This window comes from Silene latifolia, chromosome 7, assembly GCF_048544455.1.
Source record: "Silene latifolia isolate original U9 population chromosome 7, ASM4854445v1, whole genome shotgun sequence".
Lineage (NCBI taxonomy): Eukaryota > Viridiplantae > Streptophyta > Magnoliopsida > Caryophyllales > Caryophyllaceae > Silene > Silene latifolia.
In genome coordinates, this window is record NC_133532.1 from 12,111,090 (window position 1) to 12,230,882 (window position 119,793).

The 119,793-nt window shown below is 36.8% G+C and overlaps 6 protein-coding genes across 9 annotated transcripts; 1 reads left to right on the forward strand and 5 right to left on the reverse strand.

Annotated features, from left to right (window-relative positions):
• The first annotated feature begins 24,730 nt into the window (after nucleotides 1-24,730).
• LOC141589731 (uncharacterized) lies at nucleotides 24,731-30,936 on the forward strand. The gene is made up of 8 exons (XM_074410356.1): nucleotides 24,731-25,636; nucleotides 25,757-26,002; nucleotides 26,045-26,866; nucleotides 29,553-29,675; nucleotides 29,758-29,814; nucleotides 30,181-30,255; nucleotides 30,530-30,569; nucleotides 30,629-30,936. The coding sequence occupies exons 1-8, from the start codon at nucleotides 24,731-24,733 to the stop codon at nucleotides 30,934-30,936; spliced, it is 2,577 nt and encodes an 858-aa protein (XP_074266457.1).
• Nucleotides 30,937-34,830: 3,894 nt separating this feature from the next.
• LOC141591753 (beta-amyrin synthase-like) lies at nucleotides 34,831-69,021 on the reverse strand. 3 transcript variants are annotated; one of them, XM_074412196.1, is made up of 18 exons: nucleotides 68,821-69,021; nucleotides 68,501-68,686; nucleotides 68,317-68,406; nucleotides 67,925-68,122; nucleotides 67,748-67,832; nucleotides 67,457-67,623; nucleotides 67,094-67,285; nucleotides 66,800-66,913; nucleotides 66,509-66,631; nucleotides 65,922-66,044; nucleotides 65,534-65,632; nucleotides 49,886-49,942; nucleotides 48,523-48,569; nucleotides 48,165-48,308; nucleotides 46,219-46,396; nucleotides 44,272-44,346; nucleotides 35,099-35,182; nucleotides 34,831-34,991 (listed from the first exon to the last, which is right to left on the reverse strand). In XM_074412196.1, the coding sequence occupies exons 1-18, from the start codon at nucleotides 69,019-69,021 to the stop codon at nucleotides 34,884-34,886; spliced, it is 2,271 nt and encodes a 756-aa protein (XP_074268297.1). In that variant the 3' UTR covers nucleotides 34,831-34,883. The 3 variants fall into 3 exon arrangements, with proteins under 3 accessions (XP_074268297.1, XP_074268298.1, XP_074268299.1); XM_074412197.1 differs by lacking the exon at nucleotides 65,534-65,632; XM_074412198.1 differs by lacking the exons at nucleotides 34,831-34,991; nucleotides 46,219-46,396.
• Nucleotides 69,022-71,672: 2,651 nt separating this feature from the next.
• On the reverse strand, nucleotides 71,673-78,617 carry LOC141591752 (beta-amyrin synthase-like). Its single transcript, XM_074412195.1, has 17 exons — nucleotides 78,189-78,617; nucleotides 75,583-75,768; nucleotides 75,403-75,492; nucleotides 74,890-75,087; nucleotides 74,700-74,784; nucleotides 74,431-74,597; nucleotides 74,147-74,338; nucleotides 73,950-74,063; nucleotides 73,739-73,861; nucleotides 73,529-73,651; nucleotides 73,332-73,430; nucleotides 73,194-73,250; nucleotides 72,847-72,893; nucleotides 72,434-72,755; nucleotides 72,252-72,329; nucleotides 72,065-72,148; nucleotides 71,673-71,966 (listed from the first exon to the last, which is right to left on the reverse strand). Exons 1-17 carry the CDS (start codon nucleotides 78,387-78,389, stop codon nucleotides 71,850-71,852), a joined length of 2,283 nt encoding a protein of 760 aa, XP_074268296.1. The 5' UTR covers nucleotides 78,390-78,617; the 3' UTR covers nucleotides 71,673-71,849.
• Nucleotides 78,618-81,429: 2,812 nt separating this feature from the next.
• Nucleotides 81,430-88,094, reverse strand: LOC141591755 (protein STRUBBELIG-RECEPTOR FAMILY 5). Of its 2 annotated transcripts, none has more exons than XM_074412200.1 (17): nucleotides 88,009-88,094; nucleotides 87,256-87,388; nucleotides 87,091-87,162; nucleotides 86,660-86,725; nucleotides 86,451-86,522; nucleotides 86,280-86,351; nucleotides 85,958-86,029; nucleotides 85,797-85,862; nucleotides 84,565-84,630; nucleotides 84,176-84,453; nucleotides 83,755-83,999; nucleotides 83,310-83,581; nucleotides 82,980-83,100; nucleotides 82,419-82,555; nucleotides 82,183-82,339; nucleotides 81,829-82,018; nucleotides 81,430-81,548 (listed from the first exon to the last, which is right to left on the reverse strand). In XM_074412200.1, the coding sequence occupies exons 2-16, from the start codon at nucleotides 87,369-87,371 to the stop codon at nucleotides 81,947-81,949; spliced, it is 1,884 nt and encodes a 627-aa protein (XP_074268301.1). In that variant the 5' UTR covers nucleotides 87,372-87,388; nucleotides 88,009-88,094; the 3' UTR covers nucleotides 81,430-81,548; nucleotides 81,829-81,946. The 2 variants fall into 2 exon arrangements, with proteins under 2 accessions (XP_074268301.1, XP_074268300.1); XM_074412199.1 differs by having other exon boundaries at nucleotides 87,605-88,028.
• Nucleotides 88,095-88,695: 601 nt separating this feature from the next.
• LOC141591756 (organic cation/carnitine transporter 7) lies at nucleotides 88,696-94,700 on the reverse strand. The gene is made up of 6 exons (XM_074412201.1): nucleotides 94,401-94,700; nucleotides 92,435-92,703; nucleotides 91,967-92,204; nucleotides 91,039-91,570; nucleotides 90,743-90,945; nucleotides 88,696-89,348 (listed from the first exon to the last, which is right to left on the reverse strand). The coding sequence occupies exons 2-6, from the start codon at nucleotides 92,701-92,703 to the stop codon at nucleotides 89,100-89,102; spliced, it is 1,491 nt and encodes a 496-aa protein (XP_074268302.1). The 5' UTR covers nucleotides 94,401-94,700; the 3' UTR covers nucleotides 88,696-89,099.
• A 1,267-nt stretch (nucleotides 94,701-95,967) lies between these two features.
• LOC141591757 (beta-amyrin 28-monooxygenase-like) lies at nucleotides 95,968-101,286 on the reverse strand. The gene is made up of 4 exons (XM_074412203.1): nucleotides 100,847-101,286; nucleotides 99,340-99,848; nucleotides 98,320-98,507; nucleotides 95,968-96,279 (listed from the first exon to the last, which is right to left on the reverse strand). The coding sequence occupies exons 1-4, from the start codon at nucleotides 101,284-101,286 to the stop codon at nucleotides 95,968-95,970; spliced, it is 1,449 nt and encodes a 482-aa protein (XP_074268304.1).
• Nucleotides 101,287-119,793: the final 18,507 nt, after the last annotated feature.

The window sequence follows — 119,793 nt, forward strand, 5'->3', positions numbered from 1 at the left end:
CGTGACCTCCAACCACACTAGGGGTTATTGGTTTTTGTTCTCAACATTCACTCTCTTTATGCATGTTAAAGATTCACATGCATTCTTCTCTCTATCTTCTTCATCTTTCTCTAAAAACTTAAGAAATTTTGATTCAAATTGTTCATAAAAGATTACTAAAATTATTAATGTAATATATGAGTGTTAGTAATCAATTTTAAGGTAAACTACTAAACTAATATCTAGCTAATATTATTTAGTGGGGATAAGGGATAATCTTGGGTGCAATCAAGAGGAGAATCTCTACTTTGGGATTTTGCAGGATCATCCTTATATTCATGGAAATCTCAAGAACTAACAAGAAAAAGATCTTGTTGATGCCCAATATGACCGAAAATTTGTTGGTGAGAAAACGATTTTCTCATCTTTTATCATTAAGTTTGCATGCATAAGATTTAATTAATTTTATGACTAAATTAATTTTGAAACATATATGAATATGTTGTATAATGAGATATAGATTTCTAACAAGCGGTATCTAGAGCCTTTGGTTGTTTGCATGCAAATCGGTTATAGTTTTTCCGAGTTATACGATTAACATATAAAACTCATAAATTTGTGTTATTATGATATATCACGAAATAAATTATGCATGTTAAAGTTTCTGATCCTAAAATGTATTTAGGATATTTTGGTTAATTTATGGATTTTATTGTTCATCCTATATAATAATGGCATTAAAAATGTGATTTTATGATTAAAATGTCATTTTCGGACTAAAATTAGCTAAACTTCGAATTTTCCAGTGGTTTTTGGATATGTTATCACGTGTTTTATTTTTAGATGACCTGTAAATTTTCAGAATTTTTGGACTTCTTATGCTCGAAATATGGATTTTTCATGATAAAAATCGAATTTAAATGAAAAATGGGTTAATATGAGATAAATTTCGAATAAGATTTATTTTCGTAATAAAATGCTTTGTTAACTAAAATTGTTTATTGTTTGTGAAACAATAGAGATGAGAATGAATGGTTGATTATAATTACAAGATGTTGTGAATTATAATTAAATGAGCCATTTTATTTTTGTGATCAAGTATTACTAGTCAATTTGTTGTATGTAATTTAAATAATTCATAAAATGATATTTATGTGATAAATATGCATTAAATTACTTAATAACATGTATCATACTACATGTGACATATTGTGTGATAAGTGAAAAATTTACAAAAATAAAATGGTAGTCCATTTTATATATGGACCGAAATATAGGTTGTGGTAGTGGATTGTGGTTGATTTATTTTATGAGATAAAATGCTTGTAATGATGCCTAGTCTAACTAGTCATCATACCTACACATTTAGATAAGAACAAAAGTAAAAGGGAAGGACCATATATTGGTCCTCCTAACTCCCCATAACCGTGACCTCCAACCACACTAGGGGTTATTGGTTTTTGTTCTCAACATTCACTCTCTTTATGCATGTTAAAGATTCACATGCATTCTTCTGTCTATCTTCTTCATCTTTCTCTAAAAACTTAAGAAATTTTGATTCAAATTGTTCATAAAAGATTACTAAAATTATTAATGTAATATATGAGTGTTAGTAATCAATTTTAAGGTAAACTACTAAACTAATATCTAGCTAATATTATTTAGTGGGGATAAGGGATAATCTTGGGTGCAATCAAGAGGAGAATCTCTACTTTGGGATTTTGCAGGATCATCCTTATATTCATGGAAATCTCAAGAACTAACAAGAAAAAGATCTTGTTGATGCCCAATATGACCGAAAATTTGTTGGTGAGAAAACGATTTTCTCATCTTTTATCATTAAGTTTGCATGCATAAGATTTAATTAATTTTATGACTAAATTAATTTTGAAACATATATGAATATGTTGTATAATGAGATATAGATTTCTAACAAGCGGTATCTAGAGCCTTTGGTTGTTTGCATGCAAATCGGTTATAGTTTTTCCGAGTTATACGATTAACATATAAAACTCATAAATTTGTGTTATTATGATATATCACGAAATAAATTATGCATGTTAAAGTTTCTGATCCTAAAATGTATTTAGGATATTTTGGTTAATTTATGGATTTTATTGTTCATCCTATATAATAATGGCATTAAAAATGTGATTTTATGATTAAAATGTCATTTTCGGACTAAAATTAGCTAAACTTCGAATTTTCCAGTGGTTTTTGGATATGTTATCACGTGTTTTATTTTTAGATGACCTGTAAATTTTCAGAATTTTTGGACTTCTTATGCTCGAAATATGGATTTTTCAAGATAAAAATCGAATTTAAATGAAAAATGGGTTAATATGAGATAAATTTCGAATCTGGTCATAGAAATTTAGTATGTTGTCACATGCAATTTTACAAGATGTGTGTAAAATAATAGGCTATAATGAAGTCTTCATGCATGATTTATTATTTTTGATGAAAAATAGCATAAATAGTGACTTAATTAGTGAATAATTGCTAAATTATACTTCATGACTAAGGAAAAACGTCACATGTTGCATTTTATTATCTTTTTCAGATCTAAAATTTAAAAGTTGATTAATATAATTTTTATCATATTTTTATGATTATAATTGAACATTATGAGTGTCATGGTATTTTTACAGAATGTTCATGAGTTTAAATTTCAAATTTTGAATTTATTTAGAATTTTTGTGATTTATTTGAAGTTTATAGCATTTTATTGTAATTTTGAGTCCACTAATGAACAATTTTGAGAAATATAAGTTAATTATAGTCAAATAGTTAGTGGAGACTAATTTTGAGTCCTAAGATGGTTAGGGTAATTAACTTGTGCATAAATATGATTTTATGTAATTTATTGTGATTTTAAAAGGTTGAATCACGCAAATCTGTAAAAACCGTTTTATATACGATATTGGCTCCTTAAAGGCGATTTAGCATAAAATTGGGCATGTTCATACATATTATAATGCTGCATTTTATTTATGATTGTCATAATTTTATTTTATGTAATTTTTGAATTATGTAATTTTTACTTAGTATGGCCTTAGTTTTTAATTGGTATTACCCGAAATGTATGGGAATATCGATTCGGTTGTAATTTATTGTGATCTCGTATCACCGTTTTGTAATTTAATAGATTTATTTTATTTTAATTACAAATGTATAATAGGAAATTATGTAATTGATTAATTCCGGATAACCTTGAAGACGGTGTCACTCAAGAAGGCGATACATATAGACGGTGTTACCTCGAGATGCGTGCCAAAACCGAAGTTCAAGGGACCAATGGAGTTGGTTTTCGAATATGTAATAGTTAATTAGATTTACTATTTTTAGAAAGGCCATACTAGGATTTAATTTATGCTTTGCATTTTATTTATATGTTGCATGCATCGCTAAATCGTCATAACTAAAACATGCATTTTCATTTAATCGAGTATATCGACCGTGTCAATTACAATTATCGTAGTTCATCGCTTTAGTTCACTTCAAACGTGATAGATAATAAATTGACATGACCTCTCGCAAAATAATCAATTGAGACACAGCCTTACCAAAAAGTAGAAACCATGAAAACCTATTTCGTGAGGGAGTGCACTCGGCTTTACCGGGGTACAAACCTTGTTACGTAGGGGAAGTGGGTGATAAATGTCTACCTACCGAATTTATAAAGATGAGGGTTGTTTTCGGCTTTACCGATGCCCAAGTTAATGTAAATTTGGATCATGGACACATTTATTCGAAATTTGGGTTGAACTCAACGAAAGTATTCTCGACGGTTGCCGGATGTGTTTCGGGCTAAAGATAAATTTTAATGTAAATTTATCGACCAAGAGTTGTAAAAGTAGAATCGATTAAAAAGTTAATCCACCGAGTTATATTGATAAGGGTTGTTTTCGGCTTTACCGATGCCTAAGTTAATATGAATTTGGGTCTTGGAATCATTTATCATAGTTAGGTAGAGGTCACTATGTAAATGCTTTACTTGTTATTATATTTACAAGTATTATTAATAAAACGATAAATGTTAAGTTTTCCACTATTCCGCTATCATATTGTTCTATTTCTTTACCACAATTCATATACGATATCATTTCGATTTTTTATTCAAATCTCCATTAAAACATTATAACTAAAGACAAATATGAATTTGCATCTAAAAACCTCAAATGAACCATTGCTAAGGATCTCTTGTAAAGAGTATAGATTAAAGTTATTCATTATCAAACAGGTTTTTGATTCTTGACTAACACATCTACTTACAATGGATTGTTTTTTCATATACTTAATTGAATTAAGTACCTTGAAGCGATAAATTATTTTGATAATTAGATTTGTCAGAATTCGTAATTGACCAAAATAACGCAACCACTTCAATGAAAGTTTTAAGACTAAAACGATTGAATTGAAGAGTAGTCTTCATAATATTCAACTTTGTTTCTCTAAGTAAAGATTCTTTGAAATGAGTGGGAGCATTCTCTTAAAACGTTAAGAAAAGGACGAGGTTCAAGAAGTAAAATTAGAATGGAATTGATACAAGGTAATGTTAAAAGTAAAGTTATTGAGAATAACGATACTAAACTTATCAATTCCGACCGATAAAGTTTCCATTGTCTTAAATGTTGGACACTAGAAAGGAAACTACCCCAAATTATTGAAGAATCAACAAGTTAGTTGTGGGACATCTAATGAGACCTTCTTCTTTAAATGTTTATTTGATTAACATAAATTTTGCTAGTACTACTTCGTCAATATTAGAAACCATTGGTGGTTTTCATCATTGTACTTGATACATAAGATGATTATAATATGACGACTAGCATCAAATAATGTCGAGAGATAGAGCCATTGTGCACTCAATCTAGTTTTTGGGTTTAGAGTTGTACTTAATTGTGACTATTAAGTGCATAAACTCTAAATAAGAATATAAACTTGTTAAGATACAAAGGAAGTTTCACTTTTGTGACCCTATACACCATAATTTGATGTATGGCTAGCCCATTATCAAGGTGATTATATTCTAAACCAAACTAGAATGATATATCATGGAGATGATGCAAGACTCAAATTGGTAACCTAAAGATTCTGGAATGATTAACGCAAAGAGTTATCGAGTACTCTTGAAACCATTAGATCTTATGGTATATGCGCACCTTGTATTCAAAGCAAGATATCTCGTGCCTTTTGGTTGAAAAGGAGATCGAGGTTGTAAATCATTGATCCAAAACAGGTTGATCATTTTCTTTTACCAAATATTTAAGTTGACACTAATGTGTTCACTTAATAAGGTAAATAGAGAAATCTTTGAAGAAGTTCAAAGTGTTCAAGGAATCACGATTTAGTCGTGATGGGATTATCAAAGTGAAGACTTTGATATAAGCCAAATGAAATGTGATATTATATCACAAGTTAATCTCTCTTAACACACATTATGGGATAATGTGTGGTTGGATAAAGAATTCAAACGCTATTCGATATGGTTTGGACTTCAATCAAGTTACTTTGAGTTACTTGATCCTTTTGGGGAATTTATCATTTTTGTCTAGATTAATTTTCCACTAAATCTAAAACGTATCATATGAGATATGAAATGGTAGGGTACCATGCTTGTAAGTTTTCACAATAAACAAATGCTCATTTTTCCTTATTATAATCAGGAGTACAACGGGTTTGTGGCTCGTGAAGCTGTCTTTCTAAAAATACAAGTTTATTTCTAGAAGATAGAGTGGGAGAAATTATTCAAAGAGCCACAAAGAATGTTATGTCACAAGAAACTGGTCTTTCTTGGCTACATGAGACGTTTTGTGTAAGACATTATTTCTTCAAAACCTAGGAGGTTAAAGTCATCACTTGTTGAAGATGATGAATTAGTGTTACTTTTAGAAAGTTAAAATTACAAAGAAATTGTTTGATTAAAGTTGATTACTTCTGGAAAGTAATGAACATATGACTTACATGAGAGTGTTTAAGTCACAACTCAATACAAGGCTTAGAGCAATGAAAATCCGAAATAAAAGGCTTGATTAGTGACAAAGGGTTTTGCACTAATGAAGAGAGATTTCAAAGCTTGAATGGTGGCAAAGTGTTTTGCACTAGTTGAAATGCTTAAGTCTATTTGGATTTTCTTAGGGATTGTGTTTCATTATGATGATATACATATAGCAAGTGAATCTAAAACCCACTTCTTCAATTAGAAGGAATATATTCAATACATGTCTTGAGTTTTGTAGATTCTTGCAATCCTAAGATAATGTGGAACTTAAGAGAGAGTCTTAAGTAGGACATCAATGAGTTGGAATCAATGTTTTGATCATGTTATAAAACTTTTCTCGATAAGTGGAGAAGTTGTGTTTATACATGGAGTTTAGTGGGAGTTACGGAAATTTTAATTAGTCTTATATGTGGATGACATATTGATTATTAGGAATGATTTAAGACTAGGAGTAATATAATACATCTTTAATATCCAGATTTATGAAGATAAATCTACATGATATTAGTGTCAAATAAGAAGTCTTATGTTGATAAGATTCATGACTAAGTTCAATCAAGTTGAACATATTTGATTGATTCCATTTGCTTCCGCTGCCGAATCAATTAAATAGGAAATGATGTATAACACTTCATATACTTTGAGTATGATGAATTGTTTCAAATCGAATTTAAGTAATAGTTACCAAGTAGCCATATTGATTACCCTTAACTGCTTGCAGAAGCATTAAGGATATAATACAAAGTGTTTTTGATGCAATTTTGTGTAAGGGTGTTACACAAGTGACAATTGACAATTGAGATTGCGCATGGTTTTCGACAAAACCATAATCAAAACACATTAGGATGGTTAAGATACCATTGTGTCTATGTTATTTAAGAAATAGATTTTCTAGAATCGTTCTAGGCAATAAAGAACAATGAGAAATATTTACAACGGAAATTGAGTACACTTGCAATCATGAGATGTGCAAGAAGGATGCGTCCTGCATTAATCGTGAAAACAGTGGGAACTATTCTAAGGCTAGAGGGCCTATGTCTTGATTGGATCTCGACACGTACTCAGAAAGTTTTGTAATGCAAATGTATACATTACAAAGGAAAACGAGTATGTAGTAAGGTTGAGTAAGGTTCAAGAAGTTGATAAAACCTACTAACCAAAGCCTTCTTATAGGCTTAACATGATGAGTCATGTCATTCAATTGGATTGAGATTAATAACTACATAAAAGATCAAATTAGATTATAGAATATGAAATAGTAATCAGGTATTGACTATTCATATATGATAATCACATTTGTCGTTCGAGTTTTTAAGCTGAAAAACTCCTTTTATACTTTGTTACATCCAAACGGGTTGTAGAGACAACATTGAACCCCGTTAAAGTGAACCCGGATTAACATAGTATTCGCCCATAGTCACTTGTATGAGGTGACGTCTCGAAGGAACTCTTTGTCGGGCAGTGACCGCTTATAGAGTTCAGGCAAATTTATAAAGCCTGGTCGTGACGGGAGCTACTATAGTATTCTAATGAGTCGATTCTTTTGACTAAAGACTGTTCGCATAAGATGGCACAGTTTCAGATTAGCTTTGATTTATGTTACTACGACCTTCGTAAATGGGGTCAAATGAGCATATTTTGGGTTATGATGGCTGTGGCTAGTCGAAGGGAATAAGTGCGATAGGAATTGTCCACCCCTTTGTCAGGGTTAAAAAAATATCTCAGGGCCACTCGAGGAGTAATAAACTGGAAATGCGTGGCCACGCTCGGATGGTATCTATGGTAGATAACTCCAGTCAATCAGTTATTCTCTAGACCGAGGAAACCACTCTCGATATTATCACTTGCAAGTACGACCCGAAAGACACCTTGCATTGAGTGGGAGATAGTAATAGGACAAGAGAATTGGTGACGCACACTTGTCGAGGACAAGTGGGAGATTGTTGGAGTAAGTGTCCCCGACAATAATGCGATCACAATTGTCGATCATATTGATCACATATTTAAATCTCATACCAAGAATACGTAAGGGATGATTCATTTTATAGTCAACTGATCAACATTAATCGGTAACGATTGGCTTGCTAGAGTTTGACGTTACTGTCGTGGGACGGTGGGGGTCAGTTGATCCCTTATGGTCACACCTAAAGGATGATGCCCTTATCCGTAAAGTTGATTAATTGTTTGACGATACAAGTTAATCAATTCCTTAAAATTGAACAAACTCAATTTGCGAGAGAGAATATTGATATCTTATTATAATGGGATTAAATAAGATTTATTTTAGTAATAAAATGCTTTGTTAACTAAAATTGTTTATTGTTTGTGAAAAATTAGAGATGAGAATGAATGGTTGATTATAATTACAAGATGTTGTGAATTATAATTAAATGACCCATTTTATTTTTGTGATCAAGTATTACTAGTCAATTTGTTGTATGTAATTTAATTAATTCATAAAATGATATTTATGTGATAAATATGCATTAAATTAATTAATAACATGTATCATACTACATGTGACATATTGTGTGACAAGTGACAAATTGACAAAAATAAAATGGTAGTCCATTTTATATATGGACCGAAATATAGGTTGTGGTAGTGGATTGTGGTTGATTTATTTTATGAGATAAAATGCTTGTAATGATGCCTAGTCTAACTAGCCATCATACCTACACATTTAGATAAGAACAAAAGTAAAAGGGAAGGACCATATATTGGTCCTCCTAACTCCCCATAACCGTGACCTCCAACCACACTAGGGGTTATTGGTTTTTGTTCTCAACATTCACTCTCTTTATGCATGTTAAAGATTCACATGCATTCTTCTCTCTATCTTCTTCATCTTTCTCTAAAAACTTGAGAAATTTTGATTCAAATTGTTCATAAAAGATTACTAAAACTATTAATGTAATATATGAGTGTTAGTAATCAATTTTAAGGTAAACTACTAAACTAATATCTAGCTAATATTATTTAGTGGGGATAAGGGATAATCTTGGGTGCAATCAAGACGAGAATCTCTACTTTGGGATTTTGGAGGATCATCCTTATATTCATGGAAAGCTCAAGAACTAACAAGAAGGAGATCTTGTTGGTGCCCAATCTGACCGAAAATTTGTTGGTGAGAAAACGATTTTCTCATCTTTTATTATTAAGTTTGCATGCATAAGATTTAATTAATTTTATGACTAAATTAATTTTGAAACATATATGAATATGTTGTATAATGAGATATAGATTTCTAACACTTATATGCTAGGGAAGGTCTTAATAAGGCTCCTTGGTATATTGGGGTGTTACAATAACATGTCCTTGAAAAGGTTTGGGAAGGCTTTTGGTTTGACATACATTGATACTGACACGCCTGTCGCAACCTTATCAAAAATAAACCAACCGGCTCAACTAATATAGTAGAGGTAAGTCGGGTATCGTACTCCACAGGGAGTCTATTATATCTACTAGTTATCCTAGCCCGTCACGGTAACAATTGGGGTGTTTTGATTTGTTTTCTAACTTCTAAAAGAAATTAAGGCAGAGAGAAAAAGAGCAATAAAGGCAGTAAAGAGAAATAAAGGATGTGATCAAATAAAGAGAAGAATGCTAGGAAGTCGGTTCACCATGGTAATTAGTCAATTCTGTCATAATGAGATCAGTCGGTCTGATGTGAGAAAGGTAAAGGAAAGGTCCTCTCGGCCGCTATCCACCCTAAAATACTACTAACTTAGCTCTCGCCCTCATTAGTGTAGTCTACTGTTTATAACGGGTCTGTTCATTCCAATCTCTCGATCTAGGTCTAAATTTAACCAGATTAACTAGTTTAGAAGCGTGCACTCAACTAAACGATTACATTTAAATTGTCATGAAATAGTTCTCACATGTAAACCATCTAATGTAATTACAACATCATTGTTTCACTATCATGCCTCCCCTAATCCTAACATAAAAGGAATTAGCTACTCGTGTTTATGATGAAACAAACAACAATAATGGATGAAATAGCAAGAGACATGATATAACGATGATGAAGATGAAATAACATAAACTTAACAATAACAATAATTAAAACAGTAATCTAGCACAAGAATTAAAGATGCAAAAGAAGATTAAATCGAATTAAGAGAGTAAGAATGATTACAAAGTTTTGGACCCGGCAAAAAGAACGAACGTAACGTCGAAACAACAGAAGAAGGAAAGTGTCTGCTAACTGAATGCTTAAGTGTAATTCAGAGTTGATTAAGAGAGTAAAAAATAATTAAATCTAAGTACGTCTTCTCCTTATATAGGGAAGATATTTGTTAAACATACTTAACAAAATAAATAGCCCTCGCGAAATAAATCTCGCGTAAAATATATAAGTGCTCAATCGAGTGATTTCAGACTCCTCGATCGAACACTATTCCAGCAGATCCCCTCGATCGAACAGTAAACGCACTCGATCGAGGACCTTCAAAATGCCACCTTTCGATCGAGTACAGCAGGGACTCGATCGAGCATTGTTGACCACCATATTCACTCGATTGAACAGAAAGGGCTTCGATCGAGAACTTAGCCACTGAACAAGCTTGCTTTCTTCGTTGGTTAGCTTCCGATACCACTTCACGCTTCCCGAGGCATAGTAATTCCGCTTCAAATCTTCCATCTCCATAAACTCATGCTAAGGGGACTGAAAAAGGCACGATTCCGCTACTTTTGGGTCCGTTATCACAAATAAGGCAAACCAAATCAAAGTAGCTTATTCAGAGCACTTCGCAATACAAAACTACGAGAATTACATGAAAATGCGTGCATAAGAGGCCAAAAAGGACTATGTAAAATGCACGTATCAAATCTCCCCAAACCGAACCTTTACTCATCCTCGAGTAAACTAAATGCAAACTAATGGAACGGAATAGAAAACTCAGAGCTAGCTACAAGTTGTCCACTTAAACCGGTTTAATACAAACAAAACTGACTCTTATAGCAAAACAATCAAGTGCAAACGAGTTGTATGATGTTTATAAATAAGCTGAACTGTCGACCTTGCAAGACCTTTAAAAATGGACTCTCACGGGTCACTCTTCTCTCGTGAAGCAAAGGGTAAGCATATGAGTGCAAGAGAGGAAGAAAAATAGTCGCTCACCTAAACTACGACCCACATAGACATGCATCCAGCTAATATGATAGACAATTCTAACTACCACACATACATTCAAACCAAACAGGGTCCGTCACAGCCGAGGGCTTACATAAGATATGGGAAAGTGAGGCGATGGGAAAAGAAAAGGCAAAACATTTTGGAAATGTGAGGCAACCGGGTCATTTTGGAAATTCTAAGGGGACTGAAAAAGGCACGATTCCGCTACTTTCGGGTCTGTTCCTGTAAATAAGGCAAACCAAACAAAAGTAGCATATTCGAGGCACTTCGCAATACAAAACTACGAGAATTACATGGAAATGCGTACATAAGAGGCCAAAAAGGACTATGTAAAATGCACGTATCAGATACGTAAAAAGCGCCCACTGAATTTCATCATTCGAGGGTTTGGGAGGCCATCTCCGGGAAACCCGGGGCTACATCGGGCAAGATGGTAAATGACCTGGTTTCCTCGAAGCTTGATTAGTAGCCAGTTGAGCTATTTGGGATTAAAGTGACTTAATGGAAGCATCTTTCTATTGGTCACTTTTCTGCAATTGGATGGTCAATGATTGCACCATCAATTTTAACTCAGCTATTTCACTTATGCCACTAGAAGAGGCACTTTGTTGCGGCGGTCAGAAAGATGGAGGCTTTTGAAAGCCTTGTTGTTGAGCTTTTGAGGCGGCACATAGGCTTGTTGATGATGTGGAGGTGTTGGATTTAATACATTTTGACTAGTCCATCTCATGTTAGGATGGACTCCACCTTGATTATTGTAATATGAGCTTCCTTGCCTAAATTGTGGAAAGGCATAAACCTGCTCCTTCTCAGCTAAACAATCAATGGCAGTATGACCATCATTACTACCACATCTCTCACATGAGACGGTTTCTTGTCTAGACAACAAGTGAACCGTCTGTTGATTCCCCGCAACCTGCAACTCAAACTTATCAAATCTGGCATTCATGGCTTCCAGCTGAGCCAAAAGTGCACTATCAACAGTAGAAACCGATCTAATACCACCTCTAGGATTCTCATATTCAGCACAATGGGTTGCCATCTCCTCAATAATTCCCCAACCTTTATCATCGTCAATGTTCTTCTGGAACCGACCGTTGGCTGCATCGTCCAAAATAGCACGGTGGTCATCATTCAACCCATTGTAGAATTGGTTGCACAAAAACCACTGGTTGAATCCGTGATGAGGGACGGACCGGACCAGTTTCTTAAACCGACCCCACGCTTCGTATAAATTCTCATCTAGAGTTTGTTTAAAACTCATAATCTTCCCTCTGAATGCATTGGTTCTTTGTGGAGGAACGTATCTTTTGTAGAAAGCGAGAGCCAAGGTCTCCCAATTGGTAATTCCAGCTGCAACTCTATCCAAATCAGTAAGCCACTCTTGGGCTCCATCAGTCAGAGAAAAAGGAAAAAGGACTTCCTTTATCTTATCTTGGGTCACTCCCTTAGTAGCGGGAATGGTAGAACAGTAATCTGTAAAGACCTCCATGTGCTTTCGCAGATCCTCACCGGCTACTCCACGATTAAGATTCCTCTCAACTAGATTGATGTAAGACGGCCGAATATCAAATGTATTCCAATCTTTCGTTGCAAGATTGAAACCCTTGGGAATGGAAGCAGCTGTTGGCTCAGAATGACTCACAATATTAGGCATCTTCACAGATTTGGATAAAGCAGCAGAAATAGAAGTGTCTTCCTCTAAAGAGTGATCTTCTGCAAATGTAAATTGTTCAAGAACAGGTTCAAGAGTACTCAAGGCTTCCTCTTGACGATTCTTTCTCAATAAGTTCTGTCTACGGCGAAAAGTGCGCTCCGGTTCATGATCAGCTGGTACTAATTCTGACCTGTTAGACCTGAGCATAAACAAAACTAGAGAAAATAAATAAGAACTGTCTCATGGAATTAGAAATCCCTTGAGACTAAGACAGACCGAAAATAAAACAAGTAAATAGGCTAATTGCCTCCCCGGCAACGGCGCCAAAATTTGACACGGCTGTCGCAACCCTATCAAAAATAAACCAACCGGCTCAACTAATATAGTAGAGGTTAGTCGAGTATCGTACTCTACAGGGAGGCTATTATATCTACTTGTTATCCTAGTCTGTCACGGTAAAAAATTGGGGTGTTTTGATTTGTTTTCTAACTTCTAAAAGAGATTAAGGCAGAGAGAAAAAGACCAATAAAGGCAGTAAAGAGAAATAAAGGATGTGATCAAATAAAGAGAAGACTGCTAGGAAGTCGGTTCGCCATGGTAATTAGCCAATTCTGTCATAATGAGATCAGTCGGTCTGATGTGAGAAGGGTACAAGAAAGGTTCTCTCGGTCCGCTATCCACCCTAAAATACTACTAACTTAGCTCTCGCCCTCATTAGTGTAGTCTACTATTCATAACAGGTCTGTTCATTCCAATCTCTCAATCTAGGTCTGAATTTAACCGGAATAACTAGTTTAGAAACGTGCACTCAACTAAACAATTAAAATTAAATTGTCATGAAACAGTTCTCACATGTAAAGCATCTAATCTAATTACAACATCATTGTTTCACTAGCATGGCTCCCCTAATCCTAACATAAAAGGAATTAGCTACTCATGTTTATGATGAAACAAACAACAATAATGGATGAAATATCAAGAGACATGATATAATGATGATGAAGATGAAATAACATAAACTTAAAAATAACAATAATTAAAACAGTAATCTAGAACAAGGATTAAAGATGCAAAAGAAGATTAAATCGAATTAAGAGAGTAAGAATGATTACAAAGTTTTGAACCCGGCAAAAAGAACGAAAGTAACGTCGAAGCAACAGAAGAAGGAAAGTGTCTGCTAACTGAATGCTTAAGAGTAATTCAAATTTGATTAAGAGAGTAAAAGATAATTAAACCTAATTACGTCTTCTACTTATATAGGGAAGATATTTATTAAACATACTTAACAAAATAAATAGCCCTCGCGGAATAAAATCTCGCGTAAAATAGCAAAGTGCTCGATCGAGTGATTTGAGACTCCTCGATCGAACACTATTCCAGCAGATTCCCTCGATCGAATAGTAAACGTACTCGATCGAGGACCTTCAAAATGCCACCTTTCGATCGAGTACAGCAGGGACTCGATCGAGCATTGTTGACCACCATATTCACTCGATCAAACAGAAAAGGCTTCGATCGAGTACTTAGCCACAGAACCAGCTTGCTTTCTTAGTTGGTTAGCTTCCGATACCACTTCACGCTTCCCGAGGCATAGTAATTCCGCTTCAAATTTTCCATCTCCATAAACTCATGCTAAGGGGACTGAAAAAGGCACGATTCCGCTACTTTTGGGTCCGTTCCTACAAATAAGGCAAACCAAATCAAAGTAGCCTATTCAGAGCACTTCGCAATACAAAACTACGAGAATTACATGGAAATGCGTGCATAAGAGGCCAAAAAGGACTATGTAAAATGCACGTATCAAATCTCCCCAAACCGAACCTTTACTCGTCGTCGAGTAAACTAAATGCAAACTAATGGAACGGAATAGAATACTCAAGGCTAGCCACAAGTTTTCCACTTAAACCGGTTTAATTCATACAAAACTGACTCTTATAGCAAAACAATCAAGTGCAAATGAGTTGTATGATGTTTATAAATAAGCTGAACTGTCGACCTTGCAAGACCTTTAAAAATGGAATCTCACGGGTCACTCTTCTCTCGTGAAGCAAAGGGTAAGCATATGAGTGCAAGAGACGAATAAAAATAGTCGCTCACCTAAACTACGACCCACATAGACATGCATCCAGCTAATATGATAGACAATTCTAACTACCACACATACATTCAAACTAAACAAGGTCCGTCAGAGCCGAGGGCTTACATAAGATATGGGAAAGTGAGGCGATGGGAAAAGAAAAGGCAAAACATTTTGGAAATGTGAGGCAACCGGGTCATTTTGGAAATTCTAAGGGGACTGAAAAAGGCACGATTCCGCTACTTTCGGGTCCGTTCCTGTAAATAAGGCAAACCAAACAAAAGTAGCCTATTCGAGGCACTTCGCAATACAAAACTACGAGAATTACATGGAAATGCATACATAAGAGGCCAAAAAGGACTATGTAAAATGCATGTATCAGATACGTAAAAAGCGCCCACTGAATTTCATCATTCGAGGGTTTGGGAGGCCATCTCCGGGAAACCCGAGGCTACATCGGGCAAGATGAATGCCAATTCCATCCATTTCCCCGCTATTTGAGTTTGGCATCAATTTATGGGTTGGACAATTTTGTCAAGGAGTGAACCGTGGACCGTTAGGACGGATGAACTTAATATCCTTGGCTCTTATCTTTTTCAAAAAGCCAAGCCATTTAAAATAACATTTCCCATCATTTTGTGCTTCACCTTCAGAAATTGGCAAATTTTTCGGACCAAAATGTGGGAATATTTGTGGGTGGCATGATCACACAATTAGCTAAGGATTTGGAGGATTCGATGAATCTTTATACAACCTCGTTCAAGAACCAAATCTCCTCTCAAAGTTTTACATGACACACGCCTTGGATTGTTTTAAGCTAAACTCGGCCGATAATCGTGAGTATTGGCAAATTGATGAAAAGCATTCCATTGTCCTCCCGAATACAACCCTTACAAAAATCAAGCAAATCAAAGCAAGTTATCTCCTTCGGGTCCGGGCGCGCGACCATACCCAAGGATCATATCAAACGTTTTCCGGGCGAGAGCGCCATGGACCACCTCCGGAGTCCTAACCATCCACTTCCACCAGCATACCACAACAATTTAAAATTTCATCAATGCCTTCAACATCCCAACAACCTAACTACCAATAATACCCTCCCCTTGACCCGACTTTGGTGGGTTACTTTGACAACTTGAACTTGGGATTGGGTGAATTGAAAAGTGAAATGAACACAAGGTTTGACGGGGTGAACCAAAGGCTTGATCATCTTTAATAGAACCAAGGGTTAAGTAGCTTCCCGGTGTATGACGACTATGCCTGCCGTGGGTATGTCAATCCCGACGGGCCGCGTCCGGATTTCTATTCGTGGCCTCCCGAAGGGTACACCGGACCTACCATCCATGGAGGGATACACATGAAATTAGATTACTTTAGCAATCTGGCCTTCCATACTCCAGTGGTTCACCAAGAGAGTGGTGCGTGGTATAGTGGCGTTATACCTACGTTTCACGGTGATGCGGGGGCATCGGGATCCGGAGGAGGATGGGGTATGAGTACCGATGATGATGTTATTCGTGATGAGGGCAATGATGATTTCAATATTGAAGATGAGATAGATTTTGATAGATGAGTTGGTGGAGTAGAGAGGGTACTTTCAAATGCGAGCTATTGGCAATGGTGGCTTCCTATGCATCTCGTTCCTTGACTCGTTGTAAGTATTTCACCTCACTACTTTTTGTTTATTCAAATTTGAGTTGGTTGGATGAGTCGAGACGACTCTTTGAGGATTGCTTGCCTTGCACCATCAAGAGGTCAATGTTCCCACTTGAAAAATCCAAAATGACAAGAATCTCCCTCTTTTTGAGCGAGTTTCCCCGCCGTATCCAAATTTAGATCGCTTTAGTTAATTAGTTTGTTCACATGTTTAGTTCATAAGTTTAATTTTCCCGCAAGTAGTTAGTTACTTATTGCATTCTTATTTAGGGCATTTAGGTATACTACATTAGTTTAGATTACATTAGAATAGTTTATGTTTAAATTATGCACTATTATTTAATTGTTTTCTTAAAATATAAAACCAAAGAAAAAAATTGAAAAACAACAAAAAAAATCCAAAAATATGTTATTTCCTTTCTAAATATTTGCCTCCCACCCACACTTCATTCGTTACGGAATGTTGTAAATATCAAGTGTGGGGAGGAGGCCAAAAAAAAAAACAAAAACAAGTTTTGAATTTTAAGAAAATTTCAAAAACTACAAAACATGTGTTTTATTTTTCCTATTTCCTCCCTATATTTCGTTCCATCGAGGATGATGTCCATTTTAAGTGTGGGGACGGAAATATCCATTTTGTATATATTTGTAAATAATATTTGAAAATAATTGTAAATACTTATATATACTTGTAAATTTGAGAAAATTTCAAAAATGCCTAAAAATTGAAAAATTCCAAAAATTCCAAAAATGTTGCATTATATATTTATATGTTTTGTCTAACAAGTGGCACATGAACATTTGAAGCAAAAGGAGACTAAAGACGCTTGGTAAAACCGTTCCTATCTCTTTCTCCTTTTCTACCCTCTTCCTTTATTTTGTTAAACATATGGAGGAGGACGGGATTTTTTGCTTTGGATTTTCCCTTTGGGAACTTGTGGTTTCTGGTATTATTGTGCTGCTAGGATTTACACAATTGTATTGCACGTTTCAATTCCATGTCATTTACATTTCCGCACGCATTAGTAACATGTAAATATGTGTAGTATTTCCTTATGTTTTGCATTGAGTTTGTATATAAATGTTTGGCTAAAATGTGGTATAGGGAGGGAATATGATACCCCTATGATGAGATACGTCCCAATTGTGCCTTCCCCTCCCCGTGGCTCACACTCGTATCCATATGGTTAGTATTTGGGAAAAATGACATGTCTAACAAGTCTTGGCCACCTTGTGAGATCGAGAGGACTGTAGGCTAGACTTAGACTTCGACCTAGCTACTTATAAGTGAGGAATAGAGCCTCCTTTAGGGTCGGCTCATCCATACCCGACCCTCGTTTAGGATTGTGAGTAGGTCTCCTCGCATGACGTGTCATGTCAATACGCATAAATGTGTCATTCATTCCTTAGACCGTGAGTTGTCCTATTTTTGTGCACATTTTATGTAACAAACTCGTTGCATATATTTTTAGCCTCATATTGCCAAATTGCCTTTGTTTCGGCCCTTTAAACTAGCTCCACTTTTGTTTATCCCTTTTAATTTGAGCCTTAGCCTTTCATTTGGCATACCTCTACTATACTAACTACAACCCAAAAATAACCGACCTTAATCAAGAAAGTTGTCTATGAGTTTGTGGTAGTATGAAAAAGGGGATTTGAGTGTTGGTTTAAATGGATGTGCACGATCCATTTGTGTTGAAATTTTGGTTTCTAATTTGGCATATTACTTGAATAAGAGGTTTTTGAAAAAGAAAAGAAAAGAAAAATAAAAAAGAAGAAAAATGTGAAAAGAAAAAGGATTTTACTTAACATGTATTTAAATTATGTTTGATAAGAAAAAGTCGAGCAACACTCCTTACGCATCATTAAAGGAGTAGAAAAGGGCGTTTCAAAATAAAGTGGACATTTGATGTTCTTCCTAAGTGAGTCTGGTTTACACAATTTTTGCTTGATTTTGGGAAACCAAATTCTTGTTAGTAGGGCAGAGTACGGAACGAGTATTCGATCCAAAGTGCTAGTTCGGATCGGATATCCATATTAGAAATCTTGAAGTTAAATATCCAATATCCAAACTAAATGTTACGGATATCCAATGTTCGGGTATCCAAAGTAATCGAATCGGATGCGGATATCCTTCGGATATCCGTATTTTTAAATTACTTTAAAGTTAAGTTTGAAACACGATTATATTCATAGTCTTACATGATGATTTTCTTTAGTATTCTTACTCAAATGTTCTTGACGAAAAATTTACGTACCACTTAGATATTTCTTTAATATTTTAAACACTAATTAAGTTGTTGTATCGAATAAAATAAATTTTTCTCGATATTATACTAGAAAACTATAGTTTCGGATCGGATTGGATATCCAAATGTTTTAATTCTAATATTCATATCCAAACCAAAACCAAAGATTTCGAATCAGATATCCAAACTAAACTTAACTTTCGGATTGGATATCCAAAAATTCGGATCAGGTTCGGATCGGATATTAGATCAATTTGGATAATCGGATTTTTTTGCTCAGCCCTAGTTGTTAGGGGTAGACGTTACTCATTTGTTGCAATAAAGGGAGTATTTCATAATTTTCCAAAGTGAGTCGGGTTTACACAATTTTTGCTTAAATTTGGGAAACCAAATTTTTGTTAGGGTGTAGACGTTACTCATTTGTTGCAATAAAGTCAGGAAGAAGGAATTTTGACAACTCCTTGATATGAACGTCCCATTATCCAAATGGTGCTTGCACCAATCCCGATCTGACCAATCCCTACGCCCCGTTACAACCTTTTGTTTCATTTTATGTGCATTCTCCCTTTTTACATCTCACATGATCGTAGGATAGGATTACACATTAGATTGCGGGCACGGTTCACGAGTCGTAGTAGGAGAGTGCTTTTGTTAAATTTTGCACAAGAAAACACCCGTTCGTCAAATGTGTCACGAGTGAATACTGTGAGGAAGTCCGTAGTCTAGGTCCCCTTACTCATGGGTCTTTCTTGGTTGAATCTTGAGTCGTGTCATGTAATTCTTGTAGGACGAGCCTTGCTTCCCCTATCTCGCCTTAGAATGTGTTTCTTTGGCTTATGTGGTCACATTTAGGTTTCTTAGGCCATCCTTAGGAGGTTGGCACGCACCTCGTTGGAATTTTGAGACGGTATCTCCCGACCTAGGCCTTTAATTTTTCAAACAAAACGGCCGTTTAGATGAGGAAAGCGGATTGGCTTTTTGTGATTCATCTTATATGTTGATTTGTGCTTGAATGTTGGATGTGTCAAAAAATTTCTGCAAGCCCCCACTTGCCTTGTAAGGGAGCACATACCTCATTGTGTTTTATTGTGAATTGAAGGGACGGAGAGGGCCCGTTAATTGCCTATCATCGGATATTATTCGCTTATCTAGGAAAAGGTTGAATAAGAATCTTAGGTGTTTGCTCACTTACTCGAGGACAAACAAGATCTTAGTGTGGGGAGATTTGATGAACGAATATAAAACGCCAAATACTCTTCTTCCCGCTAGACTTTTAGATGCTTTTGGACGAGATCATGAGTCTATTTCTTTCTTTTTGTGCTCTTTTCCCACTACTACCGTCTCATACCTTGAATTGTAGGTAAACGAGCTTAGGAAGGGGAATCAAGGAAGTAACAAGACATATAGGGAAGCTAGCAAGGAAGAAGAGAGGAAAGAAGCTGAAGAAGCCCCTGAGCCGGCAAGCCGGCGGCCGGTCCACCGGCCAGGGGTCATCCATGAAATTTAAAGCTTCAAAATTAAGATGCCTCGGCGCCGGAAGGGTTAGCGGCGGCCGGCCGGCCGGCTGGTTGTCACTGCTATCCGTGTTTGTCTTAAAACCCTCTTTTAGAAACCTAAGTGTTGGAATACTATAAATACTCTCTTTTAAGTTGTATTAGACACAATACCCTAAACCTCAATTGATTTCAATCTCCAAGTTAAGAACTTTGTTAATCTTTCCTTAATCCTTTTATAATTAACCTTTAGTTAGTTTTAGATCTAGAATTTGGGTTGTTAGAGACTTGAAGATTCCTCCATTCTTATTTTAATCCAAGTTTTCTTCTTTTGCAATTAAGTTGGTATAATTCTTTCCTTTAGGCTCATTTGTTTACATTTACTGCCACTTAGTTTATTTGGATTTTTTGTGTTTGGATTTCTCTCATTTATTGGTAGAATAGAATTTTCTCTCTCAAGTTCATCTTTTTCATGTTGTTGAGAATGATTGCTCTAGTAAAGTTGGAATCTTTGGTTAGTTGTGACAAAGTTTACTCCTTTTCACATTCACCCATCTTAATCTAGGTTTAATTAGTTAATATTCTCTTTTCACATAATTAATTGCATGCTTAGTTGATAAAATCAAATTATTGCCATGTTTGTGTCAAAGCACTCACCTTTGTTAATTGTTTAGTCTTAATTAATATGAATTGTGAGTAGTCTTTTAAATAGGGTGTGATTAGGCACTAACACAAGTAATTAACATGATTGGTTCCATTTAAGTTAGTTGTTAAGGGGTAGTTAATGGGGTTCTTCAAAGGATTTATCATTGTTAGTGTTGTATTTGGGATTTTGGTTGATTGATAACCCATGTCCACCAATGGGAATTGGTTAGGTCCTAAGTTAACTACCTATTCCCTTCTTTTGCCTATTCGGGTTGAACCTGGGAGGGAGAGCCTAATAGGGTTGCCTTTGCGAACCGGGTTGACCTCCATCTTTGGGAAAAAGGGTTGGAAAATCCGGAAATTTATCGTAAACTCAATGTCCTTGAGTGATACTTGAGTGTCTAGAGAATATCGCGTGTTCTTTTTGCATTAAAGTGTTGAGTTGGGGAAACCTAGTCAAGAACACGGGAGGGAGGTGAATCGGGATGTCTAGTGTCCTATTATGAGCCCGGGAGGGAGTTAATAGGCGAATTAGAGGTGTTTTCCCTTACTATATTACCCCTAGATGACTAATTGGCGGAATTAGCATGGTAATCATGAATGTTTGTAGTCTAATCGTTCCCTAGGTCTTTTATCAATCGATTAAAACCATATCAATTGCTTGCTTCTTTATTTTAGAATCTACTTTGGTTTATTTATTTCATGTTCTTTAGTCTAGCTCTTAGATAATCACCAAACTTGTTTTATTAGACTTAGCTAAACGATTGAACATAACAATTGGTAGTCTCATTCTCTCCTTGTGTTTGACCCTCTATTGTGCAACGATAACGTGCATTTGAGAAGTTAAAACTTAGACCATCAACAACTCAACTAAGGTCTATGTCATCTACCATAGGGCTATGCAACTGGACTCCAAGTATCCGATGCGCGACCCAAATCCCGATCATCACCAAATCTAAACCCATACCCAAATTGCTCCCCATATGACCGAAAATATCATATGGCTTATCACAGGCCCCCTCAATTAAAGAAGGCGACAGTTACACAAAACCAATACACGTCAGTTCGATAATACAAACACTCACAAGATAACATGTGAATATGAATATGAAATGCAATGATGAAACACATATGGCACAAGTCTCTATCCACCACAACTTCACATCCACATAACCCAGTGACGGCATCGCAACACCGCCACCAAACAGTCGGACCGTAGCTCGTAAAAACAGGTACTCGAGGCACGCCCGTGGTACTGAGCCCGGACGCTAGACGGACCCCTGCCAGACATCGTGACACCACACGAGTCCCTCCGTACTCAAGTCATTAACGTGCACATCCCTCTTAGAGGGGGGAACTCCAAGAGGCGACCCAAGCGTAAGACGGTCTCCTGAACCGTCTTACGTCTCCTCAACAACAACTCAACTCATCAAAATATCATCTCCGCCAACCATCCACCAACATCCACCTATCATCACATATATCACAATATGCAACACAGTATGCCAAATATGCAATCGTCACATGAAATATGAATCTCAACATGCCAAGAACACATGTACCAATAATCACTCATTCTCATGTTATAATTCACTTCCACCAATAATGTGAGACTAACCATAATTACCCATTATTATGCTATACTGTAAATCTATCAACAATATGAGACTAACAACAATTCCCCTTTTTCATGCTATAATGCAAATTCAATAATTACCACAATCCTTTGAGACACAATTGCCCAACAACATGTTAATATGCAATTACTACAACAATCATGTGAGACTAACCACAACAATAATGACTTACATCCATATTATTGAAACTGAGTAGGGAAACCCTACCTTTTAGCAATCCTCCAAATATCACAAGCAAGCACAAGAATCCTCCTCTAAGAAGTTTCATCCTACAATTGATCAAGTAACATCTATCAAGATCATGTCCTACAATTATATAATACTCATAAACCCTTAATTAAACCATCTAATTAACAGATACACTAATTAAATCCCCATAAGATAAAACCCCCAAAAATTTAGGGTTACTACTAATAATACGAAGATCAAAGGATGAATAACAACTTACAAAGGTAAACAAATGAGAAAGTGGGGAGCTTGAGCACAAAATCTCACAAGACAAGGCGAATCTTCAATGGATAAGGTTGTAGGAATGTTTGAGAGAATTTTGGGTGGTTGAGAGAGTGTAGAGAGTGTTTTTAGGGTTTCAAAATGAAAAAGAAGAGATATATATATATATATATATATATATATATATATATATATATATATATATATATATATATATATATATATATATATATAAAGGCCCAATACAGAGCCCAACACGCGGAAATTGTGTCTGAACCTCGTACACTCAGTCGAGTGCTAGGTGGCACTCAGTCAAGTGCACCACACTCGGTTGAGTGAAACAGCCACTCGGCCGAGTGGCATACAATCAGAAGGTTTCATCCCAGAAGGCGCTCGGTCACTCTACTCGGTCGAGTGAAGTACCACACTCGGTCAAGTACTCTACTCTACTCGACCGAGTGCACAACTTAGAAAATCAGGGGTATTACAAATTTATTTTACAGTTTTAGCCTTTGTTACTTTCAATATGTTTAATGTTGTGATTAGAGTAGTGATTATTGTGTTTAATGTTAGATTAGTCATGATCAGTGAGTAGTTTTCTCATTATAGTGTGATTAATCCCTAATATGTCAAGTTTACTTGATTGGATTCCAAAATTAACTAGTTGTTGGATAATTAGTTGGGGTTAATTAAGGGACTTAACTTATATATGTTCTATTTGAGATTGTTGTTGACTCTAGACCCTTGACCATCAATGAAAATTGATTATGTTGGGAGTGGACTCACCCCACCTAAATTATTAGCCAACTCGAGTTGAACCCGGGAGGGAGAACTTGGGAATGGTACCTTTAATTGTCGGTTTTAACTCTACCTTTGAGAAAAGGATTGGGATAGTGTGTTGACCTTAGCTTAGGATAGGGGGATTCCAACTCACGAATCCTAGAGGGAGATAATTGGGATGACTATCGTCCTAACGCGAACCCGGGATGGAGGCATTAGGCGACTTAGAGGCGTTTTCCCCCTAAACCATTACCCAATGACTTGTTAACGGGATTTATGGTCGTAAACAAGGTGTGTTGGTGGAGAAAATCGGACCCTAAGCCTTTCTTTTTTTTGGTGAAATGTAAGAATGATATTAATCACGAGAAAAAAAAAAGTCACAAATACATGGATCCAAGCCACTCATTAGAACGGACAAGGACCCGAAACCAAAACTCAGCCCAAAAAGCCTACAAAAATCAAAAGGACAATGAAAACAAATAGGAGATCAGAAAAATTCAACAAAACTTAATATCTCTCTCTCTCCTTCGATTCTTCGTCTTCATCTTCTTCCGTTTATCACATCTAAATTTCCCGATCAACAAAATGCTCCAGCCAACTATGAGCTGTACAGTTAGTTAGAGAAGTTAACTAACTTACCATGAATTAAGGAAATTAGTTAAAAGTAGTTGTTGGTTGTTATGCTCAACCGACTTATCTTCCTATATAAGATAATCAGCTTGTAACAAATCATTTACAACACTATGAAATACAATTTACAAATTTACAATCTAATCTCTCTCTTTTCCTATACTTCATATTCATTATAAACATAATCATCTTCTTTAGTTCATATTCATATTCATCAAATATGAATTAGTTTCATATGGTATCATCCGCTTTGGTTACGATCTTACACTTCCGCCATTAACAAACTCAAAAACCTTCATTTTTTTCTTCTTTTTCTCTTCTTTGATTCACATAATGTCAGAAAATTCCGAAAATAACAGTCTTTACTCTCCTTTCGATGATCCGCTGTTCTTTTCTCCTACTGATCAGCCTGGTCTGGTCTTGTCCTCTTTCTTGTTCGATGGTAGCAGCTTTCTACAATGGCAACGAGAGGTTGTTGCTGCTCTGCTATCCAAGAACAAGAGTGGATTTCTTACTGGAGAATGTTCACTTCCTGAGAAAACTGATAAGAAACACAATCAGTGGATCAGGTGTGATCTGTTGGTCAAACGATGGATTCTCAGTTCTATCATTCCTGTTTTGCGTGAGAATTTACAGTTTGCAATTTCATCGAAAGCTTTATGGACTGACATAGTTGAGCAATATGGGCAGCCTAATATTCTTGAGGTGTATGAATTAAAAAAGGATCTTGGCAAAATTACTCAAGATAATTCATCCCTTATTGAATACTATGGTAAACTCAAGAACATTTGGGAAAATTTGGATCATATGCATCCTCTTCCTTACTGCACTTGTGGTGCTATGAATCAGTGTTCTTGTAGTATGTTCAAGCGTTTGGTTGAAAGAGAAACTCAAGCCAAATTGTTGCAGCTGTTAATGGGATTGAATTCAGGTTATGAGCATGCACAGACAAATTTGCTCTCTATGGAGCCACTGCCTCCCATCAACAAAGCCTTGGGTATGTTACAAAAGGTTGAGAGGCAGAAGCACATTAATGATACTGTTGCTGAGGTTTCTGTTGAGACAGCTGCTTTTGCTTCCAAGAAGAGGGGTTTTCAGAATGCTGCACATGAAGCTGGTAATACTAGCAAGCGTCCCAGAGATGATTCTGATCCAGACTATAAAGTTTGCTCTCACTGCAAAAAGGAGGGTTATCTCATTGAGGAATATCATAGGTTGATGACCTGTACATTCTGCAAAGTTAAGGGGCACATTTAGGAACGCTGTTACAAGTATAAGGCTTTCTTGAAAGGAAAAGGGAAAGTTGGAGCCAGTTCTTGTTCTAAAGCTGCTAATGTTGATATGCTTCCTTCTGAACAGGATTTTGGTTATCAAGAAGTCTCTCCTCTTGACCCTGCACCTGATACTGCACAAGTTGCTCAGCTTTCTCAATATCAGTCCTATATTTCTCCTCATGTCAATCCAGATTTTTTTCAAGGAATTATTCAGTCAGTTACAAAATCTGTATTGCAGCAAGTTTTTCAGGGCATTTCTGAGCTTCCATCTGCTGATTCTTCTGACTTGAAATCCTCGATTCATTTTGCTGGTATGACTCCTACTTCTCATGTTTTTACTGCTAGTTTACATGGTTTTAATGGCCATGACTAGATAGTAGATACTGGGGCTTCTGTTCATATTACCTCTAACATTCTTTTGCTGCATCATGTTAAAGTTCTTGCTAAGCCAGTATATGTGGGTTTACCAGATGGCACTATTAAACTTGTGCACAAAACTGGTCAGGTTTATTTGAATGAGCACATAACCTTGCATGATGTTCTTCTTATACCAGATTTTAAACAAAATCTGTTATTTGTAGCTAGATTGATCACTGCTACTGGTTTAACTGTTTCCTTCTTAAAAAATAAATGTGTTTTTCAGGACCCTACAAGTAGGACAGTTGCTGATGCACAGAGGATTGGGAATCTCTATAGATTAAGAGTGGTGTTTAGAAATGTTGTTAAGCCAAAAGTTTCTGTTTTTAATAAAACTAGTTGTCCAAGTCATTGTAATGTCAATGCTGTTGGTGTGTCTGATGTAGCTACAATTCATTCTCGTTTTGGCCATAGTTCTTTAGAGAAATTACAGGATGTACATGGACTAAATTTGAAAGGAACAAAGAATTTTCATTGTGAAATCTGTGTTTATGCTAAACATCATGTTTTGCCTTTTCCTAGAAGTGTATCTTATGCTGCTACATGTTTTGCTTTGATACATGTTGATGTTTGGGGACCTTATAAGGTTCCATCAATTTCTGGAGCCAAGTCCTTTCTTACTATTCTAGATGATCACTCGAGGAACACCTGGACCTTTTTGATTCAGAATAAGACTCAAGTTCCTGGCCTAATAAAAGGTTTTGTTGCTTATGTTGAAAATCAATTTGATGCTAAAATTAAGACCATCAGATCTGATAATGGTTCAGAATTTTGTCAAGTACAATGTAAAGATTTTTTTAAAGCAAAGGGAATTATACATCAAACACTACAAGAAAAAGGCTGATTTGCAACGGACTAATTGCAACGAACTGTATAAGCCGTTGCTAAGTATTACTTGCAACAGATATTATTATATTTGCAACGGATATTAAATTATGCAACGGCTAAATGGAAATTTGCAACGGATATTAAATTATGTAACGGCTTAATGAAAATTTGCAACGGATATGCGTCATATCTATTTACCCGCCTAATAAATTTAAAGCTGGTTAATTTATGCAACGGATTTTGTAATGCCTATCCGTTGCATATTGGTTAAACTCCTACAATTCCCAATAAACCATCATGCGCGGGTTTTATTTCCATTTTCCCTCTTTATTAAAAACTCATCTTTTATACTATTTAGACAAGTCAAAATTCACAACCCCAACTCCTCCTCCTGATCGTGTGTGACGATTCCTTTTCCAAAAAAAAAAAAAAAAAAGCTACGCGACCGCCGTTCAATCTCGTCCACAGCGGACCACCGTAGTCTCCACCAGTACCACCGGCCGCAGCCTCCTTCCTCGCCCTCGACGGTATGTGTCGTCCCCTTCTCTTCTGCAATTTTTTTTAATTTTAAATTAGGGTTTAATTTGTATATGTATATTATTGATTATTGATTTTTGATGTTTTTGGATGTTTGATTGTTGAATTTCGATATTTGTTGAGTTGAAATTGGATGTTTGATTGTTTAGTTGAAATTGGATGTTAATCTATCTATCTATATCTATATCTTTATATAATAGAAGAACCACTAATGACTATGATATACACGTGTCACCTTCTCAGAGAAAAAATTCCCGCTCAACTCTTACCTAAAACCCTAATTGATACGGAGCCTTTTCTATTTTATTTACCAGGATGTTCTGACTTTCTCCTTTCTTCTCTCGCACAGCGTTCCTTCTTTCTCTTCAATATTTCCCCCTTCATCCTCTCGACTCCTATAAACTCTATTTATTTCACCAGAATCTGTTTCTTGATGAAGAAATAATAAGTAACAGATTCAATATGTTCCTGTTGATTCGAAATTACGATAAAAAAAAGGTACGCAGTTTCCTGTTGATTCGAAATTACGATAAAAAAAGGTACGCAGTTTCCCCAATTTTTTAGGGTTGATATATTTTCAATTACATAGGAGTAACCGAGTAATTTGTAGTAGTAATTTGCTGATATTTATACAAGCCTTTTTTTCTCTGAGATTTTGTGGGAGTGTTCATACAACTTCTTCTCAAGTAAATTTATTCTTTTTTCATGTACACTAACAACTATGCCCAATTTAACGAAAGTTTGAGACGAACTTGCATATTCACATAATCATTCTATGTTATTTTTAGGATATATAAATATCTCAACGTAGTCCTTCAATCTTTATTGTGCAATTCGAATCAATCTTTGGCATTATCATTCTATTTTATTTTTACGTCTATTGATCTCTACTATTTTCAATGGGACTGCATTTAACAGATGAACAATTGAATGTGGTCTCTAAATTACTGATGAATTTGGAAAAAACTCCATGTAAGGGATGAAGAAGGAATTGGGGTTTTTTTTTTTGAGATAATCCTTAGCTATTCACTTTTCTAACTTTATGGCTGGTATTTTCTTATGCTATTGATACATGGTATATTTATTATGATGAAGTCTTAAGATTATGTATGGTGTAATGGAGATTTTGCTATATTATTGACAACTTGGCAAAGAAATTAGCATGGTGCTAAATTGCGGACTTGGGGTAGGGCATATTCAAACTTATCAATGAAGAAACGGTGATGCTATTTGCTGTAAAATGGTTAAGCAATCAATTTTGATTTTTTAGCATGGTGGATTGATGGGTTCAATCCTAAGCAAAATGTGTTTACATAAACATATATATGCCTCTTAATATGAAACTGGTAAAATGATCTCATTTGTGAAGCGTATGGATCACTATTATCTCAACCACATACATATCCTTCAAAAGGTTACACAATTATTAAGTAAACTATTATAGGAATTAGGAGTCCTTTTTTTTATCAGGATGTTATAGGGAGAGTTGACATTAGCTTAAACCTTGTGAGAGGAACAAGTTGGTATATAGTACTTTAAATATATAAGATGTTGTATTCAAAATAATACTTTTCTGTAAATATAGTAAGTTAAAACTAATTTATATATTTTAACTATACACGTCCGTGCAATTTTGCACGGGTCCTAAGCTAGTAAGTTAATAAATTAGGATGAAAATCATATCAGAATATTGAATCAAGCAGATAGATATACTCACATTTGCAGCAAACCGTTAACACATCAGATGAGAAACACAGACTTACTGAAAATGGCACTTAGCAAGGTTGAATAGCAAATATATGATCAACATTCAGCACATAAATATAAAATAAATGGAACAATTCAGTTCTCTGAAATTTTATGATTATCTACAATAAGGTAGGTTATGTTGTCGAAAGGGCATTAGATGATCCTTCGTCCTGGTTAGGTAGTCTGTCTTGGGATAATGATGTTACATGTTTCAAATTGTTCTATTGTGAATAGAAGGTTTAATGGTTAATACATTGAGGCATTTGAGGATTGAACTATTGAACGTTGTTTGTGGATGAATGTATGGTCATTGACTCAAACTCATTTGATTTCTATCATGTTTCTCACAGGTGGTCGAGGTTTCTACATCCAAGACTGGTAAGCACGGTCATGCCAAGTGTCACTTTGTTGCTATTGACATTTTCACTGGAAAAAAGCTGGAAGATATTGTGCCTTCATCCCACAATTGTGATGTATGAAACCTTCTTACGACTTCTCATTGGTATCCAATCTACAGTTTCAAGTCCCCCGTTGACAATTTTTCTATTAATGCAGGTTCCACATGTCAACTGTGTCGACTACCAGCTGCTTGATATAACTGAAGATGGTTTTGTAAGTTGTTTCCTTGACTGCTGATTACTTAACCCCTTAGTGCCATTTACATTGTCCTGATTTGATTTGGGGTTGTCATATGATGGGCTTGCCAAAAAATAGCTACCATGACTGATATTTTCTCACAATACTGTACAATAGCGACATTCTTTTTCTTTTGTATCAGACTTTTCAAATTCATTAACGTATATCTGCATCTATTTGGAGAGATGCATGGTATATTAGTTGCCGACAAATTAAAATTGGGCTGATATGTTTGCCTGGTTGGTTGGAGGATCAGTAGTTAATACTATACCTAGGCCATTGTGTATCCAAGCTAGATAGTTCTGAACTTCTGACCATATGATCTTCAATCTCTGAATGCAGGTGAGTTTGCTGACGGATAATGGTGACACTAAGGATGATCTGAAGCTTCCTACCGATGACGCCCTGGCCAAGACGGTATGCTCTCTTTCCCACCCGTTTACTCTAGCCTCCCACATATTTAACTCCACTGATTAACCAAACAAAATGACACTAAATAGTAAATCCTTAAAAATAAATATCACACCTCAACATTAGTACTGCGTAGGCTATCACGAAGAAATGGTTTGATGCCCTCCCCATGATTAGTGTTCATTAAACCTAGAGCATATAGAGCCCCGCCTTCAGAATAAGGACTGGACATGATGAGGTTGGATTGTCTTAACTGATTCAGTTATCCGTTATGTTCCAGGTATCTATTGAGGCAGAAATTAGTGCCCTTCAATCTCAAGGTGAAACGAATATCAATAAAGATAAAATCTACCTTGAAAAATGCGGCTTTAATAAGAAGGGGTTAGTTTTTGCATCGGAGCCGCACGCGAGCATTACTTTGAACGCTCGGCTACTGGAAGTAGAGAGTCCAACAATATCGACCAGGATTATTCGCCCGGAATACTACCTCGACTTGTGAGCAAGAATGTTGAAACTGAGCTCCGCAACAAAGTGCTCGAAGACAAAGTACAAAGAATGGAGGCGTTTCTACAAGCAAAGTTTGGGTCTGACTTTGACCCAAATTGTGATAGCAACCAGTTCCAAAATCGAGACGACTTCAATGATGATGGTGGAAGTGGCAACTCGACATCAATCCCAACTAATTAGCTAGATTACTTCATAATAGCTAGACAACGAAATTGCTTAGCAAATTACGTATGGATTTTTTTTGAGGATGTTTTCAATGTATGTACTCTTTTAAATTTGCTAAATGAACAATTCCAAGTTTCTATATTGTTGGCTTCTTTAAAGTTTATTGTTTAATTGTTTGATATCGTAACGAAATGGAGAAAAATGGATGCAGGAATGCTTGAATCTCCCATTTGTGTTTGCAACGGAAATTACAGGTTTTGTGACATGACTATCCATTAATTAAAAAAGTCAATGCATTTGTGTTTGCAACGGAAATTACAGGTTTTGTGACGGCTATCCATTAATTTAAAAAGTCAATTTGTTGACTTTTCCCTCTACTATGCAACGGAAAACATTTTTTTTGCAACGGAAATCCGTCTCATAATTGACCAAACAGGTGCCACGTTGACCTCATTTAAGCAACGGATCATTCGTTGCAAATAATATACGTCCGTTGCATAAACATTAGCAACGCCGATCCGTTGCATATTTTTTCATTTGCAACGCCATATAAGCAACGCACCAGTTTGCAACGGATATACGTTGCAAACTGTATATAAGCAACGGATTAGGGTTATTTCGCAACGGATTGGTCCGTTGCAAATAGGCCTTTTTCTTGTAGTGAAAGGAGTATTGTGGGTAGGCCTCAACAAAATGGTATAGTTGAGAGGAACACATACACTTATTGGAGGTTGCTAGGGCACTTAGGTTTCAATCTAACATTCCTATAAAATTCTAGGGTGAATGCCTTCTTACAGCAACTTACCTCATCAACAAGATGCCTGCAAAGATTTTAAATTGGAAAACTCCCTATGAATTATTGCACAAGGAGTTGCCAACTTATGATGAGCTCAGGGTGTTTGGTACACTTTGTTATGCAACCATGCCACCCACGTCTACTGATAAGTTTTCTAAAAGGGCAAGAAGATGTCTCTTTATTGGGTATCCTTGTCATCATAAGGGATATAATCTATATGACCTGGACAAACACATTGTCTTTACCAATAGAGATGTGGTTTTTAAGGAGGACACTTACCCATACCATACTACTCAAGGTTCTCAGCAGATTCAGAAGTGTGGTTTAGAAGATTTTTTGGTTTTGCAAGATGATTTTATTACATCCAACTTTCAGACACCTGCACCTTCAACAGCTCCAGTTGGTGAGTCTGCAGTTCAAACTAATAATGGACAAACTGTTAGTATTTCTTCTGACAGGACAACAGTTTCACCTGCTGCAGTTACAGTTGATCAGCCAGTGGTAAATAATCCAGCTGATCAGTGTCTCAGAAAGTCAGATAGGCCAAGGAAGCCATTTGTTCTCTTGTCTGATTATGTCTTAGCCAAATCCAAGAGGAGTCATAGTGCTTTGCATATTCAGACTCTGAATGATCTCATTACCTATGACAAGGAGTTTGTTCTTTCCCTCTGTAATGTAGTGGAAAAACATGAGCCACATACTTATGCTCAAGCTTGTACTGATGAGAGATGGGTTGTTGCCATGAATCAAGAACTTAAAGCTCTTGAGGATAATAATACCTGGGATATAACCACTCTTCCACCAAATAAGAAGGCTATTGGAAGTAAGTGGGTTTTCAAGATTAAACATAAGGCTGATGGGACAGTAGAAAGGTTCAAGGCACGTCTAGTTGCTAAGGGGTATAACCAGGTGAAGGATAAAGATTACAAGTTTACTTTTTCACCTGTTGCAAAGTTTGCCACTGTTAGAACTCTTCTAGATGTTGCAGCAGTTAAGCATTGGTCCTTGTATCAGTTGGACATCAACAATGCATTTCTCCATGGCTTCTTAGATGAAGAGGTATATATGAAGCCTCCCTTGGGATATGTTTCAGCAAAGAAGGGTCAAGTTTGTAAGTTGAAAAGGTCCTTATATGAATTGAAACAAGCTTCAAGACAATGGAATTTGGAATTAACCAAAAATTTGCTAAGTTTGGGATTTAAACAGTCTAGGAATGATTATTCTTTATTCACTAGAGTAAATCCACAGACTCAAAAGCTGTTGATTGCCCTCATCTATGTTGATGATGTTCTTCTTAGTGGTGATGATGAGCCAGGGATTCACACATTAAAGGAGTCCTTGCACAGCAAGTTCACCATTAAAGATTTAGGGCCAAAGAGGTATTTTCTAGGCTTAGAAGTTGCTAGAAATGCAAATGGGATTGTGGTAAACCAGAGGAAGTACACTCTGGACATTATAAAGGATGCAGGATTTGAGAATTGGAAGACTGCTAAGTTTCCAATGCAGAAGGGCTTGAAGTTGTCCACTGATGTTGGTCAATTGATGCAGGAACCTGAGAAATTCTGGAGATTGATAGGCAGGCTTTTATATCTCAACATGACCAGACCTGACATTTCTTACAGTGTGCAACACTTAAGTCAGTTTCTGAGTCAACCCAGGGAACCCCATTACTTAGCAGCACAACATATTATAAGATATCTTAAGGGAACAGTGAATACATGTTTATTTTATCCTGCATCATCAGCACTGACACTAACTTCCTATTTTGATGCTGATTGGGCATCCTGCAATTTTAGCTCCAGGTCGTTAAGTGGGTTCTGTGTTTTCCTAGGGAAGTCTTTGATCACTTGGAAAACTAAGAAACAAAAGACAGTCAGTAAAAGTTCGACTGAAGCTGAGTACAGGAGCATGTCCTACACCACAGCAGAGTTAGTCTGGTTGGTTAATATGTTAGCACATCTGAATGTGAAAATTCCTCTGCCTGTAAGTTTGCATTGTGACAATACAGGTGCTGAACATATTGCCCAACACCCCATCTTTCATGAAAGGACAAAGCACTTGGATGTGGACTGTCATTATGTGCGTGATAAGCTACAGGAAGGGTTTCTTCAAACCAAACATGTCAAGAGCACTCTCCAGTTAGCTGACATTTTGACTACGGCACTGGGTGCTAATGAGCATAGGTTTCTTTCCTCCAAGCTAGGATTGTAGTTCCCTCCTTCTGCAGATCCAGCTTGAGGGGGGATATGAGTTGTACAGTTAGTTAGAGAAGTTAACTAACTTCCAATGAATTAAGGAATTAGTTAAAAGTAGTTGTTGGTTGTTATGCTCAACCGATTTATCTTCCTATATAAGATAATCAGCTTGTAACAAATCACTATGAAATACAATTCACAAATTTACAATCTAATCTCTCTCTTTTCCTATACTTCATATTCATCAGAAACATAATCATCTTCTTTAGTTCATATTCATATTCATAAAATATGAATTAGTTTCATACCAACCTCTATCTCCATCCTAAGCCTTTCTTTATTGTTTAGATCTTTATTTTAGTTGCGTGTTTACTTAGTTTAGTAGTCTTACTTAATTTAACTTAGTTGTTTAGCTTAATATCAACTTATTACTTGATTTGCGTAGCTAGCTTATAATTTAAGATGGACTAGTATTCAATACTTGGTCTCCTTGTGGTTCGACCTCGACTAGCCTACTACATTAGTTGGAATTTATTTGATTAGGGGAGTGCGACAAACCCTACTATCAATGTGCACCTTTGGGTCCATTATTTATTCTCACTAAAGTCCAAAATCACAATGTCTTATTCCTAAATCGTGGGCGGAATCTCTTATAAGTTTCTCATGATCTCCTTGTTCTATCCATGTAGGAAAACTTTCCTCAATTTTCATGTGGTATTACAATAACGTACCAAATTTACGTAGATTTCGGGTGAATGCCGATTGCACTCAATTGAATTCCGTGATTCGCGTAATCACCATTTATCTCGACTCCCGATAAATTTGTAAAATTAAGATATAGTGAAACTTCTCTCTATCCATAAAGATTGTGAAACCAAGAATAGTATATAATCTAATGTATGAATGTATGATGTACAATTGATTTGTCATTCCAAAGTCCGTATAAAAATAAAGTGTGTAAAATATAGAAGCTATTTAAGTACGTGCTTCCTGTATTCGGCTATTGCCCACATTGGAAAAATATTCCTGTACATTGGATAGTGTAATGTGCAGTTCTTCTTGAATATTCCCATTGATTCCTATTAAGCTCAATTAATTAGTTATTATAACATTAGCATGCATTAAAATTTTAAAATATAATAAAATTAACAAATATGAAAAGACTTGAAGCTACTTCTTTTTTTACCTGTTGAGGAAAATCACCATTTTCAAGTTGTGAATTGATCAAAAGTTTTACTGCGCGCTGCAGTGGATCACCATCCCTCTCAAACTAATAATAATAAAAATAATAATGATAATAACTTAGAAATGTATAATGTTTTATGCAAAGTTTAACATGTGAATTATTTTTGAAATAAAATAAAATATAAGTTGTTTAGTCCATTTTATCTGATAGTTTATGTTTATTTTACAAATGGGATTAACATTGAGTTTAACCAGTAAACCCACCGTCATCCATATCTCAAACATTGTCACGAGTCAGGACATTATAGACATGTCCTTCAAAGCGGGAAAAAAAAAACCCCAATTCAACAACTCTAATCTAGTTCTCGCTGCTCCGCCGCCTCCACCATCCTAACTTGCCCTCCTTCTGCTTCCCCTACCTAATCGTCGGAGATAGGTTGGGTCCTTAGCCTATCTCCGGCGATTCGTCACATCTCATACCCCAAAACCCCCTTTGTTTTTTTTTTTTGTTAACCCGCATCTCCCGTTCTTTCGTCGCTGCTTTGTCGCCGGGGTCGGGTCTGTCCTGGCCTTTCTCCGTTGACGGCCTGCTTTGCGTTCTCTTCTGCTTCTTACCGGTTCTTTGGCCATCCTTGCTCCGTCTTGAAGTTTTGACCCGTCTCTTCCTTGTTGTTTGTTTGACCCGTCTTTTGTTGACATTTGGTTGGCTCGTTCCGATGGTTTTTTCGTATGTCATTGGTCTCGTCTGGTGACCGCCTGATTTTCTTGCTTTTTAAGATGCCCTCTCATCGTCGTTTGGTTTCTCCGACGGTCATGTTTGCTGCTCCTTATATGGCGGCAGTTTTGCCTCTGGTTTCGATCGTGTCTCGGCTGGTTTTCCTTTTTGTTTGAAGGTTTAACCCTCCTTGTTGATCGGGTTGTTGCGGATTTGTCGGCCTCCTTGCTTGCTTCATGGTGGAGTTGGGTTATGTTGTTGATGTTGACTATTTTAAGTGAGATATGGTCTTGTCTGTTGTTGTTTTTGATTTTAAAAGTAATGGTGTTTTTAAAAAGTGAGACGTTCTGTTTGGTAATCATCTTCAAAGGTGGTTGTGCCACGGTCATGGTTTTTGATTAAGAGTGTTACCTTGTCCTGTCACCGCCGCTTTTTGTGTTCAATCCAGGGGTGATCCCCCCACTCCCCCCACTCCTGGTTTGTCTGTCCTATTGATGATGTTTTCTCTGTTGTTGGTTATGTTGCTCTCCTAAGCGGCTGTCTTTTGGGTTTGATAAGGTGATCCCCCCATTTCCCCCACCTTTCGTTCCCTTTTCTGTTTGTTTTGGCGGTGGTCCTGGGAGGTGTCCTCTGGTGTTTCGGGTGTCCTTGTGGTGTCTTGGTACACCTTGTTGTCTTGTTGGTGGGTCTTCATCTTCCGATCCTTCTCCTGATGCTTGCAAGTGTGTCCTTGTTGTTTCTGTGTCTGTTGTTTTTTGAGTCTTCAAAACTGGGTTGTTTGGCCGTTTTGGTGTGTGTGGATGCTGATGGGCTTTGGTTTCTTTGCTGATTATCATGGTGGTTGTCGGGCCCTTTCTCCTTTTCTGTCGGAATGATTTGTCTGCGTTTAGTGGCTCTTGGGTGCCCGAGTGGTCTTGTTTTGGGTGCTTCGGTTGGTTGGATGGTTCGAAGATGGTGTTTCTGCTTGAGTCTGTTTACGGGTGTTTACGGCTGTTGGGGTTTTCGTTTGAGATGTGCTTGGTAGAGTGAAGTCGGGGTGTGGCAATGTTGTTGGGTGGCTAGGATGCGGTGGTCTTAACCTCATTGATCCCCATGAAAGGTTTGGCTTGGAATTGTAGGGGTCTTAAGGACTCGTTTGCCCCTATTATTCCTAAAATTAGAGCTATATGTAGGTCTTTTCATAACAATTTAGATTTCGTCTTCCTTTCTGAAACTAAGTGTGATGTACTTTCAATTGATGTTCTTCTACGACCTATGGGTTTCCTTCAGTCTGCTGGGTGTGATGCTAATGGCTTAAGGGGGGGACTCTGGGTTGGCTGGAAAAGTAGTTGTAAATTAGAATGTGTCTTTATCAGTTGTAATCTTATTATCCTCTTGGTGAATCAGTGTAAGGGTAGCATGTGGTATTTGTGTTGTGTTTATAGTGAACCCGATCATTCTAAGAGGGGTCCTGTTTGGGAAAATTTTACTCATCATCTTAATCCCCTTGAGAAACCCTTCTTGCTTATAGGTGATTTCAACCAAGTTGAGTTCTCTTCTGATAAATTAGGTGGCAGTGATAAATTGATTAGAGGAGCAAACTTATTCTCATACTGGAAGAATTTTCATTGTCTGATGGATATTCCTTTTAAGGGACCTAGATTCACTTGGTGCAATAATAGGGATGGTCCACATCGAATATACGAAAGAATTGATAAGGGATTTGCTTCAAATGACTGACTTTCTCTTTTCCCAAATACTTTCATTAAACACTTACCTATTCAAATATCGGATCACGCGCCTATCATCCTTGATACAAATATGGTTCTGAATACCAAGAAGAAAGTGTATAGGTTAGAGACTTGGTGTTTTGATCATGCCGAATGCTGTGGTCTGGTTAAAGAAAGCTTGGAAAGAAACAATACGGGTGATGCTTCTCATGTTCTTTTGGCAAAACTTCGTCGTGTTAATAATGCTTTCAGAGTTTGGGCTTGTAATAAAAAGGACGAATGGGGACTAAAGTGGAGTGAATTTGATCAGGATCTTGAGTCCTATCTTTTGGATATTGAGAATGGTGGTGATTTTGTTAATTAAGAATCATGCCACAAAAAGCTTATGGTATTCTCTCTTACTGCTGGCGCTTATTGGCGTCAACGTACCAAATTGAAATGGAATTGTGAGGGTGACACGTGCACGAAGTATTTTTTTCAATTGGGTTAAAGGACGTTCTGGTGTTAATCTTATCTTAGGTATTAAGAAGGAGTCTAATGAATGGACTTTTGATATGGAGGAGATTAGTGGTTTGTTTCATAAATATTTTTCCACTATCTTTAATTCTGATTCTGAACCCGAGTGTTTTGAAGATTACTTAAATAAGTTTGGTTACTTATTTGATAATCTTAAGCACAAAGTGGGTATGGAGGAGAGAGCCAAATTGGGTCGTGTATTTTTGAAAAAGGAAGTCCGTGAGGCTGTGTTCCAATTGGGACCTCTAAAATCATCGGGTCCTGACGGTATCCCGGTGCTTTTTACCAAAAGTATTGGGCCATTGTTAAGAATGATGTTATTAATGGAGCTCTCAATATCCTTAATTCTGGTACTGTGCTTAAGGATTTCAATAAAACTTTTATTGTTCTTATTCCGAAAAATGATTGCCCGAAGAGAGTTGGGGATTTTCGACCGATTAGCCTCTGTAATGTTATTATGAAAGTTGTCACAAAGTGTATTGCTAATAGATTAAAAGGGGTTATGGATGATCTTGTTAGTCCTTTTCAAAGCGCTTTTGTCCCTAATAGAAGTATTGCAAATAATATTGTCATTGCCCAAGAAATTCTTCACGCCATAAATCATAGGAGTTATGGTAAGATGGGTATGATGGCTTTAAAGGCTGATATGAGCAAAGCCTATGATAGATTAAACTGGAATTTCATAAGAGGGGTGCTCTCTTACTTAAATTTGTCGGGCTCTTTGGTTCAGCTTATTATGAGTACTATTGAATCTGTTTCTTACGAAGTTCTGATAAATGGTACTCCTATGGAAAGAGTTGAACCCGGCTGTGGGATTAGGCAAGGTGATCCTTTATCTCCTTATATTTTCGCACTTTGCACGGAAGTCCTATCTCAAATGATTCGTTATGCCCAGGATAGCAATCTTATTAAGGGTATCAAAATCTGCAAGAACGGGCCGGAAATCTCCCATTTATTGTTTGCGGACGATTAAATCTTCTTTATCAGTGGTGACTTTGGGAATTTGGATTTTCTTATGAATATTATCGATGAATACTGTGCTGCCTCTGGGCAATGCCTTAATAAGGATAAGTCCTCTATTCTTTTCAGTCCAAATTGCTCTCTTATGACGGTCAAGAAGTGCCTGACTGAGTTTAAAATTTCCCCTAAGAATGACCTTGGCAACTATCTCGGCCTTCCTACGAGTATTAGGTCTTCTAAAAGGGACTTATTTAAATTTCTTGTCGACAAGACTAAGCGGAAGCTATCCTCCTGGAATAACATTCTTCTCTCTTCGGCCGGTAAATTGACTCTTATTCGTTCTGTTATATCTTCACTATCTCTTTTCTCTCTATCGGTATTTCGTATACCGGTAAGTGTAATATCAAAACTTCAGTCCTTGATGGTGCATTTTTGGTGGAGTGGAACTAGAAATAAAAAGTCTATTCATTGGTGTAGTAAAGATTTCCTTAGTAGGCCTGTCGGTGAAGGGGGTCTTGGACTTCGAAATATTGGTTGCTTTAACCAAGCTCTTCTCGCCAAATCTGCTTGGAGGATCTTATGTGTTCCAGGAAGTCTTATTAGTAAAGTTATTGGTCCCAAACTCGGTGTTCAAGATGATTTTTTATTCCAGGCCCGTTGGAAGGCTCCCCAAGCGTCGTTTTGGGCTCTCAAAAGCCTTGTTTGGGGATCTGATCTTATCTACAATAATGTTGCTTGGACTATTGGATCTTCTTCTCGTCTTAATGCTTAGAAGAGCAAATGGATAGAGGGTTATAGTCTTCATGATCTTTGTGGGGATTTTTTTGATGCTCCTATTGATTCCGCGTTACTGGTTGGTGACCTTCATGATAGTCATAGGAGATGGGATCTCTCTTCTCTTGGTTTCGATCCGGGTGAGGAAGTTACAAAGAAAATCCTCGCAACTTATATTTCGTGTCAACCCTCGAATGACTCCTTCTATTGGAAATTCTCTAAACATGGTGCTTTCACTGTCAAGTCGGGATACAATGTTGCTGCTATGGCCTTAATTAATGGACCTACCTCAACTGCTGATCTTTCTAGAATGTCTGCAACAATTGTGGATTTTTGCAGATCTAAGCTCTGGAAGTTGCCTATCTCTAACAAACTTAAGGTGTTTTTATGGAAATTTATGGCTAATGCCCTACCAGTGGGCTCTGAATTCCTCAAACGAAAAATGAATTGGCGCTCCCTCTGTACTCTTTGTGATGGCTCATCTCCTTGCGTGGAATCTATTTCTCATCTGTTCAGAGATTGTAGTTTTGCAAAGGCTCTATGGTTTGGTTGTCCTTTAGGACTTAGAATCCCGGGAGGGGTGGACATTGATGTTAGGGTTTGGGTCATTAACTGGGTAAGCTATTTCCTAATTGGCCCAGATCCTAACTCCCTCCTTTTCCCCCTTATCGCTACCCTCTGGAGAATTTGGTGTTGCAGAAATGAGATGGTCTTCAAGAATCGCCGCCCTTGGCCTATGAGTGCTTTACATTATATTCTTAGTGACATTATGTGTATGAAGGAGGTTGTGTGCAATAAGGATGCTAGACTCCTCCCCTGATTTTGGTTTAGCTAAGAGGGTTAGAAACTCCTTCCCCTTTTGGATCGTTGGTGGACCTGGATGCGGAAATATTTGTACTGTCAAGTGTGATGCTGCTTGGAGGGCTGATAGAAGCGCTGACATAGGGTGGTGCTTATTGGATGATAATGGGACCTTAAGGAATTCTGCTCACACTCGCTCGTTTGCCTCTTCTGTCCTGCATGCCGAAGGACATGCAGCTTTCATGGCGCTCAGATGGGCCTTGGACGAAGGGTACCTTCATGTTAGAGTTGTTACAGATTGTCTTAACATGGTTTTGCAGGCTGCGGGAGCGGAGAAGCCGATTGCATCTATCAAGTGCATTATTCAAGATATTAAGTCTATTGCGTCTCTTTTTCATTGTTGCTCTCTTACTTTCTGTCCTAGGGGAGTGAATAGGATAGCTCATAATCTTGCTCAGGGAGTTCTTGTGTAAGCTATGCTATTTGTTGCTGTCAAAAAAAAAAAAAAAAAAAAAAAAAATAATAGACATGTCCTTCCTTACTTAATAGTCATTCTCCAAACTTCAATAGTGTAGACTCAAGGCCTATGATTTTGATGATGATAAGTGTGCATGTAATAGTTTGTTTGTCTAGCATTGTGCTTAATGTAGGTATTGGAAACATGGAGTGTCGAAGGCTCGAAGCACAAGGATAAAGTTAAGAATGACAAGTCAAGGCAATTGTGATGAAGGACACAGTGAATTATCAAACATGAAGATCAACATTTTAGAAGATAAAATGTTGATACAAGAAAAGACAAAAGTTTGGTGTAACTAAAGAAGAATTTCATCTGATCAAGCACGTTTATACAGTCTCATGAATTGTATAACTGGGCTTTGGTCAGATGGATGTGTTAAGATGCCCCATTGGTCTCCCTTGTAACGGGTTACCATTTGTGACGGATATTTTGTGAGATAAAATGGTAACAAAATGGATGTGTTAAGATGCCAGAGTATCGTTTATACAGTCCCATGATTTTGTTTATACAGTCTGACTGTACAATGACAGTTTCTCAATGATGATGTGTTTTTTTTTTTTGGAAATCGTGAAGTATTTTATTTCATAAATCGTTTTTGGAAAATCTCGCTCTAAGAAACTCAATAGAAGGAAAATTATATTATGATTTTGGAAAAATATTTTATAGGGATATATTTTAACTAAAATATGTTTTAGTTAAGTTATTATACTCATGTTAGATTTATGAACAGACTGGGATATTTTGTCTTGACGGCTAAGGCAAGTTGTGAGTTGGATTAATTTCCTTATTTGTATGGCGTACCTTACCTGTGTTTTAATAGGACACTCTATTAAGAAAATTATATCTAGATTATTTTCTTAATGTCTTAGTTACCTAAAGTCAAGAAAAGATTTAGTTTCCTTATTATATCACATAGAGGTTAATTATTACTTTAATTCACTTTAATAAAAACCCGTAATTAATTTTCGAGTACGTTTTTTACCCATTTCAGTACTTTTTACCCTATACTTTCCATTTGATACCCCTTACTCCCTAACACTGAGAAAAGGCACAAAATCAAAATCTCTCCTTCCTAACCAACTAAACTTCTCAAATTAATCTATTTCTCAATTATAGATGAAAAATTTGAACATAGAAAAGATATCTAATTTATTAACCGTAAATAATAATTGAAAGGATTGATTGTTTAAGTAATTTGTGAATTTTATGTACTACTATGGTTTTGGGGTTTGTTAGGTTTTGAGGTTGGTGGTGGTTGGACGCGGCAGTGGGGGTGAGTGAAGGGGCGGTCGGTGATAGGAGGCCGAGAGTAGGGAGAGGGTCGCGGTGGGTAGGGTGTGGCGTAGTTTACAGTGGCTGGGGTGGAGAATTGCTGAAGGGTTGAGCATAAGTTGGTGGTCGGAGGGGCAGTGGTCAGGGCGTCAGGCACTCAGGCGGAAGAGGCAACGGGTAGGGTGTGGGGTAGTGGGGTGGCCGGCGAGTTCTGGTGGTCGTGCTGGTCTTGGTCGCCGGTGTTGTGGTGGTGTATATTTTTTTATTTTTTTTCAGTGTAGTACGAGTACGGTCGATGGGCATGTGAAATTAGAGGGATAGTTTAGAGAGAAGTTAGAGAGGGAAGATGGGAGGGGGAATAAGAAGGGTATAATTGTCAATAATGTACTACAATGAGTAAAATGTGTACTGTGAAAATCAGGACCCTAAAAACCAATATGTCTCGCGTGATTCTCCCTAACGAATTCACATTAGTTCGAGGTGTAGGGTATGGATCGAGAGACCTACTTGACATGTTTCTAGCCGTATGGTTATTAGAGCAAATTTAATGGTTTGACTTACAGACTTATTTACAATTTTAAGATTTTACAAGCTAGTGGTTAAACTATTGGACAAGTCCATGTAGGATAGTTTAAACCAAACAACTAGCTTCATTAAACTAGTAGCTTAAATGACCCTAGCACAAAAATACAACTAGTCGAAATTAGTTTGATTTATTAACATGTGGGTCAAGCTACTTAAAAATTTAAACTAAACCATTGAAATGAATTGGTAGCTCAAAATAAAATTAGTTTAAATGTGACGTGACAATGGTAAACTAGTTGTAATTAGCTTACCATTGAATTTGCTCTTATGGCTATGGCTGTTCACTCAGTAGTCCGGACCAAAAACCAGATCGGACCGGACCATTTGGTCCGGACCAGACCAAACCGAATTTTGTTTGGTCCGGTCCACGGTCCACCTATTTACTCTACTTTGGTCTTCGGTCCGGTCCTAGACCAACCCGAATGGACCGCGAACCGGACCATGGACCGAAGTTATGTAATAAAAGAATTTTTAAATTTGTAATATTATTGATTTTATTTTCTACTTTGTTTAAACGTATTATAAGATGTGTAATTATGTATTTAAATCTCGTAAGAAAATAATGTTGTTTATTTTGATCATTACGAACTTCTTGAGTTCTAGTTTTATACGGTAAAACATGTCAATGACAATAATATTTGGTCCACTTTGGTCCATTTGGTCCGGTCCGGTCCGGTCCGGTCCACGTGTTTTTGTGGTCCAGACCGGACCGGACCAATATTAATATGGTCCGGTTCTCGGTCCACCTCTTAACCCTTATTTGGTCTTCGGTCCAGAGAGTTTGGTCCGGTCCGGTCCGGTCCCGGACCAATGAACACCCATACTTATGGCATACAACAAAATAAAAAAAAATAAAAAAAATCAGTATTATTGTGTGTGACGTCATATTATTCGTCTGATAAAAAGTAACTATTTTATGATAAATAGTGATTATTTTATTTTAAAAAGTGTAGTCTCCGGAAATAAGTGGTCATTTTTTAATATAAAATGATCACTTTTTATTCAAAAGTAGTCAGTTTTACGCGGTCGCGCCATATAACAGTAGTCTTGTACTCCCTCCCATTCACAATAAACCTCCCATTTCATTTTGGCACAAATATTAAGGAAACACACTACCCCACCATATAATTAAATTTCAACCACACAAATACACTACCCCACCATACAATTAAATTTGAACCACACAAACACTTACCAAAAAAGAAAATAGGGAGATTATTGTGAATAAACGGAAAAGGAAATAGGAAAGTTTATTTTAACTGGGAGGGAGTATAATTTATGAAAGAAGATATACCGAGATATATATACATCACTTATTACAATACCTGTCTTGCATAAATGAGACTCATCAACACCAATGCTGTCTGCGATATATTGGATCGTGTGAGTGGAACAAATTCCTGTGTTAATAAATCACGATTTAATCCAAGTGGATTTGTCAGCAACAATAAAATACACTTTTTATCTGTGTTTGGGTGGATATAAAACACAAAAATTCTTGTGGAAAACAAGTTTTTACATGTATCAAAGTATTATTGCACATTCAAGTATATTACCTCTGTTTGTTTATATGTTACTAGTATAGATCCCGCGTGAATGCACGGTTTTAGATAGAAATATTGAATAATGTAACAATTATACTACTGTTATTTAACTTCATTTGAAATTTAATTATATGAAATTTACTATTAGTAATGTTTTGTGATAAGAGGTAGAAAAAAGAAGTTTAAACACTTTTATCCCGAATAAGATTAGCGGTTTTACTTAATCTATTTTGTTAGCTTTGTTTTGAAAAATATTGTTATTGTATCCACTAAAGGCGTGATATAAATATAAAGTAAAGAACTGATAATACAATAAAATAAGATGCATGTTGTAATAAATATAATTATGTATATGTATATGTTAAATTAAATGTTTTAAAAAAGTAACCAAAATTAATTAGAAAGTGTGTGCAAAATAGTGTTTGTGACCATCATGTTTAGTTTTAAAAATAATAATAGTATCTCTCACCCCATAAAATAATAATAGTAACAAATAATGCAAATTTATTTAGGTAACAAATAATGTGTCTATGCAATGAGAAAAATAATATACCCTTTTTAAATGGAATAGAATCATCTATTGAATGGATTAGAATGGGCCAGTTGTAGATATGATATAATTGGTTTTGATATATACAACCCATTGGGCTGTATTTAAGCATTTAATATCTTCCATATTTGGTATTAAGTTAAGAATTTAAGATTAAATTATACATTATCCAATGCAATTAATGCATATACTAAGAATTTCTTTCCGTATTTAGTTACTTAAATACAACTCATTGGGTTGTATATATCAAAACCCATATTGATATACTTTGTATTTCGAATAAATATTTTGTTGTCGTTCCAAGTGATGTAAACTAAAATGCATGTACAAAATAAAGACTTATAGAATAAATTAAGCTAAGGCGGAAAAAAAAACAGAGTACAAAAAGAAATTATCGAAGTAAAGATGACCCATCATTGAATTAATTTCAGCATAAGTATATTGAAAAAGCATATTATAAATGATATATTTTATTAGAAGGTTTGAGAAACATATTTTGTTTAGCAGAATAAGTTAAGTGTTTAATAATTAATAGATTAAGAATTAACAGATTGTTAATTAGTTTCTTTTGTAAAATAGTGTAGATTTTCCTACTTTAGAACATGCTAACTAATATGGTAGGATAAACATCATGTTGTAAAACAACATATTGCCAAAGTCTTGAATATTGTAAAAATCCACCAATATGTCGTGTTTACAAAACATCCCTAACATGTTATCGAAATATAGATAGGCCATGTTTTGTACGCAGCAGATTATTATTAGCAGAAGCAAATTGGTCAAGCAGATTATAACGACAGATGACATTGACAGGTTTGACTAGTATATTTCAATTCGAAGGTTAATGACAGATGTCATTGACAGGTTTGACTAGTATATTTCAATTTGTAGAAGTGTTTAGTAATTAGCGGATTAAGATTAATAGATTGTTGTATATGTGTTTAAATGGTTGACAGATTCATTTTTCTACTAAAGAGAATATATATGTTGGACAAAGTAGCATATTGTAAAACAGTAGATTGCACAATCTACTATTTTAATATGCTAAATGTTGATGAGTCAATATACCCTAAGCAACATATTGACGAGTTGAACATACTAAATGTCCTCAATATGCTTAAAATTCATTAACTGCTGTTTATCAAACACCCTCATAGTAAAGTTTCATGTAATAGTACCTTCTTGGCACCAGAAAGACAACTCTCTCCCCACCCGCCATCCTCTTTCTGAGACGTGAGTAGAAAATGTACTGCTTTCCTAATAGCAACACAGTTTGAATAAGTTTTCCCAGCTGCTGTTAGCCCTTTTATTGCATAATATGTACCATATGTGAAGCAAACTCCCCAATCTCCGTACCTACGTAAAAATACGTATAAATGATTATTTAGTTTTATGTTCATAACTAAATGATTATATGTTATACACTTATACACTTATACGTGAAACTCTTTTAGCTGCCTTTCAGCCAATTATAGGCTTGCCCTCAAATATGTTAATAGTTACTCACTTATTAGGAAAAGAAATTCGTAACTTTCTACGTGCTATCCGAGAAAAAAGCATTCATTGCCATTATAAAAAGTTAATTTTTTTCTAATGTTTACATTGTAAATCTATTTGTTTTATTACTGCTACTCAAAAACATATATTATTACTAGTTTTATACCCATGTAAAAAATGCACGGGTAGATACATGAACATATAATTGAACGTGATTAAGTGTTCAATACTGTGACAATATAATTATATATGGAGATTCGAATATTTGATAAATATTAGATTTGAATATCAAATAATATACAACCGTATTTGATTAGAATTATATTAAAGGTATATTACATGTTAGACCTGTTGAATGTATGTAAATTGTGACATTTTAACTTATGTCTTAACATAAGTTACTAAAATAAGAATATGAGATGTCTCCCTTTTGGTGAGATCCGTTTGTCTGTCTCCAATTTCGGTGTTTTTTCTGTCCTTTATATCATTTTAGGGTTTTGTTTTATTGGAAATATAGATAAGAGCGGCTTGTTGATGATTTGTTATACGATTCTACAATTGATATGCGTTATTCGCCGACGATCTATGGTGCTGATAAAAGGTAAATTTTCTCCATCAATGAATCAAACGAAGGATCCCCTTAAAAACTACGTGAAGAGAGTGATACAAGGACGATCTGAATTGTCATATCATGTTTTGAGATCTCTAGTTTTACGAGAGGAATTTGTCCTTTGGCTTCTATTAGATTTGTTGTTTTCGATTATACCTATCTCTTGTAAGTGTCGTTTGGCGATTTATGAATGAATTGATCTTTTCCTTCAAAAAAAAAATAGTAATATGAGATAGGAATAAGAATTGCAGACGGATCTTACAGTCTGAAATAAGAATTTGTGTAAGAATTAGGTTGATGAAAGAGGGTAATTAAATAGATTAGGAAACATGGCAGGGTTCACATATAGAAACTTAGTAGTTAATGAGAAACCAAGAAAAGACTTGACTTTTATATTATTTAGATATTTATTGTTATTTTTGAAACTTTAACTTGTTATTGCATGTAATTTCTATCCTTAATTTCTTTGTTTAAGACTTTAATCTAAAAGACAAATTAACGGATAATATTCTATCTTCTTAATTTTTGGATATCAAATCATGCACCTACATGGAACGTTATTTTCAATCTAAGTTTTTTTGGCGACGCAATATGCTATTTGGTTATGGATTATAATGGAATAAATCAAAATGGCTGCGCTTCTTTCTTTTGTGAATTAGCGGTCCTTCAATGCAGTTCTCGACGCAATTTTCATCTTGGGTCATTCGGAAACAGCCTCTTTGTGTTGCTAACACAAGGGTAAGGCTGCGTACATCCGACCGACCCCCCCTACCCCGCAATTTGCGGGAGCCATTGAAGCATTGGGGTAATGTTGTTGTTGTTGTTGTTGTTGTTGTTGTTGCAGTATGCTCTTGTTGCTCGATAGAGTCACTGGTTCAAACCTTCTAAATATGCCATTTATAATTAATTTTACAGTATGTTTAATCCGCTAATTACGCTAATTACCAAATAAGACCTCTATTCATATTCGATCAATATTTTGTTCTTTGTTTCTAAAAAGAGATGAGAAAAATATACCATAAACCATTAGGATGTTGAGCGTCTTCGAGGAATTTGGATGCCTTCCCGATGAAATCTTCGATATCTTTTTTCCTATACCCAGGGTATAATTCTTTGAACAACACCAAAGCATGAATTATCGTGCCAGTACATTCCACATGCCTAAGTCCAAATTTAATTTAAGGGAAATATAAAACAAAAAAAAAAAAAAAAATTATTAATGAAAAATATAAGAACTTAAGACCACAACAAATACGCGTTAAACTGTTAATCAATTGCTTATCTTTTTTATTCATTTTGAATAATATTATAATCAAAAGTAAATAAATAAATGATTGGAAAAGGGTGTACTCCAAATGCGTTTAAAATTACTTACTCGTGCTCGGTGACAATGTCTTCCAAAAACTCGGTCGGATTAAGAAGCTAAATATTGCATTAGAAGGAGAACAAATAAGTCAATTTCATGTATAGAATCAACTAAAGTTATGTGTTCTATTAATTCATATAAAAATACAAAAATACAAAGTAATCGAGTTAACCCCAAGTTAAGGACCCGAACTATCAGAATTTTTCCAGTTAAGGACCCGAAGTATATAACTTTACAGGTAAGGACCTCATTGTTTACTGCCGTTAACTTGTGCATTCTGCCGTTAGTTTGAGGAGATTGGCTATCAACTTCATTTGGCTTGTTAAATGCAAATATGGATTGGTTTAATTACATATTTCTTAAATGTTATCATTTCCTCCTGTAAGTTTTGATATTTTAGATGATTAGTGATACTTGATAAGTGAAATTTACTATCCTAAAAATTAACCACCCAAAACCAACTCAATTAAAACCGTTTTTGACACGACATCGATACGGCCCAATAATTAGTGACCCGCACTCGAAATTAGCCCGACCCGATATATACCCGCTTAGATTGATCCGCTTTGATTGATGACCGGACAATTATTAAGCCTATTATTGATCAACATGAACGTGATTTAGTGTTTAGAATGATAAATCTGACTTAATAATAAGGTAACTAAACCAAATAATGATCGAAAATTAATGTTAATGGTTAAAGATTCAGGTAATGCGCTAACGTAACTAACAAGATAATGACCCAACCCAAACACCACCCGGAGCTGATAAATCAATTGACCCGAAATGTCCCGGTCTTATAATGAACTGACCCAAACTTAACTCAATCCGAAAGCGGTAGGCTGAGTGAATATCACCAAACCCGATATAACTAGACCTTACTTGACCTGACCTAAACCCAATCCGATTGCCGCCGTTAGTTTCAGGTGAAATTACAAAGTAAAATGTGTAAGAAAAGAAAGAAGAGAAAACTACCTATGCAACATATTGATTGAGACAACTGACAACCCATAATGAAATGGGTACAAATTTGATCAATTTTCCAAAATAAAATTATGAGAAATCTGTTAATTACTATGGGGTGATAAAATCATATTAAAAAAATAATAACCAATGAAAGTGGATAGCCAAATCCCAGGCAGTGCTGCAGTAGGCAATTAGGCATGCATTGATTAACGGCAGTTAGCAATAGTTCCTTAACTGTAAAATTATATAGTTTAGGTCCTTAACGGAAAAGAATTCGATAGTTTGGGTCCTTGTCTTTGGGTTAACTCCAAAGGAATCGTACTTTGAAATGAAAAAAGAAAAATTAAGTTATCTTCTCAAATGAAGAAGAAAAATAATTGGTACGAAGTTGTTAGTTAGTTAATACCTCCAACCATGCATGCCCGCTAGCTGGCTCCCAGGCAGTTACTCCTCCATTTTTACTCTGCATTTTTTTATACATAATTATGGCAATTAAACTTGCGATGAATAACTTTAACTATATATTTAAAACTATATTTATTTTGTATATGTATTCCTTCAGTCTCAACTCTCAATCATTTTTTTTTTGGCCCTGTTCTTTTAGATATAATTTCAGCTTATTTCACTTCAATCCAGCTAAGTTCTTCTCTTCACAAATTAACTCGCCCTGTTCTCTTTGGACTTATTTCAGCTCATTTCAATTCAGTTTCGTTCAGCTTCATTAAGTTTAATTTAGTTTAGTTTAGTTCAGCTCATCTCATCTCTTTACAAATTAACTCTTATTTCAGTCCAGTTCAGTTATTAAGTTTAGTTCATAAAGGAAGATAATGCTTGATTATTATTGATGAGTTAATCACGTATAAATACAAAGTATAGACGAGATATGCAAACCTAATTAAATGGGATATACCTAAATTACAGAATACAGAATCATAAATAAATAATACTTATTTACATAATATATTCTATGCTATTCTAACACACCCCTGCAGTCGAAACCGGAGGTTCACGAACATTGAGACTGGCTCTGAAATCGTCAAAAAGGACGAGTGGTAAACCCTTAGTGAAAATGTCAGCTATTTCGGAACGGGAGGGAACATGATGAACGCGAACATCGCCCCAAGCTACTTTCACACGCACAAAGTGAATGTCGAGTTCGATGTGCTCACAGACAACATTAGCGCCCCCCTATACTAGGCTTCATCACTTGACCGAGACAAAGTGGGTTGACGTTTCGAAGCCCAGAAAACGAGAGTGTCACCCAAAAAGACACTATAACCACTAGTAGAGCGGCTTGTGTCGGGACATCCAGCCCAATCTGCATCAGTGTACGAAGTGAGGGAGTCTACTTTGGAAGACCCGAGCCAAAGACCAAAGCGCATAGTACCTTTGATATATCGTAAGATATGCTTAAGCGAATTCATAGGCGATTCCATAGTGAAGAGACCCAATTTGATTAAGCTAGTGTTGATGATGCCTTAAGATAAATTAATCTTATTGTTATTTAATTGTGTGCCTCTTAAGTTTAACCATGTAGCATAAAGCTCTAATTGTCAATTCAAGGTTATCAAGAATGTCATCATGAAGATCAAAGATGAAGATTGTCATTAGTGCTAAAGTCATGTGTTGTAAGGTGATCGTTAAACACGAATTTACGTTTAGGTGCAAAAACAACAGTTCAGTCAACAGTTAATTAAGGCTCGTCTTTGAAAGAAATATTTCGAAAATATTTGAATCTTTGTTAAAATGCTTTCAATGTTCATAAATGTTTTCTGGAAATATTTTGAAGTGTTTTAAAGAATATAGAGCTTTCAATGACTTGCTAAGGAGTTTGCTTGCACAATAAGACACTTACTATAAATGAGTTGTTTGCTTTTACATTTATGGAAATGTTTATGGTTCCCATAAACACAACCATTTATGCTTGTTTCTTGTTGAAAAACCCAACCTATTTTTGTGTGTGTGCACAACCTGATTTCTTGCAATCTTAGGCACCGATTTCTTGAGGAAGAATACTCGGTTTGTTGGTGAAGATTTCGGTTGGCTTTGCATGTTGCCCAAGCAAACTACTTACATTATTTTTAATCACTTGTGCTTATGAGTGTAAGATATTTTAATGTAAAGTATACTACTTGAACATTATAAATAGCTTGCTTAATTCATTTTTACAAGTGTGCAACAAACGAGTTTTAAACTGAAAAAGACTTAAGCTTTCAATCGAGTAAATTAACTTTGCAAAACCGTTTTTCATTTCAAAATCTTTGAATCCTTTTGCAAGTTTGTTTATTTATCTTTTGAGTCTTTTACTTGAATTTATTGTTGCACCTAGTCGTTTTAGTCGTGTTCAAGGATCCCGTGTTTTGTACTTAAACTTTATCTCCTCCGTTCAATTGAGTGAACAACATTGAGATAAGTGGAGTCTTGTAACAAACGGGTAGAACTGAGCAAAGTCTTAGGATAGAGTTATCCTTAAGCATGAAGTCTTAGAAGCGGAGTAGCTTTTGAGCACGGAGTCTTTCGGCGGAGTAGCCCAAAGCAAAAGCCTTATTGCGGAGTAGCTTTAAGCACGAAGTCTTTTGGCGGAGTAGCCCAAAGCAAAAGTCTTGGAAGCGGAGTAGCTTTTAACACTACTACAAAACTCGCTATGGACATCAGTTGATGGACATCTGATTATTTAGAAAACTGATGTACAAATTATACACATCAGTTGTTTGCAAAAAACTGATGTACTTATAATTATATGTACATCAGTTGAGTTACAAAACTGATGTCCATTATTTCTGATTTTAATGGACATGGGATTTTAAGAAAGCCCATGTCTTTATGATAATCAAGTACATCGTACATAAAAGTTAACCGATGTACATATATGTTGAAATTATAAGCGCGCAAAAAATTTGCCTCACCGCCCTTTCACTTATATAATTTCATGTTTAATTAAAAAAAAAAACAATTTTTAATAAACCTAATCCCTCTTTGTGTCAGTATACACAATTCATACCTTCATCCTCCCTCATATCAATTTACAATTCAATATCCTCACATCAAATTCATCAAATTCATTCAACCACCAGGCGCACGTCAACCACCAGGCGCTCATCGTCAACCACCCTGTGCTGTTATCTCGCGCTGTCACCCCTCACCATAATTAGGTATTTTTCGATCTTTTTTACTTAAGGCTTAATTTTTTGTTAATTTGATCAATTTACTGCATGCATGTTTGGATTTTGCCATTTGTGTGATATGTTTTCAATTTTAATTGAAGAATAAATTATGGGTTTATAATAAAATTGGGGTTTATGCTTAAAAAAATGACGTTTGGATAATCAAATTGGGGGTTTATGCTGATACCTATTAATTATTTCAAATTGGGGGTTTATGCTTTGGTGAGATGTTACCGTATGCAATTTTGATCAATTTACTGCATGCATGCCTGATTAATCGATTGTTAGAAGTGTTAGAAGTGTTAGAAGTGTTTTTGTTAGGCGAAGTGTTAGAAGTGTATGCAATTTTGATCAATTTATGCTTTGGGTGAGATGTTAGAAGTGTTAGGGGAAGTGTTAGAAGAGTGCAATTTTGACGCACTTAGTAGTCATTCATCAATAAAACTGATAGACAAGCTATTTAGACTGCGGCAGTAGTATGGATTAAGAAAATCACCAGTTTAGCTGTTCATTCATCCTCCCCATGCCAATTTTGATGCACTTAGTAGCTGTTCAGTCAATAGCGTTGACGATTCATCGCAATTGCCTCTGATCGCAATACCCTCTCTTGTCATGCTTTCGATCAGAAAGCGTGATTTTGATGTGCATCAAATTATCAGTTAAGTGTTAGAAGCTAAGTGTTAGAAGTGTGCAATAATTATCAGTGGATTGTTAATTATGGAGTTGATGTTAAGTATTTAGCTGATTAATGCCTGAGTTTTGAATTATTCGTCCTGAACTTTTCAATAATAACCTTTTAACCTTATAAACTATCGCAGTGGATCTTGAATATATACGGAGATTGGGAATATGGATCGGATTTGGATGTTTGTTGACCGTTTGGACCCTATATATAGGAAAGGGGTTGAACATTTTGTTAGAGTTGCTATTAATAATGCGGAGAATGTTGAAGAAATTTATTGTCCATGTGTTAAATGTGGGAATAATGTGTATCTTGATTCTGAAGAATTGAAAAGTCACCTCTTATGTAATGGTATTGACAAAAGTTATACAAGGTGGATTTGGCATGGGGAGGATGTGTTGCCTACCTTGAGTAGTAATTTAGAGGATGATAGCGACATTGAGGGAGATGGTTTTGATGAAAATTTTGATCGAGTAGACGACCTGATTAATGATTTAAAACAATCCACTGAAGACCCCACACAAGTAGAGATGTTTGATAGGCTAGCTGGTGATGCAATTAAACCCCTATACCCAGGTTCAAGTTTGACACGCCTATCTGCAACTTTAAAATTGTATAGTTTAAAGGCGAAAAATGGATGGAGTGATAAAAGTTTCACAAGTTTGCTTCAATTGTTGAGTGAGATTTTACCAGATGGCAATGAACTCCCTAAGCGTACCTATGATGCTAAGAAAATTTTGTGTCCAATGGGAGTTGATTATGTAAAGATACATGCATGTCCTAATGATTGCATTTTGTATCGAAAAGATTATAAAGATTTAAGCGAATGTCCAAAGTGTGGGGCTTCACGTTACAAGTTGCCGAAAAAAAATTCCAAAAAAAATATTGGGGTCCCAGCTAAAGTCTTGTGGTATCTTCCCATTATCCCAAGATTTAAAAGAATTTTTGCAAATGTAAAAGATGCAAAAAATTTAATTTGGCACGCTGAAGGTAGAATTTCAGATGACAAAATTCGTCATCCAGCTGATTCAACACAGTGGAAAACAATAGATCATTTGTTTCCTGAATTTGGATCCGAGGCTAGAAATTTAAGGCTTGGACTTTGTACTGATGGTATGAATCCGTTTGGTAGTCTAAGTAGTCAGTGGAGCACATGGCCGGTTTTGCTAACAATTTATAATCTCCCTCCTTGGTTATGCATGAAGCGTAAATATCTTATGTTGTCACTACTGATTGCGGGGCCTAAGCAACCTGGAAATGATATAGATGTTTACCTAGAACCCTTGATTGATGATTTGAAGTTATTATGGGATGAAGGGGTAGAGGTATATGATGCTTATCATGGTGAGACTTTTAACTTACGTGCCATGATATTTTGCACCATTAATGATTTCCCGGCTTACGGCAACCTCTCTAGTTATACTGTGAAAGGGGCTAAAGCGTGTCCAATTTGTGAGGAGGATACAATTTCTGACCGTTTAGTTCATGGGGGAAAGAATGTGTACCTTTGTAATCGAAGATTGCTCCGCTGTTCACACCCTTATAGAAAAAAAATGAAGCCTTTTAATGGGAAACAAGAACTTAGAAACCCTCCAAATATTTTAAGTGGGAGAGAGGTTTATGAAAAAGTGAAAAACATTGAAAATAATTTTGGAAAACCATATAAGAAGCCAAGTAATGGGACCTTATACAAAAAGAAGTCCATATTTTGGGATTTACTATATTGGAAGCATTTGTCCGTGAGACATTGTATTGATGTCATGCACGTGGAGAAAAATGTGTGTGATAGCCTCATTGGTACACTTCTCAACATCCCTGGTAAAAGTAAGGATGGTGTCAAAGCTAGAGAAGATATGGTCGCACAAAAGATACGACCAGAATTAGCACCACAAATTAGAGGTTCAAGAACCTATTTTACTGACTTGTTTTACTTTGTCACGAAAGGAGAAAAAAAGTGTGTGTGAATGTTTACATGGGGTGAAGGTTCCGCAAGGTTATTCATCGAACATTAGAAATCTTGTGTCTTTGAAAGAGTTAAAACTGGTAGGATTGAAATCACATGATTGTCACACTTTAATGCAACAATTACTTCCAGTAGCTCTTCGTGGAGTTCTGCCTAATCATGTTCGAGGAGCTATTACTAGACTTTGCTATTTTTTCAATGCAATATTTAGCAAAGTTGTTGACTCAGATACCTTGAATACATTACAACGAGATGTTGTTATAACTATGTGTGAACTTGAGATGTTTTTTCCTCCTTCCTTTTTCGATATAATGCAGCATTTAGTAGTACATTTGGTGAGAGAAATTAAAATTTGTGGACCAGTATTTTTAAGAAATATGTATCCATTTGAGCGATATATGAAACCCTTAGGCGGCTACGTAAGAAACCAAAATAGGCCAGAAGGGTGCATGATTCAGGGGTATGTGGCAGAAGAGGCGCTAGAGTTTGTAACTGACTACCTGTCAGATGTTGAACCTATTGGCCTTCCGACATCTCGACACGAAGGAAGAATAGAGGGACAAGGTACGCTGGGAAAAGCCGTAGTCACTATTAACCGAGATACCCTTGACCAGGCACACTTCTATATTCTCCAACACATGGTCGATGTACATCCGTATTTAGAGAAGCATCAAACCCTTCTAAGTGAACAAAATCCTTCTAAGGGAGAAAGGTGGTTAGCAATGGAGCATAATCGATCATTTCTTAAATGGTTTACTAATGAAGTAGATATTGAGCTGGAAAATGACCGTGAGAAAGTATCCGAGGAAGTAAGGTGGTTAGCCCATGGACCTGGTTTGAACGTGTTATCTTATCAAGGTTATGACATCAATGGGTATTCATTCTACACTAAGGCTCAAGATGATAGAAGTACTATGCAAAATAGTGGAATAGCTTTGATGGCTATGTCAATGAGTGTTCCTAGTGCTAAAGATAATACACCTGCTTATGATGCTCAGCCATATTTTGGGGTCATTAATGAAATTTGGGAGCTGGACTATGCTCAGTTTAGGATACCTGTTTTTCGTTGTATGTGGGTTGATCGTAATAAGGGTGTTCGAGTAGATGAGATGGGATTCACATTGGTAGATTTAGCACGTGAAGCATACAAATCGGAGCCATTCATTATGGCTAGTCAGGCCAAACAAATATTTTATATTAAAGATCCAGCGGATGAAAAGTGGTCGATTGTTCTTCATGGTAAGAAGAAGTTTGTGGGTAAAGAAGTCATGGATGAAGTGGATGACGAATTGCCTCCTTTTTCTTCTGGATTGCCGTCTTCTACCACTACTGAAGATGTAGATGATTTTTATCTACGAGATGATCATGACGAAGGGTTATGAGAATAATAGACCTGCTTACGTAAAAGATGATTTTTATCTAGTTACCTTTTCACAGTCTGTTTTGTAAAAAGGCAGACCTGCTTATGTTTTTTTTTTTTTTTTTTGCACCCTCATATGTTTTGCTTGTTCCATTGTCTTTAGCAAGGACACATTGAAGTTAATTTATCGAATGCTCTTTCCCTCATAGTTTCCTCCATCATTTTAACATTACTTTATTTTTATACAAGTATAATTCTATCAAACCAAGTATCCTGCATTGTTTAACAATATTCTGCCATTTCTTGATGCAGGTCAGGATGTCTTCTTCCGCAACTGCCAGTACTACTGCCCCTAAAAGAAAGAGCAAAAGCGTAGTACTTATGAAGAAATTGACAGCATTACGTGATAAAGGGATAAAACATGATGTTCAATTTGATGAAGCTGGTGAGCCAATTGATAAAATTGGTGCTAAGTATACGAGTTACGCTGGTCTAATGGGACGCGCAAAAGTGCCGATTGATATTCCTACATGGAAGCATGTAGGTGAGGATCTTAAGCTGAAGATTTGGGAAGAGGTTTTGGTAAGAACCCACTTCATCTTAAGACCTTTTTATTAACACATACACATACTGAAAGAGAAAGAAAAAGGCAACTGACTGAACCCACTGCATCTTATAACCTGCCATTTGCTTTTTGTAGACAATTTTTGGGAAGAGGTTTTGGTAAGAACTGACTGTTACAACCTGCCATTTAGTTTTTGCAGACAATTTTCAACGTTCCAGATACGAAGAAGAAACAAGTTATCAGCATTGCCAATACTACATGGACAAACTTTAAGTCAAAGTTGACTTCGTTGTATGTGTACAGAAAACCTCCTAAAAAAAGAAAGCTGCCTGTTGAGACTGATCCGACAAAGCAGTATCCTTACATTACATCCGAGGTATGGAAAAGGTTTAAAGAGAAGCGTATGACGGCAGAATTTCAAGTGAGTAGTTAACATGTATATTTTTTAATTTTTTAGTTAGCAATAATATTATCATATTTGATAAGTAATTAAAAATTTTTCAGGCTATAAGTAAGATTGGTGCTGAGAGGCAGTTGAAGAACAAATACCCCCACAGGATGTCTCGTGGAGGATATAGGAACACAAGGCGGAAATTGGAAAAAAAACTGAAAGAGAAAGAAAAAGGAGAAAGTGGTGATGAGGTCGACGGCTCAGGGGAAAGTAGTCAATCCCAAACTACTTTAAAAAGAGGTGACCTATGGATAGAGGGAAGAGTAGACAAAGATGGTGAATGTTTAAATTCTGAGACAAAAAACAAATAGAAGACCTTGTGAGTATTTTGTTTACAGCAAATTTCTTTTTTTTTTTTTTTGTTTTAAGGAATTTTTACAACTAATTTCTTTTGTTTTTTCTGCTAATAATGATATTGTATTTGCAGAAAATGGTGAATGAAATGGTCAAGAAAGGGGAGTTTGTACCTAGTGGAAAAGTTGATGAATTAACAAAAGCACTTGGAACTAATGAGCATTATGGTCGTGTAAGAGGTGTTGGGGGTCGAGTGGGGCATAAGCAATATTTTGGCAAATGCAAAAGGAATCGAAGTGAGGGAGTTATGTCAAAGGAGTTTGTGGAGAAGCTTACTCAACAGATCACAGAGCAAGTCACGGAGCAAGTGAGGGCAGAAATGTATAAAGATATAGAAGTGATGGTGGAGCAACGGACAAATGGGAATGTTAGTTATTCGGTTGAAAAAGACAAAGGCAGAGATGCTGAGGTTGAGATGAATTGCAAAAGTGGGAATGGTAGTCATGATAATGTTAACCATGACCCTGACCCATTTGCTGACATACCTGAGAAGGTAAAATAATTCGATTCTTTGTTATGCAATTCTGAAGTTGATTTCAAGTGTATTAATTAAGCTTAGGAGACCTTAGCTTGTTTTTTTATCTTGTTGTGATGTTGTTCCTCGGGGAGTAGAATGCGAGCTAGTTTGTGAAAGATACGCAGATTGAAGAAGGTCGCACTTGGACGAGTATTCAAGGCCCCAACTCAGGCATCAACATGTCACGGTCGAGCCTTTGGAGCAGATGAGTTAAGGGTATGCATTGACGTTGTTATGGAATATATGGAGGACACACCATTACCTCTACCAACTGAAGAACATTTTACTATTGGTGAGGCAATTGGTTCATTTGTTCAATGGCCGAGAAACTTAGTCAGTTTGCGCTACTTAGAGGTATGGATGTCATTTTAAAGTTGAAGTTACATTATATGGCTAGCCTTATCTTACCCCGTCTTCAACACATAAAAGTTGGTTCTGATTGAACCATGCTGAAAATTACATTGTCAGTGAGTAATCAGTTTGCGTCTTTTTCTTTCCAGGAATCTCAGAAAAACCATGAAGTACAAGCAGGAGAAAAGTCAGTGATGAGTAAGACTAAATGCAAAAAGCGGAAGAGAGTTGATGAGAGTACTAATTCCAAAAAAGTAGAAAGTGCTAAAAGTAAAACAAATGATCCAGTGGCTGGTTCAAACAATACTTTGAAAGCACTTTTGGAACAAAAATATGATTCTAGACGATTCTTGTCCAAGGTAGTTAGTATGATGGGTGAAACTCAAGTAACGGATGTGCAATTGAGCGAGGATGTTGTAGGACGTGAGCGAAGGCTGCGACTCGCCAAGGAGGACATTACTGCATTGTTGAACATGGAAAAGATCTCCCTTCCAGTCATTCAGACTTTTGTTGGGTATGTATTGACTCCGAATTTAAAGTTAGCATCTCATAGCTAGTTTTACATTGGAGCAGATGATGATTTGAAGTACATGCTGGTTATACTTCTACATATATTGTTACAGGTACTTGTCTAGCGTTTGTGACATGAAAACATATGGATTCTTATGTCCAGAAATAACTTCACAACTAGGCAGCCTTGAATCAGAGGGAGCAGTAACATATATTTCAAACTGGATGAAAAAGAAGAAAAGCCATATTTACATTGCCCCATATTACAAAGAGTAAGTACTCACCCTTATGTAAAACAAAAGTGTCAACAGTTTGATTATTTTGATTACTTGACTGATTATTTATAGGGATCACTGGATGCTTGCTGTAATTGACATCGTTGAGCATAATCAAGTATATTGGTTCGATTCAATCGGGAATTATGTGCCTTCAATGTTGAGAACTTTAATTAATACGTAAGTTCGACTTAGTAGTTATTCTTGATATGCAAGATGTTCATTGAAAGAACACTTTTCAACTTGGCTGATAATTTTTTGTTGGAAATTTTATATTAGGTCTGTAAGAGCATACGGCTACACGGGTGGGTCAAGGAAGAGTTATCAAGCACCGCAATGGGTGAACGTTGATGTAAGTTGTTGATATGCAATAGTAGACTCATTTATATTACGTTTAATTTACAAAGTGTGTTGGTTTAATTCGTCGTCATGTTGTTTTATTAGTGTGCTCGTCAGCCAAGTGCTATAGAATGCGGTTACTACATCATGAGGTATATGCTGGAAATTGTCACTCGTCCTAATCCGATGGCAACTATCAACGAGGTCAGATTATCTCACTCGCCTCTATATTGTCATACAAATCTGTGATGCCTTGAAAATTTTTCCCCATACCCATTATTATAGCTAGAATTGAACTCTCCAGCTAGCTCAAGCCGATTATGTGTGTTATTATCTAATTAGAACCTTTATGTGCATGATTTACAGCCTTTTCAAGACAAAATGGCTTATTCAGAAGAAGAAATCAATGAGGTTCGGGACTTATGAGCGAACTATTTTCTTAATATCTAGTGATATAGTAATGTGTTAGCTAGATTTTGCACATTATGTCTTGGACCTTTGTAGGTTGTTGAATTTGGACGGCATTTGTATAAACTATGTTTTGGTAAGGTCGTTGTAAGAAACTATGACGAACGACCTTTCTTGGTTGTTGAATTTGGATGGCGTTGTATATATGAATCTATGTTTTGGTCGTTGTATGAAAGTATGACGAACGACCTTTGTTGGTTAGTTGTTGAATTGTGGATGCAAGTGTTTTTTGTTATGAAATGGCCTAAGTTTTCATATGCAGATGAAATGGCTTGATTTAGATTAGCCATTCCAATTTTTTTTTAAAAAAATTATCAAGGAAAAGGACATCGGTTTTATTAGTAGAGGATGTAATATCATTTATAATGCACATGAGGTTTAGGTAAAAAACTGATGAATATAGGTACATAAAGACATCAGAGTTCTATGTAAATTGATGTACATGACAGAAACAGACATCGGATTACTACTACAACTGTTGTACATAATACTAAAGGACATCGGATTATAAATATAAACCGATGTATATTAAAAGGTATGGACATCGGTTTTTTATAGAAATCCGTTGTGCAAATATTAATGGACATCGGTTTAAAAACCGATGTGCATTAGTCCACAATGGACATGACCAAACTCTACATCGGGCGTTAATCCGATGTCCATATACAAAAACGTCCGATGTGCATAACAGGTTTTGTAGTAGTGTAAGCATTAGCAACCGGAGTAGGTTGGGGAGTTGTTTTATTATTCGGGGTGGTCTTAGTTTGTATGAGTTTACTTCTGAGACGTTTAATAAAATAGCGCTAGACGTAGGTCGCGGAGTAGTGACCGAACCAGTTTTAAAAACATCGTTAGTCGTGTCTATTTCGTTTTATTTCCGCTGCACACTCTACTCACGCTTTTATCTACATAATCAACAGTTGAGTACACTGTAACTTCTGCTTGCTGAATCGTTGTTGAATACTTCTAACTCTATAGTTCTAAGTATCGACTTCTCCTTTCATCTAAGCATTGTTTAAAGTGTTTAAGAGTTTTAAAAGAAGCTTTCATTAAGCTTAAATTTTAAATAGACACCTAATTCACCCCCTCCCCCTCTTAGGTGCTCTCGCCCGTGACTCTTCACATAGGATTGTGCATAAAAAGGCATACCTGCTGAACAACATAAGAAATGTCTGGTTGGGTAAATGTAAGGTACTGAAGCGCACCAGCGAGACTGCTGTACAATTGAGGGTCCGAGCATGGAGTGGAAGGAGCTGAACTAAGCTTAGACTTGGTATCAATAGGAGTCAAAGTGGACTTACACATGGACATACCAGCACGGTCAAGCACCTCAGCTGCATATTTAGACTAAGAAAGAAACATAACAGTGGGTAGTCGGCGAACAACAATACCAAGAAAATAGCTCAGGGGTCCAAGATCCTTCATAGAAAACTCGGAGTTAAGACGACTCATAATAGAAAGATGCAAGGAATCCGAGGAAGCTGTGAGAACAATGTCGTCCACATAAAGAAGAAGAAAAGTAATATTATTCCCGTCTTTGTAGATAAACAAGGAGTGATCACACTTGCTATGTGACAATCCTATTGTTGTGACATAATTAGCAAACCGTGTGTACCTGGCACGAGGCGCTTATTTCAGCCCATAAAGTGACTTACAAAGGAGACACACATGGTATGGAAAATGAGGATCACGATAGCCTAATGGCTGATGCATATTAACGGTTTCATGAAGATCGCCGTGGAAAAACGCATTTTTCACATCTAATTGATTAATTGGTCAGCCGTGTGAAAGAGCAGGGCTAACTAAAACCGTCCGAATAGTATCTGGCTTAACCACCGGACTAAATGTATCCCCACAATCCTGTTCTGTCTTACCATCACTTACAAGACGAGCTTTATACCTTTCAAACGAACCATCTGAATTAAATGTATGACCAAAAATCCACATAGACCGAATAACATTCACATGAGAAGGCGAGGTACAAAGCTCCACGTCTTATTATCAATTAGAGCACGATAATCATCGTCCATGGCCATTTTCCAATTAGGGTCCTTAAGTGCAGACACGGGATTATGAGGTAATGGAGATATGGATACGGTAGTATTTAAGTCAAAAACTTGCTTGGATTTACGTATACCATGATCTCCGAGTGTTGTGGATTTAGAGACCGGAGGAATGTTAGGAATGGAGGAAGGTACTGGTTGTTAATGGATTGGATCAGAGGTCGTAAGAGGAGGGCTCGGTGAAGGGGAATAAAAAGGTGTAGTGACATGTTGGCTGGGAGGTGGGGAAGCACGGGGGTCCGGGGCTGGTGAGAGGCCAACGTGGGGTCAGGAGAAGCATTGCGAAGGATAATAGGGTGAATGACATCATCAAGAGGTGCATAGTCAGACAAGGGAAACAAGGTTCATTCAGCAAAAGGAAAACAAGACTCATCGAAAATAACATGACGACTAAGTTGAATTTCTTGTTTTGATATCGTAACATTTATGCCCACGATGATTACCGGAAATCCGAGAAAGACAGAAAGAGCGGACCGAGGTTGTAAATTGTGAATTTTTGTAGACGAAATGAGAGGATAGTATAAGCAACCAAAGACACGGATATTGGTATAGGACGGTTGTTTCAAAGAAAAAGCGCAAAGTGGTGTTTGAAACTCTAATTGCTTGTTTGGAAGAATATTCAACAAATACGTAGCCATTTGAAACACATGATGCCACATAGTTGATGGGACAGAAGCACGAAGAAGTAAGGTTCTAACCATGTTAATAATAGTGCGAATTTTGTGTTCCGCTTTGCCATTTTGAGATGAGGTGTTTGGGCAAGATAACCGAAATGTCGTGCCATGAGCTATACACCATGCCCAAAATGGAGCGTTGTCAAACTCCTTATCATTGTCACATTGGATAGTTTTTACATTTCGTTCAAATTGAGTTTTAATATATTTTCGGAAATTGACAAAAATTGTATAGACTTGTGACTTGTTAGGCAAAGGAAAAATCCATATGAAATTTGTAAAATTGTCTAATAAAACCAAATAATAGCGATGCCCAGACGAACTAGCAACAAGTGATGTTCAAATATCACAATGAATAATATCAAACGGTAACAATGTATTTGTAGAAGAAGCAATAAATGGTTGTTTCACAATTTTTCCAATAGAGCAAGTAGAACAAACGGAAGACAATTTATTTCAATTACAGGGGATCAAATTTTGAATACGTAGAGAATTAAAAATAGAAGCCCCTAGGTGTCCTAATTTTTCATGCCAAAGAGACGGAGCAAGAGCAGTAAAAGCAGCAGAAGATGGCGAAATGGTCTGAGTAATGGGATATAGCTCGCCCCGACTATTACGGCTCATGAGACGCGTCCCCGTCTTGCATTGTAGTCCATCACACAAAACCCAACGGGGTCAAATTCTACGGTGACCGAATTATCAGTTGTGAATTTTCGGACAAAAACTAAGTTTTTGACTATTTGGGGTACATGGATTACATTTTTAAGACGGATAGGTGGGTGTGGTTTACAGAGTGTCGTTTTACCATAACCGCTAATTGGAATCGTTTGACCATTACCAACAATTATACCATTATTAATGGTCGAATTAACATAAGACGAGAGTTTACCTGCGTCCGACGCCATGTGAGATGTTGCCCCTATATCTATGAACCATCGCGGATCAAGTGGAGTCATGCCAAACCTATACATGGCCTGCTCAATATCCGTCTGAGAAGGCGTATTTTCTGCCGAGAAAGCTTCAGCCCAAGGAGGTGATTGCTGACGAGGACCTGGTGCCCGCGATCAACCACCAAAGCTAGGAGCAGTGGGGTAGGGGCACAGGGGATACGACCAAGTAGACGGTCCCCATGGCAAGCCACCATAGCCTTGCCACATGGTACGGGAAGAAAGGGAAGGTTGTTGTATCGAAGGCTGCTGCCCAGAACTTGCATCACTCTGTTTCCCACCCTTGTTACCCTTATACCCACCATTATTTGTCTTATTACCATTCTTGTTGGCAGGAGCAGGAGGGCGACTAAGAATCGTTGCGCAGATGAACCAGAGCCATCATCGTTTTTATTCACATATAGGGCAGTGGAGGTGGCTTTAGCAAAACCGGTCTCCTCAAGAGGGAGCATGGAGCGCGCATGATAGAACTAAGTTAGAGGATCGCTCTGGCGAATAAGGGTACCAACAAGAGTCACAACTCGACTGTACTGGTTATCTTGAAAGATGTCCGTTTCCAGCATGCTTTGGCGGTAGAGTCATCTTCAACAATAGTTTCCAGAAGATCCGTCGTGACTGTCGCATAAATCCATTGAAGGACCGTGGCATCAAGCGTCACCCACAATTCCTTCTCTTCAGCCGTGACAGGTGCATCAGGTTTGCCGGACTTGGGGTCGATGAGGTGATGAAGCACACAAGTGAATTTCGCGTGATTCATGAAAAGTGCAACCCAAAGTGGATATTGGTCATTGTCCATTAGAAGGGTAATGGTGACATGGTTTCTGATGTTAGTGACGGCGAGAGCGAGATGAAACTTGGTCGACATGGCTGTGATATGTGGCGTCAGGTCGGATTTGTGACGTCAGGTCAAGAGAGAGGGAGAGATCGGCCGTCGAGATGGAAGCGTTAGGGTAGTAGGTGTCATTTGGTTATATTGTATTCCGTTCTATTATATTGAATTGCTATTCTAGCAGTTCAGTTTAGCTCTTTTCGGCCAAAAAGAACAAAAAGAACATGCAATTTTGATTATATTGAATTCGGTTATATTCATTTGTTGGAGATTGTTAAATCAACTCTTATAATATCTGAAATAATAAACTTATAGGGTGGTGGGGGTCATTTGGTTATATTGTATTCCGTTCTATTTGAGTTTGAGATTGTTTCAATTGGGTTTCATGTTAGATTCAGGTCAACAATTCAGATACTTTCAATCGATTATTTGGGTTGAGATTTATTTTTTTTAGGTCTAAATACTTGTTCTGAGATTGAATTTCCAACTCCAATTCACATACAAATAGGAGTGAAAAGAAAGGTAATCGAAGGAATGCATACCTGAAGAGAAAGCAAGAGATTGACAGAATCATAGAGGCGCTCGGGATTCATCATTTGTCCAACAATTTCTGGGTTCATAGTTGATAAGATCAAGCAACACTTCACAAATAACAAATTAGGGCACAAGTTATCATGTATATATCACACCTAATTACATACATAGTAATTGATAATTACTCCGTGTAATAATATAAGGAAAATGATAAATAGAACCTTAATACCCTTTCAAATTTGGTATTAATTTAGAAATTAGAGAATAAATTACACATGAATCAATGCAATTAATGGATATATTAAGTATTATTTTCTTTTTTAGTTCCTTAAATACAACCTACTCGGTTGTATTTATCATTTCTCATAATATAATTAGCGATGCTATATGTTTTACCTTAAGTCCTTCTGCAGTGCAATCAGACACTTGCCATCCATGATCTTGATCGGAGAAAGTCCATGCTCCTTTTGATATGTGGCGATGCATGCTCTGAAAATCACCCGATGGATTGTCTTTCACCTATATTATTCACATTATTAACCATATAACAATTCCATTATTATTATATCGTTTTAATCGTTCAAATTGAAAATCGAAAAAAACCATTTTTATTTAAATAGAGGTAAATATTTTCTGCTATTAAACTTCGAGATATACTTCAATAATACTAGGTATTAAACTAGAGCCACCGGATGATACTAAGTTTCAGTATCACCGAGAAGATACAAACGAACGATTATCAATAATACGACAATTACTATTATGCAATTCTCCGTCTACGATTTCTAAAATAAGTCTTTTATAGGTCACCAATAATCTTTGTATATATTTGTATATTCCGTGTACCTACTTGTAGTGAATAATATTATAGCGTATACTCGGTAGTTTATATTGCGTCTTGTTACAAGAGATACAACGACAACGTTGTCGACAATTAGCAAACACAACGATTAATCGCTTTCGTATTAAGATAAGACTAAAACCTGTGATTCTTTAATGAAGAAGTGGGCTTTCTTAAGAGCAGGTCCAATGTCATCAAGACTTAGATTTGAAGCTATTAAAGCTTGCACAGCAAAGGTGGTGTCCCATATCTGACTCCCAAAACTCTGCATTGCATATTCATAGAATTATCAGATAAGACTATGAACTTATTACTCTCTACTATTTAATTTCTAAGGGTATTATAATAACATATCGGATTGGAATAATATTATTCCAATCCGATAATATACCATATCTCTCACAATTATTTTTGCATTTAACTTAGTTATTACCTGCATTTTAAGCCCATCCTCGGCAATCCAAATATAATCCGGAACTCTGGCTAAATGTTTTTTAAAACAAATGCCATTTGGGTCTTCGACCCAACAAGCTAACATACACAATACCTGCCACCATGGACTTTATTAGTAAGTGAAGCAATTTGTCGATCTTATTAATTAGTTCGCGTCAAGTTTAATCTGTTATAACCGCGATATAGAATCTAGGAGATGACCCCGGTTTTGAAGATTGTGGATGAACTAGCTAACATTTGTGATGTGTGCATATAAGTATGAAAAATAGATTACCTTCTCAACACATCCGAGGGTTATGTATCGACTGTTCTCATCTTCATAATGTATGTGATTCATTGTTACTTGTAACGCCCTCTCTCGAACCAATTTGTTAAATGGCCAACGCGTTAGAAGAGGTTCAGTACAGATGTAAAGAGTATCCCACATTACATTTTGAATTAATGGGTGAGGGTAATAAAGATCCTCCTGCATCAATATACAACAATAACATCAGAGCCTTAATTCCAAAATGATTTGGGATTGGCTGACATGAATCATCCTTTAGATCCGTCCATGGGTGAACGCACACCTCAAAAATGCAAAAAAAAAAAGAAAGAAAAGAAACCTTAAATGTTAAAATTGATTGGTTTAACTTACAGGGGCACATAAATGACGAACATTTTTCCACTTGATTTGCTCAAATGGTTCATCAAAGAGTTCCTCTCTAAGTTGCATAATGAGAGGTGTTATTGGACCAACGAACCTTTTTCCGTATAAATATGACATTGGCATGTAAACCAATCGACAATAACACCACATTTTCGCTGCACATTTTCATCATTAAACTTAAAACCTTTGACGAGAATAATATCCGCTCCAACTGAGGTGGGTGCATATAATACTGACTTTGCTCCCAAAAAAAAGGGAGAATTGTTGGTGGTAGTGTACCTGGGTGCATTGGCATGAAAGAAGGAAGTAACCAAAACTCGGGCGGCATTGGGTTACTTCCGGCCCAATCAAACAAACCAAGTACCTACAAAGTAAAAACATAAAAATTCATAAGCAGTCAAACAATTTGAAATAAGGCTACTTGTTGGAACATAGAAAAACATATGCATTACTTACGCAAAGCCAAGTCTTTCCCCAAGAGGGTATGTGAGTGACGGTACCATGGTCAAGGATCCATTTACGAGCCCTAGGACACGCATTGTCGTCTCCCTCATCTGGACCGACTCCTAGGATTCGCAAACATATGTAGTTGAGTGCCGTACAGAACATAGTGCTATGTCCTTCTATGTGCAGTCCCCACCCTCCGTCCTCGTTCTGTTTTACGTCCCAAATTAGACAATCTTAAACGATGTAGTTACGTTGTCAACTTAGTTTACTGTATTACTAAAATAAGTGCATTTGACCAAATGAGTCAACTGATATCTGTATAAGAACTTTTTTATTTTACAGCCGGCAAAAAAAAAAAATTAAAAAAAATTCAAGTCAAATGCCATCTGTATAATATGAACCTGATGATAGTAAATGCTTCGAAGAATTTCTTGACGGTGGTGTATCGAAAAAACAGAGTTGAGATGCCCTGTAATGTACAAGCAAAAAACCTGCATAGCTTGTATACATTTCATATCAAAACTACAAAAAACCGTAGTTATTATTATGACTTGATTAGGTGTTCAACTGAAGACTAAAACGTACCAAGGGAGGGAGGAAAAACTGAACGCCTGCAATTTCGCCGGGCCAGTGACCGTCATCAGCCTGCAAGGCAGTTAAGTAATGCACGGCTCTCTTTATTGTCTTCGTGGCGGTTTCATAGGTTATCTTCTCCCCGTCACCCACCTTCACTTGAGGTACTGTTTGTTCGAAATTTTTCTCTCTTAGGAACTGCGTGCACTTAACCAATTAATAATTATTCTTTCCTTATTATTTTGTATTTTTTGTTCCTCGTGTTCTTTTTTTTTTTTTCGTAGAACCAATAAATGTGTACGTACATAAGTGACGAGCAAATAAACACAAACCTGAAGACGCCATAGAAGATCACCACAAGGCTTAACCTCGAACCGGTTTCGATAAAAGTTAAGACGAGCTTCTTCAACTTGTTGTATAGCTTCAGGAGTACCATAATCAGGATCAAACACCCATGTTTGTCGTCCTACAAAGTTATTAGTACTCGTTAAATATGGATCATTAGCCCCTTCTCCTATTTTTAACCTCCACATTGTTATTATTATATTTTTTTTGTTATTATTTTTTTTTTCAACCAGAACTTTTATTTAGATCAAAACAATTATTATTATTATTTTAAGGGACTTATTATTATTACTATTTTTATTGTTTATTTAATTTATTATACTATAAATTCAAATACATACAGCAGAAGCTTTAATTTTTAGACTAAATTGGAAGAGTAGTGATGAGAAGAACACAAACGACTTATATACAACGAGTATATGTAGGATTCAGTGAACGGTCAACGTTAGCCAGCGCAACTTAATGATTCTCGTACTAGTGTAATTCAACGTAGTAGTACAGTTTGTTACATTCATAAACCGGTTTTACCCTTTTATGGAAGTAAATGGCCATTATACCTCTTTTATTTTAATGACTTCATTTCCTTCCAACTCAATTATTTGTTTCAATTTTCTCACTCTGACTACCACCACCCGTCAGTGACCATCCACCACCGTACCCTCACCACCGCCTCCTCTGCACCACCGGTCGGTTTTAACGACCTCCTCAGACCGGCCAGCAGACAATCTCACAAATCCGCCTCCCACCCCATACATTGTAAAATATGTTACTTAGAATCTATTACTGCAAGAAAATTTGTTGCATTGTAATTCATTTTTAAGCCAAAAGAAACAGTCCAAGGAACGGTTCACAATTGAATGCATTTCATCGCTTTTTGAAGTGTCATTACAGCAAGCCTAACTTCCAAGCTCTATATCTCAAGTTTTACTTATGCAAATACGATGATTCTTATGTCATTGGAAAGCTTGGGATCTTAGACAAATCATGGATTTTGAATCACCTCTATATCAGGTCTATAGCTTGAGTTATGGTCGATGCAAACAGACTACGCATTATTGGACAGCCCATGACCTATGTGAACTAAACGTTAAGTAACTCAATATTTACTCCATGTTTTAGGGTGATTATTTTTGGGGGTGAAAGTTAATTTCATTAGCTTTCCAATGAGCTATCATAGGCCTTAATATTCATCCGGAGCTAAGAGATATGGCTCCTAAAAGATGCGTCAGAATTCCTGAGTTGTTTTCCAACATGGTTTTGGTCCGTCTTTTGTTTTGAGGTCCAGGAGCTTTACAAATGCCAAAGTCATGAAACCAAAGCTTAGACTGAATAATTTAGAGAGTTTGGAGCAACTTTATCTAGGGTCACTGGCCCTAAAAATGCAGGATTAAGGAAGTAGCTTAAGGACACATTTTGTGTATCAGAAATTAAGTTATTTAAGAGAATGGGAGAAATGTCGCTTTCAACGTCCTTCTTTTGGCTAAACAAGGGTTGGGCACGACTTGGGACTCCTTCTAACCTCTTGTGCTTGAAGATTTGCAGCTGCCAAGGGCCATTCTCCTAAGGCTTACACATCTTATTTGACCTTTAGCAAGCAAATAAATATGAACTCACTTTATTACTTTATGTTTTATGCTTTATTGTTTTCTAGTCTTTATATTCAGTTTGTGTAAGACAAAATAGCTGTTATTTTGTGCTTTTGTAAGGCACTTTCGTGGCCCTTAGATCTAGAATGAATGATGGAGATTGTATTGCCTTGGTCTATATAAACCAAGCAAACCTAATGTAACAATCAAATTTGAGTTGCTGAAAAAAAAAACCAAGTTTGAAAACTGAGTTTTCTACTTAAAATTCTTCTTGCTTAGTGCGGAAAACCCTCCATTTTCTTAGTGCTTTGGGGCGAAATTTAGACTTTACTTCGTGATCGGACGAGATTCCTAGTCTTAGGCTTCGCCTAAGTCATATCCTTGTTTAGTTCATTGTTTTTCGTGTCCATTTGAGTAACAAACACAACCTGTTTTCGAATCCAATTCTGTCCAAAATCGAGTTCTTGACGTTTTACTTCAATTACTCTGTACCACTTTTAGAGGGCGGCTAAATGTTCATGATTTGTTTTTTTTTTTTTTTTTTTTTTTTTTTGAGGGGAAATGTTCATGATTTGTTGATTTGCTTGGATAAGAGCAAAAATTGTTAAAAAACAATGGTCTTCAAGAGAAAAGACGGATGCTTTCTAAAGAACATCTCTTTTCTAGAGTTAAAAATTTGTTAAAAAACAATGGTCTTCAAGAGTAAAACAATGTGTTACCCTTTCATGGAATTTTGATCTTTTTTTATTATAAAAATAATGTAAATAGAAATATGATTGATTGTTTCCATGAATTACGTTGCCATTTTGCTGGATTTTCTCTAACAATTTCCTCACCTAAATCCAAATTGTAAGGGTAACCTTGTCAACTTCCAATGCTCATTAGTTCGTTCTAACCCAATGAAAATTGGAAGAAACTATTGCACTCCACTCCACTCCAATAGAATCTTGAGGAACTTCGAGAAGATCAAAATATTGAACAATGAATTGCAAATTGTTATTCTATTCTTTAGCGTTTGGCTCATAATTAAAAATCACAAATTCTCATTTGTGATGGCAATATCCGTCACAAGCTTGTGACGGATACCGTTTTCTCTCACAAAATACCCATTGAGAGCTGAGTGGGAAGCACATGGGGGGTGCCCCACCTTGTCCCCTCTCCCTTTTTGTGAGAGGTCACAAGCTTGTGACGGGATTAGCCCGTCACAAGCAAGACTAGTTGATTAAAAATTATCGGGTGGCCCCCTAACACTCTATGAAAAAGAAGATATGATTCCATGTTTCGACTAATTGGTACATACGTTCTCTTTACATTACTTAAGTACATCTCAGAACCCAAAAAAATACATGTAAAAAGAAAATTCTCGTAATTTTTTCATATCTAATTTATTAGGTCTTAATAGTTTATCGAAAGTTTTATTCTAGGAATAATTAATATGATTTCAAGAGAACATGGGTTCTGTATTCAGCGATCGCCCACATTGGATAAATATTCCTGTACATGGGGTAGTGTAACATACAATTCTTCATGAAAACTCCCGTAATTTCCTGTTTACGTCAATTAATTTAATTAGAATTATGTAGAATATCTACTACGTAAGAAGGAAATTATAAAAACGGTTAAATTATTTGCTTATTTTATTTACCTGTTGAGGAAAATCGCCATTTTCAAGTTGTGAGTTGATCAAAAGTTTTGCTGCACGGTGTAACGGAGTTGGATCCCTCTCCATCTGAAATCAAATTCGAAATACAAATTATACTCGAATTCTAATAGACCTAAACTAATAAAATGCTCGTATATACGGAGTAGTAATAAAAATCGACATTGTATACCTGTCTAGTATAAATGAGTCCCATTAACGCCCACGCAGTCTGAGTTAAATTTGATGCTCCCTCAAGTGACACAAAGTCCTGTTTTTAATGAATCACAATTGACAATTACATATCACGCGTACTCGGGTACTAGCGATTATGGGTTCCCTCGTCATCCAAAATAAAATAAAATTAAAGAGTACCTTTTTAGGGCATGAAATATAGCTCTCTCCCCAGCCACCATCTTCCTTTTGAGATGTAAGTAGAAAATCAACTCCCTTCCTAATAGCTTCACAGTTTGAGTATGATTTCCCAGCTGCTGTTAATCCTCCTAACGCGAACCATGTCCCGTATGTGAAGCATACTCCCCAGTTTCCGTACCACGAACCATTAGGATACTGAGTGTCCTCGAGGTATTCAGACGCTTTCACTATAAAATTTTCGATTTCCTTCTTCCTATGGCCAGGATATAGTTTTTTGAATAGTACTAAAGCCTGAATTGCTGAACCAGTACATTCCACATACCTACAATAAGTGCAATTTTGTCACAACAATGCCAATTTATATATATACTGAGTATATGCAATAGAGACGGCTAGTAGTAAAAATCACTTACTCATGCTCGATGACAATGTCCGCGAAAAACTCTGTTGGGTTTAGAAGCTGGAGATTGTGTAACCGAAAAATTGTCAATTTCATGTATTTAAACTAAAAATCAATTAAACTATGTGACCTTCGGCTAATTTTCCTTACTTAAAATGTATAACATGGGATCAGGTCGTTATATGTTGTACAACGTATTAGTTACTTAAGATGTATAACATGAGATCAGGTCGTTACTTCCTCCATTCCACTAAGATCATTCTATTTGACTTTTTAAAGTCAAAGTATCATCTTGGAGACCGTAAAAAGTCAAGCAGGAAGATCACAGTGAAATGGAGGGAGTAGATGTTAATTAGTTACCTCCAACCATGCTTGTGCTCCAGCTGGTTCCCAGGCTGATAATCCTCCATTTTCACTCTGCATTTTTATAAAAATTTAATTAAGGTAATTAAACGACTCGATGAAATGCTTGTAGTTGGTAAGTGAGGGGATGTGTACCTGAAGGGAAAGCAGGACATTAACAGAATCATAAAGTAGTTCAGGATCCATCTTTTCTCCAACAATTTCAGGATTCATTGTTGATAATATCAAGCAGCACTTCATAAATAACACACAAATTAAATTAATCATGTATTAAGACATGCTTATGGATTGAATAATTTCCTAATAATGTTATATTGTTAGTGTTGTTTTACCTTGAGTCCTTCTGCAGTACAGTCAGACACTTGCCACCCGTGGTCTTGATCGGAGAAAGTCCATGATCCTTTTGATATATGACGATGCATGCTCTTAAAATCGCCTGATGGATTGTCTTTCACCTAAAATTTTCACATAAATTCATATTTGCTTTGTCCAAACCCCCAAACGGCCTAACCGGCTATCACCGAGTAAAGGGGATAATATACCTGTGACTCTTTGATGAAAAAGTGGCCTTTCTTAAGTGCAGGTCCAATATCATCAAGACTTAGATTTGTAGCCAACAAAGCTTGGACCGCGAAACCACAGTCCCATTGCTGACTTCCAAAACTCTGCATATGCATCTCATATTTATCATATTACTGTATTAACTTGATTTTTTTGTGTGAAGAGAGTCATTATAATTCGCGACTTAATTACCTGCATCTTAAGTCCATCCTCGGCAATCCATATATAATCGGGAACTCTAGCTAGATGTTTCTTGAAACAAATCCCATTCGGGTCTTCAACCCAACAAGCTAACATACATAATACCTGCAATCATTAAATTTCGGACATGAGCACATGACGCCTTTAGAACGGTCTGTGAGTAGTAGCAATAAAAATTTATTGCGTACCTTCTCAACGCTTCCAATGGTTATGTATCGACTGTTCTCATCTTCATAATGTATGTGATTCATGGTTACTTGTAACGCCCTTTCACGTACCAATTTGTTAAAAGGCCAACGCGTAAGCAGAGGCTCAGTAAAGATGTAAAGAGTATCCCACATTAAATCTTGAATCAACGGGTGAGGGTAGTAAAGATCCTCCTACATCAATCGATTACATAAATTACCTTCACTAACAATGAGTCGGAATATCAGTAGTGTTGAATGAAATCGATTGGTTTAATTTAACTTACAGGTGCACATAAATGACGAACTTTTTTCCACTTGATTTGCTCATAGGGTTCATTAAAGAGTTCCTCTCTAAGTTGCATGATGAGAGGTGTTATTGGACCGATGAACCTCTTCCCGTATAAGTATGACATTGGCATGTAAACCATCCGGCAATAACACCACATTTTTGCTGCACGGTTTTAAAACTAGTTCAGTAATGATTTTTATATGAACGATTTTATACAAAAACTCTGGTACAAGACCGTCTTATAGTTGTTATAGCGAAAATAACCTGGATACATGGGCATGAAAGAAGGGAGGATCCAAAACTCAGGCGGCATTGGGTTGCTTCCGGACCAATCAAATAGACCAAGTATCTACAAACATAAACATATGATATATAGAGAGTTAGAGACCATGAGTTATGAGTATTGAGCCGACCGAAAGTGTGACATATGATAATTGTTGTATGTATGACTTACAGAAAGCCAAGTCTTGCCCCAAGAGGGAATGTGAGTAACACTACCATGGTCAAGGATCCATTTACGAGCTCTAGGACACGCATTGTCGTCTCCTTCATCAGGACCAACTCCTAGCATTCGCAAACATATGTAGTTGAGCGCGGTACAGAACATGGTGCTGTGACCTTCAATGTGCAATCCCCATCCTCCATCTTCATTCTGTTTATGGGGCAGAATAATGGCCAACAATCAGCTCATTTAATTTGTTCATGACTCATAATCATAATGTAATCATTTGTTCTTACAATCGAAACTAACAAGAATCATTGCGTTCTCAACTCAATCCACATGTAAGTGTCCCACATTGGAGAATTGGTTTTAGACTGAAACCCTCTTGGACTTGTATTGTGGACTCTTTCTCTTTCTTTCGGGTAGGGCCCAGTCCCATTGAATTTAACAAGAAGATCAAATTCCCCCGTTGTTGAATACTTGAATATAACTCTTACAATTTAAAATGAAAGTGATAAGACGAACCTGATGATAGTAAATGCTGCGAAGAATTTCTTGGCGATGATGTATCGAAAAAACAGAGTTGAGATGTCCTGTAATGTACAGGCAAAAAACCTGCATGGCATATAAATTTACATTTATTATTCATTAGCTTGTCGACTTCCTAGTACAATCAACTTGTAAAACACAGTTATTAAGACTAACCAAGGGAGGCAGGAAAAACTGAGGGCCGGCGATTTCAGCAGGCCAATGACCGTGGTCAGACTGCAGAGCGGTGAAGAGATTGACGGCCCTCTTAAGCGTCGTGGTGGCACTTTCGTATGTGATCTCCTCATCATCTCCCACCTTCACTTGTGGTATGGTTTGCTTGAAGTTTTTCTCTCTTAAGAACTGCATTTCATAGACGTGTATGAGTTTGTCGTAAATAAGATCTTAACTCCAGTTTTACAATAGCATTAGTACAACCAACATACATCTAACTAAGCTTATACGTGTTTTTTCCTGAGCTTTTTCTAAATTTTATCTTTGGTATGTTTAAATAGATGAGTTCAGAAACTTTACAATAAAACTTATACGAGTAATCTTTAAGACAAAACTGGTAAACTTTATTATAAATCTCAAATATTAAACCGCCCGTTGTACTACAAGTCTACAAGTCTACACCTATATTTTAATATTTTCAAATACTACTCCCTCCGTCCCGGTCACTTGTTGTCCTTTTCCATTTTGGGGTGTCTCAGTCATTTGTTGTCCTTTCTATTTTAGGAATACATTTGATGAACAATTTGCTCATTCACACTCAATTTGATCCACATGTCATTTAGTAATTGACTCTCCCCTTTTTTTTTGAGTAACATGTGCAAAAACAAAAGGACAATGAAAACGATAAGGAGGAGAGTACTTATTTAGACAAAAAGATAATAAATTTTAATATTTTAATATTTTTTTTTGTGGTGGTGCTTTTTGATACTTGGTAGAGTCTAGACCTGGCAAATCGGGTCAACAGGCCGGGTTCGGGTCGGATCATTTTGGGTCGGGTCATTTCGGGTTTACGGGTCTGTTTCGGGTTTGTTGGTCGGGTTATTTTGGGTCAAGCGGATCGGGTAATTTCGGGTCGGGTCATTTTCGGGTCAGTGATTAAGAAGGAAAAAGGCATTTCAAGTTTTTTTGGGCCGATTAAAGTTATGTTTTGTCGGGTCATTTTCGGGTTGGGTAGTTTCGAGTCGGGTTAATACGGGTCTATGAAAGCTCGGGTCATTTTCGGGTCGGGTCGGGTTAATTCGGGTTTCGGATGTCATTCGGGTGCGGCAGTTCGGGTCTCGGGTCAGCCTTTTCGGGTCGGGTCAATCGGGTCGGGTTGATTTTGCCAGGTCTACTTGATAGTTGGTACACATTTGTAACTACTTGACTGAGACATTTGTGATGCATTTTTTTGTATATTATTAATTTTATTATTGTATATACCACGGGGTGCACGAGGATCGTTCTCTTACCGCACTTCCATGTAACACAATTTCATGGCCCCTTTCCTTAACCAAAACCTATTGCGTGTGATCTGACCGTCTGTTCAAAGAGACGCATCTTATATTTATACGTCCATTTTCTTATAGGACTCCGTACTCATCTTCTCTGGGATAACGTAAAATTTTGTGATTGTTGTTAATTAGTATAAACAACAATATTTAACCTATTAAATATCGACATTTGTAAATTCTCACACACTCGTTAAAATATTAAATATCGACATTTGTGATGCATTTTTTTCATTATTGAGAAACAAGTACTGTATTTCCAACCTAGTTAAAATGTGTAGATGGACTGCGTCAAATTTGTCCTAAATTAAGTACATTTTGCCTAATAGTGAGTGATTCATGAATGAATCTCAATGGCGTTAAAAGCCAAAAAAAGTGCTACTCGTATTTAACCTAGTACTCTACTACTGCATAACTGTATCGGTAGTATTTGGTTGCTTTTTTTTGGCAAAATAAAGGCATTTAAAATTTCTAAAAGCTTTGATTGTCTACATAATGGGGAGATTGAATAACCTACTTCCCCTAGGTAGTCAACAATTCTTATGCAATTCAATTCCTACATCTGCAATCAAATGACTTTTCCGAATTAATGTAAATTCGTCTACAGTAAAATAATTCACATGAAATGAATTTTCCGTTATTAGTTCAATTCCATGATCAACCAAACGATACCTAATTTTTACTCCTTATTTAAGACAAATTAGAATTGAACTATGTTTACCAAGATTGTTGGACTGCTAATTAACTTGCAAATAAATACTGTACTAGACTAATGTCAAAAGGCTAATTAATTGCATTGTTGGTTGGTTATAGATATGCAAATAATTATACCATCTTTAATCCTTATTATCGGTGACCTTTTTAATTTTAATTTTTTTTGACAAACTCCATTTAATTAAGACTTTAATCATCATGACATCATCTTATATTTTTTGTTAGAAATTATTCGGACTACATAGTACGGAGTAATGTTTATCTATACAAACTTGAAGAGATTTTAAAAATCATAATTAAGTAAAGATATTCCACAAAACATGATTATCAATAACTTTGTAAAAAAGCTCAAGGTTTAATACAAACATTAAGAGGGCGCTGAATAATTTCACGACTCGCCCAATGAAATTTCCAGGTCATCTAATCCAAGTGCCAGTTCGAAATTTCATATTTTAAAAGGTATATATATTTTCCAACACAATGCTGATCGACATAACAAGTTCAAGCACTCAAAACATACATACAACTACTACCCGATGAAGAACCTGGAACTGAAACACAAACCTGAAGACGCCATAGAAGATCACCACAAGGCTTAACTTGAAACCGGTTTCGATAAAAGTTAAGACGAGCTTCTTCAACCTCTTGAATAGCCTCAGAAGTACCATAATCAGGGTCAAACTCCCATGTTTGACGTCCTACAAAGTTATTAGTACTCCATAAATAAGGATCATTAGCCCCTTCTCCTAGCTTTAACCTCCACATTATTTTACGTCTCCGTATGAATCGTACTATAATATATTTTTCGTAAAATTAATTACGTGGAATAAAATTCCTGAGTAAAAAAGCCAAGTGTTATGAATTTAGGAAAATTTTGAGTATTTTTTTCTATGTATATTTAGAGAAATGAGTGTGTTGTATATATGTGTGTAGGGATGAACGTACGTTGTTCTGTGGGTAAGACAATTACGCAAGTGTTCCATGTGGTGGTCTAATTTGGCCTCGCGTCCCTCGCTTTATGTCATTTATTTGGAAATTTCAATTATTTTTGCTCAACATGGTTGACATAAGATTATCATATACGGAGTATTTTTGTTTACACGGACACTTATCATCTTATTTTTCAGACGGGTATATATGCCCATTTATAGTTAAATGTAATCATAATGGTATAGGCAGTGTTACAGCTTATGGTAACTGGTTTTTCAATAGTGGTTACATTTAACTGTAAAATGGTTATAAAATCCCGTCTTATTATTTCAGACTAAAAAGGTCCGTCTGAAGCAAGACGCACTATAAGATTATAGAGTAAATGTCTACTTTCTTTGATTCCCATGAAATTAAGTCTTTTTTGCCATCTTGCGGATTATTAAGAGCGGTAATAGAAAGTTACATGTTAAAGTACGTACTTTTATAAAAAAAAATTGGAGCAGATATCAACTAGCTTAATTGGTAATAGAGTCATGAGAGATAAAGAATTGTAAATAACATGTTAGAAAAGTGGCATATGAATATGTTTAGCAGTGACTTACTATGTTGATAAGTTATTGATTACATCTTCTTACAAGCAATTGTTTGAACAAATAATTATCTCCTTTTTTGAATTCAAATAAATAATTATTTTGAACAACTAATAATTATCTAGCTCCTCTTTTATGAATTCAAAGTTTTTATAAAATGTGAAGTTATTGATAAAGTTAAATGAATATATTTCAAAATTAATCTACAATCAACTCAGCTCTATAATAAATAAAAATATAATCGTGAAAACAAAATATTTTGTATATATATATATATAAGTATACTATTTATGTTATCAACTTTTTATCATGTTCTTTTCTCCTTTTGTCCATGCCCTAGCATCTCCAATGATTCATCGAAGGGACTCGCTTGTAATATTTATAAAATTTCAAGTAAATAGCTTACTATTGGAGAGAAATTAAATAGAGGTAGCTTGTAAGACTCTGTTCTTTTCGGCTGATAGAAATGTTTAAAGAACATGGCCGGGCTTAATAGCGCTAAGCTAACTTAAATAAGCTAAAATTAAGTAAAAAATGGTTAATTTGTGAAAAATGAGCTAACGGGACAGAACAGAACTAAACTAAACTGAACTTAATAGCGCCAAGCTAACTTAAATAAGCTGAAATTAAGTAGAAAATAATTGGGCCGGGCTTAAATATGATAGTTCTACCAAGGTAGGCTTGCTTGGTTTGGGAAAAAAAAAATCTGGTTGGATTAAAACAACATTGTGAGACCTATGCAAGCTACAAATTCTTGCAGCCCACTACTAGAGCGGTACCTAGCTTAAAAGCAATGTTGTTTAAAATATTGAGCTGACAAATCAAATTTAAATATAATATATTATATCTGTTCATTGTAGATACTCTAACTATATGTTACTCCGTAGTTGTTTAATAAAAACAAAAGGCTGTAATAAGAAAAGAGAAAGATCATTAACTATATACAAATGTATTTTTCGTTAAAACATTCAATATAAAACAACGCTTCACTATACTTTGATAAACTCGGTAATTAACTTTTTTTATGGATCACTATTAGCTATACTTCCAATGACGTACTATGTATCTATTATACTTAAAATCTAACAACACATATATAATCTTAAAACAAAACTCTAGGAGTATATAAGAAATAAAAAAAGGCAACCCAATGCACGATAATGTCCCCACAAGGCATTTAGAATAAGGTCTCTTAAACTTATTAGACGGCTCTGGTACATTATAACTAATACGGAGTATAACTCTAGAGAAATAGTTGTACTTCATAAAAGACTGTTATGACTGATACTACGTATAATAAATATACACATAAAACAGTTTCATAGAATCATACAAATCTAGAAATCAATTAGTTAGAGTGCATAAAGAGAAATTGATTGAGAGAGTCGGTTAAGGCCACATTTATTCGGGGGTATGGGGTAGTTTTGCGCTCGAGGGAAACGAGGGTTTGGAGAGACGGTGAACACTTCCAAAAGATAAGTGAAACGAACTATGATTCCAAACTTTAAACTATTGGCTACCACTTTCTTAAATATCCATACTTTGATTAGAATGTCAAATTTGTACAGTTCAGAGGTAGCTAGTATTACACTCGTCACGGTTATTTATTTACCTATTTTATTTTTGAGTCTTAATTAATTGTTTACTTTTCTATGTTAGAATGTTTTTAATGATAATTTGATCATGCACACTCAATTTAATGCGCTTATCATCAAATAATTGACCCTCTTTTTTTTCCTTGGTCTTTTTGTCAAAATCAAAGGTAAACAAATACCCGGAACAGAGAAAATAATATAATTTTACGAGCTTATAAAGTACTCCGTAAAAAGTTTATGAATTTTGTTATAAAATCTACCATTTATGTCATGCATTTTATAGGATCTATACCCTTAACATTACTTAAGATCTTTTTATTGAAAAGCCGAGTTTGATACTTGGATATACATATTTACACAGATATATTTTAGATCTGAATAATGAATTTTAAGATTGAATCAACTTTTAATGGTTCGAAATTCTTATGTTATCAACAGCTATTTTGGATATTCTGGACAATGACTTATCATTTTAATCATAAACCATTTACTTTTATGTTTTTTCAAGTGCACTTAATCATTAGTATTAGATTAGGAAAAAAGAAAAACAATTATACTGACGTAATAACATAGCAAGAGCGAATAAATTATTTACTATTTTTGAGTATGCAATATGTTGTGGAGTTATTTTACGAGTATAAAATTTATGTATCAATTAAAAAAAAAATATTTTCTCCAAAAAAAAAAAAATTATCAAAAAATGAATGGCTGATTTGGAATTTGAAAAGTCTCGTATTTGACTACATTAATTTAAGCTAATTAAAGGAAAAAAAAATGTAACAAGTTGCAAATAAAAATAAAGTTGAAAACTTTGTACAGGGGCGAAGCCAGGATTTAATTTCCGGGGTAGCAAAAAGAAAAAATTAAAAAGGAATATGCAAGTCATGGGATTCGAACCCAAGGCGCTAGGTTGGAAACCACAACCTTTACCATTGAACTACAATGTCTATTGTACACTTAATGAGATAACATTTACTTATCAGCTATTCAACAATATTTGGGGTAGCAAAAATCCGTCTTCTAAACCAATTTTTTAAAGTTTGGGGTAGCGACCGCCACCCCTTGCTACTAGGTGGCTTCGCCCCTGACTTTGTACACTAACTTAAAAAGCTACTGCTGGTCACAAAAGAATGGTACTGTGAAAAAAAAAAAACAATTATCTTAATCATCAATCCTAGATGGTTCGACTGTCGGAATCCTGCATCACCTATGCGCGCTGAATTAAGCGATGCAATGACTCCACCACGTCCGACATTGGTGGCCGGAACTCTGGCTCCACCTACATAGTTTGAAAATAGAATATAAACAATTAAATTAAATTTTTGTGTACATACACGACTAAACATTTTAAAACCGAGGAACTAAATTTTGGCCTTGATAATCATGGCCGAGGTATTTGGATCACAAACATGTAACCGAAAAAAAAAATCTGTAAGATGGTACCTGAACGCATTGGGCAATGATGTCAGCAAACCGTGAAATGGACTTAGGCGGGTAGAGTCCGCGCAGAGCAGGATCAACCATTCTTTCGAGAGAATCAATATCATGGAGTTGTGGTGTTGCCCATTGGACTAGATACTGCTCTGCCCTTGGCTTTGAACTGCACGCCAAAAAAAAAGTAAAATAACCACCCAATGACAGAAGACAAGAAGAAAGAAAATGATTTGCAAACGACAAACCTGTCGAAAGGCATCCGACCAGTGAGTAACTCGAGCATGACAACTCCGAAACTATAAATATCACTCTTATATGTATAAGCAGATCCTTTTGTGCATTCTGGAGCGCTATAACCAGCTGCAAGGTTTTCGGTTGCATCCTGGAGGAAGTATTGATCATTAATGGCAGTTAAAATGTCAAGGACCGAGGTACATAGTTCAGTGACGGAGCTATTCATGTTTTTAAGACAATACAGGACTGCAAGTTAGCTGATATATATCTGTGAGCCACAGCGACAAATGATGCTAACGGATTTTGAACCCAGGTCATGGATATTACCTCTCAACGACTTTATCAGCCCGAGCACAAAACAAAACAAACAACATGGGCTCCAACACCGCATCACAACCACTTTATAACAGTTTTGAAAATGACCACATCAACATTTTAAGGTCAGATCGGACACAGAGAGAGTTGAACACACTTTCAACAATGATTAAAACGAAATTATTCTCATCAACAGCCATGGGAAATCAAGTAATAGATGTTAGCATGAAAGAAGTCAACTATTTAAATCGTCTAACCTGGTAAAATAGAGCCAGACCACAATCAGATAGGCGAGGGTTTAACTCCATATCAAGTACAATGTTGGACGATTTGATACTCCTGTGAACCAGCGGAGGAGAACAGGTCTCGTGCAGGTATCTGTGGCGAAAAACATGTAGACAAATCAAAAACAAGTTCTTTTACAAGAGACATAATTCTTTTATGAGATAAAAAACATGCTCTGCCAGCCAAGATGCATTAAATATTTAAATGTTGGCAATTCACTTTCAGCAGAGTAGTAATTTTCTTTTTTAAAGTTTTATTTCAGTAAAAAAGTCGGGGAACAGCATGTCGAAAAAGTAACTCACTCAGCAGCTCGAGCAGTTCCTAGGGCAATTCTCACCCGAGTATTCCAAGTGAGAGGCTTGCTAAACTCGTCATGCAAGTGTAGGAACTCATGAAGTGAACCGTTTTTAAAATAATCGAAAACTAGCATGTTATGCCCTTGCTCCGAGCAATACCCTGAAAGGTCGACAATATTTGGATGGTAGATCTTGGAAATACTTGAAACAACCTCCGAAAACCTTTCAGATTGGCCACCTTGAAAGAAAGATGAATTGATTTTCTTCACAGCTAAAACCTGTTACACATATTAAAATGTTCAATATTATCATCTGTTTCAGAAATTTCAAGATTCGAGAGACGTTCTCGCTGCATTCAAATTATTTACACCACAACCAGAGCTAAAAGGATGTTTCCAAATTATAGAAATTATAGAAAATGTAAACAGAATAAAATAAGCAACAAAACTACCTTGCCATCATCAAATTTTGCCTTATAAACACGTCCTATAGATCCTTCCCCGAGTAATCGGCCAGTAGCAAAGTTACTAGTAGCACTCTGCAGATCAGCCAGAACATAAGGGGTGACTACAAAGGACACTCTTCTCCGAGGAGTTGTATTCTTTGCTGGGTCGCTTCCTTTGAACGACTTAAGGCGGGATGATAGCGAAGGTTTGAGACCAATTGGACCAGAAGATTCTAGAGCCTTTACATCAACTGGGCATGGCAAATCAAGTTTTTAAAGTCAGTCAGTCAGTCAGTCAACAGATTAGCACAAAAGAAGAAAATGGTCTAGAAGGCAGGGTTAAGGAAAGGGGTCTATGAAAACAGGTAAAAGCCACGGAAAAATACAACGTAGTTCATGAAAAGCTCAGTGAAAAACAAGGAATTACCTTTAATGCCCGTGTCAGCGTCATTACCCATGCCAAAGGAATTAAATGATTTGTGGTGACTACGATTCTCTTCTTCGTCTATCAAATTTGAGGAAAAAGAAGATCGCCTTTTTGAAACAATCGCAAGCAAAATTGCAAGTGCCAACAAAATCGCCATAACAATCACAGCGATCATCGGTCCACTTAGCTTGCCACTCGACACATGAGTAGACTTTATTTGGTCACTTGTTGTCATTCCAGGGGGTGCTGCCCCAGTAGACCAAGAATTTCCTTCAATGCTTCAGAATGGTTACTGTTTGTTACTATGACAAGCTCAAAAGTCTAATCACATTTCTACTATTCCATTGATTTAAGCAAGTGAACAAATCAAAGCTATATTAGACACTTACTTTATGCTTTTGACTGTCGTCAGCTCAATAGGAATCCAACCAGTAAATTCATTATCTGCCAAATTCCTGCACGCATTAATCGTCATATATCAGACAGGCAAGATACAGATTCTACAGTGCATTTTGTTTGATGTGAAAATGTTAGAAAAAGTATAAAATCGATCTTGGGACTTCAACTATCAAATTATGCTTTTGGTTGAGATGGTTTCTGGACATGATATCAGACTATCAGAGCCATGTGCGTAAAAGGTCAAGGGTTCAAATCTCACCGCCCCCCATTTCAAAAGTGAATATTAAGCACCAGGTATGCGGAGGCGTGCAGTTAGGGCTGCACATAAAGTAGACCGGACCGGTCAGTCTGGTCCGGTCTGGACCGAATACAATACGGTCGGGTCTCTGGGTCCATATAAATATTGTGACCGGTCTCCGGTCCGGTCGAAGCAAAAAAAATCACCTTAAATTACCTTTAAAAATGGAACCGGTCCGGTCCAAACCCGGAAAATACGGACCTAAAGGATTCCAATCCGGTCCGGTCCGGTCTCCGGGTTTGGAATATGGGGTTGTCCGGTCAGCGGGTCATTGCGGTCCGGTCCGGTTCTGGACCGGTGAACACCTTGCATCCACACTTCAAGCCCAACGGGCATTCGTGTGAGGGGGCGTGTGTTAGAGAAATATAAAAGCGATCTTGGGACTTCAACCATCAGCGAAAAGCTTAAGCTTTTGGTTGAGATGGTTTCTTGACAGAAAACTCGAGAAACAACATTATATAGGTGAAACCAACCAAATTATGTATGTATCAGTTAATCCTTAGTAATTATATGGCTAAAGGGTCGGTCTCACATGCAAGGCCACCTTAGAATATTGTCATTATTTCACCCTATACCCGCGACATAATCTATACTACCTACCATTTTTTTTGGGGAGACGACACCGGAAAACACATGTATCAGTGTATTTGTAAATGCTGTACTTATTTGTGAAAAAAAAAAGAGGTTTGAAGAGAGAAGATAGGCTACAACATGGAAAACCAATTCAAATTCAAATCTTAAGAAGTGCAGATTTGATGTATTTGCTACACATTTTTTAGGTTATGGCCGCATTGGTCGCAAGCTGTTACATTCAAGACATCCAATACCAATACTTTCACGACAGTTGCTGCAAAACGCGACTGACACTGCAATTTTACAAATACATGTGTTGTTACATATGATGTACAAGTAAAATAAACTTACAGATCATCAAGTTTTAGCCTGGCAAGAACCTTTATCTGGCCAGAAAACTGATTGCTTTGCAGATACCTGTGATGAGCCAAGGGTTAGCAACAGCAAATCCTGGGAACAAGGTATATTCACGCCATAACTTCACGAGGAGTGTTCAAGCATTAATTTCTTACAATGTGGAAAGGCTTGAAAGTGATCCAAAACTCTGAGGCAAACTGCCACTCAGTTTGTTTTCGGAGAGATCCCTGCACATGAAGACAGCAGTTTCAACAACGGTAGTTTGAGTGACCTAGGATGACACAGATTAAAGAAACAAGTAGACTAAGAGCCATTAATCCATCTGATAATGTTGCATAACCACCTGCGGTTGGCAGAATGGTAGTCTGAGACTCTGAGTGACCTAGGATGACACTAAGAGCCGGATCAATGTGAGAAGATATTGACCAGAAGGAGACACCAAAGAAATCGAAAAAAAAAACAGATAGAAGTGCTTACAGAAAATTAAGTTTCTGAAGTTGATTAAACATGTCGCTTAACTGCCCACTCAATTTGTTTTCACTAAGATCACTGCAATTCAAAGAAGTTAACAGCATCATGCAGTTTTAATCATTGCGGTAAGTAAAGCGGATTCCAATACGGACAGAATGAGCAGAAGCAAATTCTTACAGATCCTTCAGGCTACTCATTTGAGCTATAGAGTATGGAACGCCGCCAGTGAAGCTATTCTTTGAAAGATCCCTGATTAAACAACGCGAATTTCAAAATCATTAAATAATAGAATTAGGCTGGAGACATGCTAGATAATCTTGTGCATGCAATATTGCGAAGATATGACTCTCGATAAACATATATTCAGATGTTCATTACACACTTACAGGTGTTGCAAATTAGGTGGAAGTTGATAAGGTATGTCGCCTGAGATCTTGTTGTCGCTCACATCACTGTTCCACGGCAACTAAATACATTACTACGGGGGCAAAATATCGTCCCTTACAAAAAATTTCCATCTAATAACAGACAGATGTACAAACCAAGCCTCTCAGTTGGTTAAAACATGAAATAAAGTTCACGGGCCTCAAGTTCAAACGCTTGTGGCCGATCTGGCTTAAGATTACAGCTTTTTAAGTGAAACTGTGAAAGGATGTCACCCTGATAAATAGGGAGGCTAGTTTGGACGGTTTGCACGCTATCAAATAAAAACGGGGTTTATCCAGTGTGCACCAAAGGTAGCAGCTCCGGTTTGCACACAGAATTAATAAATAAAAGATAAAACAAAGCGATTAAGCACCACAGTAATTAAGCTCACAAGTATGTAACAGACTGAAGGCTTGCTAATTTGTAACCCAGTGATCCTGACAGTCCAAAATCAGATAATTTTCTGCAAGGTACATCACAATTCACAATCAAACACAAAATTTACGAACTTTAGGCTGCAAATTTGAGGAACTGTGACTAAGACATGGCACATTACATTTCAGTGACAGATGATCCAGAGCAGTCAATGCCTTTCCATCCATCGCCGCAAGGATCACCTCCACTTGATGACCAATCTTTCAACTTTTTGGGAGAGTTCAAGCTTGTGAACATCACATTTAGGGCCTCAACTGCCAATAATGGAGATAACCTCACAATTTAACATTTATAATAAAACAGCAAAAAACAGGCAAAACCCACATGAGAACCGTCTCATAGTGTGAGACGGTCTATCAATAAATGAGTGTTTTTATATATAAAAGGACCGTCTCACACTCTAACAAGGTCTCAAACAATAATTACTTGATCTCAGAATGATTAAAGAAAGAAGAACCCGGAAAAGTTACCATCTTTCTGATCAGTCTTGGAGTGAACAAGGGTAAGAATCCCAAGAAAGAAAGAACACAACCCTATAAAATTTGGGGACATTTCTGAAAACCCAATTCCCAAAATGACCAAATCATGTCATGGGATCAAGATCAGATCCCCCAACACACAAATTCACCAAAATCAACAACAAAAACAACACTAAACTTTCTGAAAATTGAAAGAGATGCAAAATAAACCAAAAATTCTGCAAATTGAAAGTAAAATCCAGAGAATGTAGAAATTTTCACTCTTTTTTTCCCGAGAAATTATTACTTTGTGTAGAATGATTTCTATTTTTGGGGTGTAGAAGAATCATTTGTACAGTTTTGAGATCAGTAATTCCAAATTTAGTATATATTGAAACAAGGTATGAATAACAGACCGTTGAGTTCGCCATGTCTCTCTCGTTTCAGTTAAGACTTCACTCCATAATCTTGTGTTTCCCGCCCACTTCTACTTTTGTTTCCCATTGGCTTAGGTGTATGGTAACGTGGTATACCGGGAGTACGTGAGAATTTTTCATTTTTTCGATAATGTTTTTATTTGTCGGATGTCTCATATAGTGGTGGTCGTGGATCCAGGGTTAGCAGGGGCGCTTGCTCCCCACTAAACGATGAAATACTCGAAAGTTTTTAGTTAAAATTTTTAAGTTTATTAGATCATTGAAGATTTTCTCCCTTTGTAATTGCAGAGTCGGCTTCTGTCACTAGTCTCATGATAACTCTATCGTGGGACTCGAGAATTTGTAAAAGTCCAACTTAGTGAAGCTCGGGGCAAAAAGTTTGATGCAAAAACATGTCCATTAATAATGTATCTCTAACCAAGTTGGCCGGTATGAATGGTAAGAACTAAGAACTCTCATCTCTTAAACAAGTGGTCAGGGGTTCGATTCCTGACTCTTACGAATGAAAAAGCCAAACTTGAGAGGGGTCAACCCATTAAATTACCTTCGGTACTCCAAAGGAGACTGCCCCAACTGTCGGTACTCCTGGTCAACACACACAAAAAAAAAAAAAAAAAAAAAATGTATCCCTCACATTCAATAGATTCTTAACATTTAAAAAAAACGTAAATATTAGTTCACAAATCACAGCTATATGCATCAACCCCATCTGAAAACTGTAGGACATTGAATTGGTAAATAGATGTACAACAAAAAATACATCTTCTGTAAGTTGATCAGGTAATTACAACAAAATTACAAGATCCCTCCTCCTCAAATGCTGTCCTCTATACAGATGGTTTTTTCTACAGTATCTCTGAATTCTAAAAGCAATCTCGGACTGATAATCTACAATACAATCCTAGCTAGCTTCGACTGTGTCGAGGAAACTAAATGCAGGTTTCACATCTGCATCTATAGATGTGAACTTCAGTTGATGATCCAGTTCTGACAAAAAACCGCCTGACAAAAAACTTTTTGGGGGCAATTATAACTTAGACCATGAACTGTCTGAAGATTGTTGATGAAGCTCAGGTTAATTCAACGTTCTGATCAAAGTCAGACACATCATCCTTTAACTCACAGCCTGAGGTTTCAAACGGGAAAAGCACAACACAAACTCCGGAAATGAAGATAATTGCCTCGAAAAGAAGAATGGCTGCAGTTATGTGACAGTTATGAACCAGACTAACCGCCACAAGAGGGCATACCATTCCTCCAATTCTTCCCATAGAGCTTGCCACTCCTACTCCTGTTGCCCGAACAGCTGTTGGGTAGATCTGCCGAAATTCAAACAAGGACTTCAGACGTATCATAACTGACCAGTAACTGAACTGACCTGAGAGCTCATTTGAAATGACCCGAAGCTTTCAATAACATTTTTTAAATTAAATGTAACCATAATTCAAAGGTGGGTTATATGACTAACCAGCATCTTTCGGTTCCTTAATTAAAGGCAACAAGCATGAAATAAGAAAAACAGCGCTTAATTTAGATGAGGGACAGTTCAACAACGACAACAACAACAACAACAACAACAACAACAGAGCCTTAATCCCAAAATGATTTGGGGTCGGCTGACATGAATCATCCTTTAGAACCGTCCATGGATGAACGCACACCTCCAAATGCGAAAAAAATTGAAAAGAAAAATTGAAAAACAAAAGGGGAGTGAAACATAATACAAAAGTCAAGTAAACTTATAGGTTTTAAAATCGAAATCTGGATTTCTTTTATAAAAACTTAGAATTTAAATCGAGAATAAAGATTAAAACGATTTTGAAAACGAAGTAAAACTTAAGGGTCCGGAATACCTTAAAAGTGAACCAAGTATTAATATATAAGAAAGTTGTTGGTAAAAAGGTGTAATAAATCCGAAAAGAACAAATAAATTTTTAAAAATTAAATAAAAACATTAAATATTTCAAATAATCAAATACTAAAAGTCCACATGTATCGTTGCCCTCCATTGTGCCCTCTCCGTCACCATTCTTAAAATTCTTAAAATCGTTAGGTTGCTAGCAGCACACTTGGTCTCTAACTAGTGTAGTTCCCGTGAAAATGCACGGTTTTTTTAGGTAAGGATGATGTTAGAGTTTGTTACAATTAAAATAGGGTAATTTAACTCCTTAAATTTAATGATAAAATATACTATTGGTGGTGTTTCATTTTAAAAACTGGAAAATACAACGAATAAGAACTGAAAAATACAATGGGAAGAATCGCAAGGAAATGATTTTAGGCAAAATAATAGATTATAAATTAATTTTAAACAAATAAATTTCTGAGTGAGAACTTAAAGAGTTTCTACTAATATCCGAGGATACTTATTACTCCGTAGTAAATAATTAAATCTTAAGAAGAATTTATTTATTTATGGCATATAAATAAAAAGATAATGATGAAATCAATTAATGTTGAGTGGGGGCCACTAATAGATAGTGAATATTTAGGTGGGAAATTTGAGCGGGAAAATTTATAGTTTTGTTAATCTTTTGGTATATAGGGGATTCACTACCATGAGAGATGACTAAGACCATGCAGATGGTATTTACCTTGCTAGTAGCACAATCAGTAGCTTAATTTACATGGTTCTCAGAACATGCAGATGACTGTTTGAAAAAAAGATAAAAGCTTTTTCCATATTTGGTAGATAGTGAGCTCTTAAACATACCTCTGGCGCATATATGTACACGATCGTGAATGTTGCTGTGATGCATATACGTGCTCCAAACAAAAGAGGTGTTACTAAGACCTGAGAACGCGTGAAGGCCAAAGGCAGTAGTATCAGGCAGCAGATGAAGAACAACAATGACATTGTACCCTTGCGACCGACTTTATCCACCATAGCGGCCGATATAAGCAGCCCGGGAAACTCTGGAGAAAATGAAAAGAGCTGGCATTTAATTTTCATCAAGGTCTAACATCATCACTCTCAGTACTAATCTGAAGCAAGTTCAGATGCCATACCTGCAAAACTAGCTATGAAAACATCTCTGTAGCTTACATCAGCAGTTTTTACGGACCCCGCCTGAGCATGACCTGGACTACACCTATTTTCTCGATTGCTCAATTCAGTCGTCAAGAGCACTAGGCCATAATACGAAAAGGCATTTCCAATGAACACTACCCATAAAAGCAGGGTTGATTTCAGTAGTTTGGGTGAAAGAAGCGTAAGAACTGATGCGCTTTTTTGTACTTTGGAGTTCATGTTGTTAGGAATTCCAGTGTCGTCTTTGGTTGGTGAGAGCAAATGTGCATCTTCTGATAGAGGATTAGTTACTTCAGTCACCTGATGATCTGAGACAAATGTACCAGAAGGGAGTTTAGCTTTGTTCATTTTCGCTATCCATTCCAAAATTTGAAGTGCCTCATCTGGTTTGCCTCTCATGCACAAATATCTTGGTGATTCTGGTGCCTTGTAATAAAATATAAGAAGAAAAGCCGAGGGGACGGCAGAAAATGCTAGTAACCACCTCCAACCCAATAAAGGCATAACAATCTGCAAGAAGTAAGCAAATATCATCAGTTTATCGCCAACAAAGCAATATCAGTACTTCCACAATACACACAGCAAGTAAGGGTTTTACAATTAGGAAATTAAGATTTGCTCGAGCTAGTAATTATTTCATAGAGAAAATTCAAGAAAACACAAAGCAGGGCGTTTATCATCTAATGTGAAGAATCAAGTTATAAATGTTTTCTTTCGGATTTCGAAGCCTGAGGGTAATCATCTTTGGTGTAATGTTGACATATTATTACAGACTTACAGTCACTCTACATTCAAGAAAGTTTGAGTGAAAGAAAAACGATCTAACTTGAGTGCTCAAGGGTACCATTTCGGCTTTGGATTATAATGAAATCAAACAAAATAGCTTTGGATTAGGATGGAACATACCCAAGCTAGTGAAGCTTCCAAAATCGTCCCAATAGTCCAAAATGCTGAAAAAACCGACATCCAGGTGCCTCTTCTAGGAGCAGGAATAAATTCTAAGAACCAGGATGACAGTACAGGCCCTCCTCCCAAACCAACTCCAACAAAAAAACGAAATAAAATCAATACCGCATAGTTTGGAGCAAGAGCGCTACAAAATCCAGCCCCTGAGGTAACTGCTGCAGTTACTAAGAATCCTCTCCTGCAAGAGTATGATAAATGTAACAATGAAACCATGTATAGCGCCAAGGAGGTAAAAATTATACTACATATTATGGTCTCTACGTGACACATTAACAAAACATAGCCTCTAGAACAAGGCAATAATGATGACGATTTGACGAAAACGCGAGAAGTAAAGCAACAAGCTATTGTATTAATCAATACAAGAGAGCAAACAAATAAAAAAGAGAATAAAGAATAAGGATTTACTTCCGCCCAAAATTATCTGAAACAATGCCCCATGAGTATGCTCCGATAAGCATGCCAGCGAATACAATGCTTGTTATCATGCTTTCTTTATTTGCAGAAAGGCCCCATTCAGCCTGAACAGCTGGTCCAACAAAAGATAGGAGCATCATCTCCATTGCTTCTGAAATCCATCCCATTCCGGCATAAGCAAGAAGAAGAAGTTGAAATTTCCCGAACCCCATGGCAATGAGGGCATCGTCAACCGTGTACTTTTGTGTATCATCTCCCATCTACAAAAAAACAAATGGACATAGTGTTTACTGTAGTTAACTGGTTCATGTAAAATCCTAATTCTGGGAATGGGTCTCTCTAGGTAATCAAATAATGAAATACTTAGAAATGTGTGATACAAATTAATATTGCTGAGATCCACATTCCAAAATTGTAATTTGTTCATAATATCCGCTCTTCAAGTAAATTCGCTGTTTAACTGCCCAATATGGCATGCCCACTACTGATACGCATCAAAAAACGATAAAGCCCTAACATCAACTGTCTTGAGGCAGCGTGATCATAAATACGGAAGACGGAAAGTCGGAAACTGAATAATTCTATGCTACTCAATGTAAAGACATAATCTGTCGCACTCTGAAGGTTATCAAACAGTCACAATCGACTAGTGAAGCTAACCCCCACCCCCCTCCCCGCCCGTAGTAAAAGATAGTCTTCCCTGATTTGGTCACTCATTTTAAGGTGCAAATGCTTCACTGAACATAGGGCAATACTTCTCTATGATTTCTATAATCTACCTATCTACAATCCCTTTAGCCTTGTTCGGCATGGTTAGCATCTATCACTTGTGCCAACTTTGATACTAAATTTTAAGCCTTTCCTACGACATGCTTGATAATTTCGAATTGCCATCATCCACAGCAGAAATTAGAGACTCGGCAGTGGAGTATGGACGCCCTAAATCAGTATTACCAACAAACCGAAAAGGAATTTTACCTTTTCTCCAACCAATATAATCCACTAGACAATAATAGAGACTAGGGATGAGACCATGGTTACCGAATTCGCTCTATGACCTACGAATCGCGAATTGTTAAAAGCGAATTCTATCATGTTGCTTACTGAAAATACATATAACACACATTCTATAAGAGCGAATCGCGAATTGGTAAGGACGTAATCATAGTGAATTCGGTAACCATGGATGAGACTGATAGCAACTGAAACCATATCAACTTGAAGGAAAATAAGAATCTATTTTTTTTTGGATCTGAATCGATGATCCAAACGAATCTAGATTGGTTTTGGATAATTTTGAGATAAATCTAAAACCGATTCATTGCCATGTCTACTAGCGACCCTTAATAACTGCCCGACCATTGACAAATAAAGCACTATCAACGTCACTACACTCATAGTATATCACCAGAGTTGGCAATCCTCAAGGTCAATCAAAAATTTCCCATCAAACAAAAAGCACCCTTCTTGATTCAACCACCAGATAATCACAATATTACAACTTATAAGCGCCTAAAACCGCTATCTTCGAGCTTTCAAAAAAAAAAAAAGTGCTATCTACGTCGAGCTAACCCTTCTCCAACCACAACAACCAGTGCCATGCCACATTTAGCATACCTTGGCAGAATCTTATGAAATCCAGCTGCTTACTAAACCTAATTGCATTAAACCCTAAATTTCATATTGATAAACTAAATTTCTTCCAAATTTTAATTCTTTTTCTCAAATCAAACTCCCACATTATTGGAACAATATCATCATTCATAACAATTAATTCTTGGCATCTAAATTCCAATAACATTTCATCAAAATCAAACTAAAGTTCAATGACCAACATTTGAAGTTCAAATCTTGCATCAATTAGGTAAAAAGCAAGGTAATAATACACAAATATAATGCATAAAAGTTCAAATCTTGCATCAATTATAATAACAATAACAAAGAGTACATAACAAACCTTGATTTAATTGTTGAAATTAATGCTACAAAAGATAATTAGATCAAAGGGAGATGATGTGGGTTCAAAAAAGTCAAAAACTTGGCATCAAAGTTTGCATCTTGGAGCATTAATGGTGGGATTTTTATTGTTTCCGATCAATTTTTTTGTGGGTTCGTAAAAAATTGGATTAATTGTAGATTGTAGCTCAAGAATGCTTGAATTGAAGATTAATTTGCAGCGGATTTGACGTTAATTAAGACATAGTTTGACTTTTCTTGATTATTTTTTTCAATTTGGGTCTATTGGCTTTCATGGCCAAATTCCGCACCGGTCTACCGAATGAATTAGAAAATTCAATAAAAGGAAGGCCTGTTGTTTTGGGAGAAATGGAGCTACAGTGAATAGAATCAAGTTTTGATGGGTTAAATTACATTTACAAAAGCAACCCGATTCGATTGACCCAATTTAAAAAGGCTTATCCAAGATTCAAAATTAGCCTAAACCACATCACCCCAATATAAATCAAAATCCGAATTGACCCGACCCGATCTGAACATGACCCGACCTTTCTTGACTCGTAGTTGACCCGACCTGAAAATGATCCGATTCGAAACCACCCAACCCGAAAATTACCTGACAAAACATAACTCTAAGTGAACCGAAAAGGATTGAAATGACTTTTTATCTGTTATTCATTGAACTGAAAACGACCCGACCCGAAATAACCCGAGCCGCTTGACCCGAAACAGACCCGACCAACAAACCGAAACTGACTCGAAACTGACTCGAAACGACCCGACCCAAATTAACCCGAAATCATTGAAATACCCGAACTGACCCGACCGGAATCCGGCTCGATTGAGCCGTTTGCTAGGTCTAGATTAAAGTGAATTAAACTGAATTGAAAGATGCTTTATATAGGTGGTAATCGGGTCAGGTTTGGGTCGTGTCAAGGTTCTTGTCAGATCGGGTTGAGTTGGGTTCGCGTCGGGTCATTTAGGACCAAAAGGTTTATCGGGTCGAGTCGGGTTTGGGTCGGTCATTATTGGGTCCGTTTACTTTATCGCATTACTTCAATTTTTGGCCATTTAACCATTATTTGGTTTAGTTACTTCATTATTAAGTCAAATGTATCAATATAAACATTAAACCACTCTCATTTTGATTAATATTAAGCATAATAGTTATCGGGTCACCAATTTAATCGTGTCAAAATCGGGCCAGGTCTAGTTTAGGTTCTGGTCATTGATTATCGGGTCGTGTCGGGTCACGGATCGTCATCGAGCCGGGTCGGCTCAGTTTCAGACCGCCAAATTCCCAGGTTCTATCGGGTCAAATTTGCGCGGGTTCAGGTCGGGTCAGACTTGCCAGCTTTAGTTGCTGAAATGAATATAGCTTAAATAAGTTGAGCTGAGCTGAGCTGAAATGAAATGAACTAAAGTGACCATAATAAGAGTTGAAATTAAGTTGGAAAGAATATACCCAACTCACAAGCAATTATAACAAACAACAAACGAAATAAAACAAAATTAACATTACACTCAATAGTCAATACAACTTAATCGTGTTATAAACGCGTGATTAATTAAGACTTTAGTGGGAGAGGATGGGGATAGAGGCGAACAGGGAGGCCTTTAGTAGGGTACGGCATGGGATTAACGATTATACCCTCCTCCGGAATTACTTTCTCCCATTTAAACCTCTTTACAACATTGTGCATGAACACCAATATTTCTAGCTTTGCATACTCTTTTCCCGGGCACATTCTTGGCCCTCCGCCAAATGGCACGTACGTGAATGGAGCTGGACCGCTCCCCTCAAATCTCGTCGGATCGAATTTCTCAGGTTCCTGGAAGCATTTTGGATCCCTGTGAGTTGAGTGTCCATTCCAGTATAACTGCAACGTTGACTTCCGTTTTCAATATTCTCAAAATTATGTAAGAAATTCAGTAAATGCATACTCTTACATAAACATATTTCATTATGAATATAATAATATAGGTTTCTAATAAGAAAAAATTAAAAAGTTTTTTCCGCAAAATTAGAGCTTACAAAAAAAAAGCAAAATTGACCCATGATAAAATAAAAAGTAAGGTTTCTCTACCATATAACTATGTGTTTTTTTATATTTAACCTAGCTACCCTACTTTTTTCTATTAAAAGATAGTAACCCTACTTTTCAATAAACATATCTGGTAACTCTTTACTCTATTACTACTTATTACTAAGTGTGGTGCCCGACCTGCCAGTCCGCCTCTTTTTACGATTTAAATTTAAATTTTATTTTGTATGACATAGAATTGTGTTAGACTTGCTTAACACATACTCCCTCCAATTTCCTTTTATCTTCTCCTTTCTTTTGGGCACAAAAATTAAGAAAGGGGAAGAAAGAAGGAATAAAGTAGAATAAAGTATTGTAAGTTGTGAAGTTTATAAGGGAGAGAAAATAATAAAGAATGAATAATGAATAAAGAATAGATATGTAAGATTATTATTTTATGATATATCTTGAAATTATTATGATATGTAAGATTTATCAACAAATTATGAGACGCATTCACTTCTCTCGCTGATAATTATTACTTTCACAACATACCCTGTTAATATTTACGTTCACTAGTCCTCCAGTTACAGTTGTTTCTTGAACTACTCCCGCTATTTTTATGATTAATATTTTTTATATTTGAATAAATAAAATACTTTGTTAATTTTATCAAACCCATATATTTAAATAAACTAATATATCCTTAAATAGATTTTTTAGCTAACTTTTTATAATTTCTTCATCGTTTAAACTGACACTTTCATTACATTATTGTGAATACTATTACTTTCACTACTCCCATCGTCTTTATTTTTCTGTCGTTTATACTATTACTTTTATTACATTTGTTGCGAGTACTATTACTTTCACTACTTCTATCTTAATAATGTTAATTTTACTTTCATTATTAACAAAGTTACTTTTGTTACTTACACAATTTTGTTAGGCATATATATTATAAGAACCCGACTCACCATCGTCGTAACAGAACCCCAATAAGATGAGATGTGTACCTTTGACCCATTATTTGTCATCACTTAAGCCCAAAAGCACAAGGCCTTGTTACTAAGTGGTCGGTGGAATGAACTGGAATCTCTTATAAACATAATATAAGCTCCTAATTTTTCCGATGTTGGACAAATTTCCTCCCAAACTCTTGGGGTGTTACAAACTCCCCACTTAAAGAACACAACGTTCTCGTTGTGCCTCATCAGTTATAACATGATAAGTGGACCAAATTGGGCGTGAGAGGTCAAATTGCTTATCAAAGTCATTCATAAAATAGAAAGGTAAATAATTGGCTAAGACACTCCAAAATAGGTAAACAAATAGACCAGCTAGTCTTGCTTGTGAACAAGCTTGTGACCTCTCACAAAAAGGGAGAGGGGATAAGGTGGGGCACCTCCCCCATGTGCTTCCCACTCACCTCTCAATGGGCATTTTGTGAGAGGAAACGATATTCGTCACAAGCTTGTGACGGATATCGCTCGTCTTCAATGGGATTTTGTGAATAGACATAGGGAATATAAGATTACTCCCGCTGTCCTTATCATTTGTTTGCCTATTCCATTTTGGGATGTTTCAGTCATTTGTTTGTCTTTATATTTTAGTAATGCCTTTAACGGTCAATTGAATCTTTCATACTCAATTTGTCCACAAGTCATGTAATAACCGATTCTTCCTCTTTTCTTGATCTTTGTGCCAAAATAAAAGCTAAACAAATAACTGAAACGTAGGAACTATTTTGTGTTTATCAATCAACGAGAATTTGTGTTTATCAATTCTCATTGAAGACGGGCATTACCCTTCACAAGCTTGTGATGGATAGTGCCCGTCTTCAATGAGAATTTGTGTTTATAGAAAACCTTAAAAAAGGAGAGCAAATAGTAGTACCTTCCAGCCCTTAGGAATTTGGAAACCAGCAAAGGTGAAATCGCACAAGGCTTCCCTAAAAGATCCTTGAATAGGGGGTGTCAAACGCATCACCTCACATGCCACATTCCACGAGTACTTCATTTTCTGTACGTCCTCCCAGTTTAGATACTCTCCTTCTGCTTTTGACTTTGCTATCTCCATTTGCTCTGTGTTCAATTTAACCCCCACTTGTAAACTTAAGTTTTCCGTTTGTTGTAACTTACAACAACGGTTCTAAACTTCTAATCAAGACTGATTCTCTTCATATAAGCTTGATTTAACTTAATTCAATATAATTGTTGTTGTTGTTGTGGTTATAAATGGAATTTGTAATGTGGTCTTGTTTTCCTTTTTTATAACAAAATCTACCATGGCTCTAAAGTCAACTCTAAGAGAGCACCTTAGGGCTTAACTCACAACTTGACAAGAAAAAAATATTGATTTTTAGGTTGACCATTTTGTGTAAATAGTCTGAGATAACAAAAAAAAAGGAATAATTAGTGTTATTGTAGACGGCCAAACGGGCATATCCGTTTAAAGATGTAGACGGCTCAAATATGTCACTACTTCCATAATAGCACAACCTCCACCATCCCACTTATGGTTTATCTTATTATAAAAGTTGTGACATATTTGACCCGTCTACAACTTTAGACGAATAGTGTCTGTCTAAAGGGAGATTTTGTGAAAAAGGAATTCGTTTGTGACTCGTAAGAAATAAACTTATAAACCGATTTTAAAACTGGAGTCTCATAATCGGTTTTATACTTTAGCACGTCCCCTCACACGAATACCGTTTCGGCCTCCTCATACCTAGCATCTCTTGGTCACACTGGCTCTAATAACATATCAAGAAAACATTTCAACTTAAAATTTAACCTGATGGTTGGAGACATGGATTCATATAATCGGTTTTATATTCTAAGAAAACAAACTTATAAACCGATTTCAAAACTGGAAGAAGACTAAGGGAAAGGATTAGGTAAATAGTAAAAATACCTTTATAAACAGCGTCATAGATATGAGGGAGTTCAGCAAGAACCTTAACAATGAAAGTACAAGCAGCACTAGCAGTATCATGTCCACCAATAAGTAATCCCAATATTTTATCAGCAATAGCTAACTCATTCATAAACTGTCCATCTTCATCCTGAGTTAACATATGTGACAATATATCTTGTGTACGAGACGCCTTATTATCCGCCAAATCCAACTTCCTTTGCTTTATAATTGCCATCAACTCCCGTCTCACCACGTTTGACGCTTTGATCCCTCGATTAAATGGGGTTCCCGGGAGATCGATCGGGATGGACATGATGCCCGCCCCGATGTATTTGAGGGATTCCTCGAACTTGGCTAGGTGTACTTGGTCCTCTATGCTTAGGAATAGACGGCATGCTATCAAAAATGTGTAATGTGTTGCTAGTGGGCATACTTCTACTATGTCTTTTCCTTCCCATCCGTCTTCCATGTGTTGGATTGCAATCTGGTCCATTATATCTATGTACCTATTAGACATGCAAAATTTGACTCGACTGAGTTAATGTCTTTTTTTTTTTCATTAAAACAAAGTACATATCATTACTTCATCATCCTAATTGTATATTTATTTACCTTTGATTAAAATTTTCCACAATAAATATAAAAAGTAAATAAATTATTCAGAGAGAAAGAGTATAAAAGTATAAGATTAGAACAAATTAGAGAGACATGCCAACGACACAATCATACAATAAACTTATAAACCAATACCATGACTTATATATACTCCCTCGGTCTCAGTCATTTCTTTATCTTTACAGTTTTGGTATAAAGATCAAGGAAAGCGTATAAGATTAATTATTTGATGATAAGTTAACCAAAATGACTAAGGCACCCAAAAAAAAAAAAAGGAAACAAATGACTAAAGGAGGAACTACACCTCAATTATTGAGTTTTTTTTTTCGTAAATGGTGTGCAACGAAAATTATCAAAATGGGGTAAGGATATGGATGGCGTCAATAGAAATGGACTAAATGACTTTACTTTTATAACTAGTAGATTTTATTTCTTAAGAATCGAGTAATAGGTCGCGGAGGAGAGAGCGACTTAAACCAAAGTCACTCGGTCACTAAGCGACTTATTCCATTGCACAGTTTCATGCATACTTATTCTAGCATGTATTTGACTTTATTTTTGAATGAGCCTCAGGCCATTTTAGCATGTATTTGACTTTATTTTTGAAAAAAAAAAGCTGCTAATTATAGTTATCATTAAATGAGATGCATAAGTTAATAAAGTTATCGCATATACCTTATAACGGTTAATATACAAGGCCAACTAAAGCAAGAAACTATGGAAAATGAAAGGGCGCCACCCGGTGACACCCAATTTGGGCGCCACCCTCTCACATGGGGTGAGTGGGGACCCCTTCAATTAAAAAGGGTTGTGAGAGGGTGGCACCCAATTTGGGCGTCACCGGGTGGCGCCCTATCACTATCCAAGAAACTATACACCATATATATACCTTTGTATTGCGTGAATATGTAAGAATGTAGGGGTGAGTTTCCTCACTTGCTTGGCTTGTTCCTTAGGGTCAGTTCGAGAGGCAGAAGGGAAGATTTTTTTAACTGACCTTGGCCAATAAGCCTCTACTAATCTGTTCTCGTTGGAGAACAAAAACTTGTTAGATGCCGCGCCACACATTACCGCCACCTTTTCTCCTAAGATGGATGTCTTGAAAACTTGGCTAGGTTCATATTTAGACAACCTACTAAATATGAACTTTTCCGGGTGGCCTTTCAACCCGGCCGATAAAAAGTCAAAGGACTCGCCTATCAAAGGCAATCCCATCTTGCCCGGGGGTAGTGTATAACCCCGAGACGAGTGGTGGTTGTGGAAGAGGTAAAGGGATATTATAGTTAGGGAGATGAAGAAGATCATTCCACAAAGGAATAATAGCTCCATGCTTTAGTTTTGTTATTTTGATTAGGGACTTGGGGGTTTCTATTTATATCTTTCATCTATTACCTTAGGAAAATGACGCATTGTTATTGTATAACTCGTTACTCATGCATTCAATATTAACTAGTTTTGGTGCCCGATTATGCCTGACTACCTCTATTTATCATTTAAATTTTAACTTTTATGAAATAAAACTACATTAGAACTTGTATAACTCATGCATTTTACCATTTATAAAATATTTTTCTATAACATATCTTGAAATTATGATAACTGTCTTTGATAAAAATTTGCGTCAGTTACATGGTCAACTTTTTCAAATATTTTCCGTATTTTGTATTATAATAACAACTTTTAAAAGTTGACAAAAATGATTAATAGATTAATTGATTTTGTCAAGAGTTTAGAAGATATTATAAGGAAGTTCCAAGAGCATTTTCAATGGTAAACTTTAGTATTATATAAATATGATGTGATATTCGTAAGCAAGTCTTGAAAACGATTTATTGTTTTTCTTTTCGTTTTTGTTCAATTTTTGTTGCTTGAGAACTTTTTCGGACTTTATTCGCTGTAGATCCCTTAGATTTTATCCCGTTCTGTTAATCAAAAAAAATATATGATGTGATATATGATATAATATGATAGTGACTTTATAACTAAATTTACTTGTCTATGTATATTGAATATGAGCGATCTATATATTTTAGCCAATGCTATTTCATTATACCATTCAAAAATATGGAATGAATAATTCTTCTAAAATGGAGTAGTGCACTATAGTGACGTGGTAACTAAATTTACTTGTGTATGTATATAATGAATATGACAAGCTATAAATATTTTATGCAATGCTTGCAAATTGCATAGTATGTCCGGTCGTTTGTTTTTATTAATTAAAAATGAAGAAAAAGAAGAGAAAATAATGATAAATTAAGGTGTTCTCTTACATGTCCACTTACTCACATCACATGTTCACTTGCCTACTTGTGCAAATCTTATCGAAAGTAGAAATATATGACAAATGAATATACATTGCTAAACAAAAACAAATAACAATTGATCAACACGAAGGGAGTATTGAATATTATTAACACCTCTCTCAAGTTAAATTTGATAAATATTTTTATTTAATTTTTGGTAATTTACTTACCTGTAAAATAACAAATCTATTCACACAAACTAAGGACAGTTGAATTTGTTAATAAAATCAACTACTCAGGCGACATATGGTTAGGGGTCTAAAGGAAAATGATCAAACTTTCTCATTCCCTTTGTAGGTGTTTGTTTGGCCAATTTTTCCTTTCCCTTTCCTTTATTCGTTCATTCCCATACACCCAAATATATCCACATCCATTCCCCCTCCCCTACGGTAACCAATTCCTTTCCCCTCACTAACCCTAACCACCACAGACCACTTACTACAATACTCATAACCACAAACCACGACCACAATCTATCACCACCACCGCCCAAACGATGACCCAACGACCCTAGTCTACGACATCAACAACCACCAACCATATATATACTCAAAACAAAACACACCCAAACACAATTAACAACGACCAAAACCCCTCCCTACACCCGAAATCTCTCCCCCACCCTCGAAAACACCACTGCATTTCGGGTGTGGGGAGGGTTTTGATTGAGTTAATAATGTGTGGTGGGGTTTCATATACGAGACATTATGATAGTGTAATAACCCGAATTTCTGTAGTTACTCTGTGCGACACTCAGCCGAGTAAAAGTCACTCGACCGAGTGTGTTAGTCTACTCGACCGAGTAGACCTGTGTAGTGTTGAGATTTGTTCTACCGGCTGTCACTCGGCCGAGTGAGTGGTTCACTCGACCGAGTGAACATATCACTCGACCGAGTGTCACGGGAACTGCTGAGTTCCGCGTGGGCTTGCTTTGATGGGCTTTGATATATATACCCTATTTTCTGATTTTTCTCATTCCAAAACCCTAACTCCTTCTCTCTAAACCCCTCCCACATCTCTCTACAATCCCTCCTTCTCTAAATCCTAGATTTACAACTAAGGGTGAAGATTTTGGAAGATTCATTCACATATTCTTGTTCCTTGTAACTTGGTGAGTATTATACTACCTTTTTCCCTTTAATTTGGATAATTCGTTTTAAGACTAAAACCCTAGAACTTGGGGGGTTTTGATGGGTATTGTTAATTAGTATTAGGAGTGGTTATTGGGTTATAATGAAGGGTTAATTAGTAGTTTTATGTGTTGTAGGATGTTTTGTGATAGTTGTTATGGAATTATGTAGGATGAGACGGTTTTATGATATGGATGCTTGGTGGTTTCGAATTTGCTTGTGAAGAATGCTAAAAGGTAGATTAATCCTACTCGGTTTCAATAATGTTGGTGTTGTGGTTAGCTTTGCATAATTAGGGCATTTGCATTATAATATGTTTAGTGGTAATTGCATCATTAAGAGGATGATTATGATATGTTGGTTATGGTTCATGAATGGGTCGTTATCATATGTTGGGGGATTTGTTGTTTTTATCGTTGTATTGTTGTCGTTGTTGTTGATTTGGAGACGTAAGATGGTTGGGAGACCGTCTTACGCTTAAGTCGCCTCTTGGAGCTTCCCACTCCAAGAGGGTTGTATGTGCACATTAATGACTTGAGTTACGGAGGGACACGTGTGGTTGAGACACGATGTCTGGCAGGAGATCCGGTTGGTTTCGGACCGCACGCCCGGGCGTGTCCGTTACGTTTGTGGTTGTTGGTATGTCTGGGCGTGTCCCGGTACCAGTGTGGTTGTCGGTATGTCTAGGCGTGTTCCGGTACCGTGGTGGTGGTGGTGGTTTGATAGCGTCTCATTCATATTAGTAGTCATGTTGCATGTTCACATTTGAGTCGTGTCATTTTTTATTGGTTTATTGAAACTGACGTTTGTTGTGTTTCCGCGTTTGTCACCTGACTCTTTTGGGGTGGCCTATGTCGATCCATATGATATCCTTTGGTCATATGGGGAGCAGGTTAGGTAGAGATTGTTGGATAGTACGCGGGAGACGGGACGAGCTTGATGATATCACAAGACGAGTCTAGTCGATTAGAAAAGTATAGTTGTCATGAGTTGTATCTTTATTCATTTGTTTCATGTTTATTTATAAAATGTTCTTTTATTGAAGTTTTTAAACACTGCCTCGGGAAATCGAGATGGTAACGATCCAATTATCTTGGACGGATAGTTGGGGTGTTACAGCTAGTAGGTGGTGGAGGTTGACCATGCGCCGCCGTCGGATAGAGTATCAACGGCGGTGGTCGGTCAAGGGGGATATGGGTAGCGCGAAGTGGTAGGTGGCGGTGATGGTGGTCTAGTAGAAAGGGTGGTTAGTTAATTAAAGGGTGAAACTTTTGGCTAATCTCATTTCTTTCTTCTTATTTTCCTTTTCCGATTCCCTTTTTTCCGATCCGTATTCTAACCAAATGCCCCCTTAATACTTTCTAATACTTTACATGAATTTGTAATAAAAAAAACCATTAATTATGCTTTTTTATTATCTCACTGGGTTGCACACTCAAGGAGAAGATCGCTAGACAAAAGATTAAGTTCGTTTGAGAGTCCGCTAATGAATCAACTAATAGTGAAGCTCTGGCAAACATAATAATTTGGGAAATCGGAAATTTACTTTTAAAATTTTTTACAATTTTTTATGATCGTTTCTAAAATTAAATTATGGCCAACTTGATAATGTTTTATTTAGATGAATTATTGATAATTCTTCTAATTGAAGCAGCTTATTAGCGACTTGGTAACTAAATTCATTTGTCTATGTATATTAAATATATGACCAGTCTATATATTTTGTGCAATGTTATTTTGGTGTATCATTCAAATATGTCGAATGAATAATTCTTCTAAAATGGAGTAGTTTATTAGCATTATAGCAAGTTGGTAACTAAGTTTACTTGTCTATGTAAATTGAGTAGGACCTGTACGTCTATACATTTTATGCAATGCAAGAGTTTATGTGAGAGTCCGCGACTAAATCACATAATAGTATAACTTGCAAAAAACATAATTTAGAAAAATTGGGAATTCACTTCTAAAAGATTTTACATTTTGTAAGGCCGTTTCAAAAATTAAATTAATTATGGCCAGGTTGGTAATATTTTATTTAGATTAATTATTAAGTGTACTATTATTATAGTGACTTGATAACTAAATTTACTTGTCACATACTTACGATCCGTACAAAATAAAGGGGAAGTTTAATCAGTATTGTCGACTCTCTCAAGATTTTTCAGTTCGCTTTCTGTAGATATTCTGATTACGAGAAGTTGCGTCCTGTCGGTATCTCTTGCAATGCCTGCAAATAGCAAGCATCCACGATATTACAGTGAATCTTTAGCTTTCTTGCTTTTCTCTAATTGGGTCATTGTGACATTATGTGCATGAGTAAGTTGCCTAGTCAGAATACCAAAGATCCCCTCTGAAATGTTCAATTTGTTTTTTTTACTGAAAATGGCTAAAAAAAATGTACGGAGCATATGAAATTTATTAGTATCTCCACTATTTACCTTTTTTACCCTTTTTACCGATAAAAAATAAAATGGGCCTAATTAATATGGAAGAAATAATAATTTATTATCGGTCCTAATTTTCGCAGTACACATTTTACTCATCGCAGTACGCTTGTGATCATATTACCCTTCTCATTTCCTCTTCGATTTTTCCTCTCTAACCTCTCTCTAGTGTTTTTTCTCTCTAAAATGTCAATACATGCACCAATTCATCTCAAATTCCACTTTATTATTAACAATACAATACAAACGAACAAATGCTAATTCATGCCAAAATTAAAACTTTGTTACTCAAAACCTAAGCATTAGCAGTATAATTTCGAATATTAGGCAGTTGATGTCCATATATATCGAGGGAGCGTCGTCGTCGGTGGGGATGCAGCGGCGAGTATTTGACTATTTGGCATATGTGGACAACTTGCCCAATTTGAGTCTGTGAATCCTTTCAACTTTAATCCTCCGCCACTTTCGATCATTATTCCTATGTCAACGAGTGTAATATCTGACCTTTTCGAAACTAGAACCCGGCTCGAATAGTGGGAGACCCATATGAGAAGTGTGTCTTGGCCTGTGGGTAGGAAACTTTGCGCGTGAGAGTCAATCGGGGAGGAATTCGAAGGCATTTTATGGTAACTTGGCTTGTAGCCATTTTATGGTAAAATGCTACTATTACCTGATAAAGTGTTATCATCATTTTCAGAGTAAAAATTGTGACATTTTGTCAGTCTTATTTCAGATCATCTGAAGCCAGACTTATTGTTCGTTACATAAGGATCCTCTCCGTTTCTTAAAAAGAAATGGAGGTCCATTACTTCTCAATGGTCTGGATTAAATCTGGGCTCGATCGGATGGTTGTAGATTTATTTTGAAATAAAAAGATAAATGAATGAGATTTATAATATACTCCCACCTATTCAATATAAACTTCCCTATTTCCTTTTCCGTCTATTTACAATAACTTCCCTATTTCCTTTTTTGGTAAATGTTTGTGTGGTCCAAATTTAATTGTATGGTGGGTAGTTTATTTGTTTGGTCCAATTTTATTTATATGGTAGGGTAGCGTGTTTTCTTAATTTTTGTGTTAAGATAAAATGAGAGGTTTATTGTGAATAGGAGGGACTATGATATAGTATTGTTTTTTGAGAGAAAATCGAGAGAAAAGAAATTGAGAAAATCCTTTTTTACATTCTACATACTCTTAATCATTTCATTTATTTACCCTACATGTTGACAAAGTTTTCATCGTTTAGATGAACCCTTTAACTCCGTAATCGGCTCCACGACTAATCACACTTAAGGTCAGTGGTGAAGCGAGGGAAACTAGCGGGGGCGCTTGTTTCCGTTGAAAATGGAAAAATCCGAAATTTTTAGTTTAATTTCTGAAAAGTTTTTCAAAATTACCATATGAAATTACTCTTTTGCTCCCCTAACATGGAATCCTGGCTCCACTACTGCTTAAAGTTAGAGCTGACATACGAGGACATGACACAAAAACACGACACAAACTCTGTAACACCCCCATACTCCAAGTGCCTTACGGGACCACTCGGGTATAAAGATGTTACCATCTCGGTTGCCCGAGGCAATGATAATCATAAGACGATAACGAAACAACATTTAAATAGTATAACTTTAGTGAATAAGATACAATCCAAAACCAAATACCATAATACGGTTACATGTTCTCAAAACCAACTGTCTACTCAACTAAATGAAATGTTTAATAAACTAATCATGCTACAGCGGAAGACTCTATCATCAGACAGTGGCACATCCCAGCTATCGCATGTAACTTGACTCATACCTGCTCAAAAACGCTCACCATCCCCGAATGGATCACCACAGTTTTAAAACAATAAACGGGGTCAGTACTAATCACACAATTTATATAAACCAACAAAGACAAGAATAAAAAAACTCAATCATCACGGATATACTCGAACTCCAATCCCAACTCCACAATCCCGACTACACACTAAAGTGTGTAGCCCCGCTGCAGTGCCCATCGCAATGAGGTCACTCCACGCCGCCGATGGGGGACCGCGGCCGTACCCACCAAATCCCCGCTCATCTCCGTCGAGCGATAAACCCAAATTCCTTAATGTGCACATCCCTTCGGTGGCGGGTTCCACGTAAGACGAATAATGGGCGTGAAGCCACTCCGCAAGTGACTCCACTCGGCCGGGGACGCGCCCCAAAGAACACGGAGACAAATACAATCAATCACAACTACTATCAACAACCAAATCCAACAATCGTCACAATACGAGTATGATAATATTCAACAACCACAAAACACCAACAACACATTATGGGACTAATACTGAGTAGGGAAACCCTACCTGGAAAGCAACACAGTCAGACGATCTCAACAACTGATATCAAAAGGCTTCTTCTACGAATCCTCCTCCTAACATACAATCATATAATCACTACCAATCAAGAAATACAACAAAACCCCCAAATCCCCAAATTAGGGTTTAACTAACTTTAACGAAATACTATAAAAACAGTACGTAGATCTTACCCTCGACGCAAGGATTACAACGGTATAAAGAAAGGTGAAATCCGACCTTCCAAGCTCCGGGATTTGCCAATAATGCGATTGATGCGAAGAACGTAGATTGTTTTCTCTTTGAAAGTAATTAGGTTTGTAAAAATGTTTAAAGAAAGTGACGGGAGTGATTATATATTAAATCGCATTATTAACAAAACCCGACAAATCATCCCCCCGTAAACCGGCTACTCGATCGAGTAGCTGACATACTCGATCGAGTGCCTCATACTCGATCGAGTATCCAGGTTACTCGATCGAGTATCCAACAGGTCAGAAACTATTTTAAAACGCAACACCCTTACTCGACAAGAGTAAGGCCCACTCGGTAGAGTACCCAGAGACTTATAAAACCGTAGTATTACAGTCTTCCCTCCTTAAAAAGAACTTCGTCCCCGAAATTCAAACCACAACAAAACAAAGACACACACTACAACACTCCCGACTCGACAACCGAAACAAAACTCAACATAAAACATGCTACTAACCCAAACTCAACCCGACTCGACCACAACAAACATACCGACACAACATGAAAAAGGTATAAAAGCTCTTAAAAACTCTTCGCGATCATCTCCTACCCCCCTAAAAGAAACAAGGTTACGTCCCCGTAACCATACATACCTGATCAAAAAGGAAAGGGTAACGCTCTCTCATGGCCTCCTCTGCGTCCCATGTAGCTTCCTCAGACTCGTGGTTAGACCAAAGGATCTTAAGCAAAACTGTCTCACCACTCCTAGTCTTCCTAACCTTCCGGTTAAGAATCTGCTTAGGCACCTCAAGATATGACAAGGACTCATCTAGCTCTAAGCTCTCTGCCTCTAACACATGTGACGGGTCACTCACATACTTCCGCAGTTGAGATACATGAAACACATTATGCACTCTCTCTAACGTGCAATTTGGTAAAGCCAGACGATATGCAACCTCTCCAAGCCGCTCTAAGATCTCATAAGGCCCTATGAACTTCTGACTCAGCTTGCCTTTCTTCCCAAATATCATAACCCCACGCATAGGAGACACTTTCAGAAGAACCTTGTCCCCAACCTGAAACTCTATATCCCGGCGATGTAGATCTGCATAACTCTTTTGCCTATCCTGAGCCACTCTCATTCTTTCCCTGATCATCTTAATCTGCTCAACCATCTCATGTACCATCTATGGTCCTAGAACCACTGCCTCAGCACTGTCGTCCCAAAAAATCGGACTCCTACATCTCCTCCCATATAAGGCCTCGAACGGTGCCATACCAATACTAGTGTGATAGCTGTTGTTGTAAGAAAACTCTATCAAATCCAACCTCTGTTCCCAGCTACCACCAAAGTCCATCACACAAGCTCGCAACATATCTTCAAGAGTCTTGATCGTTCTCTCAGTCTGACCGTCTGTCGCAGGATGAAATGTTGTACTCATCTTCAAAGTTGTTCCCAAAGATTCCTGCAACTCTTTCCAAAACCTTGAAATAAACCTCGCATCTCTGTCAGATACTATGTCCTTAGGGACTCCATGTAACTTTAGCACATTCTTCCGATAGGCCATAGCCAATTGTGCCTTAGTCCATGTATCTTTCATTGGCACAAAGTGAGCTGACTTGGTCAGTTGATCCACTATTACCCATATTATGTTGTTACCCTGTTGACTCTTTGGCAAACCCACGATAAAATCCATGGAAATGGATTCCCACTTCCACTCAGGTACCTCTAAAGACTGAATCTTACCTTGTGGTCGTCGCTGTCCCCCTTTAACTCTCTGGCATGTCAAACAACGGGCCACAAACTCAGCCGTTTCTTTCTTCATCCCAGGCCACCAAAACGTGTTCTTTAAATCCTTGTACAGTTTGTCACCACCTGGATGTACTGAATACGGTGTACAATGTGCCTCTGTCATGATTGTCTTTTTCAGCTCCCTATCATTAGGGACACACCACCTACCATCAAACCTCAAACTACCATCTGTATGAATAGAGAACCGAGACACTTTTCCTTTCTCTACTCCAGCTCTCCACTCAACCATCTTAGGATCCAACGCCTGTTTACCTCGAATATCATCATAAAGATCAGGTTGTACTGTCAAATCTCCCTTGGCATCCCCTCTCTGCATCATATGTATCCCAAACCTCCCCACCTCATCTCTCAACCTCATCAAAGATAGAGCTGTACACAAAGAATGTACACTCTTCCTACTCAAAGCATCAGCAACAACATTGGCTTTCCCTTCATGGTAGATAATATCCATGTCATAATCGCCAATCAGCTCCATCCACCTCCTCTGTCTCATGTTCAACTCCTTTTGAGTGAAGATGTACTTGAGACTCTTGTGATCCGAAAATACCTTAAAGGTCGCCCCATAAAGATAATGTCTCCAAATCTTGAGAGCAAATACCACAGCACCCAACTCTAGATCATGTGTAGGGTAGTTCTCCTCATACGGATTCAATTGCCTAGAAGCATAGGCAATCACCTTACCGTTCTGCATCAACACACATCCCAACCCGTTCTTTGAGGCATCTGTATAAACCTCAAAGTTCTCGATCCCTTCAGGCAATGCTAAGATAGGAGCTGTGGTCAAACGCTCCTTTAATGTTTGGAACGCCGTCTCACAACTCTCTTCCCAACGAAACCTGTTCTCTTTCCCCATCAACGCTGTCATAGGTCTAGCAATCTTGGAGAAATCTTTCACGAACCGTCAGTAGTATCCAGCTAAACCCAAGAAACTCCTGATCTCAGCAACATTCTTTGGTGCTTCCCACTTTGTCACTGCCTCAATCTTTGCCGGATCCACAGCTACCCCATCCTTAGACCATCCCCAAGCAGAGGTCGCGCTAATTAGGTCGCGATCCAGTTTTACTCTTAATCTCACTTTATTTATCTTGACCTACTTTCACCCTCTCAAGCAGAAGGTCACGACCTAGATCATCAACCCAATCATTTTTCACTTTCCAACCAATTACATCTCTCCACATTATATCACCTTTTCATATATATTTTTTTTTATTAATTATTAATATTGTCAACCAATCACATATCGCCACCTATAGGTCATGAGTTGGGTCAATTTACTCCACCAAAGGTCACAAATTGACCTCCTCTCTCCAAAGGTCACCATAATTTTTTGGTTAATTGGTGATTAGTGTGACCAAGCAAGGTCATGACCTACCAATTCACCTTGCTTGGGGATGGTCTTAGAGATCACATGCCCAGAAAAGCAACTTTCTCTAACGAGAACTCACACTTGGACAGCTTAGCATATAACTCATGCTCCTTCAAAGTCTGCAACACAATCCTCAGATGCTCCTCATGCTCCTCCTTAGTCTTGGAGTAGACTAAGATGTCATCGATAAACACCACCACAAACTTGTCCAAAACCGCCTCAAGATTCTCGTTCATCAAATCCATAAACACAGTAGGTGCATTAGACAACCCAAACGGCATCACCACATACTCATAATGGCCATACCTCGACGTGAAAGTTGTCTTTGGTATGTCCACCTCTCTAATCTTCACCTGATGGTACCCCGACCTCAAATCAATCTTGGAAAAGACTGATGCACCACTCAAGTGATCAAACAGGTCATCTATCCTTGGCAAAGGATACTTGTTCTTCACCGTCACTCGGTTCAGCTCCCTGTAGTCTATGCACAACCTCAAACTCCCATCTTTCTTCTTTACAAAAAGAACTGGTGCTCCCCACGGCGATACACTAGGTCTAATGTATCCCTTCTCTATCAGATCATCTAACTGCTTCCTGAGCTCCTCCATCTCCTTAGGACCCATCTGGTACGGTGCTTTAGAGATTGACCCCGTCCCCGGTTTCAACTCAACCGTGAAATCTATCTCCCTCTTCGGTGGCAACCCCGGAATCTCCTCTGGAAAAACATCTGCAACTCACCCACCACTGGTATCTGATCAACTGTCGGACTCTCTATCCGGTCATCTCTCACATGGCACAAGATCAAAGGGCATCCCTTCCTCAGATAAGACTTCAAAGTCACAGCTGCAATCAACTTAACTTTGGGTTTGACCACAAACCCACGATAAGACACACTAACACCCTTAGGACCTCTCGAGGACACTTTCTTTTGATGACAGTCTATCTTAACTTTATACTTTCCCAACCAATCCATCCCGACTATCATCTCAAAACCATCAAAAGGAAATTCTAGCAAGTCTACAGGTAGATCCACTTGCCCGACTATCATAGAAACATCTCTATACAATCTCCCACATGATACAGCCTCACCCGAAGGTATAAAAACTTTCTCACTTACAGACTTATATACCCTCAAACCCAACCGTTTAACATGACTCGAAGATACAAACGACTGAGACGCCCCCGAATCAAACAAAAACAAAGGTATGAATACCGTTAACAAGAAAAGTACCAGTGATAACATGTGCATCATCCTCAATTTGCTTTCTTGTCCATCATGAACGACTTTTTGGTCTTGTCCACCTCCCCGGACAAGATCTTGGTGATGTGGTCGGTTTAGTACTCGACCCCTGATTGTTGTTGTTGTTCGTAGCTGGTTTCTGATAGGAATTACCGTCATTGCGGTTACCTCCACCCTGGTAGCTCGACCTCCCAGTTAGACCATGACCCAGACGGTCTATTGCTCGCATAACTCGTGTTTAGGCCCCCGAGAATAGCTCCCCGAGCCGATCTCGAAAAGCTCGGGTAAACTCGTGCACTCATGTCTCTTGTGGCCTATACCGCCACGGCCATAACAGTCATCCCCAACTACCACTACCACTCATACGGCCACGCCTAAAGGAAGCCCCAAAGATCAACCCCGACCCGAAGAAAACGCTCTAACCGATTGTGGTTGCCTTTCTTGTGACTAGATTGGCCACCACCTTCACTCTCAACCTTTCTTTTCTCAACTACTCTCTCCTGAGCCATCTCCACCAACCTCTCGGCTCTCCCGGCCCCTCTCATAAGCTTCCTTAACATCGGTAAGGACTCCCACGGGTAACTTATCCATGATCTTAGGGGTCAACCCCTCTCAAACCTCAGCGCTATGTTCTCCTCACTCAAACCCATGTCCTCAGCATACCTAGACTTCTCATTAAACTGCTTGTAGTACTCAGCCATTAACATATCAGATGTCATCCTAAACCTATCAAACTCCTCCCTCAGCTTACTCCTCACGTGCTCAAGTACAAACTCTTTCCTCATGGCCCTCCGAAACTCTTTCCAAGGTATAGCAGGTAAGCTCTGCTTCGTGTACATCTTCCTAGCACTCACCTTCACCTTATCCCATCACTCACCAGCTGCTTCCCTCAGGTAGAACGCAGCTTGTTCTACTCTCATCTCATCAGGACAGTGTATCAGGTCCAGTATGTTCTTCATCTCACGATGCCAGTTGTCAAGAAGATTAGGCTCCCCGGTCCCCTTGTACTCTTTTGGGTTAAACCTCGCTATATAAAGGTTGATCTTAGAGTGATCAAACTCCTTATCCTTTCCCACTCTCTTTAGGGCCTCAGTAAGAGCATCCTGATGCTCCAACATCTTAACGACATCATCGATGTTCATGCTCTCAGCTCTCGCATACAAGGCGTTTCTCTTAGGCGGCATCTTGAAACTATATAAGAAAGGGTAGATATAAACATACGCACTATAACCCCAAAACACGAAAACAGACTGCCCAGAACACACTCGATCGAGTGCCTAAACCTACTCGATCGAGTAGAGGCTACTCGATCGAGTGCCCACCATACTCGATCGAGTGCCCCGACATCAGACCCAAAACAGACCTTCTAATCTCTAACATACTCGACCGAGTAGCATAGCCATTCGATCGAGTGACCCCCTACTCGATCGAGTGCCCTATGTACTCGATCGAGTACCCCAAAACACGATTCTGGTTATAAAAACGTCAAATACCCACCCGATCGAGTCAGACCCACTCGACCGAGTACCTCACCTACTCGATCGAGTACCCCCTACTCGATCGAGTCATGCTGACTCGTATACACTACTCGCATGTTATCTCTCATATCCCAACATACAACTTTATAAACTCAACATTATAATCTAACTAGCATGCGATTCCACACAACTCCTCATATGATCAACAAAACAACTATTTCATTTTATCAAATGCCACATAATAAACAACCATCATGCTTCTTATTCAAACAACATATATATATATATATATATACCTCACTAACTTGTCAATCACCATATCAATCTTCTACTCCCAACATCCATCAATTCACAACATATATCGTCACATTCACATACAAGCTAACAAACACCACATATGACCTTGACATATACCCCCCCATGTGACCGGTTCAAAATTGTAGGGCGAGTTCGCGACTTTAGGACGTCTCCCAAGCCTTTGCATTAGCTCCTACAACCTTTACCCCGGGTTCATTTTAATTGACTCCCTATATTCATTAGATTCATTGGTTACATGTTTCAGGATCGTCGCTCTGATACCATTTTGTAACACCCCTATACTCCAAGTGCCTTACCAGGACCACTCAGGTATAAAGATGTTACCATCTCGGTTGCCCGAGGCAATGATAATCATAAGACGATAACGAAACAACATTTAAATAGTATAACTTTAGTGAATAAGATACAATCCAAAACCAAATACCAAAATACGGTTACATGTTCTCAAAACCAAATGTCTACTCAACTAAATGAAATGTTTAATAAACTAATCATGCTACAGCGGAAGACTTTATCATCAGACGGTAGCACATCCGAGCTATCCCATGTAACTTGACTCATACCTGCTCAACAACTGCTCACCATCCCCGAATGGATCACCACAGTTTTTAAAACAATAAACGGGGTCAGTACTAATCACACAATTTATATAAACCAACAAAGACAAGAATAAACAGCTCAATCATCACAGATATACTCCGAACTCCAATCCCAACTCCACAATCCTGACTACAAACTAAAGTGTGTAGCCCTGCCAGAGTGCCTATCGCAATAGGTCACTCCACGTCGCCAGTGGGGGACCGCAGTCGTACCCACCAAATCCCCGCTCATCTCCGTCGAGCGATAAACCCAAATTCCTTAATGTGCACATCCCTTCTGTGGCGGGTTCCACAGAAGACGAATAATGGGCGTGAAGCCACTCCCGCAAGTGACTCCACTCAGCCAGGGACGCGCCCCAAAGAACACAGACAAATACAATCAATCACAACTACTATCAACAACCAAATCCAACAATCGTCACAATACGAGTATGATAATATTCAACAACCACAAAACACCAACAACACATTATGGGACTAATACCGAGTAGGAAACCCTACCGGAAAGCAACACAGTCAGACGATCTCAACAACTGATATCAAAAGGTTTCTTCTACGAATCCTCCTCCTAACATACAATCATATAATCACTACCAATCAAGAAATACAACAAAACCCCCAAATCCCCAAATTAGGGTTTAACTAACTTTAACGAAATACTATAAAAACAGTACGTAGATCTTACCCTCGACGCAAGGATTACAACGGTATAAAGAAAGGTGAAATCCGACCTTCCAAGCTCCGGGATTTGCCAATAATGCGATTGATGCGAAGAACGTAGATTGTTTTCTCTTTGAAAGTAATTAGGTTTGTAAAAGTGTTTAAAGAAAGTGACGGGAGTGATTATATATTAAATCGCATTATTAACAAAACCCGGCAAATCATCCCTCAGAACCGGCTTACTCGATCGAGTAGGCGTGACATACTCGATCGAGTGCCTCCTACTCGATCGAGTATCCAGTTACTCGATCGAGTACCCAAATGGTCGAAACTATTTTAAACGCAACACACCCTTACTCGACGAGTAAGGCCCACTCGATAGAGTACCCAGAGACTCATAAAACCGTAGTATTACAAACTCGACATGAAATTAACGGGTTTGGGTTGAATTTTAATTACCCGTTTATGTAAGTGGGTCGACACGAACACGACGCGATATTTAATTGGGTTGGGTTTGGGTTGAGCTCTCTAAACACGAATCCGACACAAATGACCTGTTTACTAAATTAATCCTAATTTTTCTTGATCCTCCAGGCCATCACATAAATATAGTTAAAGTTTTTAAATATGGACATGACACGAAAATACGACACGAACCAGACACAAAATTAACGGGTTAAGGTTGAGGCTTTATGACCCATTTATGTAAGTGGGTCGATACGAACACAATACGATATTTAAATGGGTCGGGTTTGGGTTGGAGGTTTTGTGACCCGATTACATGTGACACGAACCCGACTTGACTCGATTTGTTTACCATGTCTACTTAAAGCCCTGTTCTTTCCGGCTTAATTTCAGTTCAGTCTAATGCATTCAGTTCATTTCAAATTCATTGAGTTCAGTTCCGTTCAGCTCATCCATTCACAAATTAACTATTATTTCAGTTTAGTTTAGTATAGTTCAGTTCAGTCAGTTCAGTTCAGCTTTATTAAGTTCTATTCAACTCCTTTTAAACGAAAAGAACAAGGTCCTAAATCGGAGGCAAGCTTTATTTTTTTTTTTTTTTTTGAAGAAAACCCTTCTAGGAGGTTAAGCATTAACTATTAAATCGGATGAAGCAATGTCAACAATGTACATCATGAAATTATGCGACCATTCCTCCTACCAGCTTGTCAAGGAGTAAACCGAACAAGCTCATGAACGACCCTATTGGACTGATAGACTCCCTACCAACAAACAATTATCCAAGCCAAATAAAAGAACTACTATAAGAAATAATATCGTCAACAAATAAATGGAAATTGGTTCTAGCAAACGAACATCGCTTCATCGCATCAACAAGAGTTAGACAATCATTTTCCACAACAATCTTCCTATAACCTCGTCTCACAGTCACAGCTGCCTTGATCCCCACTAACATCCGGAGGCAGGCGTTTTTAAACTAACTACCATATAAAAAAGTTTACAAATTATTACCTTAACACAAATTCTTGTTTGTGACGAAGACATATCCGTCACTCTTGAGTGATTTGATACCATTTTACTTCACAAAGCATCCACTTTTTTTCTCTCTCGCAACACTATTCATGTGATCCCCTTTCTCCACTAACCCATTTTGTTACCATTTTAACTCACAAAATATCCGCCACAAATGTTAACCCGTCATGAGGAGGCCAATTGTTACCTTAAAGGTATGCATATATGCATACAAGTTGCTACGCTACCGTAACCTCATTCCGATGACTTTATATATATATATATATATATATATATATATATATATATATATATTGACCAAAATACCCCTTATTTAAATATCAACACAAACATAAAGATTCAGTACACAAGATTTTTCACTTTCTCACGTTTGACCTCCTCTCATTTATATCCCTTCCTTGTTACTCTAATAACAATCGCATGAAAATTGCATTTATTGAACATTAAAATCTTATAGACACTCATTAACTTTATAAGTATGCAAGCCTAATTAACCGTTGGTTAATACTTGTAATTTGTTTGATTTAGGACCCTTATTTTGGATTTCGGTATTATAATTTAGGTTTTTTTAAGCCCACACGTTAAGAATCTATATAAAGAAACAATCAAAAGTTATAACACGAGATTTGTAAGTACCAACTCTTTTTTTTTCCATATTAAGTGAAACATTCCTTTAATTGTTTCTTTAATTAAACCCTTAACGTATACCTAAAGGATACACGTTAGAAAAACCGTTATAATTTATTAATTTGAAACCCTAAATTGCATTTATATTAAGTAATAAAATTAGAACCCTAATTTGATGATGGTATGTTGTAGCTCGAGACATTATTCCGTGAAGACAACCAAGATCCACCATAGGTTACCCTAATTGAAAATTTTTAAGAAACGATATAATGTCACGTTGTGCATGAAAATCACATCTCAAGGATATTAGGTATACAAACTTAAAAAATAGGTTACCACGTACAAATTGGCAAAGTTCGGGAGTATCACGCAAATTTTCCGATTTTAAATTAAGCTGGAGTATTTCATTTGAAGTCACCGAAAACTAACTTTGGTAGCAAGTTGTATGCATGTATACTTTGCAAGGCAGTAACTTTTATTTTTTTTTTATAAAGTAGCAAGTTTAGAAAAGTGATTTAAATAAAACTGTAATTGTTAATTTATCCTGATTTAAATGTAATAACTTGCCGATCTTGTCACGGTGATGTATCTTCCACTTTTTGCGGTTGACTACTTACATATTTTATTTTCGAACTCTTCCGTCAATTAATCTCACTTTAGACGGATATATCCGTCTAAAGTATAGACGGGTCAAATATATCATCAAAAATGGTGATATCCCACTTGTTGTTTGTCTTATTATAAAAATGGTGTGATATTTAACACGTTTACAATTTTACATGGATAGTGTCCGTCCAAAGTGAGAATTTGTGCTCTTCCTTACATCCTTCAATCCAATAGATTCTATACAATTATAAAAATACACCAATTATATGTAAGGTACTTTTCTTTATTAGGTTATTTATTTATCATTTTTTGGCATAAAACCAATTCGGAAGGGATCAATTGTAGGTGGTGATATTGAATGACACGTGAACCAAAAATATAGGTGGTTAACGAATGTACCCATTAAAAAAAAATCTAATATAGAAGGTTAACAAATGATTGAAACACCTAAAAAAAATAGATAAACAAATAACGCAAATTCTTATTTGCGACGGGTACTGTTCGTCTCAAATAAGAGACGGGCCAAATGTGACTATTTTTTCATAGGTAACATTTTATGAACAGTTTATGAGTGATTACATTTTATCAAAAAGTGGTCACATTTGACCGTCTCTTATTTGTGACCGTCACAAGGGAAAATTGCTGAACAAATAATTAGAATTGAAAGAGCATATTTTAACCAAGTGCATTGAATTTAATGAAATGGGACCATTATAAGATTTCAAAAATTGATTTGTCAATTTTTATTTTCATTTTATATGTATTAAAAAGGTCATTTTGCTTATAGATTTGGTCACAATATTAATATAAAGTTATTTGACAAGAGAGACTAACTACTTGTTATTATTGGGAAATACTCCTATTAATTTTCTTTTTTGAATAATCACAAATTTCACTTGTGACTCGTTAAATGCGTGTGACGTCTCAATAACAATGAAATATATACAAAAATTTTGTAGAGACGGTCTTTCACTAAGTTATGGAAAGATCATTTTATCGTACCCTTTTATGTATGTCTCGTATCCCTTTTGTTACTTTTGTGTTTTTGAAAATGGACGAACAATTCATTAATAGAACGCCATACGACATTTACAAAGGATATAAATTATCGAAAACGAATCTATTAGAAACCAAAGAAAAGTACTTTTCTTGTAACCTAAGGATCTCAAACCATAATCTCATAATTCGAGCTTGTTCTCGACGCCTTCTTCATGGAGCTTTTGAGAAAAT

Bases quoted from the DNA above. Each gene is read 5' to 3' on its own strand.
- LOC141591756 (XM_074412201.1), bottom strand. From the start codon at position 92,703: ATGGGAGATGATACACAAAAGTACACGGTTGACGATGCCCTCATTGCC. The intron at 91,571-91,966 runs GTATGTTCCATC...TACTTCTTGCAG, and splicing joins TGGAAGCTTCACTAGCTTGG to ATTGTTATGCCTTTATTGGG. The intron at 89,349-90,742 runs GTATGTTTAAGA...GAATTTCGGCAG, and splicing joins TGTACATATATGCGCCAGAG to ATCTACCCAACAGCTGTTCG.
- LOC141589731 (XM_074410356.1), top strand. From the start codon at position 24,731: ATGTCAGAAAATTCCGAAAATAACAGTCTTTACTCTCCTTTCGATGAT. The intron at 26,867-29,552 runs GTACAATGTAAA...TGTTTCTCACAG, and splicing joins ATGGTTCAGAATTTTGTCAA to GTGGTCGAGGTTTCTACATC. The intron at 29,815-30,180 runs GTAAGTTGTTTC...CTCTGAATGCAG, and splicing joins ATATAACTGAAGATGGTTTT to GTGAGTTTGCTGACGGATAA.
- LOC141591755 (XM_074412199.1), bottom strand. From the start codon at position 87,686: ATGTCCCCAAATTTTATAGGGTTGTGTTCTTTCTTTCTTGGGATTCTT. The intron at 87,163-87,255 runs GTAATGTGCCAT...TGTACCTTGCAG, and splicing joins GGATCATCTGTCACTGAAAT to AAAATTATCTGATTTTGGAC. The intron at 84,454-84,564 runs GTAAGTGTCTAA...ACCATTCTGAAG, and splicing joins ACGACAGTCAAAAGCATAAA to CATTGAAGGAAATTCTTGGT.
- LOC141591757 (XM_074412203.1), bottom strand. From the start codon at position 101,286: ATGGAGCTATTATTCCTTTGTGGAATGATCTTCTTCATCTCCCTAACT. The intron at 99,849-100,846 runs GTATATATATGG...CATGTCTAATAG, and splicing joins CATATTCACGCAATACAAAG to GTACATAGATATAATGGACC. The intron at 98,508-99,339 runs GTATTTTTACTA...AATTGAACACAG, and splicing joins CTATGACGCTGTTTATAAAG to AGCAAATGGAGATAGCAAAG.
- LOC141591753 (XM_074412196.1), bottom strand. From the start codon at position 69,021: ATGTGGAGGTTAAAAATAGGAGAAGGGGCTAATGATCCATATTTAACG. The intron at 68,123-68,316 runs GTTCATATTATA...GACGTAAAACAG, and splicing joins GAAGCATTTACTATCATCAG to AACGAGGACGGAGGGTGGGG. The intron at 67,833-67,924 runs GTAAGTAATGCA...TTTACTTTGTAG, and splicing joins GGGGAAAGACTTGGCTTTGC to GTACTTGGTTTGTTTGATTG.
- LOC141591752 (XM_074412195.1), bottom strand. From the start codon at position 78,389: ATGTGGAGGTTAAAGCTAGGAGAAGGGGCTAATGATCCTTATTTATGG. The intron at 72,756-72,846 runs GTAAGTGATTTT...CACTTATTGTAG, and splicing joins GACATTGTCATCGAGCATGA to GTATGTGGAATGTACTGGTT. The intron at 72,149-72,251 runs GTATACAATGTC...ATTTGATTTCAG, and splicing joins GACTCATTTATACTAGACAG to ATGGAGAGGGATCCAACTCC.